The 144179-nt window shown below is 41.1% G+C and overlaps 1 protein-coding gene and 1 non-coding gene across 2 annotated transcripts; one reads left to right on the top strand and one right to left on the bottom strand.

Moving 5' to 3' along the window:
• Positions 1-19282: 19282 nt before the first annotated feature.
• On the top strand, positions 19283-19357 carry Trnas-uga (transfer RNA serine (anticodon UGA)). Its single transcript has one exon. It is a non-coding gene; the product is annotated as a tRNA-Ser (tRNA).
• A 35260-nt stretch (positions 19358-54617) lies between these two features.
• LOC126092067 (probable ATP-dependent RNA helicase DDX43) lies at positions 54618-133874 on the bottom strand. The gene is made up of 12 exons (XM_049907481.1): positions 133774-133874; positions 130983-131357; positions 110034-110327; positions 109842-109951; positions 95646-95866; positions 85536-85701; positions 81806-81915; positions 79310-79442; positions 69486-69633; positions 61297-61538; positions 54932-55094; positions 54618-54851 (listed from the first exon to the last, which is right to left on the bottom strand). The coding sequence occupies exons 2-12, from the start codon at positions 131349-131351 to the stop codon at positions 54663-54665; spliced, it is 2145 nt and encodes a 714-aa protein (XP_049763438.1). The 5' UTR covers positions 131352-131357; positions 133774-133874; the 3' UTR covers positions 54618-54662.
• Positions 133875-144179: the final 10305 nt, after the last annotated feature.

The raw sequence follows: 144179 nt of genomic DNA, 5'->3' as shown, positions 1-144179 counted from the left end.
CTATAGCTGTAATCAGTTGAACGACAATAAAATTTAATTAATTAATAAATTTTAATAGGGAAGTTGACAATAATGGGGAGGTTAATGGAAAGATGCAAAATAGCATAGATATTACTGATAATAATGTAGTTGAGGGTGAAGTTTTGGTTAATTACACCAAACAAACTCCATTTTGCAGTAGTTCATTTATTCAGCCAAACACAAGCAAGGCTCACAAAGAACTAGACATGGCGGAAAAGGCCAAAGATAATCTTAGCTTAGTTCAAATATGGATGCATCGATGTTGGTGTTGATTTCATCGGTGTCACGTAGTTAATCAGGACATTGAAATTGGAGAGGATAGTGATCATAGTTGTGTATGTTCACCCTTTTGTGGATTTGAATCAAATGTATCTGCCTTTGATAGGTTAGTTCAGTTAATGGAAGAACAAAAAAGATCAATGGATGAAGAAAAAACTTTTCTTGATGCAATCGATAAAAAATTAGAAAAGCATGGAACCCAAATTCGTGAGACAAAAGAGAGTTTAGGTGCTGGGAAAAGTAGACGAGAATACCAAAAATGTGTCGACTATAGAAGGGGAAATTGTTACCTTAAAACAGGAACACCAAAAATTTGAAGAAAGGTTAGATTCTATGGATAGTTTTGAAAAATTTGCAACTACAGAAGCGCAACAATTTAAAGGATTCAGTAAAGAGGTCATATAGAAATTTTCAGAAACTGAGAATAGTATACAAAATTTCACAAAAATCGCAAATGACAATTTTGCAGAATTAATAGAAGATGTAGGTACTTGTTGGGCCAAATTTCAAACTTCAAATAAAAATTCCAAGAAATTGAAGATTCCATTGTTGTAAAATCCTTCAGTAATTACAATCCTTTGTGGAACAGTGACAATGTTAAAACATTTTCAGGGGGAAGGGAATATACATCCAGTTGATTTCATGTGCCAGATAAAAGATAACTTTGACAGTAAAATGAGTGATAATTTGGAAATCAAATTTTTAAAAAGATTTTTAGATGGGGAGGCTTTGTGATGGGTAAACCAAGCAATCAAAGCTGAAATGTCATTTCATGAGGTAGAATGTGCTTTCATGAACAAATTTTGGTCAGAGATTAGACAAGCGAGAATTAAGTCATAACTTTTGAATGGCCCAAACTTCAAGCAGGGTAGTGGTCGCATGAAAACCTTTTGTGAACAACAGTTAAGAACTTTAGTACATCTTGATATACCACTTGATGAAATGATCCAAATTGATGCCTTGAAATGTAGACTGCCAAATAGAGTACAGTGGAGTCTTTTCTGTGGACCTGATGACACTATTGAATAGTTTCTTAGATATGTATATAAATTGGACTTAGCATGGGAAAGAAATGACAAATATAATGAGAGACTAGATGATAGTAGGAACAACAATATTAGAGCTTTCAATGATCATTTTAACAATAGATTTAGGAATGATGGCAAAGAAATGGGGAGAGAAATGATACGCAGAGACCACAGAACAGGAATTTTGAACCAAGAAATAGGCAGTGGGAGCAAAATCAGGGAAATAATGATAACAATTTTGAAAATAGAAGAAATGGTCAGGTAAACTAAGACCTGCCTCTTTCGGAGCCTGGTGAAATGGGGCAAATAGACAGGGGGATTATAATCAGGCACATTGTGATAGTTTCAGAAGGGGTAGAACAAATAGGACATACCAAAATATTGTACCCAGAACACAACCTGAAGTGAATAGAGTGAAGTTTGATAGGGCATTTTGGGAAAATTTTTTTATCTGAAAACAAAGATGAACTAAAAGGTAGAAGAAAATCAGAATTTAAATTAGAAGAAAACACTTTGACAAATTTCTTTGACAATAGTAATGCAGTAGTAGCTACTGATAGTGTTGAAAACAGATTTGATGAATTTGGATTACTGAAAATGTTGAGTGATTGTGGAATGAGTGAAAAAGCTGATACTGGTGTTGTATGCTTGGATGTGGATGATCATGTACTTGGTAATGAAAGTGAGAATGACAGTATAATTCCAGATGAAATTGCAGAAAAATGAGGATGTGATAGAACATAATGGTCACAGTGTTGAGGTTGTTGAAGAAGTGTGTGAAGAGAGAAATGAATTTAGTGCTGAGAATAATATTAAGTGTGATGATAATGTTTCTGATGATGATGACAATGATGTTGATGATATGTTGCTTGCAGAATTGGATGGGATGGATATGGAGAAGTTCAAGTCGATGATTTGATGCTGAATGATTCTGGAAAGTCTGATGTAAGCTTGAGTGATGATTTTGAGACAAGTAGAGACGTGCATGATAGTTCAATTTTGCCAGTAGGTGTTAGTGGTATTGTGTGTGAAATAAGTGAATATAGTAACAGATGTAACCATAGTGACCAAAAGTTTGAAGTCATAAATGAAATTTGTCAAAATGTGTATTTAGGAAAGGAAAGCTGTTTTGGAAATTTGGAACAGGTACCTAAAAGTAATTCAATCAGTGAATGTGTACAAGTAGTGAAAGAAGGGAATGTATGTGTTGAAATCAGAAGCTTGCAGACAGATTTGAGGGAGCTTTGCAAAAATAATTACCCAGTTAATGAAAGTACCACAAAACCAAATAAACAACCAGCAAATAGTAAACTTGTGTTGAAGAATGTATACTCCATGCCACACAGACAAATCCATGCTGTTCACCTTGTTAAGACACATTATGAATATTCTGACCCAGTAATAATGCAAATACTAATTGAAAGAAAATTACAAATCATAAAAGGTGCAATTAATGTTCACTGCTTTCTGTAAATTCAAACACTGAGAAGTTAGAAATCAGATAACACATTTGAAGCTAATACTGTAATTTTTTTTTTATATTTATATTCATATTTCTTTTATGTGTGAATAATTGCATATTTTTACCTATATTTTGTCTATTCATAGAGTGGGGGTTGAAAAGAGAATATTTGAACATTTGTGTATGCTTTTACCTGGCATAGATTGGGGGTTGTTTAATATCTATGAAGACCAATTGAATTTGTTGTTAACTGGACTTAGGAATTTTGCACAGTTGGGGTTGTGCAGACAACCTTAATTGCTCATTTGGCATCATGATTTTAGTTCTTTGATATGTGACACACCATGAGAAATTTATTTGAAATGCATCTTACAATACACTGTCAAGATAATACTGTATACTTTAGCAAACTGTACGGTAAGTACTTTAACCAAGTGAAAGTGAAATAACTAATAGAAAGAAATTCATCCTAATCTGTAATCACTAAATTTTTTTAAAATTCTTATATCCATCATGAATTACAAATTAAAAAGTGATTTGAGGAGTTGAAATAGTTGAGACTACATTCTGTGCACTGTATAGTCAAGGCAAAATCTAGGGGTGAACATCCTCTTAGAAACTTTTTTCAGTAACTTTGTGGTGAAATTTATCAGGTAGGAGATCTGTGATACTTTCATAGATACACCATGTTGCATATGGTGCCTTGCCCCAGCCAGTGACTCCATATTTATTTTCTGGAATCACTCCCCTTCTACTATCCTATCTTGTTAGTAAGAGCAGTTAGGATCATTCTACTATCCTAGAGTATACAGTGTGCAACATGTAAGACACAAGACTATATCTTGACCAGCCACTTAACTTAGAGTGTAGAAGAACAAAACAACACCAATTTCAATTTTCTTAGCAGCCTGTATTTTCAAAATGATATCCATTTTTCTTATTATCTTCATCATGTAGTGATTTGCTACTGTGTACCAGTAAAATATGAACAGAGTAATTTAGTATATGGTCCTTCAATGACAAGGAAAGGATTTATTACATAAAACTTTCAATGAAAAAGCAAATGATGTGACTGACTGTTTGTGTGGTATGGATATTAAATATCTGACAGATGATGTTCAAAAATATTGTGTGATTCTATTGTGGCGCCAATGAGATTGACACCAGTATCGATCTGAGCATCATCTTTGAACTGAGCAAAACATTATCTTTGTGTAGTTCTGCCATCCAGTTCTGTGTAAGCCTTACTTGTGTGAAGAGGTGAATAAATGAACTCCTGATTATAAGGTGTTTTTGGTGTATCTCACCTGAGCATCCATCTCACTGGTGACCCCAAGTTGTAACGTCTTCCATTTTCGTCGTTTTACTGTGTCCGCGGCCTCCGCGTCAGTTATTTTCGCGTGTATTATATCGACACAACATTCGAACAATGGCTTCGGCCCAACACCTAACGCTGGATTTTGTGATCGACATGCATCGTGTTGCGGGCGATGTACACCCGCCAGGACTGCAACACGATGCCTCTCACTCGTTGATTACGCCAATTTCGCCGGACATTTTCATGCCTGCAACAATAAGTGAGGTTAGGAGTGTGCATGACTCTGCCTCTCAGAAGCCTTTGTTCCTGCCACATGTGCCCTCCCTCGTCAACGGTGCAGTTACCTCTTATGGATCTCCGTGCAGTGCGGGATCAATGCCAATTTCTGCAAATGCTTCGTTGGATAACCTACCACCGCCAGGACAACAGTTTGCCACGCCGCAATCCATGCAGTACCACGCAGATTCCTGCCACGTGGCCGGAACTGATTTGTTCACAGGTCAACCTCCTCAGCATCCGACCACGCCCACGCCTGCCTCGGTCCAGCATCAGCACATGCCTTCCTGCTTCAACACCTTGGCCTGCAACAGGAACAATGGCTTGTTATCTGTGCCTGACCTCCATCTCCGTCCTACTGCTACACCTCAGTGTTTTGTGCCACAACATTCACCTTATCCGCGCACGCCGTTTTGAGTGAAGTGTCTATGAACAGTGAACATTCACACATTCCACCCAACGTTCGACATCATTTTCCTCACTGTGCTTCTGGACAGCCCACACCTCCACAGCCTCCCTGCAACACAGTAGCTCTGACTCTGATCGCACGTCGAGTTTTCCGTGGACTGGCATGCGTTTTCAAACTTTGAACTTTTTCTCATCTGTCAACCCCGCGCCAGCTCCAGTCGAGCTTCCGCTCCCGTTCTCAGCATATCTCGGTGCCTCATCCGCATCGGTCTTCCGCGACACGTCAATCCGAACACACCCGCAACGTGTCGAACTTCTGCAACCGCAATTGACACATTATGGTGTCTCACCCGTGTCGCGACGGATCGCGCTCAACCACCAAGCATCACCTTCATGCTGCCACCCGACCAGCCGTCGTCGCCACATACCCTGGAGACACACTCTCCTGGAATACTGCAGCAACAACAGCTCGCTTCAGGCAGTGCCTCGACGAATTCAACTCACTCTGTTCTTCCGAATGTTCTACAACGCTTCCCAACACTGCTGCCGTTCAATCCTGACAGGGCAACAACCTGGTTCAAAATTGTGGATGAAGTGTTCGACCATTTCAAACTCAACAAATCAACCAGATTTCTGTGCCTTATCACCCACCTGCATGACCAGGAGGACTTGATTGCTGACCTGATCGACATCCCAAACTCAGCTACCTGGTACACTCTAGCCAAAAAGGCAGTTCTACGTCGGCTTGCGCGCTCAACTGAGACAGCAATACGACAAGTGCTCCACAACGAGCAACTAGGCGACGACAAACTTTCACAACTTTGGAGACAGCTACGGGCCCTGGTTAGCAACGATCTACTCTCTGACACAGCTCTCCTCGCCATCTGGACAGATAAACTACCTCCCCACATCCGCTTTGCTCTGGCTCAGAGGTCTCCCGAACCTGTTGAGCAACGAATGACAATTGCTGACAAACTACATGATGCATCACTGCTCTTTTCGCCAGCCACTGCCTACCTGGCAAGTCTCAGGTTCAGGCTCCTCATCCACCGACCGAACGCAGCTGGGGCCACACTGTACTGACTGTTCCACTCGCTCCAGGACGCAGTATACTAACAGCTGGGACATCACCGGCTCCACCCTCGGTCACGCCACAACCGAACCGGCTGCGGCCACCGAACCGGCTGCGGCCACCGAACCTCAGCCACTGCCTCTGACAGCGAACTTTCCGCAGGAAATGCAGCCACACTACCCATACTGTTACATCCACACAGGGTTTGGTGAGGTGGCACGGAACTGCAGACCACCCTGCTGCTTCCCAAACACAAATTGCAGGTAGGTCCGGGTGCCACCTCCTGCATACAACATGACAGCCACCTTCCAGTGCTACATTCTGACCGGGAACAATCGGATAATTACAGACGACTTTATATTAAAGACATTTCTTCGGGTTACTTTTTCCTAGTCGACACAGGCGCCGATGTTTCACTGCTGCCTACGTCCTTAGTGTCGTTGAACATCCGCCCTCATCATACTTCACTGCAAGCTGTGAATTCAACTAAACTACAATGCTCGGGTTTAACCTCCCATGTCGTCTTACTCCCCACAAACTGCAAACTCGAGTGGACTTTTTTAGTGTGCAATATTGAGGAACCTATACTAGGCATTGACTTCTTTCGACATCACAAACTTTCACCGGACTTAATGCGAAACACCGTGTTTCATCACCCGTCCAAAACTCATTTCCCCTATGCTCCATCGAGCAAACCCCCCCCCCCCCCCCCCATGACACGTCGGTCCGGTTCATCTCATTTGTTTATGCTCGTCTCTGTTGACGACGTTACAAGAAACAATGCACAAGTGCCTTGTCGAGCTTGAAAACGTCGCTTGCCTGCACAAGGAAAACTTCGAGCTCTCCCTCCGGCTCCACGAAACTCAGCTCCAGCTATCCAACGCAACAAAGGAATTACAAACATTGCAGCAAGGACAGAGCAAGGTCAGTAAGTGTGCCGAATCTGCTTGTAGTCCCAGCATTCGAGGCTCCGTGTTCTTACCTCCCGCTACCCCTCGCAACTGTGCTATCAAGTCTACCATAACGTGTACTGACAGTTCCACAGGACCACACCCCCCTAACACAGCAGCATTTGACACTCAGTCAGACACGAGTGTGCATGCGTGACGAGCGTCACGTGTTCCCGTACTGACAGCTCCAACCCCTCCCCTCGCGGACAGCACCTCAAACTATGCAAGTGCAGCTCCTGCACGCCGCCGTGTGACTGCCACTGACAACACAAACAGTGCACTCGCGCCTATCACTTCGCCTGCAACCGTGCTGCCACAGGCCGCAGCCTCGGACAGTGGATTCACTAACACTTCACAAGCTCTACTGAGCTCACCCGACCGCGGTGCCACTGCTTCGTGCCAGCGGCCATCTTGTCACGTTTACTCCTGGGACACTTCGCCGCTTTGGCTCCTGTCGGATCCGCAGAGTGGTTCTGAACACCACAACCTCGCCTCGCCTGCTCCGCCCACCTCACATTGTAAACAAACTGCCTCCCGTACCGCCGGCAACATTTCTGTCGTCACCAACGACATGGTTCACAAGCTTCACTTCACGACAGGCCCCCTGATCTCCAGTAAACCACGTCGACTTTGTCCCGAACGCCTCTCCGACCTTAAAAAGCAGATTTCTGAACTTCTAAGCTCCGGCGTCATTGAACCATCTGCCAACAGCTGGTCAACGCCCATTCATGACACCCAAGAAAGACAGGTCCTGGCACTTGTGCGGAGACTACCGTTGACTAAACGCACGAACAATTATGGACACCTACCCCATACCCAACACTGCCGACTTTACCAGTTCCCTCGCAGGTGCGACCACGTTCTCTGTCATTGATTGCAAACGGGCCTACCACCAGATCCCCATGGCTCCTGAAGACATTGAGAAGACAGCAATCACCACTCCAATTGGGTTATTTCAGTTTCGATTAATGCCCTTCGGACTGAAAAACGCAACCCAGACCTGGCAACACTGCATCAACAAAGTGCTATTCAGACTAAAATTCTGCTTTGCATATCTTGATGACATTCTTGTGTTCAGCTCCTCCATCGAGGACAACATTCGACATGTGCAAACTGTTATGGACACTTTCGCGGCAGCAGGCATTGAGACCCACCAAAACAAATTGCAGCTACATCAACCCACTTTCACTTATTTTGGTTTTTGGGTCTCTTCTGACGGCATTTCACCGCCCCCTGAGAAAGTACAAACAATACTGAACCTACCCAGGCCTTCATCATTCAAAGAGCTCCGGCACTTTCTGAGGACGGTTAATTATTATCGCCGTCATCTACCTCGGGCTGTGGAGATTCAGGTTCCGCAGGCACCAAGACTTCTGGATCTCGGCCCATTCCAAGGACCCCTGCTATGACTGACTCTTTCACTGCCCTCAAAATGCTGAGGCCCACACCATCGCGCATCCTCATCCCAATGCACAGCTTTTCATCACCACAGACGTGAGCGATACTGCCATCGGCACTGTCCTTAGCCAGACAGTCGACAGCCAAACTTTGCCTCTGCAGTTCTTCTCGCGCAAGCTCACCAACGCACAACGGAAATATTCCACGTTTGACAGGGAGTTGCTCGCGGTCTACGAAGCGATCAAGCATTTTAAGACTGACGTTGAGGGACGCCATTTCTATGTTTTAACAAACTACAAACCCCTGGCTGCGGCCATTTCAAACCCGCCAGCTGACCCGCCTCCTCGCTGTTTCAGATACATGGACTTCATATCTCAGTTCACCATCAATGTCAGACACATAAAGGGTGCTGACAATATAGTTGCTGGTTTCCTTTCACGAGTCGATGCCATTCATTCACTGTTAGACCTCTCTGAACTGCCTAACCTCCAACCTGCTGATGAGGACACACAAAACCTGATTTCAGACTCTACCTCTTCACTACACTTCATCCGCACCACCTTCCCTGGCATTTCTGGTGGGATCCGGTGCGACGACAGTACGGGCACGTTACGCCCCCTCGTCCCAACCACGCTACGTCGAGCTGTCTTCAACACACTGCATAATTAGCCCGCCCCGGTGTTCGTGAGTTCGCCTGCCTTGTAGCGGAGCGCTTTGTGTGGAGAAATGTCAACAAGGACTGCCAGCAATGGGCACACTCCTGCATCATGTGCCAAAGCTGCAAAGTACACAAGCACATTTCACCCCCCCCCCCCCCCCTCGGCACCTTTTTGATCCCTCCTGGGCGTTTCCAGCATATTCACATTGACATTGTCGGCCCTCTCCACCCCCTATAATGGCATTCGTTATTTTCTCTCGTCTATCGACCGAACAACTCGCTGGGTCGAGGCTGTCCCCCTTCCCAATATCACGGCAGAAACTGTTGCTCGAGCTTTCGTCGAGTCATGGGTATCACGTTTCGGATGTCCAGCTATCATTACGACTGACCAGGGTAGACAATTTGAGTTGACCCTGTTCAACAAGATTTGTAACATTTGCGGCATCCAGCGCATCCATACCACAGCATATCATCTGCAAGTAACAGGCTAGTTGGGCACTGGCACCGCACTTTCAAGGCGGCTCTTCAATGCCGTGACTCTCTTTGGATGGAGGCCCTTCCCCTTGTGCTACTCGGCATTCGTGCGATCTATAAGGAAGACCTCAAAGGCACAATAGCCGAGTTCGTATACGGCCAGAACATTGTTCTCCCTGGCCAACTTATGAGCCCTTCCACTTCTCTCCCTCAGTCTGACTTACCTTCCTTCGTGGACCGCGTCAGATGCCACTTCATCCACCTCCACATCCCTCCGCCCGCCAGCCATTCCCGCCCTAAGTTTCACGTCCTGAAATCTCTGAACAATTGCGAGTATGTCATGCTCTGAGATGACACTGTCCGTGCTCCCCTCCAACCCACATATACCGGCCCGTACCAAGTCCTCCAGTGCTCAGCCAATACCTATGACATCCAGATAAAAGATTCAGCTGTTACAGTCTCTCTCAACAGACTTAAGCCTGCTCATGTCGAGCCCGCTTCTACCCCCCTTCAGGCCACGACCACGCCACTCACTGTCGTGGCCCACGATGCTCCGACCACTCCCTCAGTCGAGTGACTCCCAGCTCCAATCACCGAGCACTTCTCCGACCTCGCCCTCTACTGCGGTCTCACGCACTCCATCGAGTGATCACATGCTTCCCACGTTGAGTTTACCTACGATCATGCCCTCGCCGCCGGGCCCTTCTCCAGTCCCTCGACCTCTCCCTCGTTGCCTGCCTCGCCCTGTCGAGGTTTCTCACACACCCCCATCTTGAACGTGCCTCACTCGAGGTGTCTGTGCCTGTCCCCCCGGACGTAATCCACGACATCTCTATAATACTACACGATGACACACTGTTCGTCATGTGTTTCCCTTCATCCGGTGCTCATGACACAACCTCCACCATTCCCTGCCACCTGGTGAAATGTGTTCCCCTCTTGCCCGACGTCGACCTGGACATGCTTTGTGTGTTCGTCCCGCCCACTGGAGACATCGTCATCGTCGCTCTGTTCCTCCCGCAAACTGCCGGCCTACCTGTTGCCGCATGACCAGCGCGCTCAGTACGACGCCCGGCGTGCTTCAACGACTTCCAAGTTCGGTGGCCGGACCTTCCTTCACGACATCTACCCACACAGATCCCCGACGATGCTGTCGAGCTGACCGTGGTTTGTCTCCCGCGGACCACCCCTCCTGACGCCATAGTCACCCCCCCACCCGCTGGGGGTATATGTGGCGCCGATGAGATAGAAATGGAAATTTATGTTGGAGATAGTTATTGAGACAGAAGTATTTCTGATTTCCAGGTTTTGAGATTCATACAGTATATTTCTCTTCACGTTATTTCTACTACCTCAATGAGCATTATGGTCAACCATTGGTAGTCTTATTTGATAATCCTTTTGCCCTTTTAGTACTATTAGATAGGGATGATGTTTACTATATGTCTGGTATCCATATATATTATGCTATCTGTTTGGTGTAGATATAAAGTGTCATTATGTCTGCTCAAATTGGCAAACTGAACAGATATAAATCTCATGTAATGCAGGATGTTTGAACTGAAAATTTGTAATGGTGAAGACAGTAGATTAGGTGCTGTCTAATGTTGCTGTATATTACAGCAATCCAGTGCTTTTCACTAATGTGATGTACTTAATGAAAACCAGTTCAGTTGTATGCTATTATATCATTTGTATTCTGACGGTCATAAACAATTGCTATGTAATGTGCAGAAAAAGGCAAAACTATGGTAAAATAGTGTTTCAAAGATTAGATGGTTGTTTGAAACTCACGAGAATTGACATTCACATGTATTCTTGCAGACATCTGGTCTCAAATGAATTCTGGATTATTCATTAACTGATAAGGAAAAGTTTAAATCATACCTTTGGAGTGGTTGAACTAACCATTTTTTATACAACATTTAATACGTTCAAATGTAGCCTGTGATACTTCACCCTTTACCTTAACATATGTTGGAATTTACCTTTATGTGGGCCCAATTTTATTTGCTGTCTAATCTGATGTTGCTGCATCATGTCTAATGTGGTGACGATCAATGAGAAGTCTGTCACCTGGTCGTTGAGCAGTATATATTCTGGAAGTATCCTGTTGGTACTTAATTTACCAATGTAAATCTGATTCTACGGTTGCATATGTGTATGGTGGCTCACAGTTTCTACAAGAAGATGCTGAAAAATTTGGGATGACGACTTTTAAGCTACGAGAACAAGGTGCCTTTGACAGGTATTGTGGGCAAGTTCCTCTATCTGTTCTTGTGGTTTCCTGACCTGAAATGTTCATGTCGGTTCAGTTACTCTAAAGTCTGAGTTTGACTTGTAAAGAAATAAGGACTTTTGGTCCTGCAAGTGGTACATTCATCATGTCTTGGTGCATTTCAACAGTTAAAACCTAACATAATTTTTCCATGAAAATAGATGTCTGAAAGTCTAACAATTACTGTTTCTTGTATGTTACTTGACAATTACCTTTACATGATACAATGCACACTATAGTCAGCTGTTTAATCTGGTCTATCAGGACTTAATACAATGATACACTGTTACATGCAATATAATTCTTTATAATCACTCAATGTCAATGCCTTCTCAAACTTACGAGTGTTTATTCTTACACACTGCTGCTTGAAATATCTTGTACCTCTACTTAACTCAATGATATGTCACATGCAACCTAATTCTCTGTAATCACTGATTGCCAAGATAATCTCAAACTTACTTCTGTTTGTTTATATGAGCTGTCACTTGAAATAATTTTGTTACATGTAGTTTATGAAATAGTCCATGGACTTTCATATGTGTTGTCAGTTGAGATGAGAACAGATATGATGTTTGAATGAGTATCCAGAAAATTAAATTTTATATCTCAGACCTGCCTCCTGCTTAATTTTGAAAATGTGACTATTTTTTTTTTGGTCATTTTAACACTTCACTTTATGGTGTTTAGCAAATATATTGATGCATGAGAAAGTACGTCTCATAATGTGAACATTATAACACTTGGATGATCCACCATAAGAGGCATTTCACTTTGTTTATTTATTGACATGGGATATGTACTAATTCAAAATGATATTTGTGTACCTTATTTCTATATTTTCATGTTTATGTACTAATTTATGTTTGAGCTGCAACTGATAAGAGAGGAACACAGTAATTTTGTACCTCGCTTTAGTTTTCCCATGCTTATGTTATGTCACAGGTTTCTATATTTTCTTATGTATGTGATTAATTATGTTTGATCAAAACCAGATATTAAAGGGACTGCTAGTAAGACAGCTTGTTGTATCCAGCATTTGTTACTTGAATTAACCAACACAGTGTTAAATATGTCATCTACTCTGTCTTGCAGAATACTAATTGTTTACCCTTCGTCAATAGGGAGTGTTGAGGTTAATTTTCGGGGACTGGGAAGGAGAAGCTGTGGCAAGTCTGTTCTGTAGGGAATGCCAAACACACTTCTCCCTCCGGCACCACAGTGAAGTACTGGAACAGTGGGGATCCTGGGTAGGGGGGGAGTTTCCTGTCTTTAGGGTCTGTCATCTTTCCTTCTTCAACTCCAACACTCTGAATCTTCTATTTCATTTCTTATTTCTCAGCAGAGAACCAAAGTATCCATCTCTCTATCCATACGCATATGTCTCTATTGCTGAGACCCTTCTCATTTACCGTGTCAGCTTTATTAAGTGACTAAAGCCTATTTTATAGGAGGATCCGGAGAACAAGCTAGCATTTCTGCATTATTAAATGTAACTATGCTCTGTCATACTATATTATTTATTTATGTCTGATTTTATTGTATGTTGTCACCCAAGTGGTAAACATTTACTTATATATTTTTTCTGACATATACCAGCACTCGAAATTGTGAACACTTACTTATATGCAAGTATGCTATGCCACTATATTGTCGTGAGGAATGTCTCACTTTTACTACTCTCTGTAACATAAATATGTTCTATATATAATGCTCAAACCAACTTACCAATGTATAAAGCCTATTCATATTTTTGTCGTGATATACCAGTCACACTCAAGTGGTGAACGCTTACCTATGTATAAGGCCCAACCATATAATTGTTGGTGACATTTCAATCACTTATAAAACACAACCAATATGATGTATTAGTCACTTATTCAAGTTTTTGTATATTGTCACTTAGAGTAATACGTAACCGGACTCTTTCGTATCATTCTGTTATATGCTAGCACTTACTGTGAAGGGGAAAGCAACAACTGCGTTGCGCATATATTCCTAAAAATAAAAATACGTTAAATAATGTTTCAATGATTGTAAAGGTGGGAAGGAGGCGTTGGGAGTGTCTGGAAAAATGAAAAATAGTAAGATTGGTCATTGGTCAGACATTTCATTCAACAAAGCTGTCTGCATACTGCAAACCTCAAGATTTTCTATTAAGCAGTCTGCGTACTTCAAACTTCAAGACTCCCTATGAAGCAGTCTGCATACAGCAAACTTCAAGATTTTCTATTAAGCAGTCTGCGTACCACAAACTTCAAGACTCTCTACGAAGCAGTCTGCGTACTGCAAACCTCAAGATTATCCATAAAGCAGTCTGCGTACTGTAAACATCAAAACTATCTACAAAACAGTCAGTGTACTGAATTCTGAATATTTTATGTAAAGTACAGAGATTAGTGCATTTGTCCTTAGGAATTTTGTACTAGCTTTGAGACTCAAAGTTACATGTTAGCTCAAACAGTTAAGAAGTAACTTGTTCTTTCCTTGTACTACTGAGTAATAATTTTTGCATAATGCTTCATATTTAATTTACATATTTAATCAAACACAGTATTTATCTCATACCACAAGTAAAATGCTTGTTCTTCCAATTTATTGTAAAAATGTGTACTGTTATGTAGATCTGTCAGAAAAGGTTTTGTTCAACTTTTAGGTGCACAAATCCTTTTGGGGGTTGTTGAGACATAACAGTCCATTAAAACTGATTTAAAAAATATTTTAGACCATTTTAGACCTCATGTGAAAATTTCTGATGTAGAGGTGTAGGCAAATATGTACTTGTGGATAGGGTATGAAAAAATTAATTATGAAATGATAATTTCTCTAACTTGTAGAAGTCCATTAAGTGGTAGGAACATTTTTATAACCTGTGTCATTTGCAATATATAAAAACAAGAAAACCATTATCAATGAAATAATTTTATGCATTTGTACACATATGAAATATAATATGCTTGTGGAATCAATTATGTATTTACTCTATGGGAGCTATGGTAATATTTGAAATGTGTCATTGGTTTTAGGATGAATATTTTAATTGTTATTTAGTGAAAAAATCATTTTAGACAATGCCGAAGATTGTTCGTTACAGTAGCTGTTTAAGAAACCAGGACTACGGCTGTGGCAGATCAACTGCAATGATGAGTACATGACCTTAAATCTAACTTATTCATAGTAATATTTTACGTTTACATTTGTTAGACAGTGAGTGTGAAGATGATGATTGGTTCATTGCGAGAAAACCCCCATGACTGCCATAGTCTCCAATGGCACACTTCTTCCAACTGGAGGCCCCCTCAGATGGGGCTCACCCACCTTAGGTGATTGTTCACACCTCATGTGACACCTCCTGAACACCTGACAGAGGGGGCCAATCGGCGATTTAGGAAGGTAGCGGCTCAGGCAGTCACCCGTCCCTGGGCTTGTCCTGTACCAGGGGTACTTGCGAACTCCACCTGTCAACCTGGGGATGAGAATTATGCATTATCCAGTGACCTGTTATGCATCAGACACAAAGGCTGGCCTTCAGGAGTGCACAGGGAGGAAGAAGAAAAAGAGGAACCTCAAATGACAAAGTGGAGGAAGGATAGAAGAAGGGCAACAAAGAAGGCAGAACACATTACCAAAACATCCCAGACATGTTCCGCAAGGAAGAAGAAAAAGAATAGCTAGAGGATAGACATGCAGCACAGAAAGGAAATGACGCTGCAAAGGCTGGGGCCCAGTAGTAGCCGAGTTCCTGACCTTAAATTGTCAAAACGATGTACCATGAAGCCTATACTCCAGACTATAACTTGATAATATTGGCTGACTGTTAAATATTTCTACATGTGGCATCATTGTAACTTGTTTTGCTTTCAATTGCTGATCTAGTTACGTAACACCTATAGGAACATATACTGGTGGATAATGACAGCACAGAAGATCATCATCAAGGCACACATCCACAGACGTTAAATGATGATGAATCTGTATTCCATTGAAAGACAAACATCAGATGGAGAAGAACCTCACCATATACCCAAATATACCTGTAACTGAAGACCTCAGTTCAGTACAGCAGTCATTATCTGAACTGCATTCACTAGATACCTTTGAAATTATATTGCTCATGCTTGCTTACAGAGTATGGTGGAAAATACAAACACAGTTACGTATTCACTATAAAGTGGGAAGACATTTAGACAAACAAAAATCACAAAAATCTAGACTTTCCTGGAGCTTCACATAGTGATGGGCTGCTCGAAATTTTCCCAACATTAAAATCGATTGTGATTCAGCCTTTCATTTAGATCTGTTTATGGAAACTATGTCTGGGTAGAGATTTTTTGAACTCTGCTCCAGTTTCTATGTACATAGTAAGCAATCTGGCTGGGCTAGGAAATTGTGCACACACATTTTAAGAAGTTAGACTTGTTTATGTTTGTGCAAGAAATAGGTGTCTGGAACAGATGATGCTTTTGAAATGTCATTTAAGAGTCAATAGGTACTGTAAGAGGAAAAACAACTTTATGTATAAAGCTGTATAGAGCTGTTTGTGTTATGTGGAAAGCTCTACTCCTTTACAAGAACACCTGAACTTCTGAGGTACTTCCTCAAAACTGCAAGTTAGTTATTTGCAAGTGCATGTGCACATGAACACATGCATAAATATGTACACACTCTGAGAGGAAAAAAGAAGTGGCACCATGAAGGAATTTTGCAGATGGAAATTGGTGGATCTTATCTGCATTTACAGACAAACAAACGATTACAATTTCAGAAAAATTGTGTGATTTATACAAGAGGAAAAGGTTCACAAAATGAGAAGGTCAATAACATGATGGTCCACCTCTGGGTCTTATGCAAGCAGTTATTCGGCTTGGCATTGATAGTGTTGTTCGGTGCCGTCCTCAGAGACATTGTGCCAAATTCTACCTAACTGGCATGTTAGACCATCAAAATGTAGACCTGGTCAGAGGGCCGTGCCCATAATGCTCCAAACGTTTCTGCTTGTCATCGTGGTTGCTGGATCTCTCCCCAATTGAGAACATTCGGGTCATTACGAGCAGGGCCCTCCAGCCAGCAAGGGATTTTGAGGAACTAGCAAGCCAATTGGACAGAATTTGGCACAGTATCCCTCAGGAGGATATCCAACAACTCTGTTAAGCAATGCAAAGCGGAATAATTGCGTGTGTAAGGGCCAGAGATGAACCACTGCATTACTGACTTGCTCAATTTGTGAATGTCTTTCTCTTGAATAAATCATTCAATTTTTCTGAAGTTGTTATCATTCATCTGCACATTTATGTCACAACTACCGATTTCCATTCCATTCAGATAGTTCCAGTGTGGTGTGTCTTCTTTTTTGTGCCTTAGAGTACAGACAGGTTTTCAAAGCATACTAGTCGAGCCACAGTGACTGCTGCAGTTCTCCAGATGTCAAACTTTTGCAACTTATTTGTGTGGCTCGTGCTTGCAAGATGATAGAGGAAAGCAGATTGCTGTCTGTTTCACAAATACTGTCATTGCTTTTAAAACCATCCTTGTTAATTTTGGATCCAGATTCTTCAGGCAGCCTCAGAATTTCTTCATCAGTCAAATTGTCCCGCATTTAATAACAAACGTTTGCTATCAAGACAACCATGGAAGCACACTACAACAACAATGTGTGGGAGTTGATCATGCATGTTATATATTTTTCAAATCATTTAGCACCTTGTGGAAGGAGGAACATCCATTTGGCGGCTCTCCAAAATACTAAAAGAGTATATGACTGACTTCAAGCCACCACTGCTCAGATGTAATGCTTTGTGAAGTAACAATCAGGAAAACAACACTTTGAGATTCTTCAAACACTGACTGTTAGAGAAACACAACACACCCATAATTTCTACAAACAGCAAGCAAAATGTGTTAAAAACTAATAATAATGTTCTGAGAGGTGGAAGTACAGACTGATACAAGATGACAATGTGCATGAAACATGCTCTAAAATGTATTGCTTAAGAGCTATGAGGGCGTTGTTCATCTTTGGTACTGTGAAATATCTCTTCTACTGTACAAGTGCTCATTGCTCGTAGTGTATGCATTTGTAGAGACCATGTTTACTGGACTTTTTTCTTATTGTTCCAAAACTGATAAAGAAAAGCCCACAAGAGATGTGGGATATACTCACTTGTTTTTTGATAATTGCTTCACAACATTCAGTTTATTTGGAATATAAAAAACAAAATACAGATCAGGAACAAGAAGAATCTGTCATATGCATATTAATGTCTTTCACTTGTGATAATATGGAAACGGAGGGGTTGTTTTTTTAATAATAAACTTAAATGAAGCAGCTATGTAAATGATTTGGTAACAGATCTATACTTCTGTCATCAAGTTTCAAATGCTGTGGTACTCAAGATCTAGAAAGACTATGGAGAAAAAAAAATGTTTGCTCAAGTGTGTGGGACCCATACCAAATAGGATTAACAGGGGAAATATTGTATGTAAACACATATACAGAGACGGGCAGCACAAATGGTCACAGGTTTTTTTGACACATGGGAGAGTGTTACAGTGGTGCTGAAGAAACTGAACTGGCAAACTCTTGAAGATAAGATGTAAACTAACTCAAGAAAGTTTCCAGAATGAGATTTTCACTCTGCAGCGGAGTGTGCACTGATATGAAACTTCCTGGCAGATTAAAACTGTGTGCCCGACCGAGACTCGAACTCGGGACCTTTGCCTTTCGCGGGCAAGTGCTCTACCAACTGAGCTACCGAAGCATGACTCACGCCCGGTCTCACAGCTTTACTTCTGCCAGTATCTCGTCTCCTACCTTCCAAACTTTACAGAAGCTCTCCTGCGAACCTTGCAGAACTAGCACTCCTGAAAGAAAGGATATAGCGGAGACATGGCTTAGCCACAGCCTGGGGGATGTTTCCAGAATGAGATTTTCACTCTGCAGCGGAGTGTGTGCTGATATGAAACTTCCTGGCAGATTAAAACTGTGTGCCCGACCGAGACTCGAACTCGGGACCTTTGCCTTTCGCGGGCAAGTGCTCTACCAACTGAGCTACCGAAGCACGACTCATGCCCGGTCTCACAGCTTTACTTCTGCCAGTATCTCGTCTCCTACCTTCCAAACTTTACAGAAGCTCTCCTGCGAACCTTGCAGAACTACCACTCCTGAAAGAAAGGATATAGCGGAGACATGGCTTAGCCACAGCCTGGGGGATGTTTACAGAATGAGATTTTCACTCTGCAGCGGAGTGTGCGCTGATATGAAACTTCCTGGCAGATTAAAACTGTGTGCCCGACCGAGACTCGAACTCGGGACCTTTGCCTTTCGCGGGCAAGTTAAAGCTGTGAGACCGGGCGTGAGTCGTGCTTCGGTAGCTCAGTTGGTAGAGCACTTGCCCGCGAAAGGCAAAGGTCCCGAGTTCGAGTCTCGGTCGGGCACACAGTTTTAATCTGCCAGGAAGTTTCATATCAGCACACACTCTGCTGCAGAGTGAAAATCTCATTCTGGAAACATCCCCCAGGCTGTGGCTAAGCCATGTCTCCGCTATATCCTTTCTTTCAGGAGTGCTAGTTCTGCAAGGTTCGCAGGAGAGCTTCTGTAAAGTTTGGAAGGTAGGAGACGAGATACTGGCAGAAGTAAAGCTGTGAGACCGGGCGTGAGTCGTGCTTCGGTAGCTCAGTTGGTAGAGCACTTGCCCGTGAAAGGCAAAGGTCCCGAGTTCGAGTCTCGGTCGGGCACACAGTTTTAATCTGCCAGGAAGTTTCATATCTCAAGAAAGTCTGCTAACACAGTTTTGAGGGACCAGCTTTAAATGGTGACACCATGAACAGACAACCCTTACATATGGCTCACACAGGGCTTGTGAGACAACATTAGAATATTTACAGCACACACAGAGACATTCAGATGGTCATTCATCCTGTGCTCCATACGTGAATCGAATGGAAAGAAACCATAGTAACTAGTACAATGGGCCATACCCTACGCCATGCATGCAGAGTATGGATATTGATGTAGGTATAGATGTTCCTGTCTCAGTCTGAGTTTTTACAGTGTTATAACTTTTCCATGGGAGTTATCAACAAATTGGATAAGACATCTGGTGAGACTTTACCAAATGCCTTCTCTGAAAGCTACCTAGAACAGATAGTTAGGAACCCCACTCATAGAGTTAAGCATTCCAGTTTTTGCTTTCCTACCCTCAATTACAGTTCCCGTCTTATTCACTAGGGACTGGACACTAACTTTGGTGCCACTAACAACCTTTACATATGACCAGAATTTCTTTGGTTTTTGTGAAATATTATTTGACAATATTCTGCTATGATAGTCACTGAAGGCATCACGCATAGCTCTCTTGATAGTGAAACATATTTCTTCAGTATGTCTCTATCTACAGCCCTACCCTTTGTTTTACCCCTATTATGCAGTAATCTCTGTTTTTTTAGGTGTCTCTTTATGGTTACTGCATACCATGGAGGTTCCCTTTCCTTATGTACTGTTCTGCTGGGTACATATCTACCCAATGCATGGTCAACTATTCTTTTAAACTCGAGCCAGAGTTCCTCTATGTGCTCCTGACATGTACTGAAAGCTTCAAGTTCCTCATTGACATAGGATACTACTCATTTTTTTTATCTAGTTTACTGAACATATGTACACTATGTGATCAAAAGTATCCGGACACCTGGCTGTAAATGACTTACTAGTTTGTGGTGCCCTCCATTGGTAATGCTGGAATTCAGTATGGTGTTGGCCCACCTTTAGTCTTGATGACAGCTTCCACTCTTGCAGGCATACATTCAGTCAGGTGCTGGAAGGTTTCTTGGGGGATGGCAGCCCATTCTTCATGGAGTGCTGCACTGAGGAGAGGTATTGACATTGGTCGGCAAGGCTTGGCACAAAGTCGGTGTTCCAAAACATCCCAAAGGTGTTCTGTAGGATTCAGGCCAACGCATTACAGGGATGTTATTGTCGTGTAACCACTCCGCCACAGGCCATGCATTATGCACAGGTGCTCGACTGTGTTGAATGATGCGATCACCATCCCCAAATTGCACTTCAACAGTGGGAAGGAAGATGGTGCTTAAAACATCAATGTGGGGCTACGCTGTGATAGTGGCACGCAAAACAACAAGGAATGCAAGCCCCCTCCATGAAAAACACGACCACACCATAATACCACTGCCTCCGAATTTTACTGTTGACACCACACACGCTGGCAGATGACATTCACCGGGCATTTGCCATACCCACACCCTGCCATCGGATCGCCACATTGTGTACCATGATTCGTCACTTCACAAAATGTTCTTCCACTGTTCAGTTGTCTAATGTTTACGCTCCTTACATCAAGTGAGACATTGTTTGGCATTTACCAGCATGATGTGTGGCTTATGAGCAGCCTCTCAACCAGAAATCCAAGTTTTTCACCTCCCGCCTAACTGTCATAGTACTTGCAGTTTGGAATTCCTGTGTGATGGTTTGGATAGACGTCTGCCTATTACACATTACAACACTCTTCAGCTGTTGGTGGTCTCTGTCAGTCAAGAGACAAGGTTGGCCTGTACGCTTTTGTGCTGTGCGTGTCCCTTCACGTTTCCACTTCACTGTCACATCGGAAACAGTGGACCTAGGGATGTTTAGGAGTGGGGAAATCTCGGGTACAGACGTATGACACAAGTGACACCCAATCACCTGACCACATTTGAAGTCAGTGAGTTGCTCTCTCATGATGTCTAATGACTACTGAGGTCGTTGATATGGAGTACCTGACAGTAGGTGGCAGCACAATTCACCTAATATGAAAAATGTAGTGTATCTTTCTGCTTGTTGTAGTTGTCCTTTGTACTCTATTAATTGTTGTTGCCACAACCACATTGTGGCCTCTGATACCAGTTCCGGTGTTGACATCCTCAAAAGGTCAGATCTGTTTGTTGCCATTTGACTCCATACCACACCTATGGTTATTGTGAAAAGTATGACCATAAGGGTATCAAGTGAAATTTGTGACTGGATTGAGGACTTTTTGATAGGGAGGACACAACATGTTATCTTGGATGGAGAGTCATTGTCAGATGTAGAAGTAACTTCGGGTGTACCCCAAGGAAGTGTGTTGGGACCCTTGTTGTTCACATTGTATATTAATGACCTTGCAGAAAATATTAATAGCAACCTCAGGCTTTTGACAGATGATGCAATTATCTATAATGAAGTACTACCTGAAAGAAGCTGCATAAATATTCAGTCAGATCTTGATAAGTTTTCAAAGCAGTGCAGAGATTGGCAACTTGCTCTAAATGTTCAGAAATGTAAAATTGTGCACTTCACAAAATAAAAAAAAGAAGGTATCCAATAATATCAATGAGTCACTGTTGGAATCAGCGAGTTCATACAAATACCTGGGTGTAGCACTTAGTAGAGATATGAAATGGAATGATCACATAAGTTCAGTCATGGGTAAAGCAGGTGGTAGACTTCGATCTATTGGTATAATACTGGGGGAAATGCAATCAGTCTACAAAGTACATTGCTTACAAATCACTTGTGCAACCAGATCTGGAATATTGCTTAAGTGTGTGGGATCCATACCAGATAGGACTAGCAGGGGATATTGAACTTATACAGAGAAGGGTAGCATGAATGATCATAGGGTTGCTTAATCTGTGGGAGAGTGTCACAGAGATACTGAAGGAACTGAACTAGAGACTCTTGAAATTGATGTAAATTATATCAAGTAAGTATATTAAAGTTTCAAGAACCAGCTTTAAATAATTACCCCAGGAATATTTCACTCACACAGGGATTGTGATGACAAGATTAGAATAATTACTGCAAGCAGAGAGATATTCAAACAGTCATTCTTTCCATACTCCATATGTGCATGGAACAGGAAGAAACCCTAATAACTGTAGAATGGGATGTACCCTCTGCCATGTGCCTCACCGTGGTTTGCAATTTATAGATGTAGATATATTAATTAGCATGTACTGAATTTTCATTAAGTCTACAAAACAGACAATGTGTTCTATACAACAGCTTCAGCCTGTGTTGGCAGCTGGTTGGAATACAAGGAACACACTGAATCTCTTGGAGAAAAAGACTTTCATTTTAAGCGTAGAATAAGCGACGCTCTTGAGAAAATGGGCAAAGAGACTAGAATGATATGTACTAGCCCTAGTAAAGATTCACAAAAGCCAGAGACAAGAAGTTCAAGAACAAAAACTTGTCCAGCACCTGAATTCACCACGATCTTACTTGCTATTTCCCTGAATTCCTTGTGCACAAGGAAGCTTCAAGATACAAAATGCATGAGTGTAAGAATGAAATTCACGTATTTTGTGAAAAATATAAAGTGTATCTACATTTTGCCATAGGGTGTGAAATGAAAAACATTGATATCATTTGTCCATGATAACAAACATTCTGTAAAAAGTTAATAGTTTCTAATAGCCCTTTTGACTAATTACACTGAACATTCTTTTTTTACTTCTAAGAAAAATTTGGGTCTCAGAGGGGAAGCTGAGATCTACCTTCTTTGTAACATACAATATCACTTTGCTGCACCACAACATGGTCACTCCAGAGCTTACCAGACTCAATTCAAGGAACCCCAGATTTGCCTAAACTGTGCCCAACCACAACCAGCCTATGTCCTTGCAATGCTCACCATTTAGCATGACCCAGCAGAAACGAATAGCTTATCGAATGCCATGGATGCAGAGAGCCTTACTCCCAAACCCATTTCCGAGACACTGATTATTCAATCCCGTCTGAACTTGCTCACAAGTTTAACATTGACAAGGCATACAAGAAACTGTTTCACAACTCCCTTTTAAACACCATTCATTGTCTGACCTTCCTGATCTCCGTTTGTTGTTGATATACTATTCTATACATTATGTACATTTGGACTTGTTCAGGCCATTCTTTTTGGGTGTGACAACATTCATTATTGCTAGTTTAATTAATAGAAATAGAGATTAACCTAAACCAGAAAACCTGAGAACCATAGCAGATTGTCTGACTCCTCAGACTGATGCTGTCAAAAATTTGCTCAAATTGTGCTCCTACTACTACTGCTTCATAAATGATTTCCGTACCATGGCACAATTATTGCAAGGAGACTCCCAGTTTTCTTGGTCCGAAGAGGAGGATGGCTTTTCCTGCCATTTTTGGAGGTGCTGACCTCCAACTCAGTCCAGAATGTCCATAGCAAAAATGATGAAACACTGGCAGTCACAATTAAAAGGAAGGTGTGGCTCTAGAACAAATTCATATAGGTAAAAGATGAATGCTTATGCCTTCAGAGTATTCTTCACATGGATTTCATGAATTCTTATTGCTCACAGGTGATTGGTTTTTATGTTTGGTGTACTCCCAGGAGCATGTGCAGTGGTGAGTAGTACAGATTCACATTACAGCACTGGTGGAGACTGCAGCAAATGCCTACCATGAAATTGTTCAAGAAGGCATCATAACAGCTGCCGTAGAGAAGTAAGCTTGGGATATAACTGGCACTTGCAGCTGTAACTTGTTGATGTGCACATGTGTTATACAGGTCAACCTCTTTAACACATTTCCATCTAAAATGTTTACCCGTGTAAAATGCTCCTAAACTCAAATCCCACAAAGCTTTTTGTAAGACCCTATATAAAGTAGGCAACAGCCTTGCCGCAGTGGATACACCAGTTCCCGTGAGATCACCGAAGTTAAGCGCTGTCAGGCGTGGTTGGCACTTGGATGGGTGACCATTCAGGCCGCCATGCACTGTTGGCATTTTTCGGGGTGCACTCAGCCTTGTGATTCCAATTGAGGAGCTACTTGACCGAATAGTAGCGGCTTCAGTCAAGAATACTATCATAATGACCGGGAGAGCGGTGTGCTGACCCCATGCCCCTCCTATCCGCATCCTCCTCTGAAGATCACATGGCGGCTGGATGGTCCCAGTAGGCAACTCGTGGCCTGAAGACAGAGTGCTACATGATGTGCCCTCTGTTTAAAGTGCTCCTCTCCCACACAAGACAGCTGCCAACTGCATTCCTTACAAGTGTAAAATCACTTGAGGTTTCCTACCACACGTCCAGCAGGAACAAAGTGTGTGGTCAAGGAACATCATTTTCATTTCTGCACAGTGAATTGTTTGCTTAGTTACATGCAATGACTGTGCAAAATAAGAAGAAAGTATCTTCAGTGGCTGAAAATTATCAAATTAAACAGAAATATAAAGAGAACAAGATGCTGTTACAAAAAGAATTTTTGCAATCTCTTAGGATGTCATCTTCAATGTTGCTATAACCTTGGACAAACTGCTTGTGCAGAGGGGAGGGGGAATGAAGCACTGGAAAGTTACAGCTGGGATGCTATGCTGAGCTGGAAAAAGTTACAATTCGCTGGATACATAAAGCTATGGATGCATCAGATTCTCTTCAAGTGGATCAGTAATTGAAGCAATGTTTTAGAAAATATGTGGAAGATAAAAAAAGAAATTTTACTATCTCTGTGAGTTGACTCAATAAGTTTAAGGACTTGTTGCAATTACTTACTGAAAAATCAGTGGCAAGACTGAATCCATGAACAATGATGTTGTTGTTGTTGTTGATGAGGATGATGATGATGATGATGATGATGATGATGATGATGACGATGATGCCAGGAAAAATGATGTCTGAGCAGACACAGTATGAGAAGAAAGTTATATTCAATGTAGATAAAATTTGACTGATTTTCAAACTTACACATGACAAATCTTACACCATACAAAATTAAACTACTGCAGTAGGAAGCTCTGCACAGATTGAATGACAACTGGCTTGCACCAATGGTGACAGACTGGAGAAACTGAAGTTGCTCGTCATCATCACAGAAGTAAACAAATCAATGACAGGAGTACAATTTGCAATATGGTTAAAAGTGTTCAGCCACAGAAAATCAAGACTGTCCTTTTTGTAGACAACTGTGTTACCCACCCAATAGACATTTTGCTGCCAAACATTGAACTTGCTTTGTTTCTTCCCCATATAACCAGCAAATGCCAGCCAACAGATCAAGAAATTATAAAATTTGACAGGACAGAAAATTAGGAAAAGTAACTAATGTGCATAAATGCCTAACCCTAAATTGTAAGCAAAAGTTTTCACATTTCACACTTAGTCCTTTCAACGAATAACCTAAATGTACTTCAGAAAGGTTTTAAATATGCCCCTGCCCACCCTCCATCCAAAAAACAGCTAGATGCAATGAAAGTACATTATAATATGCTTTGGTTAAAGACACACCTACAAAACTTAAATAAGGCAAAAGGTTGAAGAGTTCTGTGTTTGAGAATACTTGCGTTTAGATAATAGTTCCTGGTTACTTGTTAAGCCTGAATAGTTCCTTATTGATTCATTGTCCACAAGAACCGTATACTACTTTGTAGCTGTCCGTTTCCTCCTCTGTTGCAACTTCTCCTGTGCTGAGAACAAAGCTCTTATCTAGCTTTAACCTTCTACCAGTAGTAGACAGTGCATCTTAAGAAATCATTTTATATTGATCTCCCCTTTACAAGATGGTAGGACTTCACAAATACATGAACTGACATTACATGTATTCTGTTCGACATGACACTCAGTTTGATACACCCCTAATGACAGCTAATAACATCTCATCTCCCTTTCGATGACATCACAAGCGTTTTCACTAACTGTTCTCTTCCATAGTGTGCCAAGTACCTTCAAGCTAGAGTGAACTGCCAACCAGCATGTCCTGAAAGACATAGCAAAAACAAAGAACTGTCCTCGTTGGCGTGTCCATCCACTCCTGGTTACACAGACAAATAGAAAAAAAGAACTTCTGAGCAGTATGCCCTCCTAAATCACTTAACTAAGAATAATACCTACACGGGTAACCAATATTTGTTGGTACTTTAAAAGTTGTGCAAGACATCATTTTACCACAGCAATATGTTACACCATATATCTTCCTCCTTAGACAAATGGCGTTATCAAAACTATTGAATGTCAAACACTGGTAGAGCTTGACACACCAGGTAATTCATGCCATTTAAAAATTGTCTACAGCCAGTCCTTAGAACATACTAGTGAATCTCACAGTGTATGAGAGTTGGATGTTCATCCTTATGTCCTCCTTCCCTTGCCTCTCTGTCCATCCCCCACTCCCCACCCCTCTGTGACCTTGAGCTTTGTTTATTGTTACTGTCAATGCAACATTGATTGGGAATTGAAGTTACTTAAAATGAATGAGAAAACTAGTTGGGTTCATTGCTATATGGAATATAATACAGACCTCTCCTGCTGCTGCTGGATCTGTGAAGATGGTAGCTTCAATGACAGTGTTTTGCACAGTTTCAATTTGCAAAGGGATTGAGTTACAAAGTTTTAGATTCTATTATAGTATTCTAATCATAAGCAGATAAGCCATTAATACATCTTTCTTTTTTTCTGCTGAAACATATTGTGAGGAAGGTAACAAAACAGTAGATTGCTTCGTATAAAATGTTTATTCAAAATTATATATATAAGGAGAAAGAATATAATCAAATAAAGAATATAATGGTAAAAATAGTTGGCCTGATGTTTAACTGCTGTGCCACTGTAGTTAAAACTAAAAAAACCACACTTTTCAATATGACATTTTCTTTCTCACAGTCTGTTTTAACAGAAAGCGGTACATCGTTATTTAAAATTACGAGGGCAGTTCAATAAGTAATGCAACACATTTTTTTTCTGAAACAGGGGTTGTTTTATTCAGCATTGAAATACACCAGGTTATTCCCCAATCTTTTAGCTACACAACACTATTTTTCAACGTAATCTCCATTCAATGCTACGGCCTTACGCCACCTTGAAATGAGGGCCTGTATGCCTGCACGGTACCATTCAACTGGTCGATGTCGGAGCCAATGTCGTACTGCATCAATAACTTCTTCATCATCCGCGTAGTGCCTCCCACGGATTGCGTCCTTCATTGGGCCAAACATATGGAAATCCGACGGTGCGAGATCGGGGCTGTAGGGTGCATGAGGAAGAACAGTCCACTGAAGTTTTGTGAGCTCCTCTCGGGTGCGAAGACTTGTGTGAGGTCTTGCGTTGTCATGAAGAAGGAGAAGTTCGTTCAGATTTTTGTGAACAATTGTGGCAGCACTACCAACAGAGATGTCAAGTTGAGCACTGAGTTGTTTGATGGTGATCCGTCAATCATCTCGAACGAGTGTGTTCGCACGCTCCGCCATTGCAGGAGTCACAGCTGTGCACAGCCGGCCCGCACGCGGGAGATCAGACAGTCTTGCTTGACCTTGCGGCGATGATGACACACGCTTTGCCCAACGACTCACCGTGCTTTTGTCCACTGCCAGATCATCGTAGACATTCTGCAAGCATCTATGAATATCTGAGATGCCCTGGTTTTCCGCCAAAAGAAACTCAATCACTGCCCGTTGTTTGCAACGCACATCCGTTACAGACGCCATTTTAACAGCTCCGTACAGCGCTGCCACCTGTCGGAAGTCAATGAAACTATACGAGACGAAGCGGGAATGTTTGAAAATATTCCACAAGAAATTTCCGGTTTTTTCAACCAAACTTGGCCGAGAAAAAAAAGTGTTGCATTACTTATTGAACTGCCCTCGTATTATATAGCTGTTTGAATGTTTATTAGACTATAACATAAAAATTTGAAGCAAGTTGGTAAGAAATTGTGAGATTTTCCTGATGACTTTTCCCCTAGTCAAGAACTTTGAGATTTTTGCTAACAATGTTTTTCTTTAGATATCATGACATATATTTTTGTACACCATATGTATTAAAAAATGTGTGGCCTATATCCAACTCAATGTTCATTTGTTTCATGCAAAAATTTGAAGTAAATTGGTCAACAACTTTTCAATATTTTTGGTAACAACATTAAACAACAACTTGTCTTTATTTAGTAGTACAGATTCATCTTCTACAGCTTTAGAAACTGAAAACAATTTTATAGAATTCAAACTTGCAATATTCAAATCTTGAAGAGTGATATAGTCATAATATTGCTCAATCATTACATGTGAATTACTCACAGAACTAGTAACCACTAACCCTTACAATGTAATCAGGTTATAAAAAACATCTTTACGGAACTGTCACTCATTCAAGATGAACTGAAATTCTCGAATTTAGTTATAGGCATAAAATGTTCTGCTCACACTATTTTTACGTTGGCTCTAATGCTCTATACCTGTAGACTGGCAACAAAGGGAGCAGGTAATTCAGTTAATTATCAATTCTTCAGGTAAACAGGATGATTATTCCTCACTTAATTCTGCTCATGTAATTAATGCAATCCTTTACATTAAGTAAAACCATAGCACCTTACCCATAAGTAACTTATATATTGTTCTTTATTTAGCTGTACCAACAGCACTCTTTTAAATTCTGTAGTCAAACTAGAGTACAAGATGGGCTAGCATAATTACACTAAGCAAAACTAACCTCTCCTAAGAACCTTTACAAACCCAAACCATGATGCTTAACAAACTGAATAGAGTATGGTATACGAAACTCTACCAAACACACCAATGTGTAGTTGCAAAATAGGCATACATCTACAGTCGTTGGACATATCCAGTTACTTCTAACAGTATATTTTGTTTTTCCATAGACACTTCAAGCTTTTCAACAGCCAATATCTATAAATGTGATTTTATTCTTTGTGTTACTACTGTCAAATCAGAGGAGTTGATTTTTAGGATAAGTAGCAACATTTTGTTGCCTTGCATACTCAAACCTTTACTTTGTATTAGCTGTGTCATGAACAGCACACAATGCTCAAGTAAAATTGTGTCATTATCATTAAATGATTAAATCAACGTATGAATTAGATTACTACAACTCAGTTAAGTTCCTCTACTATGAGGCCTGTCTAAAAAGTATCCGACCTTTGGCCAGAAAAAATATTTTGAATACCTGACGGGCTTGGGACCAATCCCTTCGAAGTAGGCCCCTTGTGCTTGCACACACTTAGCCCACTGATCCTTCCACTGCCGGAAACACCTCTGGAAGTCTTCTTTTGGAATGGTGTTTAGATCCATCATGTTCCACATTATCTCTTCTCTATTCTCAAAACAATATCCTTTCAGTGGCGTCTTGAATTTCGGAAATAACCAGAAGTCACAAGGAGCCATGTCTGGAGAGTAGGGAAGTTGGCGAACGGCTGTAATTCCATGTTTGGCCAAGAAATTTTGGATCAAGTGGGATGAATATGAGGGGGCATTGTTGTGATGCGGTTGCTGGTTTTTCGCTGTCAACATGTCTCGTCTTTTGCGCCGAACTGCATCACGGAGTTGCCGGAGAATATCTCGATAATACTCCTTTGTCACTGTTTGTCTTTCCATTGTGTATTCGTGATGCATAATTCCACGGACATCAAAGAAGACAGTCAGCGTCACGTTGATTTTGCTCTGCACCTGCTGCAATTTCTTTGGCCTTAGAGACTCGGGATGCTTCCATTGTGACAACTGTCTTTTTGTTTCTGGGTTGTACCTGTACACCCATGACTCATCTCCAGTTATCACTGTGTTCAAAAACCTAGGATCAGTGTTGGTGGTGTCCACAAGGTCCTGTGCAACATCAAAACAGAGGTATTTTTTTTTCCAGCGACAACTTGGGCACGAATTCCGCAGCCACTTGGTGCATGTTCAAATCATCACACAAAATTGCATGTGCAGAATCTTTACTCACTACAACCTCTTGGGCAATCTCCCGCATGGTCAGATGACAATCTGCCATCACCAAATCTTACACCCTCTCAACAACATCTGCACTCCAAGTAGTTTGGGGCCTGCCAAAATGCTGGTCACTCTCCGCTGATGTGTGGCCATTTTTGAATCAGTTGATCCATTCTTTAATTTGTATTACACCCATTGCACCTTGTCCAAACACCTGTTGAATCTTATGAATTGTTTCACTTTGAGAATCACCAAGCTTTAGACAAAATATCTTTGCTCAACACATTCAGTCATCTTGAGAGAATAGGTAATCCAAGAAACATGTTGTGTAGCACCTCACTCAGCGACCGACAGGCAGTGACTGACACACTGGAAGGCGGGGACAAAATTCACACATGCCCATAAAGGTCTCTTCCTTTACTGTCTACAGTCTATTTACAGTCTATTGTGTGTGGGAAAATCAAAGGTCAGATACTTTTTAAGACAGACTCAGTACTTTGCAGCTTTGGAGTAAGCCTTAAACAAGATTATAATTCTGTAGAAATCATCAAATACACCTCCTTCCACAGAAATAATTTCCTGAACAACCACTCAAATTCTCACAGCAAAAATATATATACAGGGTGCGGCAGTGTTGATAGCAGGATATTAAAAACACACCATCAGGCAGTAACTGTAATTTATTACCTCTTATGTCAATTAATAGTTAAAGGTATGTCATTTACTAATGTGTAAGTCATTGTCCATTGTGTGGCTTACTTTTTGAATATGACTCCTGTCAAATGATGCCCCCTCTGCATAACACATTCGTCTAGGCGGCATTGGAAGCTTTCCATAACTCGGCGTAACGTATTCCCTGGACATTGCCAACAGTAGTTCTGATGGGATCCTTCAACTCATAAATGGTGGCACAACGTGTTCGGAACATTTCTTGCTTCAGATAACCCCAAAGGAAAAAGTCTGCACATGAAGTGTCAGGTGAGCGAGGTGGCCAGGAAATGTCACCAAAACAGGAAACTATGCTACCGGGAAATGTCTGTCACAAGAAAGCCATGCAAATTCAGGCTCTATGCGAGGTCGCTCCATCTTGTTGAAACCATAATTGTTCCACATCCACACCGACCATATCTAAATGGGGAAGAACGAAGTCTTGGAGCACCTTTAGGTAGCGTTCACTGGTGACAGTTACAGCCATGCCGCTCTCATCCTCAAAGAAGTAAGGGCCAATAATCCCAAAGGAAGCAACTCCACGCCACACTGTGCCATGAGAACTGTGCAATGGTTTGATGTGCAGTTCATGTGGGTTTACATCACTCCACTAACACATATTCTGTTTATCCACTGAACCACATAACTTGAAATGAGCTTCATCTGACATCAGGACGGTGTGCAACATTCGTGGATTTTGACGAGAGAGATCACACGTGCTTAAGCAGAATGTTTCGCATGAAACCCAATCATGAGGCTTAATTTCCTGAACAATCTGCAGCTTATAAGGGTGAAAATGGAGATCTTCATGCAATATTCTCCTGAATGAGCGATCGGAAATACGCACAGTTTATGCATGACGATGAGCAGATCTTTTTAGGCTACACAATAGTGCATAATGAACATTACATTTTCCACGGCTTCTGGTGTCTGCGCAGTTCTTTCACTTCACTCCCATTTGCCATTGCAAACAGAACCTGTTGTTTGAATTGCATGTACCCACCTCACAATGGTCCGTCCATCTGGAACTTTCTCATGACGTCCCAAGTTGAAATGTTGCCAAATTAGATGCTGGGTAACAATAATAGGGTCATTATTCTTGAAATAAATTTCAACAGCAAAGGCACGATGCTGTGCACTCCACTGCTCCACATCACTGTCACACTCGAAATGACAGCTCATTAGTACACAAATGCGGCACGAGCTGGCGCGCTTTCCTGCAGTACGTCATTGTACTACACAAGTCAAATTATGCTATTAACGCTGCTGCACCCTTTATATATCGCTCTTCTCCTACATTTAGGTGTATGTCATATGTCATCCCTATTTCCTTTGGTCCACATACGCTATCCATTACACAATATATATACAAGGGTACAGTATCCTGCTTAATCATTACATACCTCTGTACTCTCCTCTTCCTTCATATATTTTAAGGTAAGTTACTCCTACTGTATTTATAACCTGTCCCTCATCACAGATTCCTCACCTGCTGTCTCTTAAAATGTACTCCTCTGCAGTCAATGCAACTTAACCAAAAATCATAATTTTCCTTTATAGGAACACATTTTACTGCTGTGGCTTTGCATGTCCTACACAGCTTTCATCAGTATCCCAGCTGTATCTTATCTGGAAGTCAACTTGTCAGTTAATCACAATATAAGGGTACTTGGCCCTTTCTTCTCCTGTTTGACGTGACGTTGCTGACAACCAGCATTATCTTAAATGAGATCGTTTACTTAGTCAACATCTCTCTTTCATGATTTCCCAGTATCAAATATGTGTGTTTATTACTTGACCACGATAGTACTGTTCTTTGCCTCCACAGTCCATTATTGGAAACAAACTGTGATGTTGCAGTACACAAGTACAGTGTTGACTAAGGAAAATGCAATCACACTGTGAATGATTTCAAGACAGTTGTGCATATGCTACTGAATGATTCAGTGTGTTCTCTTGAAACATCATGATAAAAACTCATGATAAGCCAACCAAAGTGCCTTCACTACCATGTGCAATAATATTGTCATCAAGTAATATTGTCGCAGAAGAATCTGAATAGTACCGTGGTGTAGTGGATATGATAATAAATGGAGGGTTGTGAGTTCAAAACTCACCTGCACTGTACAATTTCAATTTCTATATTTGGTTCGAGTAAATTCTAGAAGTATCCACAAATGTCAAGAATCATAGTACTGGTATGTTCTGTAGCTGTATATATACTGTATGTGTTCTGACCTGTGCTCTTGTATGTGCAAGTGCTGAATAAACCTTCGTTAAGTGAAGTTAGTGTTTGTCATTCATCTAATTACACTTCTTCTATGTGACAATATTACTGAAGCATTATGGTCAGGTAACACCTTAATGTTTAGTGTTAAACACACTTTAATCAATATCTTACTGTAAGAATATACGAAATCCTCGTGGGTCACTCTTTATCTTTTATACAAGTATTAGGATAATCTTACTTATGAGAGAAAACACCGATTACAACATCATTGTTACCATAACATCATTAGTGTCTTATTATATAAGCATTGCAGATGTGATAGTGAAATTACACACATGCTGAGATAACATAATATAAATATACTAATAGGCTAAATCATTCAACATTTGGGTAATTTCCTTAATGCATTTTAGAATCAATAAGAAAGAAATGCACTTGCCATAATTATGAACATGGTTTTTATATCTAAAAACAACAGTAAAAAGTTGCTAATTAACATTTTTTCTTGTAAGTGATGGGTTCCAATAGAATATTCAAAGAGAAATAAACTTTAAAGATGATGATATAGTATAAGAGACAGTTATATGGTGGTCTAAAGACCAAAAAATATAATAGGCTATTAGATGTCTTGGGGTGATCAATATGCAGGGTTCACATAGGACATGAACTTGGTCCCAAACAGGCATCTTTTTATCATGTACATTATAAAATCCTTTGTCTTTGATGGAGCAATCAGAAACACTGTCTTTCGGTGCGGACCACTTATTTTACATGCATCTCCATAACACTGAAAAAACTTATGTTTCTTTCTTTGGGTTTGAACTCAGGTGGTAGGCTTTTACTAGCACAATTTCATGTACATGAAAATTATGTGTAATCACATTATGATTATGTACCCAGCGTCTGGCTTTCTATTTTTAATTGTCTTTCCACATAATCCTGTATATTGTTAGCATTCATGTCTTTCTCATTCGGCCAAGTAAATTTTAATAATGGTTCCTCAATGCACCTCCTGTTCATTACATCAGCTGGAGAAAGTCCCATATATAAGTGGGGAAATTCGATAAGAATAACCTGAAATTCTGGGATCATATGAGTCCAGTATGTGTATGTAGAAGAACAATATGTACAACACAATCTTCCAGTTCTGTCATTGTGCATGCAGATTGGTTAGATGAGGGATGATACTCAGAAAAACAGCGACATGTCTGACACCTTCCCTTTTCAGGAACTCTTTAAAGCTCTATCTTACAAACTGTGTTCCAGTATCTGTGAGAAAATGATGAACTTTCCCCACATCCGTAAAGCACTATCTCAAACAATTTATTATATAATTGCCAATTTTATAGGATAAAGCTTCACATACTTCAACCTATATTCTACTGCCACAAATACATACACAGCTCTTCCTCTGTCTTTCGTCAATGGTCCAAATAAATCACCTGCTGTTAAATCATGTAGAGCTTTTGGTATTACTGGATAAATTTTATAAGTTACTTAACTAATATCTTCTTTAATTTTTTGACACAGCTCCGAAGTTCTTACAGTTGTAATAACTTGAATACACAGTATTAACACTACTGTAGAATGTTAATAGTGTGTATTCAAGTTATCAGTACATCTACTGATATGTTCCTCCAAGAAACAACAGAATATTCCATAAATCTTACCCCCTTCCTACTTAATTTCTTAAAATAGTAAAATTTCATCACACAATTAATACACTTCTTTATTACAAAGTGTCCATAGCCTTCATCCAAAAGCCAAATCAGATCTTGCCCTGCTATTTGAGGAATACACAACTTCCAACATTTCAAATTCTTGTTTATTCTTCAAAACAAGGTCTCTTCAAGTAATAACTACTTACTCTTATCTAATCTGATATCTCGCCTGGTTCCCATGGTATGACTATATTACCAAAATATTCATCAGACATCATCAGTCATTATATTGATTTTGCTAGAGTACCTCATTATTGGTATGTTAACTCTAAAAATAGCTCCAGGACCTTTCAACTTGCTCAGTGCGTTCATATCTAGAGACAGTCAAAAGACAGTGCATCAGGTACTGTATTACATGAACCTTTGATATAATTAATTTATAATCTAAACTCTTTTATGAATAAGACTCAGATAATGGCATTGACAGAGATTCTGGGTACAGTATATAAACCTGGCAAAGATTGCATCAGCATCGAAGCATCCTACTGTTGAGTATTGGAAAGTTGCTGCTCACCATATAGTGGAGACGCTGAGTCGCGATAGGCACAATAAAAAGATTCACACAATTAAAGCTTTCGGCCATTAAGGCCTTTGGCCACCCGTGGTCATCGCATCTCCAGTGATGAGCAGTCCCTCTCAAAATATACTGAGGGTCTCACTGAAGCCTTCACTGACCGTAATTATCCTCCTATCCTTGTACAAAAACAAATCTCCCGTGCCTTATCTTTCCAGTCTCCCACCACCTCCCAAGGTCCCACAGTCCAGCCAGAGAGGAGCATTCCCCTCGTAACTCAGTACCATCTGGGACTGGAGTAACAGAATTACATTCTCCGTTAGGGTTTTGATTACCTCTCGTCATGCCCTGAAATGAGAAATGTCCTGCCCACTATCCTTCCCACCCCTCCTACTGTGGTATTCCACCGTCCACCGAACACACACAATATACTCGTCCATCCTTACACAACCCCTGCTCCCAATCCCTTACCTCATGGCTCATATCCCTGTAATAGACCTAGATGCAAGACCTGTCCCATACATCCTCCTACCACCACCTACTCCAGTCCGGTCACTAACATCACCTATCCCATCAAAGGCAGGGCTACCTGTGAAACCAGTCATGTGATTTACAAGCTAAGCTGCAACCTCTGTGCTGCATTCTATGTAGGCATGACAACCAACAAGCTGTCTGTCCACATGAACAGCCACCGACAAACTGTGGCCAAGAGACAAGTGGGCCACCCTGTTGCTGAACACGCTGCCAAACATGATATCCCTCATCTTAATGACTGCTTCACAGCCTGTGCCATATGAATCCTTCCCACCAACACCAGCTTTTATGAATTGCGCAGGTGGGAACTTTCCCTGCAATACATCCTACATTCCCATAACCCTCCTGGCCTCAACCTTCGTCAGTCACTTTCCCCACCCATCCAGCCGCCCTCCCTGTTCCCATTCCAGCACTACACAGCCGTCATTTCACCACCACATCCAGTCTTTTAATTTCTTTTATTTGTAATCAGTCATTTATCAGTGGAATATTTCCTGAATGGTTGAAACATTCTGAAGTTAAGCCACTGTTTAAGAAGGGAGATAAAGAAGTAGTGTCAATTTTTTGTCAGATTTCACTTTTGCCAGCATTCTCAAAAATTTTAGAAAAGGTAATGTACAATTGGCTATATAAGCATCTTATCACAAATAGTCTGCCCCTCGTGGTCTCGCGGTAGCATTCTCACTTCCCGAGCGCAGGGTCCCGGGTTCGATTCCCGGCGGGGTCAGGGATTTTTCCTGCCTCGAGATGACTGGGTGTTGTTATGTCGTCTTCATCATCATCATTCATCCCCATTACGGTCAGAGGAAGGCAACGGCAAACCACCTCCATTAGGACCTTGCCTAGTAAGGCGGTGCGGGTCTCCCGCATCGTTCCCCTACGCTCTGTAAAGAAGCATGGGACCTCATTTCATTTCATTTTTTATCACAAATAACGTACTTTCAACATCACAGTTCGGATTTCTAAAGGATTCTGATATTGAGAAGGATATCTAGAATTACAGTGAAAATGTACTTAATTCATTACACAAAAAAACTGCAAGCAACTGGTATTTTTTGTGATCTGTCAAAGGCATCTGACTGTGTAAATCACAATATCCTTTTAAGTAAATTAGAATATTATAGTATAACAGGAAATGCTGCAAAGTGGTTCAAATCTTATATCTCTGGCAGGAAACAAAGAGTGTTATTAGGAAAGAGACATGTATTAATCTATCAGGCAACTGGGAACTAATTACATGTGGGGTCCCACAAGGTTCCATCTTAGGGCCCTTACCTTTTCTTGTGTATATCAATGACCTTTCATCAGTAACATTACCAGAGGCCAAGTTTGTTTTGTTTGCCAATAATACAAAACATTGCAATAAATAGCAAATCAAGTGTAGTCTTAGGAAGATCAGCTAATAAAATATTTGTGTACATTACTCACTGGTTCCTAGCCAATTCTTTATCACTAAACTTTGAAAAAACACTACATGCAGTTCAGAACTATTAAGGGGTGTCCCACAAGTACATGCCCAACATATGGTGACAAGCAGACAGAAGAAGTGGACAGTGTTAAATTCTTGGGATTACAGCTCGACAAATTCAACTGGGAGGAGCACACCACAGAACTGCTAAAGTGTCTAAACAAATCTCTATTTGCAATGGGAATTCTGCCAGACATAGGGGATATAAAAATGAAAAAGCGGGCATATTATGCTTACTTTCACTTTATATAGACATACGGGATTATTTTTTGGGGTAATTCGTCAAGCCAAGCTAAAGTTTTTTGGGCACAAACACGTGCAATAAGAGTTATATGTGGTGTGAACTCAAAAACATCCTGCAGAAGCCTGTTTAGGGAACTAGGGATACTAACTGCTGCTTCCCAATATGTTTATTCCTTAATGAAACTTGTCATTAAAAATATATCACTTTTTCAAAGCAACAGTTCAGTTCATGGAATCAGTACTAGAAATAAGAATAATCTTCACAAGGATTTAAAGTCACTTACTCTTGTACAAAAAGGTGTCCGTTATTCAGGAACACACATTTTCAATAACTTGCCAGCAGCCATAAAAAACTTAACAACCAATGAAATTCAGTTTAAGAGAAGCCTAAAGGATTTATTGGTGGTCAGCTCCTTCAACTCCGTTGAAGAATTTCTCCAGTAGAACCAACTGATTTTTGTGTGTGAGTGGGTGTGGTACAATCTAACTTCTGCACCATTTCAGTGCAGTAATGTGTTCACTGTAAATAAATATTGTAGTAGTTCTACTACATCTTTATTACCTTATAAATAAAAAGATTTTTAATTTTAAATTCAGTGCATTAATGTGATCTTAGTAAATGAGTGTTGTAAAATGATACACTTTCATACAGTGTTCATTTAAAAAAGGTTAACATTCCACTTGGGACCTGTGGAAGGTACATTAGCTTATTTGTCACATATTATTGTTTTTCTGGCATGTTCTATATCCTGGAGGACCACCTCACTATGGATCAATTGGAATGAAAGTAAATCTAATCTAATGATCTCATTAACTGATTTTGCAGCAGACTACTTTCCACTAAAAAGATACATCTTAGTAGTCTATATATAGACACAATAATTTGTGAACCCCATATCAGAGTTTGGAATTTCTGTAAACCCCACATAATGGGCTATAATTAATTCTCTGTAACAGTATAATTCAGTTCACCTTTATTAAGGCTTCTACTGGTAAACGCTGTCATGCTCTTTCCCTTTTTTCAGGGTCTCATTCCCTTTGAGTACAAACTGTGGCTAATTTAAATACTTGATGCATTTTTGGATAGCTTAAATCTTGGCTGTATTAGGGCTTGCTTGATATTATTAAATGTCTCAGCAGCACCAACATCTCAAATCCACTTCGATCATTGTTTCAGTAGGCATAGGAGTTGTGGATCGTTCAATGCTAGTCCTGTTACGAAATGCCTATGGAGACCAGCTAACCCTAAAAATGAACATAACTGTTTTACATTTCATGCTTCTGGCCAGTCTTACTGCTTGAATCCTTTGTGGACCAGTTTGTATCCCCTTTATAAGCCCATGAGATTTTACTAGTTTTTTTGTTATTACCTTTCCCTGTAACCTTTTAAAAATTCTAATTAATAACACCCAATACTTCTCTCACTTATTAGAAATGGGCAGCATATTATCTACATATGTAATTAATTTCTGTACTAGACAGTTACCCAATGATTTACCCAGGGTAGGGATAAAAATTGCTACTACGTTCAGGCCAAAAGGTAGTACACAGAATAAATAAAAGTTCCTTCGAACGAGAGTGCTATGTACGGGCTATAATGGGTTCTTTGTGTAAGGATACCCCCAATAGCCTGCGCTTAAACAGGGTGTATACGCGGACACGGGAAAAAAATTCCCGGATTTCCCGGCTAAAAATACACTTTCTCCCGAGTGATAATACACTTTTCGTTTTGAGGGACAGTATACTTTTCCTCGGAGCTGTAAAAATTATCAATCATTTGAATGGTTATGGCTTTATACACCGGTGTATAATTTCCCGGCGCTTCAGAAAACGAAACTCAGGGGGGAAAAAAGACTCGTTTTGGAATGATGTTTAATGTGCAGCAACACGTACTCCGCATATTTTCGTATTACAAAAGTATAAATTCGAATTCCAAAACACCGCATGCTACTTTCCAAAACATTAAAATAGAGATTGCGATACACTTAGGTAAGCCAGTCTCAGCTCACGTCGTGATCTCGCCAGCCGATGAAAGCGGATCAGAGCATAGGACACGTGATGAAGTCGGCCAATAGTAACATCACTGTTAAGTAGAGCGAACACACAAATAGGAAAAGTTAATTGTTTAAATTAATATACATAGTGTTGCCACAAGTCAATAAAACCTTCCACATACAATGCTGATCTGTTTTGCGGGTTACACTGTAAGATGCATCACACAAATGTGCCAGTAAAATTTTTAACGACGACGTATATGTCTGATCTGGAATCGAAATTCTTCTAAAGAGTTAATTTTTAAGTGAGAGTCAAACGTTGTGATTTAATAAATTCATCGTACATTCTTGAACATAAACATCTAGCGTAAAAGGAAATTTACTTTAAAAGTAACACTTTTCAAACAACCACTTGCAATATTTTCTCGCAACCTGTTAAAAACAGGTTCGTTTCAGCAGCTGCCAGACAGCGCCAGATAGTATGGTTCACGAAATTCCGATGCTCTCGTAGTATCCTCTGATGTCTTGTTTCTTTTATGACAATGTAAGACCTTTTAATGGTTCACACGTGCGAAAATACAGGCTTCCTGCGTCATCGGATCTGCGCAAGCGCGATGGCGCATGTTGCATAATTCGGCTTAAAGTGCACATTCGTATGTCCAGATTCGGATGTACATTTTCTTGGAGTACCAGTACTGTATTATCTCATGTTTGGTTCTTTATTACGGCATAATGCCATACGTGCTAGGTGATGAAGATGTGCACTTGAAATGCAGCGAACAGTTGAAACTAGTCAATAGTGTGGAATTAAACACTTAGTTTCAAATAAATTGACTGCCTCAGCGGAAACGATTAATAAAAGCAAAATTTCTTTAGCAAACCGACAAAAATAACTCCATTGTTCTGCAAGGCAATTAATGCTTGCCTGTCAGAATGGCGAAAATAAAATCTAAAATTAATAACACATTTTAGCCTTCCTTAACTATGTGAATGTATTTTAATTCACTTGATAGCTCCCGGCCACATAAATCCGTTTTGTTTTCATTTGACGTGAGAGCAATAAACGAAGAGGAAACAGCAAAATCACTACACGTAAACACGAGTCATGTGGAAAACTACCCACCTCCTCATACAACTCAGACTGCTCTGTGCATCATCCCCGGATCCACGATATTTCCGAACCTGGGCAATACTATAGATAGTGCCCCCCCCCACCCTTTTTTCCGAGCGTTTGAGGTAGGACAAAAAATTCGACTTCTCAAAAATGTGTTCATTTTGTAGCGCACATCTTTTTGAAGAGTCTGATACATAAAACATGTATGTTCGAGCAAATGTAAGACATGTTATTTGGTCTTAAGTGTGCCGAAGTGGAATGCCACGCCTCTTCACACAGCATTGTTCTATCGCACGTCACTATTTCCCTCTGTAGAATTCAAACGTGTAAAATTTTGTAATGGATGCCATCAAACTATATTCAGGACAGTGAAAATTAAAATGTTCTGTGGTGCCTCTCCCGCTACCAGTCGGCCGGTTTGACTTACTACTCATATAATATATCCTCGCAATTGATACTGGATGCGTTTACTTGCAACCGTAAGAATAAGAACTCTTCAGAAAATTTGCGCTCTTTATTAGATAATAACTTGCTGTTGTGTGTGACATAAAATTAAATATGATACATAAAACCACTAAAGGCAAGAGACAAGCTAGACAGTACACATTTCAATCCTTAAGCACTAGCATTTCTTTTCTCTCTAAACTTGCTATAGCTGCACATGGCGTGCTTTCCTTTCTGGGAAAGAATCTATTATCTCTAAGTTCATCAAACGTTTTGCTACATGAAAAAACGAAATGTCGTTGTTTAATACTGAAAAAGCTGTTAATACAAACAGTACTCAAGCCTAGTGTGGTTTCTCAATCTGATTACATGTATTTTGTTACTGCCTGCTAGATAAAACGAAATAGGCCTGGCTAATACTGCAGCAATTGTAAAACACACCAAATAAACGAGACTATTTTGGCACAAATGGTCATTTTTATAACACGACAGAATATAATTCACGAAGTACCAATATCAAATGCCCATTAGGCCTACTACAAGCAGGAAGTTTTATGTTAGGAAATAGTTTCACATTTCATTCATACGCTCCAGCTCCTGAAGCAGGAGATAGGAAAGTTTTAGTACGAAATATTTATATAAATTTAGAATCCTCATATTCTTCCATAATTTGTGTTATGTCTCTGTTTCTTCTCCTTCCTCGTTCTAACAAACAATCTTGGCATCACGTAGTCTGTAACTATTCCTGCTAGTGTCAAAACTTACTCTCCCGGTTAACTTCACTAGCCTTGTCACAATCACCTGTTTAGTTATCCCGTGTTTATTCTCCGGTTAAGCGTTATTACATGTTCGTACAACGTGTTTTCCACGCTACTCCCAGAATTGAACTTACGCGGCTGCTAGCCGGAAACTGGCCCATACTAGTGTAGCGGTCCGGCCAAAAATGTTAAAATTTCATGTTCTTGGGTGAGAAGATAATACGTAATCTTTCTTACCAGTTATTCCTGTTAGTCGTTTATTTCTGCTCTGGTCTGCGGGACGGGGACTCCCCTGACAGACATCACGTACATTATGAACTCATTCAAAAATCAACTTACGATTCATTCAGAAATCAACTTAGAATGTGTTCAAAAACCAACAGGGATGCGTTTAAAAAATCGAATGACTAATCCATAGACCAACGTGCTCTGGATGATAGGTGCTTTGTGAAACAAGTTTTTTTTCCCTCAAGAATAAAAGAATATGAATTTGGCGCCCGTCACCCCCACCTTTTTTCCCTGAAATTCCTGTCCGGGGCAGATAACCCAGTTTGCTCCCAGACCCGTAGACCATGGCCTGTTGCGCATGCGTGAATCTGGCAGCTCAGTTGCGCCAGTAAAATTTTTCCAGGTAGCATCTGGCTGCTTGCTTATGTAGTTAAATGCCACACTTTTTATTTATTTATTTATTTTATTTGGCCTTTGAGTGTGTACTCAATTTAGCCATCGGCAACACAATGACAATGTACACATAATTGAATTAACAAATACAGAAATGCATATTTACAAGAATAAAAAGCTTAACTGTTACATTTTTGTACTTAATGTCTTAAAAATTGAATTGAATTGAATTGAAAAATAATTGTCTTGGCGTACAATTCACACCAATTCTGGAATATCTTCATCAGCAAGACATATTTATAATTGACGTACACCATTAAAAACTACAGATTGTGACCAGTACTCTTGATGAAGTTAATGATCACTTTATATAGACGAACGTCTTTAGTACACAAAAGAGAAGAAGCTGATTGAGGAAGATGGTAGCCCATACTCAGCAATATCTTCAAAAAGACCAAACGTTCACGGTCAAATTTGGGGCACATAAATAAGATGTGATTGACATCAGCTTCCGACTCAGGATCACACTCACATGCTGGTGAACTGTAAACGTTGATCCGATGTAGATGCTGTGGGAAAGAGGCATGATTGAAGCGGAGTCTTATGATGGTAGAAATCGTGGATCGGTCCAGATGTGTCCTCATGAACCACGGCTGTGAAGGAATCCGAGGTTGTAGCACTGCGTAATAACCGCCTTTTGTCTGTTGAGAAACGTTCCACATTTCCTGCCATTGTTGTCTTGCGTGATCCTTGACTGCACGTAAGTAGTCTGTATAAGGAAGCTGCAGATCCAGTACGGTCCCTGACGTTGCCGCTTGTTTGGCTAATGCATCGACTTCATCATTATAAACGATACCAGAGTGGGAAGGTACCCACAACAAATGGATCGTCCGGCCCGTGCGTGTGCTGCGAATATATTCAGATATCACATCCAAGATATAACTGTTGGTCGTTTTGTTCCATCGACTGTACTGAATGTTTTTAAGAATGCTTTGCGAGTCAGATACTATCAATATCTTGGGGAAGGAACTGCTAGAGACAAACTTAAGTGCTTCCAAAACTGCCACTGTCTCCGCCGTAAAAATAGAAGTGCTCGTAGGCAGTTTGAAGGTTTTGCGGATCTGGATCTGAGGGCAGAAAAAAGCGCATCCTGTACACTCTTCTTGCGGAATTTTGGAGCCATCAGTATATACACAGAGAAAACCCGGCCATTGTGCTTGAACGAGACGATTGAAGCCAAGGGTGACATTAGTACTGTCCAGCCAGGTCGTACTTAAATAATGGACTGGGATCTGAGAGCAGAGCATTTGAAGATCACAGTCAAAAACAGGTAGATGCGCTGAACGCCGTATAGAATGTATGACAGGTGACCAAGTGTCAAAACTGGCACAAACGGCTGGCACTTTATTCCTTCTGTGGGATGCAATCCACAGTTGATAAATGCAGTCTCTACTTTGATAGACGGAACTGTCCATAATGGCCATGCCTTGAATGTAGAATTTGTCCGATAACATTTGGCGCCTAATGCTCAAGGGCATCTCCCCTGCTTCTATTAAAAGGGCGTTGGTGGGCGTCGATCGCATGGCTCCAAGACAGGTACGAATGGCTCTATATTGAAGAGTATCTAATTTGGAGAGGTGAATCTTTGACGCAGTGTGGTAGAATTGACAGCCATAGTCTAATCGAGATCGAATTATCCCTCGGTACATGGTGAGTAAAACACTCTGGTGCGCTCCCCACCAGACACGAGTGAGTGATCTGATTACATTTAAACCTTCTTCACACTTGGTAACGGTGGATCGGATGTGGGGCGCCCAGCTTAACCGAGAGTCAAAAATCATCCCCAGAAATCGAACGTGAGATTTTATTTGGAAGGTGTACTTGCCACAGGTAATGTGATCTTCAGTGCGAGCTGATGTCGACTTGGAGAAGGGAACGACTGCTGATTTCTCAGCCGAGATCTCCAGCCCATTGATAGAGAGCCACTCATCGATGTGTGCAATGGTTGTGGTTAATGCCGTTTTGGCCTGAAGATATGAAGCAGCAGTAGAATAAACACATATATCATCAGCATACTGTAGGATTTTTGTGGGGGGAGTAAGTATGCGTTCTAGGTCGTGCGTATATAGAGTATACAGGAGATGACTTAAAATTGCACCTTGCGGCAAGCCCTGGGAGACATAAAAAGGTCCGATCATGGTACCTTTGAAACGGACGTAGATCGTTCTTTGAGTAAGCAGGGTACTGATACCGTAGATCATCCGTGAAGGAATTCCGAATCCTGCCAGCTTGTCCAAGAGTATCGGTATTTGTACGTGATCATATGCACCCTTAACGTCAAGAAAAGCTGCCACTACTGTCTCTTTCGTTTGAAAGGCTGATGTGATATTCATATTAAGCAAAAACAGGTTATCCATGGTCCCTTTGCCTTTTCTGAAGCCATATTGACTCCGAGGCAACAAATCACTTTTTTCAAGCCACCATTCTAGTCTCCTTTTTACCATTCGTTCCAGTGTTTTTGCAACGCACGACGACAAGGCAATAGGTCTATAATTAGTACCGACATTTGGATCTTTACCACGTTTGAGAACTGGAATTATTACTTGCGTCGTCCACGTTGATATGAGGTCTTTCTTCATCCAGTACTGATTAAAAATGTTCAAGAGAAAGTCTTTCGCTTCTATAGGCAGGTGTGCAAGCATAGAGTAATGTATATGATCAGTGCCAGGACAACTGTCGCTCGATACTTTAATAGCTTCGTTGAGTTCTTCTATAGAGAAAGGACGAAGGAGAACATGATAGCGGTCTTCTTCAGCAGGGAACCGATGGTTTAAAAATGGCACCGTGGAAGGAGAGATTGTATCTATGAATTCCTCTAACCAGGCCGTGGTAGCAGGAGGGGAGGAAGACAGTCTTCTTGTTCTAAAAGCTTTTATTTTATGCCAGATGCTTGCCATACTGGTTTCATTATTTAGGGACAGGCAAAATTGTTTCCAACTGTCCTCCTTGGTTTTCTTCAGGAATTTGGTAACTCGCGCATTCACTTTTTGTACAGCCAAGAAGTTGTCCAATGAAGGATTCTAACGATAGGTTTTCAAGGCGAGTCGTCGCTTCGCAACTTCCCGAGAGCATTCCGAATTCCACCAAGGAGGAGAACGGTGCTTCATTACTGTAAATTCTTTTTTCTTAGGGATGCTGATGCCAGCTGCGACGTTCATAGCACTGATTAAAACTGGGTATGCATCGTCGTCCCGTAAGTCACGTCTCGTATTTGCGAGTGCCCGGCGAACCGTTTCCTTATAAGAGGCCCAATTGGCTTCCTTGATTTTCCACGTACTATTAGAGTAACAGATGTGCGTAGTATCGACGTTGATGTTAATGTGAAACTCTATTGGGAGATGATCGGATCCCATTGAATCCCTTTTAACGCACCAATTAGATATTTCAGTAAAGCAGGGGGTGCAAAGAGTTACATCAACTGCGGAGGGTCTACGGAGAGGTGAAGTTGTTATAGTAGGAGAGCCATCGTTGATTATCACTAGGTTATTATCGTCGATAACGCTTATCAAGGTCCTGCCGTTCCTGTCTGTCACGTCTCCTCCCCACGCTACATGGTGGGCATTCACGTCTCCAGCTACGATAAAGGGAGGACGAAGCTGATTTATTAATTGTCTCCAGTCATCTTCCACGATACTGTGGTGGGGAGCGTTATACAACGAGACAACTGTAAAGGTTTTGTGGGCAGTTCGTATCTCCACAGCAACTAAATCAAGGTTGGTGACAGGTACGTGTAACGGGTGTGGTCGATGCGGCAGCGAAGTTTTTACCAGTATAGCTATGCCGCCCCAACCATCGAGACGGTCTTCCCTTACTATAGAATAATTTTGAAAGCGAACAGTTCGTTCGAATTTGAACCAAGTTTCACATAACAGAACGATATCAGGCTGACTTACGAACAGTTCTCGTTGCAAGCTTTCTCTATTAGAATTAGCCGATCTCGCATTCCACTGCAATACTTTTAAAGCCTCCATAATTTAGGCAGAGAGAGATTGAAATATGCCAGTAACGAGGTGCCGGATATCGGAATTGTGCATAGCACTATTTTGTCTCATGTTTTGCATGACAATATCAATCACATTTATTATCTTATCTATAAGTTCAGCAGCATGACCTTGAGGCTGTCGTTGATTCGGCGCTTGTGGGGTTGCTAATCTGTGAGCAGCAGGCTGGTATGGATTGTGGCCGATAGGAGTGAATGAATGTTGCATGGGATATAACAGGCTGCGGTACTGAGACCACGCACGAACGTTACTTGGGTTGTTTACTTGCGCCTGCCGCCGGGGAGGCCGGTAAGCGACGTGTGTCTGATGGGGCACAGTTGCACACTGAGTTGCGTCCTCACTTCCGCGTTGTTGACTCTGCATGCTTGCGGCGGGCAGCGGCGGGAAGAGTTGTGGGTTTTGAAAGTCCGGAGAACTCAAATTTGTTGGAGCAGGAATGATCGGAGCCGGCAAGTGATGTTGTTGAACCCCGGTGACGGATGCATAGGTTGGCATACGAGCAATAGACAGCGCATCCCTGAAGTCAATGTTATTGAACGTAGCTAATTCTTGAGCTCGACGCCGTATATAGTATTCCGGGCAGGAATGGTCCGTGGATGCGTGTTGTCCCCCGCAATGAGCGCAAATAGTGATAGGTGAGACACAGGATTCAACGTTATGTGGACCACTACATTTAATGCATCTCATCTGAGATCGACATTGTTTGCTGATGTGCCCGTAACGGAGACAATTAAAGCACTGCCTGACAGTTGGTACATAAAGGTCTACGGGACATCTTGCTCCGTGAATAGACACGGCTTCCGGTAAGGTTTGAGAGGCGAAGGTTAACAAACAGGTCTGCAATTTAACGATTTGGTCTTTACCATATCTCTTCATAAACCTCTGAACTCCTACAAGAGGGAAGGGAGATTGTACGACTTCCAAAATCTCCGCTTCTTCAAGGTTGGTGTCTACTTTCCTGATTACTCCCAGCTTATGGACAACAAAGGAAGGAATGTAAACTATATTTTTTGACTTTAATAGCTCACTGGTAACTAGGAAATTAGCCTTGTCTGGGGTTTTCAGTTCCACCTTAACTTTTGTTTTTCCTGCTGAAGAGATGTTAAGGATAGAATTCTTCACTTCTGGCAAGGAAATATGCAATAATTTCCCTAGTGCCATAGGGTGCAAGCGGCCTAAGTTTTTGTCCAAACATTCCATATAAACTACGAATGGTCCCCTATCTGTACGTTTGTAAAAGTTGAGAGACCTCGGTGTAGGTGCAGGTCCCACAGGAGGGGTGTTAGTTGCAGCATGTTGGTTAGGAGTGAGCCCAGAAGCAGTTGCTACTGGGGGGTCAGCTACATTTGAAACATCACTTACAGGTAAGGGTTGATTAGCGTCTGCTATGAAGGTTTTGGAATTTCTTAAATCCAGACTGACCTCACTTTGTCGCTTGTTTCTCGTAGCGGAGAAGCTGGAGGAATCCTGTTCCGATAAATCCATATGCTCTTCTGCCGGCTGTATACCAGATTCTCCCCGAACAACTGCTAACGAGTGGCTGATCACAGCCATCGTGTTGTCCAATGTAGTTCCTGGAGGAGCTGGTAAGGGTGCTGCATCTGGATGTAGCCGCTGGGCAGGTGGTTGTTGTTGATGTTGTCCCATAGGGGCGTCGAAGTCACCACCCCCTTCTCCATACACCCCACCATACATGGCGGGGCTTGCAGTCACCGATAGTAATGTCAGGTGTTAATGTGCCTAACAGAAAACCGTACCAAACGAAAGCTGTTACGCGCGTGCACTAGTATGTAAACACAAGCGTCACATGGAAGAGCGACCGCGTAGCACGTCTTAACACTTCCGCTTCTGCAAGCGAACTGTATGCCACACTTCTGTACCCAGAAGTGGAATAAGGTACTGCTCAGGCGCGACTGAACTGCGCAGTCGCATGAACATGCTCGCAACTGCTCAAACGAATCTAAGTAAGCAGTTGTTACGTCACGCTCATCGGAGGCAATTCGTTGTTATGAAGCATTGCATAGTCTCCCTAAATCGTTCGACACATTTTGCTGTTAGCAGACGCTTGTATGAGTACTGTGTTTTATTGTTGGATATGACACATTTCCTTTGCAACTTAAAAAGCTTTATTTTCGTTTTTTCCCCTCGTTCATGTTTTATTGTTGCAGTATTATTCTGCAGTAGCAAGATACAGTAACATCCTTTGTTAAGAGTATTTGTTCTTACCAGTCAAAATTTAAAAAATTTAACTGAAAACTAAAACAATGAAAAATTCTCGGGTTTTCCCTAGTTTTCTTCCAGATGAAAAAATTCCTGGGGTATTCCCGGATCTCCTGGTTGTCCCGCAGCATATACACCCTGATAAATCCATGTTACTAAAAAAAAAGTAGTTTCCTCCGACTTCAACACTAATTCTTTTACACTGACAAGCATATCTCGCTGTGTCAATCCGCTTGTTTGAAACCCATGTCTAACACCAACCGAATGCCTCAGGCCGGTTTTTCCAGCATTAACGAAGGATTACCGATTACCGTATACTCTTAAACTGTGTTAAATAATACAATTTGTCAATCTCCTTTTGTATTTCTTTTTAGACCATCACACGATGACTCCTAGGTAGAGGATATGGTTTTCAGAAGACTCGTCCCTTATCTTAAATCTACACACATACTTAGCAGCCGCCCTTTGTCTACTACCAGAAAAACACTACTTTACACGCAAGTAAAATGTTTAATTCCTCTTCTTCTCCAGTTATAGTCTATTCCTGTCGCTTTAATTTAATGCTTTCTATTAATTCTTCCTTTGCTGTGCTGTAACCCACCACTGCTACTGTATTAGCTGTGGCCTCCAGAGGGACATATTCATCGTTTGTAATTCCTGTTTATATGCAATTTAATGATTTTCAAAAAGTGCTCTGTAGATAGTTTTTCTGCAATACTGTATGTATTAAAGGCGAGGGACTTTTATTGCCCAGCAGCCAGTCTAAACCTAGAAGCACATATAAATTTACATTTGGCAGAATTAACAGTGTGATGGAAAGTAAAGGTATTAATTACTAGGGGTAGTCTCATTTCATTCTTTGGCTTGCTATTGCTGCCAGTTATGCTTCAGCATAAATTGCCTTCAACCATCAAGATTGTGTCGGGCAAACATACTTATTTCGAATGGTTAGCATTAGTTGTGATATTACGGATATCTTGCTCCCTGAATATCCACATCCATTTCAAAAACTTTCCTCTAAACTATTTGTTTTATTTGTTCTTCCTTATCACTGTTTTCTTCCTCAAGCAACCACTCACCCATAATCACTTTGTGGGCGAGGAGTATTCTCCACATAAGACTGTTCTATCTTCAAGCCGGGTCCTGGCCCCAGAATGTTCACTGTTTATAGACTACTGGTGAGAAAATGACAAATTAGTCGGTGCCTTAGCAACTGTATTATTAGAGGTAAGTATCTGTGTTTGGTTAGTCTTTGTTACTTCTATTATTTTGTTTCCTTACTTTCCAATATTAACTTTCACTTTTTCTTTGAAGCCGGCCTGGGTGGCCGAGCGGTTCTAGGCGCTACAGTCTGGAACCGCGTGACCGCTATGGTCGCAGGTTCGAATCCTGCCTCGGCCATGGGTGTGTGTGATGTCCTTAGGTTAGTTAGGTTTAAGTAGTTCTAGGGGACTGATGACCTCAGAAGTTAAGTCCCATAGTGCTCAGAGCCATTTGAACCATTTTTTTCTTTGAAATTGGGGTAGACAACAGGTTTATTCATTATTACCTGCTTGACAATTTTCCCCTTGGGTGTAGTATCCACACTACGTTCGAACATGTCAAGATCTTCGACAAACATTAATAGATCATTTACTGTTATCCACCCATGATAGTGTATTTTCTTCCTGAAGTGATAAAGAAATTTATGAATCAACACTTATCAAGTGACGAAGTCAGCCACCATTCACTATACTATTTATAACTACTCCAGCTATTATTACAATATCTCAGGTCGAGCAACTCCAGTGTTAACTTTTCTCGAGTGCCGCAGAACCGTTTAGATTCAACCATTATACACAACTTCTAAATTCACTTGTATATGCCAACACAATTAGCTATTAGCCGTCACTGCTGGCTTCTGGCCAACTGATAAGACCTCCTGCAAGGTGGTGTGGAACATCCTAGACAATTTATAACTCATTGTCACCAACAGCAGAAAGAGTAAAAATGGTAAAGTGTCAAACTTTTATCAATTTAGCCCCTTTAAACTGTACTGAAATACAAAATAATCTTATTTCTATAATCATGATTTTCAGAACGAAAATATTTTTCCATGTTACTGAAACTTATCAAGTTGAAATAGTATGCCAGTACAGACTCAACCAGGCATCTGATAAGGCAGAACAGCTGCACTACTTACAGTGCAATTTTGTTCTGCCATGAAAACCACTGTTGTCTCGTTGTGCTTTCTATACTTTCATTGTCAGTCTTGTTTGTAATGCAGTAGGAGAAACACTTCTAAATATCCAGCTTTCACTAAAGTAATTTAAGATATAAATTCAAATGCAATATCAATTAGAAATGCTGTGAAGAAGTACGGTATTCGACAAACTACTTTGCGAGACTACATAATGTGAAGACATACGTAGAAAAAAAAAATTAAAAGGAACAGTTTAATGTAGAGGAAGAAAAAGTCATTGCAGAAACCTTGATTACTGTTTCAGAGTGGAGATTTCCATTTTCGAAATTCGACATTCAGATATTAGCAAAACAGTGTGTTGATTGACATAATTTTATGCCTGAGAATTAATTAAATATTTTTCTATTAAATCCATAAGAAAGTAAGCTCTTAAAATGCATTTAACTCCATATCTTTTGATCCCATTTTCAATGTCTGGTTTTTCTTTGACTGTGATATGCTGATCGAGTTTCCAATTAGTTACCTGCATTTCAACTTTCTAATCATCCCTTTGAGCCTTTAATTCTTTTAGGAATTCAACCTCCTTAATATCTAACTTACTGTTAAATTCAGTTTTGAATTCATCACCCTGAGTTCCTACAATTGGGTCTGCAGAATCTAGTTTAGTACTCAGTTTACTCAAACTCTTAAGTAAATCTTATAAGTGAATCTCTATGCCTCTCGTCACTACCAGCATACGATGAAAAATGACAGTATACCTGCAATTTATCTTAGACTACAACTAACAACCACAGTATTTTGCCAACTCTGTTGAACAAATAAACAATGTTGAGTGTCAAGTCCCTTCTTAAGTAACCATGAAGTAGATGCACCACCATCAAAATAAAAAAAAGGTCAGCTTTAATTTAATTCGGCTCACCAAGTTTTCTTGCATAGTTCCCTCTGTCGCCCTGTGGTCAGGAAGCTGGATTTCACTGCTTGGTGAACTGTGTGGCTGAAGTTGGCAGTGCAGTTGACCATGCCATTGCTTTAAGTGGGCAGATGTTACTACCATCAGCTGTTGGGGCATTGTCATGAAGCGATAAAACAATTTTAATCCTTTCAAGCTGCAGTCAACAATATTCTGAATCATGGACTTATTAAACTCTACTTTGACACAGTCGCAGAACATAGATTTAATGATTGCTGATCAACTAGAGAATCCTCTTAATACCTAATCACCAGTGCTGGTAACGGCTTCTGCAATGTGATAATCTCGGCTGTTGACCACACTGACAAGGTAAACAGCTCTATTTGTCGATAAATCTTTCGTTGAAAACTTAATTTCTTCTTGCTTTGTATTTAATCTTTTGTTGTAATTCAAATTTCATTGTCTTTCCAGCACATGAAGTATTATCGGTCCCAACACTGAGGGTGACTGAATGAAGTGTTCCGTGTTTGAGAATACTTGTGTTTAGATTATGACCACCAATGTTACTTTTAATTCTGAACTGTTGCTCATTGATCCCACATCCAGAATAAACATGTATTACTTCTTACCAGTCGACTTCTTCTCTGTTGCAACTTCCCCCTTGCTGAAAACAAAGCCCTTACCTAGCTCCATCTTCCCACCAGTAATAGAAAGTACATCTTCACAGATCAGATTATATTGATCTTCCCTACACAGGATGGTAATAATTCACAAATACATCAACTAGGACATTACAGGCATACTGTTTGACATGAATAGCTCGCAGTTCAAGACCATCGTAATGACAGCTAATAACTTTTCGTCTCCCTTTCCGTGACACAATTGGCGGTGTCAAAAATCATTCTCTTCCATATCACACCTATTACCTCCTATACAGAGTGAACTGCCAAAAAGCATAGCAAAAACTGTACTGGCCTTGTCGAACCAGTCTTTAAGACCTGCAGTGTCCATCAGGTCCTGATGGAGTGCGATGGTCCCCTTCAACCCTCCTGCCAGAAGAAGCCATTGGCTCCTAAAGCTTACATACGTAAAACCTTTTTTATGTGTGTGTTGTTCTGCTGCCACTTGGTGAGTAGACTTTTTATCTATTCAATTAGATTATATTGTCAAAAATTTGTTATTTTTGTTGTTAAATCACCATTATTCTTAACTGAAAATATTCATCAGCATGTGCATTTTAAACTTTTCGAAGCTTAATGAACAGTCCATTACATTTAGGGCAAGCAGCTGTGCAAATAAAATTTCTACCACTGATATTTAAGCCACTTATCCGGCCATCCTCAGAGTGAGTTGCAGGTACTGTACCTGCGAGTTACAGATGTTGGTTGACAACAAAGAGTACAAGCATATCTCTTTGCTGCCGACTAGCGTCTGTGACTCGCAGGCGCAGTACCGCCGTGGTGGAGCATATAAGGCCTCACTTGGCACCTTGTCGTCAGTCTTGCGACCCACTCTGAGGATGGCTGGACGATAAGTGGTCAAATATCAGTGGAAGAAATTTTATTTGCATGGCTGCATGCCCGAAATTTAATGGACTTTAATGAAGTGAACTCTATAACAATGTCAGTGTGACTGAGGGCCTTTTAAGCCAAAATCTGGTTAACTAAATTCATTACTGTAGAATGCACTCTTTTGCGTGTTTGATTTATAAATATGAAGTTGTTCTACCAAGCAGTAAAGGCTCAACTGATGTGATCAAAATGCCAATAGAAACTTCCAGAGTAAAGTACCTGAAGACCAATTTGGCAATCAAAGTGTCGATTGTAGGTTCTAACTGTCCACATCACAAAAGCAGAATGAAGGTGAAAAAACAAGTGCACTAGGATGGTGATTATATGCTGGGCTACCAACGACCTTTGCCAAGATTCAGAATTGGAATGTTTCAGTTGGTTCAGAAAACTGTTTCTCTTTAAATGATTAAAAAAATTATGATGGTATGGACAAATAGAAGCATTCTCCATACAAGAGGAAGTTTAGTTCCATGCATATTTTAGTGTTGGCTTTTCCTGATGATCCTGAAATCTAACATGATTCTGATAACTACATGCCAATGAGGTGTACCATTAACACCACATTAATTTACATATATTTTTGCAACCTCATATTACTGCTGTAGTGTAGGAGGCAGCAGAAGGTGAAGTGCAAATACATGTTTCTTGTGATATAGTAAGATAGCCTTGGGCTGCAGCTATAGTTTTATAAGTTGCATTTCATGACTGATTTAAAGATTTTACCTCTTGACCTCAGCACACATTTAATCGATGGGTACCCAGATTACAGCAATGTGTCAACCAAAGGCAGCTGAACACACCCTATGTTTGCAACACAATGCAAGGTGACACTTCTTGTGCATTAATTCAGCAGGAAATTTTGACACTCAACAAGCAAATGCAACCCAACTTATAATTAAGCTCACGTGTGGTTTCTAATTCCATACAAATTGTTCAGATTTTCATCAACGCAGAATGAAAATTTTAACAATTTATATTAAAGAAAATTTATTTTCAATCACAGAACATTTAGATAAACATTACAACATTATGTACATCAGTAGTTTTCACCACCTGCCACGGCCACGACCACCACCGCCACCACGTCCTCTTCTGCCTCCAAAACCAAAGGAATCTCCACCTCTGCTGCCACGTGCACTATCTCCATCATAGCGAACACGCTCCCTTTCTGCATTTCTCTTTTCCTTCCAAGCCTGAAATCTTTCTGCCATTTTATAAAGGTCTTCTGGTACTTCCTGGAAAATAAAAATGTATGTATTGTAATTACACAAATCTATACAGCTCTGCAAAATGTCTCGACATATTAGAAACATACCTGATTTGCTTCTTCAAGTATTGCAATAAGTTCTTTTGCTTGTGCCCAGTCACTACGAGTCACCAAAGTAATAGACTCTCCAGTTTTTCCAGCACGGCCTGTTCTACCAACTCTATGGACATATTCTTCAATGTTACGTGGAAAATCATAATTAAAAATGTGCCTGAAAATCATAAAACAAAATTCAGATATGTAGAAACATATAATGAATATATTCATTTTCTATGTGCACATCCTTTCAACAATTTTACTAACAGTTCTTTTTGATGATGACCAACCATACTCTCACTGAAAAACATACGGCAGATTTTAGTGGCAAAAATATTAATAGTGAGGTCATTAGACATGTGAAGCAGATGTCCTCATTCAACAAGGATGATGTCAGTAGAAGATTAAGAAACAATACCAGTATTTGCCTCATATGATTTAGGGACACAACAGAAATCTAACAGGTTGAACATACACAGATCAGAAGCCACTCCTGGTGAATAAGAGCCCAGTGTCTTAATCAGGTGCACACAATTTCATTTGGTGAAAAAGAGTGAACAGGTAAGGACAGAAATAACCAGGAAACAGCTCTGACTCCACACAAGTTGAGGCATTAAATGCAAGCATCAAGTATGGGGAGTCTTCTATAGCAGATATGTTACAATTGTTGCCAGAATAATGACTGAAGTGACGTTAAGGACAATACACAACTATCAGTACACCCCACTTGGCATTGTATCAGCTTATTCATCCAAAGCAGAGATCAATTCACATTATTGGCCACACCCCTAAATGACATTTAGGGGTTAGACCTAAGTCAATTTTCCTAGTTCCCATACCCAGCAACAGATGGCAACTTATCTCCAATCTTTTCCATGCATGTCTTCAACTGGGCAGTAACTGGATGGAACATGTTTGTCCTTACCAGGCTTGTGTATGGAGATTACAGTGGCTTCATGCCAATGACTGGGATGCGTGCCATCTATCCAGATGCAATTATATGTACGAAGGAGAAAGTTTTTGCCATCAAGAGATGGGTGCTGCAACACCTGAATATTAATATCATATGGTCCTGGAGTGGAGAATTATGATGAGATGAGAGCATGTTCGAGCTCTCTCACAGTAGAAGTGTTATTGTAGCATTTGTGATTCTGAAAGGGAAACAATATCTCTCAAGCCTCCACCACTTGTTTCTGAGGTAGGAATGTGGGAAGGTAATGGGCCGAGTTCAAGATATCTTTGAACTGTTGACGCAAGGTTTGGAAATATCGATAGGGTCCACAATGACATCGTTCGCTACAATAAGGCCAGGAATCGGGAGGTATATGTGTCTTCAGATATCCGACATAGGTTACCGCAAACAGAAGAGGAAGTAAAACGGTTAAAAGAATTAGTACAAGAGATCCAAATAGCTTTCTTGCTATGTCTGACAATGCTTTGTGTGCAACCATTTATAGCATATACAGTTCTCTTTCGTGAGATAGCATTCAAAGACACTGACAGCACGTCTCCATGGGTGAACAACATCAGGCATTCCTCAGTCCATCAAGGGATCCAAACACGTTGCAGTAGGGAAGAGGTTCATGGGATGCAACATTCTGCTGCAGTAAGGATAACACTAGTAAGATACTCTACCTAACGATCACTGCTATGGAAATGTTGTTTGTTGAAAGTTGCCAGTGAAGAGTAGAGCCACCACTCAGCTTTAGAAAGCTACCAGTCGGTACTGCACACAGATAGGACATAAGGCAGCAGACAAATTACGCACAGAAAATGGTCTGCTTGAGTATGTGTCGGAGGATGGACTACTCTAGACGGTGTACAAGCTGTGCAGTACAGAACAAGAGATCCAGGTGCGAGAAAGTGTGTGTGGAGTCTGAAAGAAATGTGTGTTCACCAGTGTTGAGAGAAAAGAGTAAACTGGTTGAGAATACCTGTCGGTAGAGAGCATCTCGGGCAGGTTTTCAGAGAGCCCCAAATGGGATAGCAGGTGTTGAAGTTGCCGAGTAGCAGAAAGTGTTGAGGGAGCTGGGCAGTAAGCTGCAGTATTTATGCCCTACTGAGATCAGAGGGTGGCAGTATGTAGATATTACAAAGAGGAAAGGTATAACTGGGGAGAGAAAGATGGACATCAATAGTTTGTAGCTAGGTGTTCAATGAAATGGCTTGGCTAAGGATGTCCCAAATGAGCATCATGACTCCACTAGAGTTAGAGTTTGTTTCTTGGAAGGAAGGTCGAAATGTACTGCAATGAAGAGATAAAAGTGATCTTGAGGGTGTAATTTCATTTCTTGGATGCATAAAACTGGGCACTACAATCAAAATACCAGCTTAATGCTGCCCTGCATGATCTGATGCCGCGAATGATGCACTGGAGAACAGCCATATTAGATGGCATGAGATATTTCTCTTAAAAGGGGCAATTACTTTGGTGCTTGCTGAGTGCCAGACTTCGGCCGCATACAACTACAGGGTTCTGAAGCTGGAGGATCCTGTTCCATTATTTCTTCACAGGTACCAACAACCTTCCCAGGTCAGTCAGCTGACTCCAGGATGGAAAATCAGTTTGTGATTCGCACCGATGAAATGGAGGTCGACGGATGGAAGTGCCGCGTGATGTCACTGTTTTAGAGGATTTCTGTGTTGGAGATGGGGAAGAATATTTGTTTTTGTCCGACTTCTCAGCACCTTTGTGTTTGTCAGATGTGGGCAAATACATTTGTGACTTGAGGGGTGCAAAAAGTCATCTCGTGTGCATTCCTTTTTAAATTTACGTTGTTCTGGTTGCGTCACAAAAGACTTCACTGGTGTGAGCAAAGGGTTTCTCTTAGGTTGAGCAACTGTTGTGGCAGGAGGTGAGGACATCACCTTAGCACAACTTCACAACCGTAGCACTTAACTGAAGGTTTGCATGGCCGTATCTTTCATAGGCCTTGACGTAGGAACAATGGTAATGTAACTGCCAGATAGTGGTATGCAAGCCTTTCAGCTAATCAACATTCACAAGCTACATTGAAGGGTACCTTTTCCTTCACTCATAGGGGTACACACGGCATTCGCGGTATGAAGAGGCATGATTGCCACTGTAGAACAGCCCTACCACAAGTTACACAGTTGGCTGTGTTTTTATGGGATAGGCGAGTAGCGTTATAATGCTGCCATTAGGAGCCACAAATTATGTTCGGTATGTAGAGTCTGATGATGTTGACTTCGTAGCATGTCTATCTTCAATGAGAGCTCCACTTGATCAAACATTAAGAAAAGGTTGCGAGTAAGCACGAATTCGTATCAACCCACTTCATAACAATATGGACTGCAGTTACAACCTGATCATAGAGATAATGTTGAATATCCCCCTCAGTAATACCATCATGTACCTGAGAGTATATGACACCATACGAAGAATTCAGTATTCAGTGAGCCTCTACATGAACAGGATATCTGTTGAGGGCGTAGCTTTAAGTAGTTTTCGGGCTTGAAAGGCACTATGTGTCTAGAAGCAAAGTACCATTGCATAAGCAAGTGTAGGACATTGGTGGACCTGCAATTATGTCCACACATTTTTGAATGACTAACCACCTTTTGTGCCAGATACCTTGAGGTAGTGCGTGCATCTGGAAGATTTGTTGTGTCCTTGGCCTCTTTGCATTTCCATTTATTAGATGGAGGCTGCATCGATGGAGTTTATGTACTCATCATGGGTGAATCCCCCACGATTGCCAGTGTTGCCAATGGCGTGCTCCTTCCATCTGGGGGCCCCACAGAGGCGAGACCACTCACCTTAGGTGACTGTTCACACCTCAGGCACATCTCACCAACTGCAGACAGAGGGACCAACTGGGAGTTGGGAAGGTAACAGCTCTGGCAATCACCCCTCCCTGGGCCTGGCCTTCACCAGAGGTACACACGAGCCCTACTTGCTGACCTGGGTTCTTTGAGTTATGCATTACCCAGTGACCATCAAATGTGTGAGCCGGCCCTCAAGTGCACACAGGGAGGAAGAACGACAAAGGGAGACCTCAAAAGTCAAAGCAGAGAAAGGATAGGAGAAGTCAGAACAAGAAAGGAGACAAAGGCAAGAGTAACACTTTCATAAGTTTTGGTTACCCACTTTTACACAAGACTGTCCACAAGGGAGGGGAGAAAGAATAGTAGGAAGATAGACATGCAGCACAGAAAAGGAAGCAGTACTGCAAGGGCAGGCCCCATGTGTGTCAAGAATGTACTCACAAAGGAGTTGACAGGTGTGGATACTACTGAACAAACAGTTTCAAAAGCCATGGTTGCAAAATACTGACACACACTATTTAAAGAAGAATATAAAGACTGGTAGAAGATGACCATGGGGAAGATTAGTTTGGGCTTCAGAAAAATGTAGGTACATACAAGATATTACTGACTATTACTTAGCATACATGTTAGATTGAAAAGAAGACATTTATATCCTGGTCAGAAGCATCACCTATCCCATGAAAGGCAGTGCTACCTGTGAAGCCAGTCATGAGATCTACAAGCTAGGCTATAACCACTGTGCTTCATTCTACATGGGCATGACAATCAACAAGCTGTCTGTCTGCATTAATGTCCACTAACAAACTGTGGCCAAATAACACCTGGACCAACTAGTTGCTGAGCATGCTGCCTATCACAACATTCTCAATTTTAATGCCTGCTCCATAGCCTGTGCCTGGATCCTTCCTAACACCAACTTTTCTTAATTGCACATAATGGGAACTCTTCCTGCAATATATCCTACATTCCCACAACCCTCCTAGCCTCAACCTTTGTTAATCATTGTCCTTTGCCCATGTAAACCATTCCCTGTTCCCACTCGAAAGCCACCTCCTGTAAGCACACCCACAGCCTTTTTACTTCTCTCCTTCAACACCCCCCTCCCTCCCCCATGTAACCAGTCCTAACCTCTCTCCACCTTGTCCCTGGATGCTCCCACAAACAGCACTTTACCAGCACGCGCCTGTACCCTGCTCTTCTCCCCCTCCCCCCACCACCCAGACTGCTTCTCCGAACATGTGCTGTTGTTTGATGTCTGGTCTCAGTAGCCAGAAACAGCTATCGTGTGTGTGATTTGCATGAATGAATGTGTGTGTAGTCTATTTCAGTAGAAAGACTACTTGCCGAAAGCTTACTTGGTTAATACTCTTTTTGTTGTACCTGTCTGCAACTCAACAAGCTTCTTATCCTGACATTGCATTAACAGATTTACCAGTCCAAAGGACTTTGGAAGCTGGGAATTATACAATGTGAAGGTAAGAATATTTAATGATTAACAACTATTTCACAATTACATCAACAAATTGACTGATGGTTTTGCCTTGAGTAAGACAGGTTTAGCGGTCCTTTTTAACAGACTACTTTTCTACATTAATTAACATAAATAAAGAAAACAAAAGTGATGGCATTTGGAACTAGTTACAGCCAATACGAGCGCAAGTCAACAAATGCCTTTACCTTGGATAGAGAAAGTTGATATCAAACAATGATGAGAGAACAACGCTAGAGAAATTTCAGTAGCCTTGTGGCACAATCAAATAGCCTTTTTAAAGTACAAGAAGATATATACTTCCTGAACAATATATTAAGGGAGTATCAATGTACTAATGTTAATGCTGGGCACTTATTAAATGACAGAGCAAAAGGATACAAGTGAAGAGCTGCATTTTCTAAGAGTGCTTGCTGGCTATTCACACTTGATAGGATAGAAAAAAATAGGAAAGAAACATATTTAATCTGAATCAAGAAGCTACAAAGTAAAATAGCACATGGAAACAGCATGAAACTAAAATCCAAGAAGGGATACTCAAGTCACTACTGAACTGTAAGCCAAAACTACAAAGATCGAAGATTGTTCGGCCTAAAAAATGGACGGAGCAAAATATTCTAGGGTAGAATAAACCAGAAATAGTTTAGATCTAGTTGTTGGCAGTGATGATGGAAAGGATAGATCATAACAGTTCCTTCACTTAAGAGGTAATGTTTCAGTTTTCTCTTTGATTGTGGTGTCTAAATACACAGACACCAAAACAGATTTACACATGATGTGAAAATACTGAGAGTACACACAAGTAATTGCAGTTAAAGATTTCTTCCTGTGCAGGTTAATTTTACTGATTTTACTATTATAAATATTAATAATTTTCAAATATTACTTTCAAACATTATTACATTAACATTTATACACTTTTTGGAAAAGTAAAGTAGGCATTTGGTTTTGTTCTTCCTAAGCTGCTTTCCTATCACATTCAACAGCTACTTAATTTATTCGCAATGAGTCAATGTTTACATCTTGCAGCATAAGTTTAATAATTGCTGCAAAAATTCTTACTAAAAATGTGATGGGATACGAATGCACAACTTACGTAACATCAGTAATATCAATTCCTCTTGATGCAACATCTGTGGCAATTAAAATCCTAACACAACCAGACTTCAGATCATCCAAAGCTTGCTCTCTATCTGCCTGTTCACGATCTCCATGGATACATTGGCAATCAATCCCTTTTAAGCAGAGATCACTTGCTAAATCATCTGCTCTCATTTTCTTCCCAACAAAGACAATCACCTTGTCGTCAGGGCCCATGTTCTCAAGAAATTCCAGTACCTAAAAGAACATCATATCAGATTAGTTTCCTACAAACAAAACTTTCAATTGCCACTGGGAAATTTTCCCTTCTCTATAGCTCCTCCGAGATAAATAACAGCATCAAATCATATGCAACGAGAACAAAATAACTATACACAGTATCTCATGATACAAAGAAAAACTCTACACAATAACTAAAAGACCTAGTGAATAACTTAGTGCAAAACGTTGGGCTTTCTGCTGTATGGCTGCGTAGGATAATGTGCTGCATGCTCAATAATTTTTGTTTAGTTACATTAAAAGAAGTTCAGCATTTGCACAAAATCAGTTGAAAGAAAACTGTTTTTTCACTGGGCTAGGTGTGTTTATATATAAACTTCCAGTAACTCTTTTCAATAATTACCAGTGAAGGTGCAAAAGCTGAGATAATTTACCCATACTCAACAAACTTTTGGCAGAAATGAGAGCATTTTTGGTGTTATATGATAATTTGTTCTCCCAATTTTTCATTTATGCATGCGGAACCATATCATGTTATTGTTTTTAATTGTTGGTAAGCACTGACACTTATCTCTGTTGAAATGGTAATTGTTGAGGAGATTCTTGCATTAAAGACTTTGTCCAGGAGTAACACAATCTAAAGTGTATGCTATTTTACTATCTTATATCAAGGCTGGGCACTAGAGCCAGAGATATACAAAGTGCGCGCATGTACTTTTAACAAATTATATTCGAAATTTCTCCAGAAGTATTCAGTTATTAACTGTAACTTAGGGCATGTCGACACACGAATTCACTGGCCTATGATTATGGATTTTGTCCCATCTCACCTTTTCAGAAGAGCAGAAGTGAAAATGGCACTATCTATGAAACTCACCAGAAGATAATTTGTTTGAAAACACACAAGTCTTAACTGATATTTCAAACTATTCAATGTCAGCAAACCATGCACTGGCAACACCTTTATTCTAAGTAGAAATGTTCAGTACTCTGAGCATTGTAATAACATAAAATCCTAAACAAGACTACCCATTACTGGGATAGAATCACTCCCACTGCCTGTTACTTTATTTGATTCTCACAAGTCAGTAATTGAAATGCATTCTCAATGAGCTACCTGATCTCAATTTCCTCTGTGTACTACCAACTTTCCTCCTGTGATTAACAATATTTGCCTTATTATGCTAAAAAAAACAATCAAAATGTTTTGTTTTGGGGCACAAGAACAAATAAGGTCATACGCACCCACTTCAGAACCGTATAACACGAAGACCAAAGGGAGTTAAATGCAACTACACGTTAAGCCCAATCAACAGAAGGAAAGAGCTAAAAACAGGAACTTGGAGAAAAGCCCATAAAATATGCCATACAGGCAATGGAAGTACTGAACTTAAGATGAAATGTCCTTTGCCACATTGCTACAACGAATGAAGAGTAAAACGTGGACGACAATCTGCATGTCATTCACTAAAATAGCCAATAACTCAGAAGGCAAACATATTGGAATGTAAGTGGTTAAAAAAGGGCACTCCATCAGGTGGGGGCTCACCACTTAAATGGCAATGGCTAAAAAGACAGTGCCCAATACGAAACCTAACTAAAATTATCTCCTCGTGGCGAGAGGGCCGAGAAGAGGTCAGCCAAGCCACTGGGAGAGGTATAAATCCCCGGAGCTTGTTCCCATGAAGGGTGGACCAGTGGTGATGCCAAAGTGATCACCTGCTGACAGACAGCAACACAGAGATCAACGGAGGAAATGGAAGAACTAGCGGGTGGACGTAAGAGGACTGCAGCCTTGGCAGTAGTGTTATCAGCCTTGTTTCCTGTCAGAGTGAGGTGATCAGGGACCCACATAAACATCATAGAGGCTCCAGCAAGAGTAAGCAAGTGAAAGCTTTCCTGGACCCATTGCACTAAGGGATGGGCAGTGTATAGCACACACAAGCTCTGAAGAGTACAGAGAATCGGAGCAAATGACAATTGAAAAGCCTGCGTTGACGGGTGACGTGCATACCCTGATGCAGGGCAAAGAGCTTTGCTGTAAATACTGCACAGTGTTCCATAAGCAGATATCTAAAATTATCTGTGCCAATGACGTAGGCACACCCAACACCTCGTTGAGTCAGAGAGCCATTAGTGTACTACCGAGAAGATCCATGTGATGGCTGAGAGACTTACAGCGATAGAACGAGTCTGGAGTAGTGTCCTTAGGAAGTGAATGAAGTCCAATGTGAACACAGGCCGCCACACAAAGCTAAGGTGGTGGAAAGTTCGCAACCATCGGAAAAGTGGCATGTAGCATGAAGTTAAGCTGCCAGAGCAACAGCTGAAAAACTCCAGGAGGTAACAGAAGAGTGATGCATCCCATATTGGCGATAAGTCATTGAAGGAGGCAAATGATGGGTGGCCAGGCATGGCAGACAAATGGCACGCGTATCCTCTGAGGAGAACACGATGTCGGCACAACAGCGGTAGTTCGGCAGCTTCTGCATACAAACTCTCAACCAGGCTAGTGTAAAAGGTGCCAAGGCCAAACAGGTGCCATGATGGTGGATTGTATTGAGACAATGTAAGATGGACAGACATGCAGATGCATAAATGAAACACCCATATTCTAGTTTTGAATGGATAAGAGATCCATACAAATTGAGGAGGGTTATCCGTCCACTCCCCAGGAAGTATTGCTGAGGATTCTCAAGACACAGAGACCGGTGACCGCAGGCGGCCAGGTAAGACATGGGAGGACCACAAAAGTTTCTTATCAAGCATGAGCTCCAAGAATTTCGTAGTTTCAATGAACAGAAGAGCAACAGGTTCAAGATGTAAAGACAGTGGAAGAAGCTCTTTACGCTACCAGAAAATCAAATGGTTTTGTCAGTGGAAAAGTGAAAGCTATTGTCGATGTCCCACGAGCAAAGAGGATCGAGACAATGCTGAAGACACTGCTCAAGGAGTTGCTACAGACGGCAAAATCGTCAATGAAAAGGAAGTCAGAGATGCCCGACGAGAGACAGGCCATAACAGGGTTAATGGCGATAGCAAAGAGGACGGCGACTAGGACGGAACCCTGAGGCACACTGTTTGCCTGGATGAAGGTGTCAGACAAGGCAAAACCTACACACGCCTTGAAAATTCAATCTTTTAAAAAATCCTGAAGGAAATGGGGCATGCGGCCTCAGAAGCCCCACATGTAGAGAGTACGGAGGATACCAGTCCTTCAGAAGCTGTCGTGGACTTTCTCCAAATCATAAAACACGGCCACAGTTTTGTATTTCTGCAGAAAAAATTCATGACATGGATTGACAAAGTGACAAAATGGTCAACTGCAGAACTGTGCACTCTAAATCAATGTTGTGCAGTGATTAGTAAATTGTGAGACTAAGCCACGATACCAGCTGAGCATGAATCTTAAGTTCCATCACCCTGCAAACACAGCTGGCGAGAGAAATGGGGTGGTAGCTGGAAGGAAGGTGTTTGTCCTTACCAGGCTTAGATATGGGTATGACAGTGGCTTCATGTCAGCCTCTGGAAAATGTGCCCTCTGCCCAGATACGATTTTTGTAGAAAATGCTTGCCTGCAAGAGAAAGGTGCAGCAACATCTGAATGTGAACGTTGTCTGGCCCTGAAGCAGAGGATCAGGATGAAGTTCGAGTGTGATTGACCTCCCTAATAGTAAAAGTGTCATTGTAGCTCTCATGATTCTGAAGGATATTGCCCGAGCCGCCTCCACTCGTTTCCAATCGAGGAAGGCAGGATGATAGTGGGTGGAGCTTTAAATCTCCACAAAATAGTGGCCCTAAGTGTTGGAGATCAATAGGATCCACTATGACATCATCCACTACAGTCAGGCCGGAAATTGGGGAATGGACCTTGGTCCCAAGGAGCTGTGAGGTTGGCCCACACGACGGAAGAGGGAATGGAACTGTTAAAAGAACTGTTAAAAGAACTGTTAAAAGAACTAGTGAATGAAATCCAGTTAGCTTTTTTGCTGTACCAAAGAACATGACAACACTGCGCAGGCAAATGTTTATAATGAATACACTGTCATCGGAGCATGATGGTTACAAATGTGGAGAGCCCGTCTCCTCACGCGAATTGTGTCACAACACACCTCAGTCCACCAAGGGACCGGAACACGGCGTGGTGAAGATGAAGTGCAAGGAAGGGAACATTCTGTGGCAGTAAAGATAATGTTGGTAAGGTACTCTACCTGGTCATCACACCTGGGAAGATGATGTTCATCAAAGGTTGCGAGGGAGAATTAAAGACTCCAGTGAACCTTAGAAAGCTGCCATTTGGGTGTGCACGTGGGTTGGGTAGGAGTCAGGAAACAGAAATTACATGGAAAATGCTCTCTCAAGTTCATGTTGGAGATAATGGACCACTTGAGATGACAGCCAAGCTGGGCAGTGCAAAAGGAAAGGTCCAAATGGGTACAGGTGTGCGCCGAGTCTGAAAGGAACGTAGGTGCTCCGATGTTAAGGCAGTTGAGGTTAAGTTGCTTGAGGTCAGCGAAGAGGGCACCTCCCTGACAGGTTCTGGAAGAGCACAAAGGGGACAGTATGTTAAAGTCACTGAGCAGCAAAAATGGGTGAGGGAGTTGCCCAATAAGGTGTAGAAAGTCTGCCCTGGTGACACCTAATGACGGAAGGATGTAAACAGTACAAAGCGAAAAGACGAATTGAGGAAGCAAAATGCAAACTGCAACAGCTTGCAGCCAGGCGATCAGGGAGATGCTTTGACTACAAACGCCATTCTGAACGACCCCCCCCCCCCCCCCCTCCATGAGATGGAAAACCATCCTCGAGGGGGTTGGAGTCAAAGCGGACCAGAAAGAAAAACGGTTGGCTGTGCGCACCAACAACACTGAGGTCACATAGGTGAGCGTATCAAATGGTGACACCATTGACAAGGATCTCCGAGCCAGTGAAGGAAAAGACCGTTTGCCTTTTTTGATTTATTGGAGCCTTTGCAATTTGAAGATGACGATTCAGATGTTTGTTAGCGGGTGGGATGTAAAAAGTCTTCGCAGGAGTATTCCTTCTGTCCTTTCTGGCCTGCTGGTTGTATAGCATGTGATTTTCCCTGTAAGGGAAAAATCTGGTTACTTGTTGTGCACAGTTGGAGGAGGAGGAGACGGGGATGTCACTGATTTTACAACTGCGGTGCTGCATTTGATGTTGCGTGTCTGTGTGGCCATGTCCTTAGTTGAGCAAGCTGTAGCAAGGACAGTACTGTAAGCAGACAGTGAAACACAGGGCTTCCAACTAGCCAACAACTTGCAAACGACATGGTAAGGCACTCTTTTTCACCCAGATCTCCCGTTCGGGCAGCTCATTGAGATACATGGGACAATTTGGACAGGAGGCTGCACGGTCGTCATTGCAACTGATACAGCGGGGAGAAGGATGTGGATAATAGCCCTCATGAGCATCCCTACCAAAGGGTGCATGTATGGCTGTATTTCAATAGGACATTCATTCAAGTGTGGTTCAGTACGTGAAACCCTGAGAATCAAGGTGTACCTCCCTGCTACACCTTGATTTCTCGTGGTTTCATGTACTGAAGACAGACAGTCCTTTGCTACAGTTAATCTGTTTGTTATTCACAAAGGTCTTTGAATTGTTAACCTCATTCTGCTTGCATTTAGTAGACTCAGACTGAGAAGATGACATTTGGCTCACTGTGAGAAAATCCCCAATCTCCAATGGCACGCTCCTTCCAGCTGACCACAAACTGGGAAATTTACTGACATAAGCCACTGGCAAGAGGCTGATTGTTATGGCCTGACAACTGGGAATGGGCATCTCTAAACTGATTAAGATGGTATACTGTTGACTTGTTACTGCCAAACGTACCTAAGGAAAGCAGTCTAAGGACTATGAAACCATGAGTAGGTGACAATGGGTTGGAAGTCCAAGCCCCATCAAAGAAAACTGAGGTCAGATGCTTCACCACTCTGAAAGGAAGGATAGGCAGTGAACTATGGCACATGACAGAGTACAATGCAATGCATACAGAAGTGTTTCAGACCGCACTGTTCAGTAAATAGTGCTGAAAATGGAGCTACGAAGCAGACGACTACTGTGTGTTCCTGTGTTGACCCAATGACACTGTCAGTTACAATTGCATTGGGAACAGGGTCATTGAAATCTGAGCATTGATCAATGGCAACATGTCCATCTGATCGGATGAATCACATTCCTTGTTATGCCAGGTCGATGATTGTGTCTGGGTATCCCATCAACTGACAAGGGAACCTCCCCATCACACCCCCCTCAGATTTACTTATAAGTTGGCACAGTGGATATGACTTGAAAAACTGAACACAGATCAATTGAGAAAACAGGAAGAAGTTGTGTGGAACTATGAAAAAAAGTAAGCAAAATATACAAACTGAGTAGTCCATGCGCAAGATAGGCAACATCAAGGATGGTGTGAGCTCAGGAGCGCCGTGGTCCTGTGGTTAGTGTGATCAGCTGGGGACCGAGAGGTCCTCGGTTCAAGTCTTTCCTCGAGTGAAAAGTTTAATTTTTTATTTTCAGACAATTATCAAAGTTCAGGCACTCACACATAATCAACTTCGCTCTCCAAAATTCCAGAACATGTTCAGATTTGCTTGGACATATGCAGGATTTGACGGTCTACACACGGAAAAAATTGAAAACTTTAAAAACATATGTTTTGACAGAGCACAGGGAAAACTGTGCGACTGTGAAACTGTAGCATTCATTTGTTGCAGTTTATGTGACAAACTCTTATGTTTTCATCACTTTTTTGGGAGTGATTATCACATCCACAAGAAAATGTAGTGGAGGAATCGGTTGACCTATGACCTTGCAATCAAATTTTTTCGGTTCCCATTGGAGAGGCACGTCCTTTCGTCTACTAATCGCACGGTTTTGCGGTGCGGTCGCAAAACACGGACACTAAACTTATTACAGTGAACAGAGATGTCAATGAACGAACGGACAGATCATAACTTCGCGAAAATAAAGAAATTAAATTTTTCACTTGAGGGAAGACTTGCACCAAGGACCTCTCGTTTCGCAGCTGCTCACGCTAACCACAGGACCACGGTGCTCCTGAGCTCACACTCTCCTTGATGTTGCCTATCTTACGCATGGACTACTCACTTTGTATATTTTGCGATTTTTTTCATAGTTCCACATAACTTCATGTTTTCTTGATTGATCTGTGTTCAGTTTTTCAAGGCCTATCCACTGTGCCAACTTATAACTAAATCTGAGGGGGGTGCGATGGGGAGGTTCCCTTGTGAGTAAAATCAGCTCCTATGGTGAACATTCGCCTGAGCTTCCATTGGACCTTTGATAGTAAAGATACTATTACAGTTGTGCCCTATATGATCATTATTTTGGACCTAGATCCCTTCATGCTTCTTGCCTTTGTTGAATTATCCATATCAAGGCTAGAATATTGCCAGATGGTGTACTCACTTGGCTACACATTCACCTGAGCTGAACCACAAGGAACACGTCTGATATATAATTGGATGCCAGCTCCACCACAACAACCTGCAAAAAGACAATCTTCTGCAAGGGTTTTTATATCTTGTAATGTGATACAAATGTAATGATGCGATAAAACTGATTCTACAGTTTTACTAACATTTCATATAGTTTCAGCTAGCAGATTCCTGTTAAATTGATTCTTCTGTGAACTTTGTTGTTCACGTATAGGCAACAAATGCTTCTTTAAGTTTGTTATTTCATATTGTTTCGGCAGCAGATTCGTTTTAATATGATTCTTCAGTGAATTTTGCTGCTTTCTTTTTAGGCTAAGTAACTACAATTTTAACAATTTACTGGCATATGCCCCCATAAGTAGAGAAGAAATAAAAATCAAGGAAAGACTGTTGTCCAAAAATTTGACACTCAAGATACTGCTCCATTTTGGTACCTAATCACAATTCAGTAATGAATGTACTAACATCTTTCACATACTCTATCCTTTTTGTCCTCTTCATCAATCATTTCTATATGCTGTGTTACAGAATGAACAGCAGCTAAATCCAGTGTTCCAATTACCACCTGTATAGGATTTTTCATGTAAGACTGTGCAAGTCGTCTGACTCCCTCAGGCCATGTTGCACTGTGAATAAAAAGAGTCATATCAATTTATTGTCATCTCATTTGTTATTTTGATAAAGTCACTGACTACATTCTACACATTACACAAAATAAAAGAGCAAAGTGCTACATGTCTCTTTCCTATTCAATTTTTTAAGTATTGAGACAGATCAGAAAAATACAATTCTCCTTACACAAAATGTAGCAGAAGGCTAACCAGCAAAAACAACTACATAAACCAGAACAACATACTTCCTAAGCCTCTAAAACTTTACCTGATTAGCTTGCAAGAAAGCATCCATATGATTCAATACACAAATCTTCAAATTATCTCTAATCCCCCAATTCAACTCTATTTGAGAATTGCAATTCTATCTATCACACTGCCTATGCCACCTCAAATCTGGGCCAATATTACCTTCTCAAATCAGGCAATTACACATACTTCATTAAACAATTTATCACCTACCATGTGTCACACTGCAACACCAATCTATTACATTTTGAATATAACCAAGTCAACACTACAACTGTCAATGTGATTTACATTTAAATAGGGGAGGATGAAGAGCCAGAGAAGAATAAAAACTTCACCTGAAAAATGAGTACCCAAATATTTTAAAACGTATCATTTAGTGTGTCACATTTCCCAAAATAAATAAAACATTTTCCCAACTTCTCTTCAACTTCTTTTTACCCTCCAAGCTGCTCTCCCTACTCTTCTCTCTATCCATATATCTTGATAAATGACAGGAATACAGGAAATACAGAATTAGAAAATACACATATAAATTCAAGACATTCCTCACACTATGTAAATGAGTGCACACTATTTATGAAAATTTCAATGCAATAGAGGTAGCACCGAAAAAACAATTTACAGAATGGTACATAAAAGATTATATCCATACTATACACAGTGTTTCCATGATACTGATTATCAGAGCTAGTGGAGAAGGGCAAATTTATCACTTTGAGGTAACTGTTTCTCGACCAGAGTTTCCCAGAGTCTAAAGCTATACATAAAAATGAAGCACTACAAATTTACTGTCAGTCTACTGATAAAAATACAAGTTCACACATTTTTGTATTGATTTTATTTATCTGCACTACTTTCACAAGGTGCTACATTTACAAAAGTCAAATTGGCATCCCCAGCCTCTATGCAAGCAAGATATTGTCACACAAAATTCTGTTGTACACACTTTAATAACCCTGGTGTATGTGAGCCACAACATGGTCTTGTTTATGTGATTCAGGATGTATAGTGTCTCTCCAAAAAGATCCGAGACTGGTTTTATTCCTAGCATATAAGCAAAGTCAGTACAATAACTACGGTAGCAGCTTTAACTAACAACTGTAAGCAACAGATATGCATTTGGCCAGTCAGTTGTAAGCAGACTGTGTTAAGCTGTGGATGAGTGTTAGTGTTACTGTGTCACAAATTGCAATGGGGCTATGAACTGAACATCTCTAACCCATATGGTCTAGACAGTCTTCAGAATGTTTTGAATAAAAAAGTGTATGCTATTTTCATTCTACACACCCTGACTCCCAAACAAAAGCAATGAAACATGGACACCTTCTGTGACTTGAGAAAAACACACACACACACACACACACACACACACACACACACACACACACACACACACACCATCTGTAAGAAGGATTTCACTTAGCATCTGTAGAAATGGCATTAGCATCCCTTTTCTTTGTAAATAGGTATTACCTGCTAACTCTTATTACATTTTTTTCAACTTCTTGAGGCTCTCCTTGCTACTGCTATATGTAATGAAAATGATATCTAGTCTAGAAATTTCTGTATTTCCAGTCTATCACAAAATACTGATTGATCACCATTAGATATGAACAACAAAGAGAGAATAATTTTCCAAATAAAACCCAGAATTAAGACAAAGTCGCACTGTCCTAAATATTATAGGGTGAAATCAGTAATTGTTTTGTAACGTAGATTCTACTGTTGACTTACAAACAAATATAAATTCTGTACTAATTATAAACATTTGGAAGAAGAACTAAGATTCTTAAAGTATTTATTTGGCTCTATTTGAAACATATTAGCGAAGCCAGCCCTTAATTCCAAAATAATTACCTGGTTTTTGTATAACTGTATCTGTTAATTTCATTATTTAAACAAATAATTCGGCCTAACCTTTATGGTAGAAGGAACTGTTAAAAAATTTTTCACTGTATTTAGCTAATTGAATGAGTTATATGTTTTAATGGTAATTTCTGTAACTTGAACACAAACGATGTATAGTTTCTGTGCCTATTATTGTGAGGATATAGATAGGACAGATTTCTGGTCCCAATACATGTCAGTCCACAGCCAATTTTCAAATGGGAATGATGTATTGGTTGAATTAACAACAATGCATTAAACAGTGGAATAAGTGAAACACAAATAGGCCTTGTGTTAGTTCAAGTAATTATGTCTGTTCAATTTATTTGGGAAATAGTGTCACACATACCATAGTATTCCGCAAGACCTGTGAACAGAGTGGTTAGGTTTTTACTGCTCATAGATGTTCAACAGCAAACTATTGTAGCAGTATGCCGATGTTTGCTGCAACCTATTAATGAGGCTTATCAACATTTACCAATAGTGAACTGGCCATATAATTGTGTAATATTTGAGGGTTGTGAACAGTGAAAGTAAAGAACTGTGAAACAATTGTGCAACTGTCGGCTACATCATTTACAGAAGTCAGTGTTCAACTTCCAGCCCCCATTTTTCAGCCAGTATAACACTGCAGTACATCGTCACCGAGGACTATCAACGAATAAATAAGCAGGTGAACGTCACAACGTTTACTGATGCTGAAGTGTATTACTCATTCAAGCTCAAAAAGCTATAGCATCCTCAAAACATCTGGCAGGAAGAACTCTACCTTTTTCTTCTGGGGCTGTTCCAATTATTAAAGTTGAAGGATGCGAAAAGCAGGTTGAAAATATACCACAGGGTTTTTGCAGATTTCACAAAAAACTATTCTAATGGCACAGAATGGAGAGACAATGACATTTCAGGTGGTTTTCAAAGTTTTCACTCTTGCATAACTATCTTTAATTATTTACGTTAATGTAGTAAATTTACAGCATATTACTTTGACACCTTATTTATCAGGTGTTTTCATAAAAGTGGTATACATATAAGAAGTTCTGTAATGTTTTTGATGATTTACTTAATTTGTTAAATAGACACAGAACGACATGTTGAGTTTCCTCTACTACGATGACGAACTATCTACCTTATAATGTACAATTTATAAAACCTACTTATATTGTTTATGCAATCGCTGACAATTGGAAAGAGCTTATCACACTATAAGACAGCCTGGTTCACAGAATTTTCAATGGTACACCAAACAATTGCTTGGTATGCTGTCCTCAGATATACAGGGGCAATGGAAGATCACAGTCGTTATTTTAACGACCAATGTTGGAAATAGTAACAATAGGGAAGTTGTGGGGCCCGCCCTTCAATAATTTCTTTTACTTGGATTGCAAGAGAGCAACACACGCACACAGGTCTAACACACATGATCATAGTCTGCCTGCTGAGGCCACACTGTGAGCAGCAGCACATGGTGGGAGATGCAACAGAGTTGTGGAGGTGGGAAGGAGGCTGGGGTGGGGAAGAAGGATAGGAAGGTAGGGGTTGGGGACAGTAAAGTACTGCTTATGAGACCATACAGGGGCGAGGTGGAGAGAGGGTAGGGCAGCTACATGCAGTTAGGAGGTTAGATGAAGGGTGGGGGAGGGTTAGCGGAAAAGGAGAGGGGTAAAAAGCCTATGGATGCATTTGTGGAATACAGGACTGTGTAGTGCTGGAATGGGGACAGGGAAGGAGCTAGAAGTTTGCTGGAATGGGGACAGGGAAGGAGCTAGAAGTTAAGGACAAAGACTAATGAAGGCTGAAATCAGGAGTGTTAGGGGGACGTACGCTATATTCCAGGGAGACTTCCCACTTGCACAATTCAGAGAAGCTGGTGGTGGTGGGAAGGATCCAGATGGCAAAGGCAGTGAGGCTGTGTTTGAAATGATGAACATTGTGTTGGGTGGTGTGCTCAGCAATGGGGTGGGCCAACTGTTTCTTGGTGGCCATTAATGCACACAGAGAGCTTGTCAGTTGTCATACCCACGTAGAATGCACCACATTGGTTGCAGCTTAGCTTGTAGATCACATGACTGGTTTCACAGGTAGCCCTGCCTCTGATGGGATAGGTGATGCTTGTGACTGGAATGGAACAGGTAGTGGTGGGAAGGTGTATGGGACAGGTCTTACATCAAGGTCTATTACAGGGGTATGAGATATGAGGCAAGGGGATGCGGGCAGGCGTTGTGTAGTGATGGACGAGGATATTGTGTAGGTTTAGACAGCAGCAGATTACCACTGTGGGAGGGGTGGGAAAGATAGTGGGTAGGGCATTTCTCATTTCAGGACATGACGAGGCATAGTCAAAATCCTGGTGGAAAATGTAATTAAGTTGCTCCTGGGTGGTACTGTCACGAGGGGAATGCTGCTCTGTGGGCTGTGCGATTTTGGAAGGTGGCGTGTGACTGGAGAGATAAGGCATGGGAGATTGTTTTTGTACAAGCTTGGGAGGGTTGTTATGGTCTGTGAAGGCCTCAGTGAGACCCTCAGTGTATTTCGAGAGGGATCACACACAATTACAGACGTGACAGCGACAGGTGGCTCCGCTGTGTGCAAGTGACTTCTTGGTATTGAATGGGTAGCAGCTGTCTAAGTGGAGGTATTGCTGGTGGCAGGTGAGTCAGATATGGATGGAGATACCGATGTAGCAATCTTTGAGGCTGAAACCAACATCAAGGAAGGTGGCTCATTGAGTTGAGTAGGACCAAGAGAAGCAAATGGGGAGAAGGTGTTGACATTATGGAGTGATGTGGATAGGGTGCCCTCACCCTCGATCTGAACCATGAATATGTCATCAATTAATGTGAACCAGGTGAATGGTTTGGTATTCTGGGTGTTTAGGAAGCATTCCTCTACATGGCCCATGAATAGGTTGGCACAGGATGGTGCCAAGCGAGTGCCCAAGCCATACCCTCTATTTGTTTTTTAGTAATGCCTTCAACAGAGAAGTGATTGTGAACGATGGTATAGCTGGTCATAGCAATCAAGAAGAACATTGTAGGTTTGGAATCTGTCAGATGTTGGGAGACAATGCTGAGATCAAGGACATTAGGGATGTTCACGTAAAGGGAGATGCTATAAATAGTGATGAGCAGGGCACCATGTAGAAATGGAACAGGAAATGTTGAGTGTTTGTGGAGGAAATGGTATTTTTTACATAGGAGGGTAGGTTGCAGCTAACAGGCTGAAAGTGAGTGTCTATGAGAGCAGAGATTCTCTCTGTGAGGGCACCATAACCAGCCACAATGGGGTGTCCTGAGTGGTTGGGTTTATGGACTTTACACAACATGTAAAAGGCAGGAGTGGGGGGGGAGAGAGTGACTCAGGGGGGGGAGAGAGTGACTCAGGGGGGGGAGAGAGTGACTCAGGGGGGGGGGGAGAGAGTGACTCAGGGGGGGGGGGAGAGAGTGACTCAGGGGGGGGGGAGAGAGTGACTCAGGGGGGGGGAGAGAGTGACTCAGGGGGGGGGAGAGAGTGACTCAGGGGGGGGGAGAGAGTGACTCAGGGGGGGGGAGAGAGTGACTCAGGGGGGGGGAGAGAGTGACTCAGGGGGGGGGAGAGAGTGACTCAGGGGGGGGGAGAGAGTGACTCAGGGGGGGGGAGAGAGTGACTCAGGGGGGGGAGAGAGTGACTCAGGGGGGGGAGAGAGTGACTCAGGGGGGGGAGAGAGTGACTCAGGGGGGGGAGAGAGTGACTCAGGGGGGGGAGAGAGTGACTCAGGGGGGGGGAGAGAGTGACTCAGGGGGGGAGAGAGTGACTCAGGGGGGGGAGAGAGTGACTCAGGGGGGGGAGAGAGTGACTCAGGGGGGGGAGAGAGTGACTCAGGGGGGGGAGAGAGTGACTCAGGGGGGGGAGAGAGTGACTCAGGGGGGGGAGAGAGTGACTCAGGGGGGGGAGAGAGTGACTCAGGGGGGGGAGAGAGTGACTCAGGGGGGGGAGAGAGTGACTCAGGGGGGGGAGAGAGTGACTCAGGGGGGGGAGAGAGTGACTCAGGGGGGGGAGAGAGTGACTCAGGGGGGGGAGAGAGTGACTCAGGGGGGGGAGAGAGTGACTCAGGGGGGGGAGAGAGTGACTCAGGGGGGGGAGAGAGTGACTCAGGGGGGGGAGAGAGTGACTCAGGGGGGGGAGAGAGTGACTCAGGGGGGGGAGAGAGTGACTCAGGGGGGGGAGAGAGTGACTCAGGGGGGGGAGAGAGTGACTCAGGGGGGGGAGAGAGTGACTCAGGGGGGGGAGAGAGTGACTCAGGGGGGGGGAGAGAGTGACTCAGGGGGGGGGAGAGAGTGACTCAGGGGGGGGGAGAGAGTGACTCAGGGGGGGGGAGAGAGTGACTCAGGGGGGGGGGGAGAGAGTGACTCAGGGGGGGGAGAGAGTGACTCAGGGGGGGGGAGAGAGTGACTCAGGGGGGGGAGAGAATGACTCAGGGGGGGGAGAGAGTGACTCAGGGGGGGGAGAGAGTGACTCAGGGGGGGGAGAGAGTGACTCAGGGGGGGGAGAGAGTGACTCAGGGGGGGGAGAGAGTGACTCAGGGGGGGGAGAGAGTGACTCAGGGGGGGGAGAGAGTGACTCAGGGGGGGGAGAGAGTGACTCAGGGGGGGGAGAGAGTGACTCAGGGGGGGGAGAGAGTGACTCAGGGGGGGGAGAGAGTGACTCAGGGGAGAGAGTTTGGGACGGGCCTAATAATTTGAGGAGAGGGGAGAGAGTTTGGGATGGGCCTAATAATTTGAGGAGAGAGTATGTCCTGATGGATTTCCAGAATAGGGCCAGGATCAGTTTTTAGGTGGTGGATTGCAATTCTTTCCATTGATGTAAGGTTGTTTGTACGTTGAAGGATTTGGGGAATGATGGTGAGGCAAGGTCGAGGTTAAGATATTCTGGGAAGTTAGCAGGGGGTGATTTGGGGATAGCGGTCGTGGGTCACATTTGGATGGAGGAATGAACTGAGCCAAGCAGGGTTCAACATCAGTCTTTTGTCGAGTGATTGGTAGGGTTGGTGATGAAAAAGTGTTTCCAATGTAGGGACTGGGAGGAGGAGAGACGGTCTTTAACAAGTCCATTATCGAATTTGGGAGTGGAGCAAAAGGTGAGACCTTTGGAAAGGACTGATACATCTATGTGGCTAAGGCTTTTGAAGGACAGGTTCAAGACTGTGTTTTGAGTCTATTTAGGTTCTTGATTCTGTGTGGTGGTGAGAGGGAATTTTTGAGGATGAGGTAAATGTAATAGGTCTGTGAGACAGGGTTTGTCTGCTATTAGGAGATGTGGGGAAGGTTTGGAGGTGGTTGATAGTGGTAGTCCAAGGTGGGACCAGGAAAGGGACAAGGTGGAGAGTGTTTTGAGGTGGTGGTGTGTGTGTATTGCTCTAGTCCCTGGAGGCCAAGGGCTTCAATGTTTGATATGGGATCCAGAAATTTGGGATTTCATAGCAGGAGAATTTTAGGGATGGAGAGGAGGTATTGTGATGAGATTTGGACCTGATCGATATGGTTTTGCACAACTATGTTAGTGAAGGTTAAGGACTGGTGGAAACAGAGCATGGAGGTCTTGTGAGAGGAAGGGTGGCAGCTGGAGATGGGTAATTTGATAGTAAGGCCACTTGGAGGGGTTTCTTTAGGCAAGAAACAACACAGGAACAGTACTTGGAACAGCGTTCTGGCTAGTGATAAGGAAACTTCTGTACTGATGCAGATGGAACGTGCAAGGATCCATGGTTGAGGATAAAAATGCATAAAAATACGTAAATAACTTATAAATACATAAACAAATTGCTGAAATTCACCTAAATAAGGGGGGGGGGAGATCACGAAAAGGATGAAATGGATGGAACAGGGGGAAACAAGATGAAATCTTGCGAAATAGTGAAAGGCGAAAACCAACTAAAAAACCCACTTACGTCTCCGATCATGCACTGCTGCTCACAGAGTGGCCTCTCACACACACACACTCACACACACACACACACACACACACACACACACACACACACACACACACACACAAAGATCGCAGTCTGTGGCTTCTGTGTGTGTGAGGGGGGGGGGGCAAGAGATCGCTAGCTATCTCCAATGAAGGCCTTGTTGGCCGAACGCTCATTTTCTGACAGCCTTTTTGTTGTGCCTATCTGCAACTCAGCCTCTCCGCTATATGGTGAGTAGGAAGTATGCTTTTCATAATCTTGTTAGAAAAGCAGTAATTATTGAAGGATGGATAGACAATGACAAAAAGAAAGTTCTGATACACACAAGCAATGCCAGTCCATCACAGAACATACAAAACTTTGCCTCAGCAATTGTCTCATCACCTACAACACAGGATGGGTCTCTACAACACAATCTATCTTTGCGAACATGATGACTTTATAATGGACGCTGTGGTCTTTGTGTGTGTATCATATTGCTTTGAGGGGATGGGATTGAACGTGGCATCAGAGCTCATCATCTCCCCCATCCCCACCCCCCAAATTTATGGGAATTAGGTGATGTGTGCACATGCCGTGGCAACTCCCTCCATGATCGACCAAGGCCTCATTGCTTCCATGCTACAACACTTAAGTGCACTTCATATAATTGTGCCAAAGGTGGACATAACATTCTGGCTGATCAGTGTAGTTTAATGTGGACTTCAAACCACGGTGCAACTCCACATTTTTCCTCTTTAACAACAGAAGGTGAAAGAAGTAATACGTAACAGACACAAATCATAGGTCTGGCTAGGGTTGAACCAAAGGCCTTTGAATTCTTAGTGTGGCACTGTATCACAACCAGGAAAACTTAATGTCAACATACCTTGACATTGTATGTTTTATGACACCCTACATAGCTAAAACTCCAGTTTCAGGACCAATATTCTGGTTTTTAATCTTAACATATTTACACTTTGACCTACAAGTTACTGAGACAAGCAACTGGTTTCTTTATGCCACTATTGATACTCAATGGAATTTCTTGCAAGAAATAATTTAATAATTCACAACAATCAACTGACAATGTGAAAACTGAATCAGTGGAACTTTCAGTTCACAAGCATCACAAACTAATGAGTTCCTCAATCAAGGTGGTGGAAATGTTTCACAGAGCAATGGTCTATTTATAATGAGGCATTACTGTGATTTGTTTCAGTCATAACTGTTGGAAGAATCATTTACTTAACTTTCAACAGGAATTCTTCAAACAGGCTGTGATATACAAGGAATGTGCCAAAGGCTTGAGTCACCCAAAATCTCCACAAGAAAGAATTACAGCACAAAAGTCTTACTTGTCATGGTTATATCTCTGTGTCAGTTCGTGCTAAATGATCAACAGCTCCAGCAGAACTGATTTAAGATTGTGAACGGTTTAGAAGAAAGCTCAATCACATAACTTTCCCAGTGCATTACGCACTTACATAAGATAATTAATTATTCCAAGAAAACAAATTTTTGTCCTTTACATCAACTTCTTGCGTTGGTTCTAAATTATATTAGTATTAAAAAACATATAGAAGTATACATTTAAGGTACTGGAAGCATTAATTTTGAGCATACCTTGTCATAATAGTTTGTCTATCTGGTCGAATATCTAAAAGTGTTTTTCGAATCTGAGGTTCAAAGCCCATATCGAGCATTCTGTCTGCTTCATCCAACACTAAGTAAGTTATTGATGTAACATCTATAACATCTGTGAACAGAAACATCAGAGCCATGAAAGGAATTATAGTACCATCACAGACTTACGTAAACACGTATGAAAAAGCAGGGCTACTATAAATGAGCCATTCAATTGCAAATCTCTATATTTTCCAAAGTATTACATTCACAAATATGACTGATGCATTAATAGTACCATAAGTTTGCATTCTGCACTCTACAGCTGTCCTGAGCACCTCTAAGGTCTCAACACATGTCCACAGGATAATAAAGTTTGTTCCATACATTACGTAGCAAGATATGTCAATGGTCATCACAGCAACATTGATGCCTTCTCTAAGCAGTACTAGTTTTCCTTGCAGTGGGGTAAGTAAACACAGACCTTAGCGTATCCCCAAAAGGAATCAGAATACGTAAATACTGTCCTTAATGTGACTTCCTGAGAGGTTTAAAATGTGTGCCGGACCAAGTGCATGCAAAGTAGGTGGACACGAAACTTTACCTCGCCCTCTCCACAGTTGCATCTGGCACACTTGGTTGAACAGCAGTTTTCTGTTTTCAGAGAAACTGTCAATACTAATGCACAATGCTCTGTTTACATAGTGGTTCTTTTCCACAATTCTTCTGAATGCACAATGCACTGTTTTAACAAACATCTCACACATTCAAACGCATAGAAACTCATTTCTGCTTTGCTGCCATTTTGTCGAGGCGCTTCACTCTTTAATACCAACAGGTGGGCACAATGCAAACTCTGTGAGTTTACATTTCCATTCACACATCAGTCACGCGTACAGATAAACTCTGGAAAACAAATAACTTTGAAAACACATGGTGATTTATAGTAGCCCTGTGCCAAATTATTCAGAAATAAAAATTTACCTTCTATAAATTAATAACACAGTTTTCTATCATTACAAATATGATTTAGAAGAAGCATTAAAATGAAAGGTGCTGGTAACAAGCCACATTCCTCTTCAGTAGTAGAAGTTATACGTACATTGTGATTATAAAATTAATCTAAATTTACAATCGTTGCACATGAATATAACCACAACAATATATTATTGATTAGAGAGAACTTAACACACGAAGGTCACTGTCAAAAACAAGAAGAGGGAAAAAAATAAAAATGATACAGTAATTGCTGATGGCTCAGAATTATTTCAAGAGACAGAATGCAATAAACAGATGCAGCACATTTAAAATCATGCCTTTAAGGTGGGTAGCACGTCAAACGTGCCGACTTGGAGCAGGAGAGGCACCACAGGACATTTTAATTTCCACTGTCTATATTTCTACAAATCAATTCAGAAAACTTTAACAGCATGACCAGGAAGGATTCAGGATTCATACACATAGCAGTGGAAGCTCAAAAACTTAAAACACTTTTTTTACATGTGAAATTTCATCATTTTTTCACTTACATTTGTTGCTATAGGCACACTTTTCTTCCTGAATAAGAGAGATTCTTTGATGACTTTTGCACAGCATACAAACCATACTTACAGGTGTATGAAACTCTGGAAGTTATTTAATTTATGAAAAAAATGAATGAACTGTTACATTTTAAACTTCATGTTTAGAAAAAATTCAAATTTTATAGTTAATTATCTCAATTTTTTCCACAGTTTTTTAATAGATTTGGAAAATTCTAGAGTTTCATACACCTATAACTACTGTTTGTATGCTATGAAAAATTCATCGAAGAATCTCTCTTACTTAGGAAGAAAAGTGTACTATAGCAATAAATGCAGTCAGTACCGAGTGAAAAAATGATGAAATTTCACAGGTAAAAAAAGGTATTTTGCTACGTTTTTGAACTTTCACTGCGATGAGTGTGAGTCCTCGATCCTTCCCGGTCATGGTGACAAAGTTTGATGAATTTATTTGTAAAAGTATAGACAGTAGAAATTAAAATGTCCTGTGGTGACTCTCCTGCTCCAAGTCTGCCCGTTTGACGTCCTACCCCCCTTAAGAACACATTACATCAATAATGGCACAAAAAAATAAATTCATACTATACAACTCACTAGAACAGAAATTCTGAGCAATATGGGGGTTTGAAAAGCAGCTTGAAAATGCTCTTTAAAAAAAGGAGCAACAAAATTATGATTATCAGCAGCAATGGAATTTAATGTGTGCGGCTGTGCTGCTGCTGAGCAGTTTCCATTTAGCTGATGTACAAGGTTAACAGAAGTAAGGCACATGTAGTGATAGTGATTCATGCTCCAAAAGGCAACAGAGGGTATAAAATCATTAGTGAATTATCCACTGTTTATTGTTTCCACAATTAAAGTGGTCCCATAAAGGTGAAATGAATTATATTTGTGGGAGGGGGGGGGGGGAAGAGGGGGGGGGGAGAGTGGGGGATGTTACAAATGTTATACTCACTGCTCATTATCAAGTCATTCAGTCTCCCTGGTGTTGCTATTATAATTTCCACACCTTTAGTTATCACATTCACTTGCTCTCTTCTGCTGCCTCCACCATACACACAAACACTAAAAAAGGAATGCAGTTCATTAACAACAGCCTGATACTATGAGTGCAGCTGTAAGCATTACTTGGCACAAAAAATTACTTATACTAGAAACATTAAAAATATTAAGTTGGAGCAAAAGTTTGTAGTTTCTAAAAGTTTAATAAAAACAGCAGATGTATATCACAAACTTAAGTCATCAATAATACAGTCTCCTTCACTATTTACAACAGTCTGCCAACACTGGGGTAGACTTTCGATCCTGCAACTGTAGAAGTCACATGATTTTGACGCGAACAACTCATCGTGCCATGCTTGAAGTGCATTTTTATCTGGAAAGGAAGTTCCTTGAAGGTTGTTCCGTATGGAGCAGAAAAGTTGAGAATCTTAGGGTGCCAGATCAGGTGAATTAGATTAGATTAGATTAGATTTACTTTCATTCCAATTGATCCGTAGTGAGGAGGTCCTCCTGGATGTGCAACATGTCAGAAAAACAACAATACATGACAAATATTTACAACTAAAACAAATAAGCTAATGTACCATTCCACAGGTCCCAAGTGGAATGATCGTCATTTTTTAATGAACACTAAGAGTCATTTTACAAATACTAATGCACTGAATTTAAAATAAAAAGTTTATTTATAAGGTAATAAACATGTAATACAACTACTGTAATACTTATTTACAATGAACACATTACTGCACTGAAATGGTGCAGAAGTTAGATTATACTTACACACACACACACACACACACACACACACACACACACACACACAAATTTTCAGTGAACACATTACTGCACTGAAATTGTGCAGAAGTTATGTTGTACTTATATACAAATCAGTTGGTTTTACTAAGAAATTCATCAATGGAGTAGAAGGAGTTGGCCACCAATAAATCCTTTAGGCTTCTCTTAAACTGAATTTCATTGGTTGTTAAGCTTTTTATGGCTGCTGGCAAGTTATTGAAAATGTGTGTTCCTGAATAATGCACACCTTTTTGTACAAGACTAAGTGACTTTAAATTCTTGTGAAGATTATTCTTATTTCTAGTATTGATTCCATGAATTGAGCTGTTGGTTTGAAAAAGTGATATATTTTTAATGACAAATTTCATTAAGGAATAAATATATTGGGAAGCTGTAGTTAGTATCCCTAGTTCCTTAAACAGGCTTCTGCAGGATGTTCTTGAGTTCACACCACATATAATTCTTACTGCACGTTTTTGTGCCCGGAAAACTTTAGCTTGGCTTGATGAATTACCCCAAAAAATAATCCCATATGACATTATGGAATGAAAGTAAGCATAGTATGCCAGCTTTTTCATTTTTATATCCCCTACATCTGACAAAATTCGCATTGCAAACAGAGATTTGTTAAGACGCTTCAGCAGTTCTGTGGTGTGCTCCTTCCAATTGAATTTATTATCAAGCTGTAATCCCAAGAATTTAACACTGTCCACTTCTTCTATCTTCTTGTCATCATATGTTAGACATATACTCTTGGGACACCCCTTACAAGTTCTGAACTGCATGTAGTGTGTTTTTTCAAAGTTTAGTGACAAAGAATTGGCTAGGAACCAGTGATTAATGTCCACAAATATTTTATTGGCTGATCTTTCTAAGACTACACTTGATTTGCTATTTATTGCAATGTTTGTATCATCGGCAAACAAAACAAACTTGGCATCTGGTAATGTTATTGATGAAAGGTCATTGATATACACAAGAAAAAGTAAGGGCCCCAAAATGGAACCTTGTGGGACCCCACATGTAATTAGTTCCCAGTTGGATGATGCCTGATAGCTTGATACATGTCTCTTTCCTAATAACACCCTTTGTTTCCTGCCAGAGATATAAGATTTGAACCATTTTGCAGCATTTCCTGTTACACTATAATATTCTAGTTTACTTAAAAGGATATTGTGATTTACACAGTCAAATGCCTTTGATAGATCACAAAATATACCAGTTGCCTGCAATTTTTTGTCTAATGAATTAAGCACATTTTCACTGTAAGTGAAGATAGCCTTCTCAATATCAGAACCTTTTAGAAATCCAAACTGTGACTTTGACAGTATGTTATTTGAGATAAGATGGTTATAAAGACGACTGTACATTACTTTTTCGAAAATTTTTGAGAATGCTGGTAACAGTGAAATTGGACGGAAATTTGATGCTATTTCTTTATCTCCCTTTTTAAACAGTGGCTTAACTTCAGCATATTTCAGCCATTCAGGAAATATTCCACTGATAAACGACTGGTTACACAGATAGCTTAATATGTTACTTAGCTCAGAATCACATTCTTTAATTAACTTTGTTGATATTTCATCATACCCACTAGATGTTTTTGATTTTAAAGATTTTATGATGGACATTATTTCTGTTGGGGTAGTGAGGGTCAAATTCATATTATGGAAATTACTTGAAATGTCTGGTCTAAGGTAATCCATAGCAGCATCTACCGAACCTGACAACCCCATCTTTTCAGTAACAGTTATAAAATGTTTGTTAAAAAGTTCTGCAACACTATACACATCTGTCACCAATGTATCATTTACACTTAATGCTATTTGTTCCTCTTCATGTCTGGTTCTACCGGTCTCCTCCTTCACTATATCCCATATTGTCTTTATTTTGTTATCTGATATGACTATCTTTTCCTTGTAATATATTTGCTTTGACATCCGTATTACAGTCTTTAATATTTTGCAGTATTTCTTATAATGTGCTATAGCATCAACATTGGAAATGTTTCGGATTGACAGATACAGTTTTCTTTTTGTTTTACAAGATACCCCTATTCCTCGAGTAATCCATGGCTTCTTTGTAGATTTTCCTCTAACCTTGGTAAGTTTTGGGGGAAAGCAGTGTTCAAATAAGGTAAGCACTTTATTAGCAAAAATGTTATATTTTTCATTCATGCCATGAGCACTGTAAACATCAGTCCAGTGAATGTCTCTGAGGAGTGCCCTAAAATAATCAATTTTTGGCTTACTGATTACCCTCTTGAGCTCAGATTTAACAGATTTTATATCCTGTTCAGTATTAACATTTAACAGAAGGAACTGCATGTCATGGTCTGAGAGGCCATTGGCTATTGGTTTTGTAATATAATAAAGTGGGTGCAGAATGGCTTCCCAACCCAACTTCTTTATAGTCCTACAAGTTAAGTAAATTTCATAAACACTTTTAGTAATATCATTTCATCTCTAAATTAATGAACAGTTCTGCATTTTTTCAGTTCAATCAATTTGTTGACACAGTTGCATTTCAGGTGGTGGAGGTTCATTTATAAAATTCTTGCAGTTCACTTTGTTACTGTGGCCACAGAACTTTGTGTAAGTTTTGGCATAGACTTTCAACTTTTGTAAGTCTGCAAATATTTTATTTATCAGCAATCCATATTGTACACATCCCAAACCACATAGACCTTCACTATCAGAAGTTCCATTTTACACTCAATATTTCCAAATGACAATATGTTAACTCAAATAGCAACAGTGAACTACAAATAAAAGATGACAATCAATAAATAAACTGACAGCTACTGGTATACCAATACACAAAACAAAAATGCTACAAACTTTTGGGCCAACCTAATACATGCAAATAAAGATTTGGGAATAGCATACCTTTTTATCCCTTTATAACTGTACTTATTTACTTCTTTTTCAATCTGGATTGCAAGCTCTCTTGTGGGTGCTAGAATCAATACATTTGGACCCCCACGCTCTTCTCTCGGAATGGGCTGTCCGTCAATGTGTATTAAGGCTGGCAATAGAAATGCCAAGGTCTTTCCTAAACACAAAAATAAAATAAGGACAGGTAAACTTCCCAGGGTTCACATAAAGATTAATCTTTGTGTTTTCTATCAAATATCTAATCAGAAAGACTTAATATGACAGCATCAGGAAGTGCAAAAGCTCACTCAATATAGCATGTAAGTCTGTGCTATAATACTTCAGCAGCAAACAAAGCTAGTGCATCTCTTGCCTCAAATATGTTATGTACCTACTGTGAATAAATGTGGTCAAAGAGAATCATCATAGAAAGCATTAAGACCTCTAGTGTTCACAAATGTTCCAGGTTGCACGACTATGATAGCAGTTTTATACCAATGGGAGAAATCTCATCATTAACATTACTGAATATGAATTGTGCAATTATAAACATAATGGAAATTCTTGGATGGAGTAATATGTAAAATACAGGACACCCAAACGCGCACTCCTATGAACACAGCAAGAAGTGGTTATCCGTTGGGACAGACCTGCTGGGAGGACTAGCACTGCAACCCACCATGAAGCTAACATATCAGTAAGAATGACATTATGAACGATGAAATTTAATTTTGAAGTACAATATCGAGAGGTGTTAAGATGAGTATGGGTGGTTGCTGACAGAATAAATATTTCGCCTGCTTCACCTTTTAGGATACCAAGATCACATAGGCTTCTAGGGCGAGCAAAAGGTGACCTAGATTAAATATTAATCTCATCTTTATCAAAATAGATGAGTTGTACTCTCTTCTATTTGGCACTCTTAAATACTATGTTACTTGTACCCATTGTTTTATTAAACTATTGCTTATTAGTATATTTAAAAAAGAAAGTTGTGTGTGTGTGTGGGGGGGGGGGGGGGGGGGGACACTGCTCACATGTGAGGAATATGGGAGGCAGGGAGGAGGAGGAGGAGGAGGAGGAGCTGTATGTATCCACATGTACATTCACACACATTTCCCCATGCTTTAATGAAACCATAATACAGTTAAGATGTACAACACTAAGCAAAAGCACCTCTCCATGGGACACCAACTTATAGTACTGGCTACTCATGTTCATGTGGAGCTGAAGGCTATGTTGGTACCATAGCTTCTCACAGTGTCTCCCAACAGGACTCAGGGGATGAAGCTGACTAAGTGTGTCCCCATAACATACCACCTCTTCCCACATCCTTTCCATAATCTTTTCCCGAACACCCCAGGTGTCCAACTTAAGTTGTAAAGCAATCTGTGCTGAGGTGTGTGTGTGTGTGTGTGTGTGTGTGTGTGTGTGTGTGTGTGTGTCACATGGGAAGATTTGTCATGAACAGAAACTGGATACTGGGCTACCTCCCCACATAATTACTCGTGAACTGACATGCCATGCATGGGTCTTCACTGGTGTTGACTTTGTATATTCCCAATTTTCAATTTTCATGGAAACAAAATGAAGAACACAGAACCAAATTTAAAAATTGAGGGATTTGACAAACTTCAAATATCTGAACATTTGGTTTTGAATCATTAGAAGCTATCTCCACAACTGGATCACATGACAGACCAGTCCAATAAGTGGGGATGTCCCTGAGAAGTTGGACCAGATCAAGACAAAAGCCTGGGGCACAGGGGAGGAAACTTAAGAGAACAGAAAAGAAAGGAAGGCAAAAGAATGACTTCTGCAGAACAAATGGAGGGGAATGAAAAGGACACGAACCAAATAGCTGTAAGGAAGTACTGTCTCATGGTGACAGCGGTAAACAGACCCCTCCCACTTGCAAAGACACTTATGGCCTCCAGAGACCGAGGGAGGAGTCTATACTCCCACTTCCAGGGATAACAAGCTTCAGTAAAAACCAAGGCAAGAAACTGAACAGACCTGTAGGGGTTCAGTCTCTGTTTTTAAGATGATGATAGTCCAACAAAGACCTCCACTTGTTATCTCTTAACATGAGCACCTAGTTTAGATTACTCTTGGAAAAGACACCCCAAATTCATGAGAGCCTATCGGGACACTGGTGCACAAATCTTTGTCTGTGAGGGCACAGGATGAGTAGATATGCTGAAGGAGACAGTGTCCAAGATCTCTCTGGGGAGGACATAGAGCTACTGAACAAGACTTTTACTTTAAAACCAACACACATATCAACTAGGCAAATCACGTGAAACAGCTCTTCACCAACTTGGGAAAATCTAAAGAGTGCTACACTTACAGGAAATTGTTCTCTGCATCTTCCTGGATACTGAGAGGGCTTTTAGAAGTATGACCTTCCAATCCATTGTTAGAGCTGCAGAGGAACTTTTCAAGACCCTGAAGATATCAATCTGGGTCCTAAATTACTTACGGATGTTCCTCCAAAGACCCTGTTCAAGAAAGTATGGGCATAGAAACAAGTTTCTACAGATTAACAGAGGATAATTAAACACAAGGTTGCATCTGGTGCACAAGCCTTTGCAGTTGAAGTCTGTGAGAAATCTCTGAAGGCAATGCGAGAGAAGGATAAAACTATATTTAGGGTTTTTGCAGGTTACTATCATGATGATTAATTATATCAGAAGTGACAATGGTGGCAAGCTGGAGGCTACAAGTGTTGCAGATGAACCTGCAACACAGTAAGGGGCAACTGCTGCCTTGTGTCACCTACTGGTAGACAGAAGGTGGATGTGGCCGTGATCCAGGAAACTTTTATATAAGGGAGCCACATCAGTCTTCTGAGAACTGAAGGTAAGCCGATTTATTCTAGAAATCCATAAACACCCACAATACGCATTTGTTTTAAGAATAGAATTTCATTCTTGCTCACGGCAAACTTATGTTACAGGGATTTAGTGACCATAAAGATGAAACGGAGTGAGGAATGGTGCACAAGATATATTGTACTGGCCTCAGCTTAGCTTCCTTATGAGGAAAGTACTACTCTTTCACAGGAAGTGAGGAGACTGGTAGACAACTGCTCTTAACTGAATAAACAACTGCTGGTTGCTTGAGTTGCCGATATCCACAATCTGGCACAGGGAAGCAGTGACATCAGTGGCAGAGGTGAATGCCTATATGAATACCTATTGGCGAGCAATCTCTAGATCTTTGATAGGAGTAAGGAACCTGTCTTCAGGAATAGAAGGGAAGAAGTAAGCGACATAACTTCTGGGTCAACCTTAATGGGTAGTTACGCCAGACAATGGCATGTGGTGATGCAGCCTTTCTGATCTGACCACATGTATATTACATTGGGGGTTACTTGGGTGTCGAACATTTGTTGACCATAGGAATTTTAGGACGACAGACTGGGACTCATGTGGGAAAGACCTAAACTCTCACTCATCTGAAGGTAAAACTTCGATAAGAAATCAAGTAGATATTGAGGAAATGGCAGATGGAATGATGTCTGCCACTACAACCTTGTACTTTGGACACTTTCCAAACACCAAGAAATACACATACAGGAATGTACGGTGGTTGAACAATAATCTGCAATTGCAAGGGAAGCAGGTAATAAGACTATTTGCCTTTGCAAGAAAGAATGGGCAATGAGCAAAATATTGGGAGGCCCTTACTAAATATAAACTTGTGATTAACCACATGAAACTATCATCCTGGAAGGTATTTTGTGAGGAGGTGGAAGGTGAAGTTACTAGGGCCAGACTTCACAAAATTCGCATAAGAATACCAACAAATCCAGGAGGCACTCTAAGGAAAGATGGTATTGGTATACAAGTACAGTGTACAAGATCCTAGATGTTCTGCTGAAAACTCACTTCCCTTAATGCATGCACTCTGGCAGATAAAGATCAAGATTTAGTCCCTGTGTGATAACCAACAGGAGAACTGAGAATCTGCAAACAATCCGATGGATAGTGGAAACTTTTTAACAGTTCAAGTCAGCAGGCTCAGATGGAATTTTTCTGGCTCTATAGCAACAACCAGGACACGAATTAATCAGACTCCTATGCAGACTGTTTAAGAGTCAGTCTTGCAGCAGGAGTCCTTCCAAATTCGTGGGAGGAAGGCGAAGGTTATTTTCATTCTCAAGCCAGGGAATATTGACCATACCATGGCTAAGGATATGAGACCAACCAGTCTGACCTTTCTTTTAAATGCATTTGAAAAACTGGTTAATTAGGAAGTTGGGATAGAAACTTAGCTGAAGCTTCTTTACCTGAAAACCAACACGCATATCCACCAGGCAAATAATGTGAAACAGCACTTCACAAGCTTGTTGGGAATGTAGGAAAAGCTTCATATTTTCAGGAAATTGTTCTCTGCATCTTCCCCGATACTGAGGGAGGTTTTAGCAATGAGACCTCTGAATCCATCATTAGAGTTGTGGAGAAGCATATTTTAAGACTAAGATGAGTAGATGAAAAATAAAATCCACCGGAGTGTGTCCACAATGAGGGTCTTGTCCCCACTACTGTGGAACCTAGTGATAGAGGGACTCATTGTAGAGTTAAATGCTAAAGGTTACCTTTAATGACAAATGCAGATGATATAGTCATTAATAATACTCTGCAAATTTGAAAGTACAATTATAACAATAACACAATGCATTCTGAACATTGTGTAGACTTTGTGCAGCAAACAGGATCTAAGGGTTAGCCCCAGGAAATATACTTTAGTACCAGTCACGAGGACGCATATACAAGACACACACGGAATCTTAAGATTTTTAACAAATTCTACCAGTAGAGGGGATAGTCAAGTATCTTGGGTTAACTTTGGATACGAAAATAACATGGATCTCTAACATAAATAACATAAGCATCAAGGCAAAAGAAACTATCACATGCATTGGAAGGTCCTGTGGTAAAAACTGGGGATTACATCCCACAGGCATGCATCAGATGTACACCTCTGTAATAAAACCTATGATAATTTATGGGTGTAGAGTATGGTGCAATAGAATAGAACAGAAAGGGGCTGCTAAGGAGCTTGGGAAGCTGGAGAGATTGGCCTGTCTAGCCATAACATGTAGAATTCGCAGCACACCCTTTGCTGGAATGGAGACCATGCTGGCCATGCCCGCTATACATCTTTGGGTTAAAATGGAGGTAGCTGTGGGGTCACACTGGTTAAAAACTGGAAACCTTTAGGATATCCAGAATCCCACACTAATATAATGAATGTGGTAAACATAGGAATGGTCAGAGGAATGGTTGTTGATAATACAAATGCTTCCAGATGCTGCAACAAAACTTTTAATGTAAGAATTAGATGTACGAAACAATGGAGGAATGAAACACAATATTGTTTACAAGACATTGTCTAGTTTACTGACTGTTCAAAAACAGATGAAGGCACTAAGGCCAAAGTATGTGGCAGCACACTGCCTACACCACAGAGAGCAGTCTCTCTAAGGAAGCTAGCAACAGTTCTCCAGGTGGAAATATCCACTATCTGAGTATGTGCAGAAAAGAATCTGTGTAGATGCTACAAGTATCTTAACATCTACATCTATCAGACAGTCAAGCAGCTCTGAAATATCTATCCGATCTGGCAGTGAGACCAAAGCAGATTGGAAAATGCTATGAAATCCTAGGGAGACTATGGGAAAGCAACAGATAAACCTGCTGTGGGTCCCTGGTAACTCAGGAATCAGTGGTAATGAGCAAGGTGATTGGATAGGACAGGGGGACTCCATTTGTTGAACCAGAACCTGTCTTAACCACTACTAAGGCAATGGTAAAAATCTAAACTATATAGCTGAATCAGGATGCAGCACATAGAATACTAGCTCAAAAACAAAAGCATACCAAGGTCGTCACGATGGCAATATTATGTTTCAGGAGAAGCTCTGCAATCCTGGGCTTGAACAGAATGTACACTCATAGGTCTAATGATCAGCTATGGTAACTTCAGGAAACACCTGCACATGACAACTATAGAGAGAGAAATTTAGATTACGTGGTGCGGGGGCAAGAAACCAGATCACATTTAACTTTCCAATGCAAAGCACAAGAGTGGGTCACTAACTCCTGAAGTGACTGTGTCTAACAAATACCTGCTGAAGGGTCTCTTACTATTCATCAAGGGTACTGGTTGGCATTACCAGAATGACAAGGAGAGAGACTGCACAATAAACTTAGTTTTCCTAAGGACAATCAGGGGCTAAGAAAACTGTTTTGTCTCCCTGATTAAATCATACCAATCAAAATTAGAATCAGCTGAATGAAAGGGCTAAAGCTTTTCCCAAGGTACATGTGACAACTGAAACAACAAAAAAGCCAGCTGAGACATTCCACGTCAAATAATCATAGAGAAGTACCATTTGCAACACAACAATCTCCGATTTATCACATTGGTGTGTTCATTGCAAATGTCACAAAATGAAAAACTACAAATTTAGAATTGTAGCACAAGTACAATAAAAGTAACGCCCCCTTAAGTTCTAAAAATGTGCAGAAAATTCAACTATCATTACTGACAAAAACTCCTGTAACTTCTGTTCTAACAGAGTAGAAGCATGAATCAGGTAATTTTGGGCAGGGCTAAGAACAAACTTCCAAATGATATCAGACAGGTTCAAATTCAAATAGCTTTAATTAAGATCAGCGACCTTGAATAACACAAAACATAATAACTACAACATTTCTGAAAAATATATTCTTTCTTTATGTTATATAACTCAACATAGTAAAAAACCAAGTTTGGATAACATTTGGATAGGAAGATACAAATTAATGTCTAGAGCTATACGACACTAACAATATAAACTGAATGCAAACTGCAACAAAATGACTAAGTATTGAAAAACATGTTTACTTTTAAAAGATGGTGCGACAGCAATGCACAGTCAGGTAGCAATACGAACAGACCAATAGCAAGCATGCAAAGTGCAAATGTTTTTGACTGATATTGTAAGTGGCATAATGCAAGACCACAAAGTATGTGATACATGTGTGAAAAGTGGCACAAAAACAGGGACCCGTGGCTGAAGCAACTACGTGGAAACAGACAGAAATCACAAATGCATAATCCCTCAGACAAGCTGGGCATCTGTTCCCTAGGTATTGATTGAACTGCATTAAATGACAATCTCTGGTATCCCTTGATGAGTCATTAGTGGAAAAGAGAGAGAGAGAGAGAGAGAGAGAGAGAGAGAACACATGTGCACAGAAAAAGTTCCCAACTCGTCTAAATGGCGTCAACTAAAACAACTTTAATCTAGCAGTGAATGATGCACCACCACACGATGGAAAGAGAGCAGTGTTGTCCATGGCATTTCTAAAATTTATGTCCTTGTGGAAGCTGAAGTTACTGAATTTTTCTACTGCTATGTCACTGACCAAAATTCCTTGTGTGCAGAAGTACTGTTGGCAAGCCATAGCAGTTTCAATTTAGACCACTCCAGTGTGACGTCATCTGAAAGATTTCTACAGTTCTAACAGCACTTTCAAAGGTTTTGTTGGTGTAAGAGTTGCCATTCGAACAGGACACAGCCACAGCAAAAGCACCACAGGCACGAAGATGTGAGCTGGTGCCAGTGCCATAGAGACTACTTGTGTGAGTTCCACCAGTGCCACCCATGGCACTGAGGATGAAGATATCGACTTTGCCTCAGCCAACTGCTGGCCGAGTATAATCCGCCAATGACTGGATGACAACGGACACAAGCCTATTCGGATGATAGAAGAGCACTTGGTTACAGATCATTGTCCAGAGCTGACTTAGACAGGGTATGTCATTTAGTGAACTCTTAGAAGTGAACAGACAGTTGTGGTAAAATTGCATTTGCTATGTACGGTGAAGCTTACCAATGATTATTTGCGCTTAGTCACTGAGGGCCTTTTTTGTGTTATATTACATGCAGTGTTGCAGACTTAATCAATCAACAAGTTCTAAAGATTAATAAACCTTTTTTAACTCATTTACGTGACTGTTACTAATTTGTTGGAAGGTTGTAGAACCTTTGCTCTCCTATTTTATTACCGAACCCTGGGGCATAGCTGCGTAATAGTAGAAGGGAGAAACTTTCTTAGCGGTGTACTGGACCAGAAATCGTTTCACGAACACTCAAACTCTCCCTCCACAGCAGTAACAATGAGGCCTTCAAAACTGGCGATGAGGATTTACAAAAGTAAGAGTGATACTTTCTGGAAAAACTCATCTTGCAATGAGAATATTTTTAATTGCTGTGTCCAGTTACAATAATCAATGTTTATAACAATGAAGATAATTAATATAAGACAATATAATGTAAATGGAGAGAGAAAAAAAATCACCTCACCTAGCGGTGGCAGCAGAACCCACACACAAAATGGTTTAACTTTTACAAACATTTGGAGCCAGTGGCTGCTGCTCCTGGAAAAAGAGTTGAAGTGAAAAGAAGAGGGGTGAAGGAAAAGGACAGGAGTGGTTTAGTTAAAGGAGAACAGTTCAGAAAAGTCACCCAGAACCCCACATCAGGGAGACTTACTAGATGGGACGAGAAGGAAATACTGACTATTTGAGACTGCACTGGATGAGATTTGAAGACCTGAGAGCTTGATAGTGGAGGACAGGGTAGTATGCAGCACAGTGACTACTACTAAAACATCACGCACAAGTTAAGAGTGAAAAACTAAGTGCATTGTATGTAACAGGTGGGAGGGGGTGGCAAAAAATATGCAGGTCAGGAAATGACAGATGTAGAAAACTAAAATGAAGTGAAGAAAAGAGCAGTTACTGTTCATGAACACCAAGAAAGAAGGAATCAACATAAATTAAGGCCAGATGGGTGGCGAGAACCAAGGACGTGCTATTCCCCACCTGCAGAATTATGAGAATTTGGTGCCTGGGGGGAAGAATCCAGATGGCGTGTATGGTGAAACAGGCACCAAGGTCATGACTGTCATGTTTTAGAGCATGCTCTGCAACAGGATACTTTGTGTGGCTGGTGTACACCCTCTGTCTAAAACTATTCATCCTGTCTGGTAACTGGGTGGTAGTCATGCCAATATAAAAGGCCGAACAGTGTCTACGTAACAGCTGGTATATGACGTGTCATTTCGCACATGGCTCTCTCTTTGATAATATACGTTTTGCCAGTTACAGAGCTGGAATAGGGGTTGGTAGGAGGGCGCACAGGGCAAGTCTTGCAGCAGGGACAGTCCTCCCACCTCTGTTCAATGCAATGTACTTAGCTTTTCACTCTTATTAACTCATGCATGATGTTTTAGTAGTAACCTCTGCCCTGCATACTACCTGTCTTCCACTGTTAAGCTCTCAGGTTTTCAAATCTCATCCGCTGCAGTCCCCCAACAATTAGTATTCCCTTCTCATCCCATTTGATATGTCTCCACTGACTCAGGGTTCTGGGTGACTTTTCTGAACTGTACCGCTGAATGGTGTGTGAGGGACAGTTCTGTCAAGTCCTTTTAGCTGTGAGTATCAGTGACCTTTGCTGGAGCACATACTCCACACTTGTTCCTAGTGACAACTAGGGATTTATACGGTAGATCCAGGTGAAATCATGTATTTTAAGGGAGAGGTTCCTAGAAGTTGCCCACTAAATTGTGTCACCCGAAGAGCCATCTGGAACATCTGCATGCAGCACACCTTGCAACTATACTATCCTGGCAATCCTCCCCTATCCGAAATACGTAATGTTTCACCATTGGATGCTACCCATGTCCCAAGTTTACAGTACACCCAGGACCATCAGTTGTTAGATCTGAAGAAAGAATAGGTAAATATTAAAGCAAAGGCTCAAGGTTCCATATTATCCAATCACATGCCCACCAAAGAAACGCAAATCCCCTCAACAAGGACATTTTAAGTTAAAATTGCAATTGATGAATACAGATGGTGAAAACCATCTACTCCATCTTTAACACAGTATTTTCATTATGACTAACAACCTTTATCTCCAAAATTAACCTTCCCTCTATGAATAATAAGTAAATAAACGTTCAGAGCATTCTGTGTGAAACTGACAAAGCACTATGTTTTTCTCTTCTATTACATTAGGAATGTGTGTCACTACTATTAAAAATACAAAATACATACCTGTTCCAGTTTGCGCAATACCAATCAAGTCGTATCCTTTAAGCAAAACAGGCCAAGCCTGACTCTGTATTGGAGATGGAGATTTGAAATTCTGCTTGTAAATTTCATCCAGAATTTCTGGGAAATTTGCAAAACATTGCTCAAAAGTCGTGACAGGGTTTGGAATGGGCTCCTCTCCTTCTTCAAAGACATATGAAACTTCAATATTGTTTTGTATAAGTCTGGTAAAACAGAAATGTTTAGTGTTTCAGCTTCACAGCAGAAACAGAGCACAGGAACAAACTTCATGCATATAGTATTTCAATAACAACCGTTCTGAATATCTTACATACAGCTACATTTCTGTTAACTCAAATAATTATGGAGTAAAGGTACCAACTTGCACAGTAGAGGTGCTTCTACTGTATACTGTGCCTGTTGTGTCGATTTGACCTGTCCTCATTGGCTCCTCTAGTGCTACCCTCGTCCACAGCTTCAAAATTTTCCTTATATCTGTACTTTATATACTACTATTTCCTCAGTCAAACTTCTGAGGCTTATTAACTGTTGTGGTGTGCCCAGTTCATTCGTGGCTTCGCAAACTTAATTATTTTTACAGTGTCATATGTTGCTTTAAAATAAAAAAAACTATATGGTACAAGTTAATCTTTGCTTGTTGGCAATACAATGGAGACCAGTTACAGTTGTGGGGCGAGTTAGTTGCGGTTGGGCTCTCGGCCAGGATGGAGTGAGCCGAGCTTCGATAGAGCATTCGTTAGCACTGCTCAGTAGCTGTCTTAATGCTTTTATAGCATGTCCATACCACGACTGATTGGTGGAAGCGATTGGTAGCAAATTGTGGCATGTACACAGAAATGCTGAATTCTATTGAAGTGTTAATGTTCACCAAGGGTTTGAATAAATTATAATTCATGATCCCTTAACAATCTACATTCTCATTTGAAACATCATCATAGTATCTCTGGAGGAATTATTGTATGAGATTAGCTTAGAGAAAGTTTGCTGGAAAAGTAAGGAGAGAGTGGAACTTAATATAGTGGGCCTGGAGGAATACCAACAGGATTGTTTGCAGGACAGCTTCAGTGAAGTTTGGAAGGTAGGAGACATACAGGCCGAAGTAAAACTGTGAGAATGGGCCGCGAGTTGTATTTGGGTAGCTCAGGTGGTAGAGAGATAGCTCACAAAAGGCAAAGGTCCAGAGTCCGAGTCTCTGTCCAGCATAGTTTTAATCTGCAACAAAGTTTCAGGGTCGTTATAATGAGTTTCTATACTTTATTGTTTTTTACAATATATGCACCACGGTGGATATTTGGTCAGAGGTTGATTTGCCAGATTTAAAGCCTCCCTGATATCTCCCAATCACTTTTTCTGCAAAAAGTTTTACATGGTACGAAGCAGGGTGGAGAATATTTTCTCAGTGGTGTTCAATAATGTAATTCACCTATAGCTTGTACATTTGTAATAAGGACAGCACAAATCAACACAACAGGCACATTATACAATATAATGGTGCAGGTTCTGACCAATGCAGATGATGTGGATATTACTGCAAGAACAGAACTAGATGCTAAAGAAACACAGGGCACTGGTGGCAGCAGCAATAGAAATGGGACTGGAATGCAATGTTAGTGAAATCAATGACATGCAAATACTACAACTGGAACTAAACACAATGTTTAGTCTACATGCAAATAAAATCTGTTAGAGAATTTGTCAGGACACACTGGTAATACGACAAAATATTAGTATGGAAATAAAGTGGCACATCCACCTAGCTAATAAATTATGTTAAGGGCAGCCCCCATGATTTAAGTCCAGAAATTTGGCCACATGAACAAAGCACCAACTTCATAAAACTTTAATACACCCAGTATTAACACATGGCTGAGAAACCTGGACACTGACAACAGTGCAAACAGCTGGTATGATGTTTTGAACAAAAGGTGTAATGCAAAATCTATAGGGTGAGTAATGAAGATAAAGCATGGCTTAGATGATATAATTTTGGGCTTTACAAACATACTGAATCACTAAAATAAACTGCATGAAATGGGTTGGCCAGGTTTTTTGCACGGAACATGAGAACCAAACAAAAATACCACTGCTACAAAACCCAGTCAGACGAAGAAGCAAGGGAAGATCAAGACTTCAATACCTGGATGACATAAAAGAATTCACAAATTACTGGTGTCAGAGGACAGGCAAACAAGATACTGGGAAAGGACAAAGGGAATGTTGTCTTAGAGCAGGCCAAAGCCCATCAGGGTCTGTAGAGCCAGGAAGAATAAGAGGTGCTGCTATCTGGTTATTTTGTACCTTCACTCCAAAATCTTTTACACTTAATCAGAACTTTCCATACTACAATCTTAAGTCTACATACACATTAAAGACACACAATAACATAACTTTAATTTAATAGCTGAAGGTTGGATATTATGATCATTATACATTTGAGTTTCTATGAGATGTGTGAGAAAAGTAATGAACTCATCTTTTATCTACCAAAGTATTTTTTCTCTTTCTTTCTTTCATTCAAAGAATAATACTGTTCTCTTCAGAGTAGTTCTCTTTGGCAGCTATACACCGGTGGAGTTGTCGTTCCCAGTCTTGGTAGCAGCCATGAAAGGCTTCAACTGATAGGGCCTTTACCATGTCTGTCATATTCTTTTGAATCCTTTCTGGTGTCCCAAAAATGACATGATTTTAAAACTTTTTCAATTCCAGGAAAAGAAAAAAGTCACAAGGACACTTGTCACTTTTATAGGGGGCTCTGGAACAACAAGAATGCCTTTTGAAGTTAAAACATCCGTGACGGAAGTGGCCATGTGACATGGGGTGTCGTCATGATGCAGCATCTACTTTTTTTTTTGTTTAGGGCCCTAAAACAACTGGGATCACATGCACCCAAGTCAAAACTATAAAACTCAAACACAGAGAGGAGTTAAATAACTATTCGTAAGTCACTATGGGCAGAATAGGAGACAGCTAAAAACAGGCATGTGGAAAAAAGGCTAAAAACCACCATGCAGAAATGGAGGTCCAAAACTAAAAATTAAATGGCCTTCGCCATATTGCTTCGGCGGATAAAAAGGAAAATGCGGTCAACAGCCCACGAGTCATTCGCTAAGACGGCTGATAAATCAGATGGCAAACCCAAGTTGGAACATAAATTGTTAAAAAAGGGCATTCCAGCAGGAAGTGGTGGAAAGTTAAAATTTAAGTGCAATGTGTACAAAGTGGTGCAATAGCGCCACTTAGCAAATGAAGATAAAAAGGCAGTGACCAAAATGCAGCTGACTTAAAGGAATCTCCCCTGGCAGGATGTTGAGAGGAGGTCGTCCAAGGTGCTGAGAGAGGCTTAATGAGCCGAAGCTTATTCCTGTGAAGGGAGGACCAGTGGCGATGCCAGAGGGACACCACCTCCTGACAGATGGCAACGCAGATATCGTCGGAGGGAATACAGGTACTTGTGGGCTGAGATACGAGGACTACAGCCTTGGCAGCAGCATCAGAAGCCTCGTTTCCTGGCATACCGACATGACCAGGTACCCACAGAAACATCACACTGGCTCCACCAAGAGTGAGCGAGTGACAGTTTTCCTGAAACCGCTGGACTAACAAAGGCACACCTGACCCCATGGTCAGACCGAGAGACATAAGAGTAGACAAACGTACTATCGCAAAGTTCCGTGTGAAGGTCATGAAACTCAAGGCGATAGACCGAGGCTGAAGTAGAGTCCTTAGGAAGCGAACAAAGGCCAAGGTTAACATGGGCCACTGGCAAAGTTGCAAGTATGAAGAAGTTAAGCCAACTGTATCAAGAGGTGAAAGCGGACTCCAGGGGGGTAACAGAAGAAGGACGAGTTCCAGACTGAAGATCAAAGGAATCATCAAAGAAGGAGGCATAGGAGGGACGGCAATGCATGGTAGACAAACGGCATGCATACTCGCTGAGGAGAAAGTCACGGCAGTGGGACTGTGGTAGTTCAGCAGCTTCAGCAGACAAGACACTCAACCAAGCTGGTGTAAAAGGCACCTGTGGCCAAACGGATGCCACAATGGTGGTTAGTGTTGAGACAGCATAAGAGGGATGGGCGTGCAAACGCATAAACAAAGCACCCATAGTTGAGTTTCGAACGGACAAGGGACCAGTACAAAGGAAGAGTGGTCGATCGACACTCCAGGAAGTACCATTGAGGACACGTAAGAGCTTGAGGGACTGTGTACAGTGGGCTGCCAGGTAAGACACATGGTAGGAACAAGAGTGTTTCCTATTGAGTATGAATCACAGATATTTTGTAGTTTCAATGAACCCAAGGGGCAACAGGCCCATGATGTAGAGATGGTGGGAGAAACTATTTGCGCCGCCAGAAATTCATACAGACTGTTTTGTCAAGGGAAAAGCGAAAGCCACTGGCAATGCTCCAGGAGTAAAGACGATCAAGACAGCACTGAAGATGTTGCTGAGTGAGACAGGCCCGTGGAGAACTGCAACAGATGGCAAAATCGCCTACAAAAAGAGAGCCAGAGATGACCAGCGAGAGAGAGGTCATTAGAGGGTTATGGCGATAGCAAAGAGGACGAAGCTCAGGACAGAACCCTGAGGCACACCATTTTCCTGGATAAAGGTGTCTGACAAGGCAGAACCCACATGCACCTTGAAAACTCGGTCTGGCAAAAATGCCTGAAGAAAACAGGGCAGGCGCACATGGAAGCCACATATGTAACGAGTACGCTGGATACCAGTTGATCTCCAGCAGGTGTCGTAGGCCTTCTCCAAATCGCAAAACACTGCCACAGTCTGGGATTTCTGCAGAAAACCATTCATGACATGGGTGGACGAAGTAATGAGATGGTCAACTGCAAAACACCGCCCTCAAAATCCACACTGTGCATTCATTAGTAAATGTCAAGACTCGAGCCACCACACCAGCCGGGCATGAATCATACGTTCCATTACCTTGCAAATGCAGCTGGTAAGAGAGATTGAGCGGTAGCTAGAAGGAAGGTTTTGTCCTTATTGGGCTTCGGTAAGCGTATGACAGTGGCTTCACGCCAGCGTCCAGGAAATGTGCCCTCTGCCCAGATGCGGTTGTACATGTTAAGCAGAAAGTGCTTGCCTGCACGAGATAGGTGATGCAACATCTGAATGTGGATGGCATCTGGCCCTGGGGCGGTGGATCGGGATGAATCTAGAGCATGATCTAGCTGCCTCATAGTAAAGATAGCATTGTAGCACTCACGATTCAGAGAAGAGAAGGGCATCGCCCAAGCCTTCTCCACTCGATTCCGATGGAGCAAGGCAGAGTGATATTGGGAAGAGCTCAAACTTCCGCAAAATGGCGGCCCATGGTGCTGGAGAAAGCAATAGTGTCCACAATGACATCGTCAGCGACTGTCAGGTCGTAAATTGGGGAATGGATCTTGGTTTCAGAGACCAGAAGAAGGTGTGGAACTGTTAAAAGAACTAATGGATGAAATCCAACTAGCTTTTTTGGTATCCCAAAGAACGCGACAACATTTTGCATGCATCTCTTTATAATGAATGCAGTTTGCCAGCATAGTGTGGTGGTTAAAAACGCAGAGAGCATGTCTACGTGCGCAAATTGTGTCGTGGCATGCCTCAGTCCACCCAGGGACTGGGACACGACGTAGAGAGGAAGTGCGGGGGATGGAACGTTCTGCAGCAGTAAGGATAATGTTTGTGAGATATTCGACCTGGGCATCACAACTGGTGAAATCTTGTTCTTCGAAGGTCGCCAGGGAGGAGTAAAGCTGCCAGTCAGCCCTAGGAAGCTGCCATTTAGGCGTGCAGGCATATGGGGTAGGGGCCAAACAGATAGCATATGGGAAATGGTCGCTCAAGTAGGTGTCAGAAAGAATGGACCACTCAAGATGATGGGTAAGCTGGGCAGTGCAAAATAATAAGTCCAAATGGGAATACGTGTGCGACTCGGAAAGGAAAGTGGGTGCTCCAGTGTTAAGGTAGAAGAGGTTAAGTTGGTTAAGAAGATCAGCCAAGAGGATACCTCTCTGACAGGTCCTGGGAGAAGCCCAAATGGGATGATGTGCATTAAAGTCACCGAGTAGCAAAAATGGGGGAGGCAGCTACCCAATAAGTTGAAGGAAGTCTGCCCTGGTGACAGTGAATGATGGGGGGACATACATAGTACAGAGGGAAAAAGTCAGGTGGGGAAGGAAAAGGCAAACTGTCACAGCTTGAAGATTGGTAGTCAGCGAGGTGGGTTGAGGTTGACTATGAACGCGTTCCGTATGAGCAGCATACTCAAGGGAATGTCAAAATGAATCAGTAAGTAATGTGAAACCTCAAAGCAGTAATGAGGGTGCAATTTCATTTCCTGAAGGCAGAGTACAAGGGGATGCTAGAAGCAGCTGTAAATCCTCTTTGTGGGACCGAAGGCCGCGAACATTCCGTTGGAGGTGCGTCATGATGAAGAGACGTGGGCGTGTCACCTCGGTGGCTGCCGAGTGACAGCAGGGGAAAAGGCGCTACTACAGGACACAGAAGCTCGAGGATCCTGCTCCATATGGTCCACAGAAACACCAGCTTGGGTCTGTGGAGCCTAATGCTGAAAAACGGTTGTATGTGCGCACCGGGTGTTGTTTGGCTGGAGGGACAGAGGAAGTCTTTACGGGCGTACTCCTGTCCTTTCCAGCCTACCAGTTGTGTAGCTGGTGGTTTCGCCTCTTGAGGCGAGAGTTTGACAGCTTGTTGCACAGCTGGACAGGGGGGATGGCGATGCTACCTTGACACTAGCGATTTCACGATGTCAGAGCCGAGTTGGAGGTCACATGTCTGCATGGCTATGTCCTTCATGGAGTGAGGGGTAACAACAGAACTACAGGTACCAGACGGGAGAACACAGGGTTTGCAACTAGCCAGTAACTTGTGAGCAACTGGATAAGGCACCTTTTCTCTTACCCAGATCTCTTGAATAGTCCACTCATCAAGATACACTGGACACTCCCTAGAGGAGGCGACATGGCCGCCATTACAGTTGATACAGAGGGGAGGAGGAGGTGGACAATTGCCCTCGTACGCATCCCTACCACAGGTGACACATTTGGCTGGGTGTCAACAAGATGTTCTAGTGTGGTTAAAACGATGACACTGGAACAGTGCCTCGGGTTCGGAATGTATGGCTGGACAGTGATAATTTCATAGCCTGCTTTCAGCTTTGATGGAAGCACCACTCTATTAAAATTGAGAAACAGAGTGTGGGTAGCCATTAAGGAGGAATCTACCTTTTTCATTACACGATGAATGCCAATGACACCCTGATCAGAGGTAAGATTGTATTTCAGCCTCTGTTAGACCATCAAGCAACCTGGTGTTAAATTACACCACGGGAAGAGTTCAGAGTTCTGTGGTCCTCGACACGAACAGGAGATAAACGAGAGCAGGATTTCACAGGGCCAGCAATTTCATCTACACATTTCTGAATAATAAACGTATTTACTGTGGAGGGGGACTGACCTTCAGTACATGACGCCATGAGGAACAGTGGTGCAGCAGGAAGGGTCTTTTGAATCATTAGCCTCATTGTGTTTATGTTTTGTAGAAGTTGAGTGGGAAGATGATTGACTCATCGCAAGGAAATCCCCCACGATTGCCAGCGTCTCCGATGGTGCACTCCTTCCAACTGGGGGCCCCTTCACAAGGGGGCACATCCACCTTAGGTGATTGTTCACACCTCCCGAACACCTGACAGAGGGACCAATCGGCAATTTGGGAAGGTTACAGCTCAGGCAATCACCCCATCCTGGGCCTGGCCGGTACCAGGGGGTATCTGCAGACTGTAGCTGTTGATCCAGGGCTGGGAATTATGCATTACCCAGTCAATTGTTATGCGTCAGACGTATGGGCCGGGCTTCAGGAGTGCACAGGGAGAAGGAAGAAAAAAGAAAATCCTCAAACACGTAAGCGGAGGAATGAGTGGAGAAGGTAAGCAAAGAAATGAAAAGGGAGCGAAAAACAAAGGTGAGACTGTTTGCACATCACCAACAGAATGCAGAACATTTCCAAGAATACCCCAGACATGTTCCCAAGGGAGGGGATAAAAAAAAATAGGACAGACATGCAGCACGAAAGAGAAAAAATGCCACAAAGACTGGGGACCAGTGGCAGCCAAGCACGAACCCAACAAGGAGTGGCGAGCCCCTTTGGGGGGGGGGGGGGGGGGTCCACTTGCCTGCAATATCTGGTCGCACTCTATTCCCCTTTTCCTCAGCTTTTCAACGTCATCTTTTTAAAACTCTTTGTTGAGAGTTTTGGCATAAATTTTTAACACATGTTACTCCTACTGTCAAAAAAGCAAATATGCATTTGTTTTGTTTTTATTTGTTCATTTGCTGCTTTGTCTCAGGATCGTACTAAAAGAAATCCAGGATTCACCACCTGTGAGGACATGACAACCATTTGTGATCATTAGCAATCCTCTCAAGATGATCAACACCCAAGTTTCTTCGATTACCCTTCTGCTCACTTGTGAAGTTTTTTGGTACCATTTCGGCACAAACTTTTCACACATGCAAAATTTTGGTAAAAGTGTGTGTTCAGTTAGTGTTTAATGGGTCACACACCACACTTACTGTTAAATGTTGGTCTGATCTCACAAGGGCATGCACATGATCTATGTTTTCATCATTTTTTGAAGTTGAAGGTCTCCCTGAGCAAAGCTGATCTTCAGCATGTTCTTTGCCTTCCAAAAAGATTTGTGCCATTGAAAAACTTGTGCTCTTGATAAGGAATATTCCCCATTGGCCTGTTTAAATTTTTCACAGGTCACACTCTGATTCCCCAAGTCTAACACAGAACATGGTGGCATAGCATTGCTCTAAATTCCACAGTTCCATTTTTTTAACACACAACTAAAACGCAACTTCATTGACAGTGTTCTCAAAAATCACACGATGTGTGTACAGGGCTCAAACTCTGAAAACCTGGAAGGGATGAACACAAAGATCTACACAAGAACAACAAAGTGTTGCCCGTCCTATTACTTTCCTCACACACCTTATATGTATGAATACTATAAAATTAAGAGAAGTTTCTTTGATTCTCATTTGTTCCAAGTAGTTTACAAGAACTGTCACAGATACAACTGTGCTAGAAACATACATTATGCAGAAAAAAGGTTGATTTCTAGACAACTGTATTTACTAATCTAAATTACGATCTCATATACAACATTCTTCCACTCTTACGAAAGCAACATAACTTAGAAATATCAGGAACTGAAAGTTATTGATCTGGTAAACAATGGTGGGGGGAAGTGATTGGTGTTAGCTGCTCTCCCATCATATTCGTATACACTTCAGTATGTTTACTAGGTCTCTTTGATGAGCATATTTCATGCAAAGAACAATTTAGCAGCTGATTTTTCCACTGTAGTCTGTAGAACTTTCCTGTGATGTTTAAGAGTTATTTAAATTTACTTTTAATGACACTGGTTTTCTACACACTAACAGTTTGTATTTGGAGTCCGGCCAGCCCATTAGTCAAAAAATAAGGAGCTGGGCATTCATGAAACTTTGCTCCTCTCAATTGCAAAACTGTTTTGAATTCTACAACTATAAACTGTCTTCATCTGTAACAATTACAATGGGGACATTATATGTTGCAAGGCTAACATGCAAAATTGCAATGTTGTTATTGTGCAGCCAGTTACTCTCACCACCAGTTATTTGCAACAATTTATGATATTAAGTTAAACAGACTTGCGTAATATACCTATTGCCACTCCCACAGTCCTTTTTAATACTCTTATCAAAAAATTTTTTGCGGCTCTAATTTGGAGGCAGGATGTGCATGTTTACGAAACTGATAGTAAGAAACAAAAAGTAGTTTTGTGGTTTTGTCACTGCTACTAAACAAAAGTGTGACCCAAGTTCTTTGTTATCACAATTCTTACAAGATTCTTCTTTACTCTAGACATTATCCCCATAATTTTTTAAAAAAATAAAGAATGTTCCAATGAGAATGCAATTTTACTAGCCAGGTCTTGTAACATACACCACTAGTTTCAACTTACAAATCTCTTCTCAAGTACAAACCAATATCAACAAGCGTATCGCAAGTACAGGTTAAAATATTAATAACAATATCTTTGTGAACATGGCTATATGTGATGAAATTATTTAATATGGAACACTTCAGAGGTAGAAACTGAAAGAATCTGCAGAAATGGTTCTTAGGTGAAACATCCTGAAGTATTGTGAAATCCCGCATTATTTCATCAGTTGCCTAACAGACATGCCCTCATGAGTTATAACATTATCATCTTCCCAACTGTGAGGTTTAACTCTGGTGACGAAAGTATACAAGCAAAGCAAACACAAATGGGGAAACATTACAGCAACAGTATGGCTTGTAAGTGGGTTTGACAAAGGTAAATATTGTTGTGGCCCAGCACCTGAGAATGAGCTTTAGGAAACAGCTGAGTTTCCAGGCTGTTCACATCCTACTGCCACAAGTCTTTACTGAAAGTAGTTGAAGGATGATGAAACTAAGGGTGGGTGGCAACATGTCCGATTCCTATCACTCATCACAGAATGACTAAGTCTAACCCTTGCTCACTTTGTAAAGAAGGATGGCTGTGACCTGTGGCAGATTTGATGACTTAGTACAATGAGAGTGCAGGCACAAGTTTTTCAGAGAACACTGTTCGCTGCACATAGTTTAACATAGGGCTCTACAGCAGACGGACCACTACATGTTCCCTTGTTGTCACAATACCGGCAGTCTTAACTGAAATGGGTACGGGATCATCAAGACTGGACCGTAGATCAATGGAAACATTTTGTCTATTTGGATGAGTTATGTTTCTCGTTACATCAGTTCAATGGTCATGTCCAGGTACACGGGCATCCAGCTGAATGGCTGCTCGAAACATGCACTGTGCCAGGAACACAATGCAGTGGGGGTAGTAGTACACTACAGGGGGGCATTCACCTGGGCATCTGAGGAACCTAAAGTAGTAAATGAAGGTGTTATGACAGCTGTAGAATATGTAACATTGCTGACCACTTGCTTCTTTTCATTTCACACTCAATGGCTTCCTTGACAGTGAGGGCATCTCCCAGAAGGATAAATAGCCATGTCACAAGGCCACAATCCTGCTAAAGCAGTCTGAGGAACTCTAATAAATTCATGTTTATGTCTTTTTCAGCAAATTAGTCCAATTTGGACCCTTTGGAATGCATTACAGCAGTCATTACATTTAGGTTTTTCAATGAATGGACATGCTGCTGAGCTGTCAGTGCTGCCTCCTATTTAAACCAGTGTAAGTGCAAAATATGCAAGTGTGAAGATGCCAAATTTGGTGGCAAATAGGGCAGCATTCCTTGCAGTAGAGGGAAGGAACTCCACATCACCCATCAGAAGAGAAATTAGTGGTCACCCGGAGGATAATGTTAGTGAAAATTTAAATATTCACCAGAGAGTGGCAAGGACAGACACCACATTATCACTTGCACATTACGGCATGCTACTTCTGAGGCCAGTGTAGTAGCCTAGCAGCAGTGTGCAGGAGGTACGACTGCCTCAGTATCTGCACTGGAGTTCACGTTTCGACTTTTGACGGTTGGCGTGGCAATCCTCCCCTGTATTTATCAGGAATGCTTTGCTATTAGGCAAGGGCTGCACATTTATAACTTATAGACCAGTATAAACAGTAGGCTGCAGTCATAGGTCAGCAGTGTGTGAGAGTCAATGAAATGTTGCCAGAATTTCATGACACCTGATGTTTCAACCAAGATACTTTGCCACAAGTAGTCCTACAGGAAAGCCTTTCACAACACATTTAAATAAACTATGTAACCACCATTCCTTTCAAAGCACTAACTATCTCAAAGTTCTACAGAATTTATATTACACAAAAATCTTATTTGTCCATTTCAGAAGCTAAAATCATGAAACATACACACAAAATTCAATCTTTCGCAACAAACAGTTGCTTCGTCAGGAAAGAGGGAAGGAGAGGGAAAGACGAAAGGATGTGGGTTTTAAGGGAGAGGGTAAGGAGTCATTCCAATCCCGGGAGCGGAAATATTTACCTTAGGGGGAAAAAAAGGACGGGTATACACTCGCTCGCGCGCGCGCGCACACACACACACACACACACACACACACACACACACACACACACACACACACACACATCCATCCGCACATACACAGACACAAGATGTCTCTGCCCAAACTCTTTGCCTTTACAAATGTCTGCTTGTGTCTGTGTATGTGCGGATGGATTTGTGTGTGTGTGCGCGCGCACGAGTGTATACCCGTCCTTTTTTTCCCCCTAAGGTAAATCTTTCCGCTCCCGGGATTGGAATGACTCCTTACCCTCTCTCTTAAAACCCACATCCTTTCGTCTTTCCCTCTCCTTCCCTCTTTCCTGACGAAGCAACTGTTTGTTGATATATATATATCTATCTCTCTGCACCATCATCGATAACAGCATCTGAGCTATACAGCCACAATGTATTTTACAGCGTGTCATAAAAGTCTTTCCCTGATTAAATAAATTGATAACTCAGGCTAGATACAAATCTGAAACTGGTGTCTAATTGTTTACAAACTATCAAAGTTTTTTTTCACAAATCAGTAAACGTCCACTTCCATTGTTGCCCAATGACAGTACATGTCGATATGACTTTGTGGTCTAAATGCTATCATGTATTGAGGACGATGATGGTTATCTCAGACGAATTGCCTTTTCCGATGAAGCAACCTTTTTTGTCAGTGGAGTAGTGAGATGCCATAATGTGCGCATTTGGGGTTCACAACCTCCTGGCGAGGTCATGGAGTGCACCAGAGGCAGTCCAAAGGTGAATGTTTGGTGCATGCTATTGCAAGATCGAATTATCGGGCCATTCTTCTTCGCTGAGGCTACCATCACATCTGCAGTGTATCTGGACATGTTTCAACTGTATGCTGTTCCTCAGCTGCTTCAGTATCACCCCGATGTCTTGTTTCAGCAAGACGGTGCACCGCCTCATTGGGGTTTGAACATCCGTGCCTATCTCGATATGACCTTTCCTGGGCGATGGATTGGTCATGATGGGCCAACGGTTTGGCCTCCACGCTGTCCTGACAAAACCCCATTAGACTTCTTTTTATGGGGTTATGTCAAGGACGAGGTCTACCGAACACGTGTACCAGATCTTTAAACCCTTCCGCAACGGATAACCACAATTGTTGAATCGATCCCTCCAGTGATGATGGCTAATGTGTGGATGGAAATTGAATATCGCCTAATGTGCTGCGTGCTACCAAGGGTGCTCATGTGGAAGTTTACTGATGTGTGAAAAAAACTTTGATAGTTTGTAAACAATTAGACACCAGTTCCATATTTGTAGCTTACTTCTAGCTTGAGTTATCAATTTATGTAATCAGAGAAAGACTTTTCGGACACCCTGTATTACGCTTTACTTTTATGATGTTTATTATTCATACAGCACACACGATCAATTTTGGAACACACATTCCGTCATCAGATGTATCTGAGAAACAAATTGTGTCTATATTTATTCAGTAACGTACATCCATGCACGGGTAGGTGATAACCGCCGATATCTCGCAATACAAATTTACCACGTAGCTTGTAAAGCTAAAGGAATTTTTTGTTACGACGCATACAAAACCCGGACTGAAATGTACCAAAACTACAGCTTCTATGAATGGCAGATGGGACTGGTCCTTCAATACATCCTTTGATCCCACAATCCTCCTGGCCTCAAGTCTCCACTAGCCCTGCACCCACACCCTCTTCTCTGCCGTCTCCCCATTCCTTTGTTGTATCTTCCTGTCCCACCTACTCCTCCAGGCAAATGCGTGCAGCCCTGCTAGCAGCAAGAATTAGCTCCTCCGTGTCGAATTCCTACCCTGTGCACATGCTGTCTCTGTCTCTCCCTCTCAGCTGTCGGCCACCATTCCCCACAACTCTCCCTCCTACCCTTCACCTCCCTTCACCCCTCACCCATTCAACCAAGTTGAGCCATAGTGCCAGCACAACATACTCCAAGGACTCAGTGTGTCAACTATTTGCAGAGTTGGCAACTCCACTCTTAAAGTTACACATTTTCATTATTATGTGAAGAAGCATGTAACTTTTTTTACTACTTGACACACAACTTTCATACAATACGGCAACAGTTAATTACAATTCTTACCTATATTTTGCAACCAGTTCTGGTGGCATGTTTGCTACTTCTGGATCTTCGTGATAGAAGTTTTTTATCATAGGTGGTAATTTGGACCATTTTTCTTTCTGAGCTTCTTCCTGTTTAAGAATAATTGGACGTAAAAATCTCTCACCTCATGCTTTCCACATTTAAAAAAGGAAGTACAATCCTAACACTTACATATACTCTATTCAACTCTGACCAGTTAATATTATTCAGCTTTTTAAAAACCTCATCATCTTCAGACAGCTCAAAAATATTGCCACTACTTTCATTATTTGAGGAACGCTGTTTTTCCTCTTTACTGTAACCTCCATTTGTTGGTGTCTGATTGGTATAACTTTTTCCTCTTCTATAAGATGTGTCATCAAGAAGATCTTCAATTAGTTGTTTGGCCTTTGACTGCGATTCTTCTGAGCCACGTAATGTAATATCTGTCTTGTCATTATATGAGTTCTGATCAGGTTTTTTAATCTGTAAACAGTTCAATAAAATTTAAATAAACTTTCACTTTACTTTTACAAAATTAAATCATACATTAAACTACAACCCCCAAGACACACACACACACACAGATAAGCAAATTAGAAAAGAATGCGAGAAATATTCTACTTTTGGACTAAGGCCATCAAATCAGGAGCCAAGATGGTGAGACGTGGCGACAGTGTGGAGCCGTCACCGACACGATCTCCACTGTTGAAGGTCATGGTGTTGTAGCTACATGGCAATGATGTTAGAAGGAGTCGAAGTCTGGATGACCACTAAAGAGCAAGGGTGGGCAACCAGCACAGTGTTGGTTTCCTGGACTTGGGAAGACAGGCAGTGGTCCGTTGTTTGCAAAATGGTCATGGCAGAGTCACTGTGATGGCTCTGACTAACACAGACTGGACATCACATACTGCCCAGCTGACCAAACTAAGAGCTGGTTTAAGCATCCTTAATTTCTGATTCTCTGTGCCAACTGCATGTGAACATCGGTGTTGGTGATCCACTGCAGTATCTCCTGTAGGCTTGCCTGGTGTAATCATGTCATCACAGGGTGTTGTGAAACTGCTGAATGTGCTGCTCACTGGCCCCCGCCCAACTTTGCCATGGCCTGATACTGCTCTAACACTGAAGCGCTGATTCCAAGTCATTTACAACTTATGTGGCAAGAACAGGGAGCGTATCGTGCACATCAACAGCACCGGTTACTGACACATGCAGGAGAAGCGTCATACGTGTGAAACAGTAAAGTCATCATCAAGCAGAAAATACAACAATTTACTTTGGTACAAGACATTGCATCACAGAACAACAATGGCAGTACAGGGAGCCATGTTAAGCAGGGAAATGTATGTCACAAAATACTTTAAAAGCACAGTGGGTTATATGTGGCATTGCTGCAGTGGGAATTGTTCAATAGAAGGAGAATGGTATCTTTAACACGTGTTGACAATAAACTAATGTGCTGCGTCAGAATACTAGAATCCACGTAACAAGGCTAATGTATAAAAATCATGGAGGCTGCTATATATTTGACTGTGACCGAGCATCTCCTCTATCTGTTTCATAATATTATGTAAATAGATAGATAAAAAAAATCTACTCACCAAGCGGCAGCAGGGGAACATGCACGCACGCACAGGCGCACCCTTGTTTAACATTTACAAGCTTTCTGAGCCAGCAGCTCCTCCTCCTGTCAGAAGAGTTGAAGAAGAAGGAAGAGGGGTGAAGGAAAAGGACTGGAGAGGTTTAGAGAAAGGGGTACAGTTCAGAACAGTCACCCAGAACCTCAAGTCTGGGGAGACTTACCGGACAGGATAAGAAGAAAAGTCTTTCCTTCTCATTCCGTCCGGTAACTCTTCCCTGACCGAGGGTTCCAGGTGGCTTTTTGTAGTGAAGTATTGGTCACAGGAAGTGCTGTAAGAGTGCAAGGATGAACTGATCTAAGGGCATACAATAGACAGACAGCGAGTCACCAGCCGGCACATTGCAACACTTCATTAGAATTGAATAGATATTTGACAAATCAATGGGATAAAAATATTAATAAGATGGGTAATGAACATAGTACAGGCATGATATGGAGATATGGCATACATTCTTATGATCAATTGGTTAGTTTAAAGGTGGGAGAAGGGACCAAACTACGAGGTCATCGGTCCCTTGTTCCTAATAAAACACTGCCACAAGTGTGAGAATAAAATGGATGAAACACACAACACAAAATGGAAAGAGGGGAAAAGCCACAAGAACGAAGGGAAGGCAACGAACACTAAAAGGAAAAAGAGGACAAGAAAACAACAGAGACGCTAGAAACAAAAGAGAGTAAAACATGAAAGCAGATTACTGTGGCTGGCCAACCACGAGAATAAGAAAGGAAAGCCAGCCACTCTGCAACACATTAAAACCTCCACCCTAAAAGCACAAGGTTGGAGGACATGGAGGGACAAAGGACATGCGCTAAAACCTACATAGAAGTATAAAACCCACTCTCACAGATAAAACATAAAACTCAAGCTGCTGTGTAGGCACTGTTGCCCAACACCGAAGGCAGGGTGCTGGGAAAGTTAAAAGTCTGCCACAGAGTGGCTAAAGGTGGGCAGTCCAGAAAGAGGTGGATGACTGTAATTTGGGAGCCACAGCAACACTGAGGTGCGTCCTCGCAACGGAGTAGGTAACCATGCATTAGCCACCTATGGCCAATGCGGAGAAGCCAGAGGACAGATGATTCCCTGCGAGAGGCCTGCATGGAAGACTTCCACACATTCAGTCTCCTTCATGATACGCAGTTTGTTGTGCGTGCTGTTATGCCATACCGTCTCCCAAAGCTGGAAAACCCTGCGGTGTAAGACAGAACGCAGGTCAGCTTCGGAGATGCCCATCTCCAGAAGCGGCTTCTGCGTCGTCTGTTTGGCCAGCCTGTCGGCAAGTTCATTGCCGGAGATTCCGACGGCGGAACTGTTCCAGGGCATAGATGGACTCCTGAATGGATGCTACCACTGGGTGGCGAGGATAGCACTGGTTGATAGTTTGTAGGCTGCTCAATGAGTCAGTACACAGGATAAATAACTAGCCAGGGCATGAGTGGAAGTACTCCAGAGTACAAGATATGGCCGCCAGTTCTGCAGTGAAAACACTGCAGCCAGCTGTCAAGGAGCACTGCTCAATATGCCATGAACATATTTGAAGCCTATGTGACCATCAGCCATTGAGCCGTCGGTGTAAACCACTTCAGAGCCCCAGAACATGTCAAGAATCAAGAGGAAGTGACAGCGGAGAGCGGTGGGGTTAACTGAGTCCTTAGGGCCATGCAAAAGGTCCAGATGAAGCTGTGGCCGAGACGTACGTGAAGGGACCGCAAGTAGAGGTGGTAAAGGGAAGGACTAGTTCGGAGAGATGGGACCACACGCGAACCGCAATCGTTAGCCCCGATCTGGGCCGCTAATGCGGGAGATGTACTGCTGCAGGTGGGAAATGAGACAGTAATTCAGATGCTCAGTGGAACTATGAATGTGTGTTGCGTAACTGGTAAGCAGTTGCGCACATCTGATCTGCAGTGGAGGGACACCAGCCTCCACCACCATGCTGGTCACCAGACTACTCCTAAAAGCTCCTGTCACTAATTGAACCCCACAGTGGTGCAAACGGTAGAGTAAATGCAATGTTGAAGGTGCTGCCAAACAATAAACCACACTCCCATACACAATTCAGGATTGGGCAAGGGCTCTGTAGAGCTGCAGCACCGTACCGCGAACTGCACCCCAATTGGTGTTGCTCTGGCAACGGAGGGCATTGAGGTGCTGCCAGCACTTCTGCTTAAGCTGACTAAGATGAGGGAGCCAAGTCAATCGAGCATCGAAAACCAGTCGTAAGAACTGATATGTCTCCACTACAGTGAGTGGATCGTCAATACGGTAAAGTGCAGGTTCCGGACATAAGTGCACGAGACAACTCTGCGGCTGAAAACTGAAAGCCGTTGGCTAGAGCCCATGACTGCGCCTTGTGGATGGCTTCCTGGATGCACTGCTCAGCAACAACAGTACTGGAGCAGCAGTACAAAATACAGAAGTCGTCTGCATGCAGAGAAGGTGAGACGGATGGCCCGACAGCTGCTGCTAGACAGTTAATGTCCACTAAAAATAGAGAGAGACTCAATACAGAGCCCTGTGGGACTCCATTCTCCTGGACATGGATGGAACTATGGGGTCACCAACTTGGACACGGAATGTACGGAGTGACAGGAAGTTTTGGATAAAAATCTGGAGTCGTCCCTGGAGACGAAGCTCATACAATGTGGCAAGGATATGATGTCGCCAAGTTGTGTTGTATGCTTGCAAGTAAAAAAACAAATAAAAAATATCAAGTGTTGCTGTCTGGAAAAGGCTGTTCGGATGGCAGACTCGATGGACACAAGATTATCAGTGGTAGAGTGAACTTGGTGGAAGCTGCCCTGACATGGAGCCTGCAAGCCATGTGACTCCAGGACCCAACCAAAGCGCGGACATACCATACATTCCAGCAGCTTACAAAGAACGTTGGTGAGGCTGATGGGCCGATAGCTATCCACATCAAGTGGGTTTTTACCAGAATGATGAAGCTCTCCTGCCATTGCGATGGAAAGACGCCATCGCACCAGAGCCAGTTGAAGATGACGAGAAGCTGTCACTTGTAGTCAGATGAGAGATGTTTACTCATCTGGCTGTGGATGCTATCAGGCCCAGGAGTTGTGCCAGGGCAATGTGCAACGGCACTGAGGAGCTCCCACCCTGTAAATGGGGCGTTATAGGATTCACTGTGGTGTGCAATGAATATGAGAACTTTCCCTTGTGCAGCTAATACCTTCAGGGGTACTGCACCATCTGGAGTAAGATATGCATTGCAGACAGTTATTTTCTGCATCGGCCTTATTCTGACAGCCACCACTTCAAGAGGGGTTTGAAGGGGCACATGTTCACAACAGACCGAGTTTAGGACATAAATGCAAACGCCGCCTGACACACTATTATAGTTGCTATGGTTCCTGTAATATCCCTTGTAGCCGCAGAGGGCAAGGTCTGCATTGCTTGGAAGCAGGTTTCCTGGAGGGCAATGCAGATAGCAGGTGTAAAGCTTAACAGTGGCCGTAGCTCAACCAGACGGTGGAAAAAACCGCCGCAATTCCACTGGAGGATGACATCGTGAGACTGAGAAGGCAGGAACATTCAATGAGGCAGTTTACGCCACGGAGTCACCTGCTGCCACAGATTTATTGCCCGAGCAGTCTATATCCATTGTGTCTGAGGGTATGGCGAGATCTAGGTCCTCAGCGGACACCAAAATCTCCACCTCATCCTCAGACACAGAGCTTGTAGGTAGCGGTGGTGTGGGCACTACCACAGTGCCTTGGTTCTTGGGGGTCTTTTTCTTTTTAGGTTTCTCTCACTGCTCCTTATGTTTGCCCAGCTGGGAGGGCTTCACTGATTCAGCCTCAGGAGGACCGTGAAGCCCTACGACCAGTTACCTGTGGTTGCTTCAGCCACTGGTGGGTGTCAGCTTTGCCACTGGTAGGAATCTGGGAAGGGAGTGACCCAAGGGATCCCTTCCTAGCAAGAGAAGCTGAAGAAGATTTATGCTTCTCTGGCTTAGAAGTGGGGATGGAATGCTCCCCACCATCAAGGGGGTAGGTGTAGTCTTCCTGCTCTGAGAGGTGATATGGGTTGGCAGAACTGATGGTGCCAGAACTGTTGTAGCAGCAGCGTAAGACAATGTCATATGCACAGGATGCAGGTGTTCAAATTTTCTCTTAGCCTCAGTGTAGGTCAGTCGGTCCAGGGTCTTTTACTCCATGATTTTCCTTTCTTTCTGGAGAATCCTTCAGTCAAGCGAGCAAGGCGAATGGTGCTCTCCGCAGTTGACACAGGTGGGAAGTGGGGCACAGGGAGTATTGGGATGTGATGGGTGCCCACAGTCTCGGCACGTGACGCTGGAAGTAGAGTGGGAAGACATATGGCCGAACTTCCAGCACTTAAAGCACAGCATCGGGAGGGATATAGTGCTTTACATCACACTGGTAGACTATCACCTTTATCTTCTCGGGCAATGTACCACCCTCAAAGGCCAAGATGAAGGCACCGGTGGCAACCTGATTATCCTTTGGACCCCAGTGGACACGGCGGACGAAATGTACACATTGCTGCTCTGAACTGGCACGCAGATCATCAGACTGCAAACAAAGGTCTCTGTGAAATATGATACCCTGGACCATATTTAAGCTCTTATGGGACGTGAGGGTTACAGAAACATCCCCCAGCTTGTCACGAAGCAGAGTTACTGAACACAGTCTTCCGCAATTCCTTCACCAAAGAAGACAAAGTAAATATTCCAGAATTCGGTTCAAGAACAGCTGCCTACATGAGTAACTCAGAAGTAGATATCCTCTGAGTAGTGGGGGCAACTTAAATCACTTAATAGGAACATGTCTTCTGGTCCAAACTGTACACCAATTAGATTCCTTTCAGAGTATGCTGGTGCAACAGCTCTGTACTTAAACATATACAACTGCTTGCTTCATGGAACATCCGTACCATAAGACTGGAAAGTTACACAGGTCACACCAATATTCAAGAAAGGTGGTGGTGGTGGTGGTGGTGGTACTATACCAAACAAGCAGTTTGTAGTGAAATTGCATGCTTATGGAATATCGTCTCAGTTATGTGACTGGATTCACTATTTCCTGTCAGAGGCGTCACAGTTCTTAATAATTGACGGAAAGTTATCAAGTAAAATGGAAGTGATTTCTGGCATTCCCGAAGGTGGTGTTATCAGTCCTCTGCTGTTCCTTATCTATGTAAATGATTTAGGGGACAATCTGAGCAGCCATTTTAGGTTGTTTACAGATGATGCTGTTGTTTATCATCTAGTAAAGTCATCAGAAGATCAAAACAAATTGCAAAACAATTTAGACAAAGCAACTCTCACAAAATAATAAGTGTTTGGTCATCCAAATAAATGCTATAAGGAATAAGCTTTGGTTACATGACAAATCAGTTAAATCTAAAGGCTGTAAATTCAACTTGCTACCTAGGAATTACAATTATGAACAACTTAAACTGGAAAGAACACACAGAAAATGTTGTGGGAAAGGCAAACCAAGGATTATGTTTTATGGGCAGTACACTTACAAAATTTAAGAGATCTACTAAAGATATTGTCTACACTACACTTGTCCATCCTCTCTTGGAGTAGGGTCATTCCATGTCAAGTCACCCAGGCCTTGACACCAACCATGTCAGATTTTGATGAAACTTGGTACAATTACTTCTTTTATCATTCTGAAAGCACTTAATTTTTTTTTGCTCTATCTCTTATAGTTGTTTTTTAATAAATTTTTAAAGTTTTTAGATTTGGCGTTGTTTCAGCAGTCGGAAATCTTAAACGTGTCCTCACAACTAAAAAAATTTGTATATTAAAGAATACTCAAGATATCAGTATGAAATTTTGGAATAAGTTTGTGTATTATATCTAAATGTTAAAAAATTACCATAAAGATATATTAAAATCTTCCAAATGAAAAAATTTACAAGTTTTTTTATTTTTTTATTTTTTTTAGCTAACAGATGTTTAGTTTTACAAAAACTGCAATATTCTGAGTCTCAGACCTGATAGAAAGCTCAAATTTGTTTTAAAATACTCTTAATTGTATAGGCTATTAGATAAAAGAAAAATTATGTTGGCTTTTAACCTGTTTAATAGTTATCTAATTTTTAAAATAATATTAATTATATTTTAAAAATAAAAAGTACCAAGTGACTTAGACACCGAAAATAAGTTTTTGTCTTCTTGGAGTAACAATGTACACTTGGATTTTGTTTTGTTACTCCTGTGTTTTTAAGTAAACAATTATTACAGTGTTAAATAGTGCTTGGATAGTATTTTATTAAGTTTATTTGAACTTTCAGTAAGTACTGTTACTTAGTTTACAGAGATTCTTTTCGAATATCCTATAAAAGTAACCAGAACAGTAATCAGACCAAAATTGAAATCAGTATGTCAGATATTCAAACCTGTAGCGTAGGGTTATTTAAAAAATCTGACTGTTTCCAAACAACCTACACACCTTCAAAAAGTTACAAATGGTATCTGAATTGAGTGAGGAAGAAAAAGATTTGATCCACTTACGATCTGGAATTAATCTGTGTGAATTTAAGAATATATGTTCACACCATAGCTACTACTTTTTAAATGTTTTTGAAAAGTATCAAACAACATGTGTAGACCCACTAAAAAAAAAACAAAAAGCCCATCAAAAAATCTTTGAGAAGTGTAGGCTTGGATCTTTCTAAACAATTACTGACAAAAAATATTAGCATAACACCTGGACAAAAGCTTTGCTCAACATGCATAACTTTTGTGAGGAAAAATTACGAGTTGAAGTCAATGAAAGTGAAACAGATGATGAAGTCATGGTTGAATTGGAATCATTGGAATCCAGAAATGAATCCCTCGTACAAACAAACATTGCTCTTGATAATTTAGGTTTAACACCGATAAAGCTTCATGGCTTGTCAGAACAAAGTAAAGGGTCTTATTTTAAAAGGAAGGTTAGCAGTATTGAAAGGACTGCAAAAAAGGCGGTTTCGAAAGCATTAAAATATGATGCACCAAGTTCTGATGATGACGAAGAAGATACAAGTATGGCTGAGAAAGGAAAGGATTTTGATGTAATGATTTCTCTTATGAAAGAAGATTTCATCTGTTGGGAGGTCTAGAAAAATCCAGATTCTGACCTTGGCTCCAGATTCTTGGAGTCGAAATAAAGTGATGAAAGAATTTAATGTAAGTGAGTACATGGCGCGACAAGCTAGAAAGCTAAAATCTGAAAAGGGTATTTTGGAAACTCCTGGTCCAAAAAAAGGTAAAACTCTTTCTGAAAATACAGTAAGACTTGTAACAGATTTTTATGAAAAGGATGAAAGTTCCAGAGTGCTACCTGGAACAAAATACAAAGTGTTCAAAAAATGTCTACATGCAAAAAAAGACTCATTTTGTGTAACTTGAGAGAACTCTATTATTCTTTCAAATGGGAGAATCCCGAGGTAGAAGTAGGATTGTCAAAATTTTGTTTCTTGAGACCTAAATGGTGTATCCTTGCTGGTGCTGCAGGCACACACACTGTATGTGTATGCAGTATCCACCAGAATGTTAAACTATTACTGGATGCTGTGAAAATTGAAGAATCTTATAAAGACCTAATTAAGATGCTTGTGTGCAACACGGAAAACCAAAACTGCATGCTACATCATTGCGACAGCTGTCCTGCAAATACTGCACTAACTGAGTTCTTAACTGAAAAACTAAGTGAAGATTATGATTTAGAAGAAGAAATTGTAATCAGTCAGTGGGTTAACACAGACAGGGCAGAAATGATCAAACAGTCTATCAGTGTTGAAGACTACATTTCTTTATTGGTTAGGTCATTTGAAAAGCTCACCCCACACTCGTTTATAGCAAAATCCCAATCGGCAGCCTTTAAAAGATTGAAAGAAGACCCACCACCCTAAACAGCAATTATTGTGATGGATTTCAGTGAAAATTATTCCTTTGTTATACAAAATGAGATCCAAAGTTACCACTGGAATAGAGGTGGTTGTACTCTACACCCAGTTGGAGTTTTTCTAAGAAATGAGGAAAACAATGTTTTTGTTTCCAACCACTGTTTTATTAGTGATGACCAAGAACATGACACTGGTTTTGTTAACTTGGTACAAAAAGAAATTACAAAGTGGCTGTCATTACATCATACTGACATTAGTGAACTGAGTCACTTTACAGATGGTTGTGATGGGCAGTACAAAAATAGAAACAGTTTTAAAAATTTGACTGAACACTTGAGAGACTTTAATTTGAAGGGACAACACACTTTTTTTGCAACAAGTCATGGGAAGACAATTTGTGATGCCCTAGGAGGAACTATTAAAAGAATTTTAAGGAAAGCCAGTCTACAGCTTTCAGACGAAGAACAAATAATGACAGCAATCAATGTGTACAAGTTTTGTGAAAAAAATATTGAAAACATTCATTTTCACTTTGACAAAAAAAAAAGCTGATTTGCTACGGTTAAAACTAGAAAAATATTTTTCAGCAACCCGAACCATTCCTGGAACAAGAATGTTTTCATAACTTCAAACCACTTCCAAAAAACAACCTTGAAATTAGAAGGACTACAGATAGTGTTAAAACCCTCCCTAGTCTTTTCTTTCCATTCTTCTTCTGATTGGGTTCGTGTTGAACCATCCATAAATAGCTATGTGGCTGCAAATTATGATGTTAACTGGTACTTTGGACTGGTAGAAACAATATTCAATGATGATGAAGTTGCAGAAATTCTATTTCTACATCCTTCAGGACCAGTTGCATCATTTTATTGGCCTGAAAGAGAAGATTCTTGCATAGTGCCTTTGGAGCACATAATCTGTGTAGTAGACGCACCTCAATCAAGCGGCACTGGAAGAATGTATTACTTCAAAAAAGACTGTATCAAAAGAACTGAAAGCTCTTGGATGAAGTGGAAAAACAGTTTGAATCAGCATTAATGTTAATTAAAAAGACAAAATTACTCAAAAAATTCAGTGTTTCAAGCAATCTGTTGGGTTATACATAAGTGTCGTAAGTACACTATCTTTGTACATAATTCTAATGTAATCTACTATAATTAATAAATATGTTAAAAAGCCATCATTATTTTTGTTTTATCAAGTAGACTATATGTTTAAGAGTAAATTAAAACAAATTTATTTTTCCATAAAAAATATTAATATATTTTAATAGTATCATTTTTATCTTCAAATATGTATAATAAATAAACTTGCTGCAAAAATTCATGATGTTATCTAAAAGAGTTTCTAAGATAAGCAATTTTAAAGTTTTGAATACAAATTAAATTTACCATTTCCGAAGGTTCAGAAAACGCAAACATAAAAACTTTAAAAATTTATAAAAAACTGTAAGAGATACAGCAAAAAATTTGCAGGTGTTGTCAGGATGGTATTAGAACCATTTGAGCCAAATTTCATGAAAATCTAAGGAGGTGGGTGTAAAATTTATTTCTTATTGGGTGATTTGATATGGAATGACCCACTACTGCTGCACTGTGCAGGATCCTTACCAGATAGGATTAACGGTGTACATCGGGAAAGTGCGAAGAAGAGGAGCACATTTTGTGTTATTGAGAAGTAGGGGAGACAGTCACTGACATGATACAGGACATCATTACAACAAACACATCTTTCATTGCAGCAGAATCTTTCTCATGAAATTTCAAGCACCAACTTTCTCCTCTGAATGTGAAAATATTTTTCTGACACTGACCTACATAGCAAGGGAATAATCGTGGTAATAAAATAAGGGAAATCATAGCTTGCATGGAAAGATACAGCTGAGTTTTTTGTGCACCATACACTATAACCAGGGAAAGATTTGGGGACAGTGCTTGTTGTTCACAGATGGGAGGAGTAAATTGAGTCAGGCAAGGTTCAGTATTGGGTTTTAGATAGAACAATTGGTAGGGTTGGTAGCGAAAAAGTTTTTCCACTGTAGGGATGGAGAAGAGGTCTTTAAAAATGTCTAGTACAATTGAATTTGTGAGAGGAGTGAAAGGTAAGGCCCTTGGAAAGAACTGATACTTCTGTGGGACTCAGGCTTTTGGAAGATATGTTCACGGCTGTGTTGTGGGTCTCTTTAGGCTCCAGGTTCTGTAGAGTAGTGAGACTGAGGTTTTGAAAGGCTTTTGCAAGAGTGGAAGATATTGTTGAACCAAGATGGGAGTATGAGGTGAACAGGTGTGCATCCCACTCACTCAGCCTCTTGAAGGGCAAAGGCTTCAACATGGCAGATGGGAGGCATGAATTTAGTATTGGAAAGCACATAATTTTAAAGATGGAAAGGAGATAGTTCAAGGATGTTTGGACATGATGTGTATAGTTTTGATGGACTAAGTTGGTGAGGAGTATGAAATGGGGGAATCTGAACAGATAGGGTGGAAGGGGGGCATCTTGCTCCAAATCCCTTGCCTTATGGTTCATATCCCTCCAACACATCCTAATGCAAGACCTGTACCATACACATCCTCCTGCAATCAGCCATTCCTATTCTGTTACAAGCCTCTCCTACCCCATGTATGGCAGGGGAACCTATGAAAGCAGCCATGTGATTACTAACAGCTGCAACAATTTTACACATTCTACATGGACGTGAAACTAATATGCTATCTGTTCGTACAAATGGCCACTGTCAAACTGTGGCCAAGAGTCAACTGGATCACCAGTTCCAGAGCGACTGCCCTACATGATGTACCTCGTAGCATGTGCCAGGCTGCTTCTCGCCAACATCAGCTTTTATGAACTGTGCAAGAGGGAACTCTCCTTGCGACATTTCCTCCATTCTCATAGACCACCTGACTGCAACCTTCAGTATTCCCTGTCCTCCACCTGCCTATCCCCTTCACTGCTCCCACTCCAACGCAACACAGCCTTCTATTCCACTAACACAGTCCTTTCCTCTTCTTTACTTCTCTCCACCAACCCAATGCTGTACTTAGCAGCTCTATATCCTGTCCCCACTAGGTCCCTGCATGCTCCCACCTGTACCTTGCTACACCTCCCCCTCCCTGCCCCCACACCTCTTCTACACCCACACTACCAGCCCCAGAAAGGATTGCCACTCACCAATCTGACAGAGCAGCAGTCTGACCTTAGCACCCAGATATGACAGTGGCCATCTGTGTGGACTCTGCTTAGGTAAACGTGTCCGAGTTTTCTATGTCTGAAGAAGGACTTAGCCTGAAAGCTAAATATTTCGAGCATCTTTTTTCATTGCACCTGTTGGAGACTTAATGGCTCCTCTTCGTGGTAGTAGCAATCTATTCTTTCCATTATCAATATTTGTGGTACTTTTTTAATTATACTCCCTTACCTCCTTTGTGGAAGTGATATTCTCAAAGGTATGAACTGTAAAAGCATGCAATGCACAAGACAACTGGCATTAGAATCATTTTTTTTTTAATTTATTCAATGAGGATGAGCACCCTCACCAGGTTGTATACGCGGACCAGGAAAAAAATTCCCAGACTGCTCGGTTAAAAATACATTTTTTCTGTGTTAAGTGACAGTATACTTAACCTCAGAACTGTAAGACTTATCAGTCCTTTGAATGGTTAAGGTTTTATACACCAGCATAGAACTCGCCAGCAGTTTAGAAAAGTAAACAGAAAAACACTTTTTTTTTGTGGTTTTAGGGCGCACAACTTCAATGGTCATTAGCGCCCTGACTACTCTAAGAATGCACCGCGAGGCACAAGTGGACAACAACAACTAAAAGGGAAAACACGATAAAAGACAGACTGACAGGCAGAGGATTAAAAAACAGCATCATCAAATGTCCTGAGAGAGGTTTGTCAAATTGATAAAACGAAGAACACGAGCAACTGCTCGTGGGTCATCCGCTAAAATGGCATCGAAAGTACTTGGCAAGTTAAGATCTAGACGCAGTGTGTTAAAATATGGACAGGACATAAAAATGTGTCGAACCGTCAGCAAGTGCCCACATGGGCAGAACGGCGCTGGCGCAGCCATCAGCAGATGGCGATGGCTGAACCGGCAGTGTCCAATTCTTAACCGGGCCAAAACTACCTCCTCCCGCCGAGAAGGGCGTGAGGAGGACGTCCAAGCCACGGGAAGAGGCAAACACGTTTTGGAAAGAGCTTTTACATGCAGCAACATATACACCGCATATTTTGTTGTTATGGAAGTATCAATTCGAATTCCACCAAACACAGCACATTTGTTTCCGAAGCACTGAAATCGAGATTGCGATGTCTTTTTGTAAGCCAACCATAGCTCATGTCACGATCCCACCAGCCGATGACAGGAGATATTCAGAGCATAGGACACGTGATGCAGTCAGCCAATAGCAACATCACTTAAGTTTTGTGAACACACAAATAGGAAAACTTAATGGCTGAAATTAATATACACAGTGTACCTACAAAACAAGCCAAGCTTTCACATACGCTATTGGTCTCTCAAGATTAATAAGCTACAAGAGAAGCTAAGCTTTCACAAATAATATTGGTATTTTTTTGTGTGTGTTACATTAAGATACATCACACAAATTTGCCAGTAAAATTTAAAATACAGACATATATGTGTGGTCTTCTGGGCTCGAAATTTTTGTAAGTGGCTCATCCTCGAAGTATTAAGTTTTAAACAAGAGTCAAACACTCTGATTTAAGAAATTCATGGCACATTCTCACACATAACTTAATTGATCTAGCACAAAAGGGAATTTACTTCGAAAGGATTGCTTTTCAAACCACCATTCGCAATATTTTCATGTGACCTCTTAGAAACAGGTTCGTTTCAGCAGTTGCCAGAGAGTGCCAGACAACAAGCATTACTGCCCGTGTGTAGCTGCGATGACATATGAAGCCTGTATATTCATACATATAAAGCATTGAGCGATCTCCTATACATCATAAAACAAACAGGAAGAGGATACTCTAAGAGCATCGGAATTTTGTAAACCATACTAAAATCCATAATTTGGCTTAAAGTGCACATTCGCTTGTCCAGGTTCACAACGAAGTAGCCCCAAGCTGATACTAAACTTCCCCCTGTGGTTTTCGTGATGTAAACTTTCTTGGAGTACCGGTACCACATTATTTCAGGTTTGGTTCTTTATTGTGGAATAATGCAATACGTACAAGCAGATGAAAACATGCACCTGAAATTTAGCGTACAGTTGAAACTAGCCAATAGTGTGAAACGAAACACTTTGTTTCAAATAAATTGACTGCCTCAGCAGAAAACATTAATAAAAGCCAAATTTCTTTAACAATCCAACAGAAGTAACTTCATTGTTCTGCAAAGCAATTAATGCTTGACTGCTAAAAATTTGGAAACAAAATCAGAAAACTGAAACTAATAACGTATTTTAGCCTTCCATAATTTTGTGAAGGTATGTTAATTTAATAGCTCTTATTTCATTTCAAATAACAGCTGTAAAAGAAGAGGAAACAGGAAAATCACTAACTGTATACACAGATGACATGGAGACTATTCTTCTCCCCACCACAACTCAAAACTGCTCTAACATGCATGAATCTGGAAGCTTGGGTGCGCTAGAAAGATTTTTCCAGTTAGCTTCTGGCTGCTTGTTGGTTCTGCCGAAACAATTAACAGCCACACTTCAAAAAAGTAGCCAGAAGTAGGAGCAAGTACTGCTCATAAGCAAACTCAACTGCGCATGCACATGAGCCCACTGGCAACTGCTCAAATGTACCTAATGTAAACTGTTGTGATATGACGCTCACCAGAAACTGTCTTATGAAGTTGGTTGGTTGGTTTAAAAGACAGGGAAAGGGACCAAACTACGAGGTCATCGGTCTCTTGTTCCTAATAAAACATTGCCACAAGTGTGAGAATAAAACGGATGAGACATATAACACAAAACAGAAAGAAAAACCACAAGAACGAAGGAAAGGAAACGAACACTAAAAGGAACAAAAGAGAACACGAAAACAACAGAGACGCTAGAAACAGAAGAGAGTAAAACAAGAAATCAGATGACAGTGACTGTCTGACCATGAGAATAAAAAGGAAAAGCCAGCCACTCTGGAACACATTAAAACTTCCTCCCTAAAAGCACTAGGATGGAGGACACAGAGGGACAAAGGACATACGCTAAAACCTACACGCAAGTATAAAACCCACTCTCACGGATAAAACGTAAAACTAAAGCTGCTGCTGAGGCATCTTTGCTCAACACCGAAGGTAGGGAGCTGGGAAAGTTTGAAGTCTGCTGAAGAGCAGTGGGCAGTCCAGCAAGAGGTGAACGACTGTCATTTAGGAGCCACAGCAACACAGAAGTGGGTCCCCGCAATGGAGTAGGTAACCATGCGTTAGCCATGCATGGCCAATGCAGAGCCGGCAGAGGACAACTGATTCCCTGCGAGAGGCCTGCATAGAAGACATCCACACATTCATAGTCTCCTTAATGACATGCAGTTTGTTGTGCGTGCTGTTATACCATTCTATCTCCCAAAGCCAGAAAACCTGGGGCTTAAGACAGAACGCAGGTCAGCTTCGGAGATGCCCATCTCCAGAAGTGGTTTCCGCGTTGCCTGTTTGGCCAGCCTGTCGGCAAATTCGTTGCCTGGGATTCCGACGTGTCCTGGGATCCACACAAACACCACTAAACGATGGGACCATTCCAGGGCATAGATGGACTCCTGGATGGACGCTACCAGAGGATAATGAGGGTAGCACTGCTCGACAGCTTGTAGGCTGCTCAATGAGTCACTACACAGGAGAAATGATGCACCAGGGCATAAGCTGATGAGCTCAAGAACATGAGATATGGCCTACAGCTCTGCAGTCAAAGTACTGCAGCCATCTGGCAAGGAGTGCTGTTCGGTATGTCCTACAAGAACATACAAAAAGCCTACATGACCATTGGCCATTGAGCCATCTGTTTAAACCACGTCAGAACCCCAGAACAAGTCAAGAATTGAGAGGAAGTGACAGCAGAGAGCAGCGGGGTTACGGAGTCCTTTGGGCCATGCAGAAGGTCCAGACAAAGCTGCAGCTGCAGCTTACACCATGGAGACGTACGTGAACGGACCGCAAGTACAGGTGGTAAAGGGAACGACTCCATTTTGGAGAGAAGGGACCGCAAGCAAATCACAATCGTTAGTCCCGACATGGACTGCCGCTACAAGAGATGGAATGCCGCGAGCAGGAAAAGGAGCCTGTAATTCGAATGCTCAGTGGAACTATGAATGTGTGTTGCGTAACTCTTTAGCAGTTGCGCACATCTGATCTGCAGTGGAGGGACACCAGCCTCCACCACCATGCTGGTCACCGGACTCTTCCTAAAAGCCCCTGTCGCAAATCGAATCCCACAGTTGTGCACAGGGCCAAGTAAATGCAATGTTGAAGGCGCTGCCAAACAACAACACTCCCATAGATAATTCAGGATTGGGCAAGGCCTCTGTAGAGCTGTAGCACCGTACAGCGAACTGCACCCCAATTGGTGTTGCTCTGGCAACGGAGGGCATTGAGGTGCTGCCAGCACTTCTGCTTAAGCTGACTAAGATGAGGAAGCCAAGTCCATTGAGCATCGAAAACCAGTCGTAAGAACTGATATGTCTCCACTACAGTGAGTGGATCGTCAATACAGTAAAGTGCAGGTTCCGGATGAACAGTACGACACCGACAGAAGTGCACGAGACAACTCTGCGGCTGAAAACTGAAAGCCGTTGGCTAGAGCCCATGACTGCGCCGTGTGGATGGCTCCCTGGATGCACTGCTCAGCAACAACAATACTGGAGCAGCAGTACAAAATACAGAAGTCATCTGCATGCAGAGAAGGTGAGATGGATGGCCCAACAGCTGCTGCTAGAACGTTAATGTCCACTAAAAATAGAGAGAGAGACTCAATACAGAGCCCTGCGGGACTCCATTCTCCTGGAAATGGATGGAACTATGGGAGTCACCAACTTGGACACGCAAAGTACGGAGCGACAGGAAGTTTTGAATAAAAATCGGGAGCACGCCCCGGAGACCCCACTCATACAATGTGGCAAAGATATGATGTCGCAAGGTTGTGTCGTGTGCTTTACATAAGTGTGCTTTATGTAAGTGTGGACCCCGCATCTGTGATCCAAAAAGAGATAAGGTCGGCTCTTAGCAGTACAAAAAAGTTAATCGGCGAGTTTTATAAAAAAAAAATGCCTTATAAACATGAATCCGAAACCACCTATTTTGAGAAGCCAGTTTAAGGTTCATAAAATTTCCCATCCTATCCGTCCGATCGTTGACAATACCAAAAGTGCATACCACAAACTAGCTAGGTTCTTACACCGTAAATTGAAAGAGAATTGTGTGTTTGAAAAAAATTTCTCCGTCAAAAATTCGGTAGACGTGGCCAACAAACTTAAAACTTTAGCCTATTCTGACATCACAAAACTCCTATCATTTGATATTAAAAATTTATACACTAATGTACCTGTTGAACAGACGATGGACATTATAGAAACCAATTTGCGATACCATAAAAAATTATCGGCCCCTGAGATCGATGAACTAATGGTTCTGTTACGCAATTATTTCTCTTTCAATAATAAAATATATTCGCAACCCTGTGGTCTAGCTATGGGCAGCCCGTTAGCTGGTATCATGTCAGATATTTTTATAAACTCAATGGAGCAGATGTTTTTTTTGGAATTATCCAGATTTGGCAAATAATATAATATTCTATGCGAGATATGTAGATGACTTGCTGTTTGTGTTTGACGGTTCCCATGAAGAGCTAGAACTGTTATTTATCACTTTCAATAACCTCCATGAAAAAATCAGTTTCACGCAAGAAAATCAGACAGCTGATAGGACCTTAGACTATCTCGATCTGACTATCCATTATTGGCAACAAAATGGATTTCAAAATTTTTCGGAAAGCAACCTATTCCGACATCATCATCCCAGCTGATTCCACCCATCCTCAGGCCCAAAAAATGGCCTTTTTTCACTCGAGTATCCATCGAGCTCTTTCCATTCCGCTTTCGCCAGTCAACTTACAGAACGAATTAAAAGTCCTCGAAAACATCGCTCAGAATAATGGATATAATCCCAGTATAATGAGACAGTTGAAACCCCGAAGGAAGACTACCACCCTTTCCAGTTCAGGTACTCACAATCAACACCAGGCAACGAAATACATATCAGTTCCCTTTATAGGTAACATATCCTATAAGGTAGGTTGTTTATTAAAAAACCTAGGGTGTAAAGTTTCATACTCTACCACCAACAACCTCAAAAAGAACTTAGTTCATTCTCTGGATAAAGGTAATGATAAATCATCGCTGTCAGGTGTGTATAAAAATCACCTGTGCTGAATGTCCTTATTACATTGGCCAGACAGGAAGGACCCTGTCTGTTAGGTTTAAGGAGCATCTGCCGACAAAAGCGGTGATGGAACTCAAGGATCTACATTTGCTGAACATCTGGTCCAAAAGGCGCATGCTCCCAAGCCTCTAAAAGACGCAGAGCTTTTGCATAATGAAGTAAAGGGATGTAGGCTAGACACCCTCGAAGAATTGCAAATTTTTAAACATCTTAGTATTGATAGAGACAACTTATTTAATGATCAGCTGCAATTAAAAAATAGAAGTTATTTCGAAGGATTTCAACCTTTACTCCAGTGGAGTTGACCCACAGTCCACTTCGAATGGCCGATGCTGTTTCCCTATCTGCCTTGTCCCTTTATTATAATGCGATTGTACATGTGTGTCTTTGTATTTTGTAATATGCTCGGTAATGACACATAGTTGCTAAGGCGTTTTTATGTTAAAGACGTTTTATTCTTAGCACGCATGGTTTCGACACTAATTTTTAGTTACTGTAGCAGGGCTACGCCCTCTTACTATAATATTTAAATGGAAAATTTTTTTTTATACCTTGACTTTGTAGTTTGTTCTCAGGTAAATTGTTTAATGTTGCTATACCAATAGATAGGTTTGTCCAATTGTAGGACGGCTTTCAGTCACATTTTGTTTATATGTATATTTGCTCTAAGTAATTTTGAGACAGTTTGTCTCTCGCACCTGCGCTTGCGCTTGGCCGAGCCTCGCCGCATAACTGCTCACAACGCCTAATTTTTGAGCCGCTTACGTGTGGTCCTTATTTCTGGCCGGCGTAGCTCCGTCTACGTTCGCCTTAATAGTTTTAATTTTGACTGACATGATCTTATGATTATGCATCTTTATTGTTTTAATTTTTAATCTGTGACATGGCCAGTGTTTGGCTCACAAAATAATTTAATTTTTTGTAAGTATCACAATTTCTGTATTATTAAATCATTAGACTGATAATGCATTTTAGTGAGTAATATATGTCCGTATGTGGTTTAATTTATAGGTTCTGAAGAAGATTCCATTACTGGAACCGAAACCTAGGTAAACGAGTAAAATTACCTTGCAACTGAAGGCTGAAAAAATTGTTTACTTGCTAACTCAAAAAAGATGGTAACGAGGAGTTGGCATTGCGAAAAAACTGTTCGGATGGCGGACTCGAGGAGCAAGAGATCATCAGTGGTAGAGTGACCCTGGTGGAAGCTACCCTGACATTGAGCCAGTAGGCCATGTGACTCAAGGACCCAATCCAACCGCCGACACACCATACACTCCAGCAGGTTACAAAGAACGTTGGTGATGCCGGTGGTCTGATAGCTATCCACATCAAGCGGGTTTTTATCAGGTTTGAGCACCGGAATTAAGGAGCTCTTCCACCACTGCGATGGAAAGACACCATCGAACCAGATCCAGTTGAAGATGACTAGGATAAGTTGCTCGCAGTTAGATGAGAGATGTTTAATCATCTGGCTGTGGATCCAATCAGGCCCAGGAGCTGTGTCGGGGAAATGTGCGAGGGCACTGAGGAGCTCCCACTCTGTAAATGGGGCGTTATAGGATTCACTGTGGTGTGCAGTGAGTGCGAGGGATTTCCCTTCCAGCCACTGTTTGAAAGTGTGAAAGGCTGGGGGGTGTAAATCTCCGACACAGAGGCTCAAGCAAAGTGCTCGGCCATCGCGTTTGCATCGGTAGACAACACACCATTTATGGTAACACCAGGAACACCTGTTGGGGTTGGTACCCATACCTGACAAATGTCTTTGTTAGAGTATCAGTTCTTACCAGTCAAAACTACAAAATATTAACTGAAAAGTATAACAATAATAAATACCCAGAATTCTAAAAAAAACACTGGGTTTTTCCTCGTTTTCTCTTGTAATGGAAAAAATTCCCTGGTTTTTCCCGGGGCACATACACCCAGCTCACACAACTTAGCATACTGCTGAGCGACATCTACAATAAGAAGTTCCGCACTGCCACTAAAATTTTTATTGACAGTAGACACTACTTATTGATTACTTGTACAAAACAATTGAAAGCTCTTAATCAACATAGGTGGAAATAAGTTTAGCTCCATTAATTAATTTCAAACTTTCTTCCTCGACCAATACCAATTTTTGCAATAATTTTTATGAATAACACCTGACAATTTCTTTTACTGGCTAGGAAAGAATACTGAAAACTGGTAACACCATACTCGCCTGAATACTTGCACCACTTTCTTGTTCTAATTCTCGTATTTTTGAGCCACCTTTACCAATGACTTTCCCAACATCACTACAGTTTACACTCATGATCACTTCCTCATTTGTGGGAGAGGTATCTGCATTAGACTCCCTCTGTCTCCAGTTTCCACTGGGTCCTCCTCTCCTTGGCCCAGACCACTGGTTGCCTCGACCTCTTCCACCTTGCCGATCACCATAGCCTCTGCCTCCTCTCTGTCCCAATTCTCTCAAGTCCTCTCCCCCACGGCCCCCATTGTTTCGACCTCGAGAGAAGGTTTGTGAGTACACAGGTAAGTAATTCGTATTTTGAGATTCACCACCAGAATCCCAGCCATCATCACTCATTTTTACCTGTGAATCAAAATAAATAAATCAGCAAATGTACATTGCTTTAACAAACTAAGTATCTTACAATCCACAAAAAAGGAATACAAGAAAAAAAATTACACCTTTTTACATGTGGGTCAACATACATGAATTTCTCAAAATAAATATCTTTTCTTACAAAGTTCTACTGTAATGAACAAAGATTCTGTATGTCAAATTTAGTAAACCTGTATCTCAACCTCTCATTTTCAAGTTACGAAACAAATGAGATGACTTACCAAACACTTCTATAATTTAACAATACAACGTACTTGTTCCTTTCTTTATGTTTTGATTCATTGACCAGTTAAAACTCTTCAGATACATTTCAACTGCCAGTACTCATAACTAAGCTCAAGTTATTTTCGGAAAGTTAGTTCCGATGATATCTGGTGAAGGTAAGTAGCATAGTGACCTCAGCTTAGCTGTGCCCACTATCTCCAAGTCTGACAGTGCTACAGAAAGGTTACTGAACAGTTTCTTACAACATAGTTTTAATCAAAATGGCCACTATTGTCACATAGGCCATCACCTTTTAATTGTGTGTTGTGATACATTCCGCTTGTGTGAAAAACATGAAAGCTGTTGACATGCACAGTATATGGACATAAAACTTTGGGTGACAGTGCTGTAAGAAAATGGTGCCATTAGTCTCAGGAAGGTCAGACAAACATCCATGTTTAAGGTAGAAGTGGATGATCATGTTGTGACAAACATGCAAGGGATAATGATAGAATCAGAAAATATCATCAGTCGACAAGCACACAATCGTCAGTCTATTTCCCTCCTGTCACATAATGTTGGAAGAAATTTTGACTGAAAAGCTTAGCTATTTTAAATTTTGAACACAATGGGTACCAAAGCTTCTGACTGATGTCTGTAAAATGAAGACGTCAGGAGACACGATAACATTTTTGATGCAGTACGATGCACAAGATAAAGTCCTCAATCACATTGTGACATGGGCCAGGAGCTGCAGTTCTTCCAGATGCAACTGATATTCCAATTCCAGTTACACTATCATAGGAAAGTCCCTGTGGGAGCCACTAATTAGTGATGGTTGTCCTTCTCCCCCAGTGCTGGTGATTTACTTGAGAGGTCACGTGGGATGTTAGACAGTTCCCGGCTCCTCCATGCGGATATCAATATCCTCGACAGTAAAATCACCATCGTAAAATGTGCCAACCACTGTGCCACCTTTCTCATTATAAATAGATCAAATCTGCTGTATAACAATGCATTTTCTTTCCTTTTTTTTTTATTTTTAATGGTAGACCAAACACTAAACTACTTTTTGAAATCTCTATTTCCTACATGTGGTCTAATATATTCAAATATTAAACTTCTTTGAAAACGTTAACAAAAGACGAACATGCTTTGCAAACTCCCATTATTCCCCTTTGGGTCCCAATATTTTGATGGTTACAATACTTCTACACGTATCATTATTACGCCATAATAGTCGCATGGTTGACAGTGTCACCGATCAAAGGTGACGGGCTGTATCGCATTCTTCGGTTCTTCCCAGTAACAACCCAATTTTTTTCCTATCACAACACCAACTGGAAACTTTTACATTAACCATTCGCTCTAAACTACCACAATCTTGGATGCCAAAATGATCAAAACTGGAATGTAATCAAACAAGAAACTTATTGTGCGCCGCGTAAAAACAATATCTGTTTCACACATTAGACTGAACAACGAACAGTTTGAAACACATGCGGTCACAATACCACATTTTCAACAAAACTGTCTGAACAAATAGCTACCGCAAGCAAACCATTATCTCAATTTGGTAGCTATTACTTAGTTCTGACCGAGCAAGTTGTCAGCGACTTAGTAACACTCCATACACAGCGCGTCTTTCCACTCACGATCAAATACGACTACATTTTATAGCACTAAACGCGAAATTACGTTTTAATTAGGCTCATTCCCCTCAATTTTAGTTTTCGGCTCTAATCAGAAACACTGAGCGTTTCATTACGTTCATCAGTAGGTTACAAGTTACTGCAGCCTATTAACATCGCCCAGTCAAACCTATTCTTTAAGTATAGTATTTAAAAACTTAACGATACATTTGCGGCAATATTTAATACCATTCTTACGGGATTTCAAAGGCATCGCAAATTGACAAACAAAAGCATCCGCGTGGTAATTGCAAGTTTAATATGCACCTCAAGCTCGAGCATCAAATTTTGAAACCTGCGAAATGCCATTATGCTTACAAGTCGCTCTAGTTTACCCAGAAAATTTCTTAATCCCTGCTGAAACTTTGTATGGAACGCCGATGTCAACAAGACTCTATTTGACGTCAAATTACAACCGATTAATAATTACGACATTTATAAAATAATAAAAAAAAAAGAATGATGATCACAATTCCAACAGAACTTACCGATAAGACCCCTACACTTGATTCTCCCAAAACAGGTATCTTCAATATATTTCGTACACTTCCATTCCAACAAGAGATATTCAACAATCGATTGTTGATTATTGTATTCCGCATCTAGAACTATCGATTTCGTTCGGCTCACTTTTCCTGAGAAAAATACCAGTTCAGTTTTCGTAAAATACGTATTCTCCGACTTACATCCGGCAGTACAGAAAATTATTACATATTTCATATAAGTATTAAACTCCTACATTTTTTCTAATCTTGTCGACGATGGATTAGCATTATCAAAAAACATTATGGATGTAAGAAAGTGTGACCACAAGCATTGTCAGCTTTCAAGCTTGTAGAGAGTCCAATAGACTGTAGTCAATCAAATAAGAAGCTTGTATCAGAACAATATTTATAATCATTGTGTAATCCACTAAAACGTTTTGTTCCAAACGCGATTTAATTTACAGTACATGAAAGCACTATACCTTTTGTATCATGTTCTACATTCACACTGTGGTGTAGCTGAATGAAATTGATACACTTCGAACTGCCGGTGTCACATGAACAGTAAATTTTTTATACACACAAAAAATCTTTATAGCTTGTGTCTTTAACTAAAAGGCGCCAGATAAAAGTCAAGTCAAAGTAGTTCCACACTCATTGAATGAGCGTAGGGGACGATATACAGAAATCCTGCACCGCCGTTCTAGGCAAGGTCCTCAGATTTAGCATGAAATGTCAAGTGTGTATCGTATCGTGCGCATGACTGCGATGAGTGCATGTACAATGCAGTGTTTGTTTTTGTTTTTTGAGCACTTTAATATAAACGAGTACGCTTTCTGAGGTAACGTTTTTTAATTGAACTGTGCGTGAATTACAACGACATCATACCAGAGAACATAATACTTACAGAGTAATTACAAAAGAAAGGAGGAAGGAAAAAATGTTGATATCAGTTTACATTTCTGAACATGTCACTTAAATTGACATTGATACACAGTTGTTGTTGTTGTGGTCTTCAGTCCTGAGACTGGTCAAGTTGTGCCACAAACTTCTCTTCTCCCCAATCCTATTCAATACTTCCTCATTAGTTAAAAGTCTAAATGTACAGCGACTCCTTCACCTATTTCCCAGGGCCACAGTTTCTTACACATGTTTCATGTCTGTCATAGCTAAGTGGATTTGTGAAAGCATTTGCTAATATTTCTTCAGAAGGCAGATGACCAATATTAATAACACCTAATTCAACATGCCTTCTTATGAAATGATACTTTATATCTACATGGTTTAATCTAGATTTTGTCACCAGATTCTTGACTAACTGAATGGCGCCTTCATTACCAGAGTATACTGTAAATGACTTTATGGCACTGCTTGGATCTACCTCAAACATAAGTTGTCTTAACCACAGTAAATCTTGACCAGTTGATGCCAAGGCCATGCATTCAACTTCAAAAGTAGCACATGCAACAGTATTTTGTTTTCTACTAGACCGCGAAGCTAAAGAGTTTTGCATTTTTATGCATGAATCAGTGACAAATTGCCAGTCATTGATTTTATTTCCCCAATCTGCATCGCTGAAGGCCATTATTTCTCTGTTACCATCTCTAGGAAATTCTAGCTTGTAGTCCATGATTTCCTTTAAATATCTAAGAAACCTTTTTACTGACAACCAATAAATCATTTGAAAACAATGATTATATCTGCTAAGGAGATATATAGCAAAACGTACATCATGTCTTGGAGACTTGGGTTAGATATATAAGACTTCCTATTTTTTCTTGATATTGTACCTTGATATTACCTGATTCGAGTGTTTCAAAGTCCAAATCAAGTTCAAGCGGTGTTGACACCGACTTGGCTTCACTCATTCCAAATTTCTCCAGAACTTTTTTTGCATACAATTTCTGGGAGATCCAAATTTTCCTTTATCATGATCCCATGTACAAGGGTCACTCCAAAAGAAATGCACACTATTTTTGTAAAAATACAGTTTTCATCCAGAATGTGTAAAAGTTTTACAGTGTGTAGATACATCCTTCCCGCTTGTTTTCAAACTTATTTCAACCTGTTCCCTTGAGTGGCGCCGTCACAGCATGTCTTCAAGATGGTTGCTAAACTTGACGTTCGTCAGAAGCAACGTGCTGTCATAGAATCCCTGTGCTGTGAAAACGAGACAGTGGGAAACATCCACAAGAGGTTGAAAAAAGGTGTATGGAGATGTTGCTGTCGATCGCAGAACAGTTAGTCAGTGGGCAAGCAGGTTACGTGATGAAAGCGGGCACAGCAATATTGAGGATTGTCCTCGCAGCGGCAGGCCTCGTGATGCACACACTCAAGAAAATGTGCAGAGAGTTAACGAATTGGTGACTGTTGACAGACGCATCGCAGTGAACGAATTGTCACACTACTTTGGGGTAGGGGAAGGAAGTGTTTGCAGAATACTGAAAGTGTTGGCGTTAAAAAAGGTTTATGCCAGGTGGATTCCCAGGATGTTGACAGTGGCTCACAGAGAAACAATAAAAACGGTATGCAGCGAACTTTTGGAACAATACGAGAATGGTGGAGATGAATTTCTTGGAAGAATTGTGACAGGTGATGAAACATGGCCCCATCATTTTTCACCAGAGACTAAGAGGCAATGAATGGAGTGGCATCATGCAAATTCACCCAAAAAGAAAACAATTCAAAACCACATCTTCTGCTGGAAAAGTTATGGCTACAGTGTTCTTCGATTCCGAAGAACTGTTGCTTGTGGATATCATGCCAAATGGAACCACTATAAATTCTGATGCATATGTGACGACACTGAAGAAACTTCAAGCTCGACTGAGTCCTGATCGACCAAATCGACAAAAGCAGGTTGTTTTGCTGTTGCACAGCAATGCACGGCCACATATCAGTCAAAAAACCATGGAAGCGATCACAAAACTCAGATGGACAACACTGATACACCCGCCTTACAGTGCTGACCTGGCTCCTTGTGACTATCATCTCTTTGGGAAACTGAAAGACTCTCTTCGTGGAACAAGGTTTGAAGATGATGACTCCCTTGTGCACGCTGCCAAACAGTGACTCCAACAGGTTGGTCCAGAATTTTAGCGTGCGGGTATATAGGCGCTGGTTCCAAGATGGCGTAAGGCAGTTGAGAGGGATGGAAATTATGTGGAGAAACGAAAATATTGTTCCTAAAGGATGTATCTACACACTGTAAAACTTTCAAACATTTAGAATACAAGATGGATTTTAAAAAAATAGTGTACATTTCTTTTGGAGTAATTTCCATCCTAGGTATTGGCTTATCTGTCATAAATCTTTATCTCAAAAATTCTCTTCAAACAACTTTTGAACTGATCCAAAACACTTCTGTCATTTTAGAATAATAGCGTATCATCGACATATAAAGCTATGATGACTAGTTTGGCGCCACTCCTGTGAAAATAGATATATGGATCAGCGTTTGATCTGTTAAATTTCAGTTTTGTTTATCCCTCATCAATTTTTTTTATTTCAATTCCTACTGCTGTGGGGCAGGGTTGTTGCGCTTCGTTGCGATTTATTATTGATGTCCACCTACCTCAGCATAGCGTCCAACCACCACCCGTTGCTCTGCATTCGTAGGTACTTTGTAGACGACGAGAAAAGCAGCGTTGAAGAAAACCACCGTCCATAATTACGATTACAAACTCTGCGTAACTCAAGTAACAAGATAAACCTGTAAATCTCTATTAATAATGGACAAAGTGGGTGTTTCCTCCCTTCATTGAAAATGTTAGTTTGTAGATACTGATGTTTTATTACGGTTCTTTTCATTTATTGTGTCACCAAAGACACATTTACGTTGGTAGTACATCTACTACTAGTTCGTGCAGCTTATATAATACATAAGACAGGCAGAAATGTACTAAGTCCAACCTAAAATTTTACGAGCTTCACACAGCCAGCACACTGTTACAAAACGAGTTCCCATTCGGTCCTTTTCAGTGGATTCTTCGAAAGAAAATTCTCGCCAAAATGTTCTGTAGATGCATATGGAACACGCCACACAGAATATTGACAAAGGCCAGTAGCTTCACACGTGGTTTATTCTGCAACCAACATTCCAAAACCTCTCAAAACTTCACCGTAATGTCTGTAATTGCATCTTCTAGCACTGCGATATAAACCGAGTGCGATTTAACCGTTATTTCTTCATCTTACAGATAATTTTTTCGGACACATTAAACATGACCTTCTCGTCCGACAGCGAGTCCACGACTGACTGAATGCCGTCGCTCACAGGGCATATAACTCATTCAATTACGCAGGAAAGACTTCTCTCTCATTGGTTGATCAAAATGATCATTCAATCAGATTAACCTTTCATGATCAATTTCGAGTGCAAACCGCTTTATTCCAGTCTGCATTCGCAGATGCATCTACGTCATTTCATATAGCAAGAATTCACAAAATGTTCCACAAAATCAAACGAAACGAAAATTAAAACAAAACTATGCTTGAAATATACTTTGGAACTAAGTATCCTCTTACTTTCTTTCTGGTTGACTTATTCTAAAAGCAAACGCTCCTAGACATACGTCATCCACCAGTTAGGGGCATTCACCATTTTCAGGACATCCTGGTTACATAACACTTGCTAGTTACAGATGGTGCAATACATTATAAAATTGAAATTTGACTTATGTTCCCACATACACACTCACAATCACTCTCATCTACTCCCACCCTAACACAAAATATAAATATCATCTTTTAAACTATTATTTCAATTGTTGTTGTTGTTGTTGTTGTTGTTGTGGTCTTCAGTCCTGAGACTGGTTTGATGCAGCTCTCCATGCTACCCTATCCTGTGCAAGCTTCTTCATCTCCTAGTACCTACTGCAACCTGCATCCTTCTGAATCTGCTCTCCAATGCTAAATTTGTGATCCCTTGATGCCTCAGAACCTGTCCTACCAACCGGTACCTTCTTCTCATCAAGTTGTGCCACAAACTCCTCTTCTCTCCAATTCTATTCAATACCTCCTCATTAGTTACGTGATATACCCATCTAATCTTCAGCATTCTTCTGTAGCACCACATTTCGAAAGCTTCTATTCTCTTTCTGTCCAAACTATTTATCGTCCATGTTTCACTTCCATACATGGCTACACTCCATACAGATACTTTCAGAAACGACTTCCTCACACTTAAATCTATTCTCGATGTTAACAAATTTCTCTTCTTCAGAAACGCTTTCCTTGCCATTGCCAGTCTACATTTTATATCCTCTCTACTTCAACCATCATCAGTTATTTTGCTCCCAAATAGCAAAACTCCTTTCTTCATTTCCTAATCTAATTCCCTGAGCATCACCCGACTTAATTCGACTACATTCCATTATCCTCGTTTTGCTGTTGTTGATGTTCATCTTATATCCTCCTTTCAACACAATGTCCATTCCGTTCAACTGCTCTTCCAAGTCCTTTACTGTCTCTGACAGAATTACAATGTCATCGGCGAACCTCAAAATTTTTGCCACCTTTAGAATTTGGAAGAGAGTATTCCATTCAACATTGTCAAAAACATTCTCTAAGTCTACAAATGCTGGAAACGTAGGTTTGCCTTTCCTTAATCTTTCTTCTAAGATAAGTCGTAAGGTCAGTATTGCCTCATGTGTTCCAATATTTCTACGGAATCCAAACTGATCTTCCCCGATGTCGGCTACTACCTGTTTTTCCATTCGTCTGTAAAGAATTCGTGTTAGTATTTCGCAGCTGTGACTTATTAAACTGATAGTTTGGTAATTTTCACATCTGTCAACACCTGCTTTCTTTGGTATTGGAATTATTATATTCTTCTTGAAGTCTGAGGGTATTTCGCCTGTCTCATACATCTTGCTCACTAGATGGTAGGGTTTTGTCAGGACTGGCTCTCCCAAGGCCGTCAGTAGTTCTAATGGAATGTTGTCTACTCCCGGGGCCTTGTTTCGGCTCAGGTCTTTCAGTGCTCTGTCAAACTCTTCACGCAGTATCGTATCTCCCATTTCATCTTCATCTACATTCTATTCCATTTCTATAATATTGTCCTCAAGTACATCGCCCTTGTATAGACCCTCTATATACTCCTTCCATCTTTCTGCTTTCCCTTCTTTGGTTAGAACTGGGTTTCCATCTGAGATCTTGATATTCATACAAGTGGTTCTATTTTCTCCAAAGGTCTCTTTAATTTTCCTGAAGGCAGTATCTATCTTACCCCTAGTGAGATAAGGCTCTACATCCTTACATTTGTCCTCTAGCCATCCCTGCTTAGCCATTTTGCACTTCCTGTCGATCTCATTTTTGAGACGTTTGTATTCCTTTTTGCCTGCTTCATTTACTGCATTTTTATATTTTCTCCTTTCAACAATTAAATTCAATATTTCTTCTGTTATCCAAGGATTTCTACTAGCCCTCGTCTTTTTACCTACTTGATCCTCTGCTGCCTTCACTACTTCATCCCTCAGAGCTACCCATTCTTCTTCTACTGTACTTCTTTCCCTCACTGCTGTCAATTGTTCCCTTATGCTCTCCCTGAAACTCTGTACAACCTCTGGTTTAGTCATTTTATCCAGTTCCCATCTCCTTAAATTCCCACGATTTTGCAGTTTCTTCAATTTTAATCTGCAGTTCATAACCAATAGATTGTGGTCAGAGTCCACATCTGCCCCTGGAAATGTCTTACAATTTAAAACCTAGTTCCTAAATCTCTGTCTTACCATTATATAATCTATCTGATACCTTTTAGTATCTCCGGGATTCTTCCATGTATACAACCTTCTTTTATGATTCTTGAACCAAGTGTTAGCTATGATTAAGTTATGCTTTGTGCAAAATTCTACCAGACGGCTTCCTCTTTCATTTCTTAGCCCCAATCCATATTCACCTACTATGTTTCCTTCTCTCCCTTTTCCTACACTCGAATTCCAGTCGCCCATGACTATTAAATTTTCGTCTCCCGTCACTATCAGAATAATTTCTTTTATCTCATCATACATTTCATCAATTTCTTCATCATCTGCAGAGCTAGTTGGCATATAAACTTGTACTACTGTAGTAGGACGCGTGCTTCGTGTCTATCTTGGCCACAATAATGCGTTCACTATGCTGTCTGAAGTAGCTTACCCGCACGCCTATTTTTTTAATTCATTATTAAACCTACTCCTGCATTACCTCTATTTGATTTTGGATTTATAGCCCTGTATTCACCTGACCAAAAGTCTTGTTCCTCCTGCCACCGAACTTCACTAATTCCCACTATATCTAACTTTAACCTATCCATTTCCCTTTTTAAATTTTCTAACCTACCTGCCCGATTAAGGGATCTGACATTCCACGCTCCGATCCATAGAACGCCAGTTTTCTTTCTCCTGATTATGACGTCCTCTTGAGTAGTCCCCGCCCGGAGATCCGAATGGGGGACTGTTTTACCTCCGGAATATTTTACCCAAGAGGACGCCATCATCATTTATCCATACAGTAAAGCTGCATGGCCTCGGGAAAAATTACGGCTGTAGTTTCCCCTTGCTTTCAGCCGTTCACAGTACCAGCACAGCAAGGCCGTTTTTGTTATTGTTACAAGGCCAGATCAGTCAATCATCCAGACTATTGCCCCTGCAACTACTGAAAAGGCTGCTGCCCCTCTTCAGGAACCACACATTTGTCTGGCCTCTCAACAGATACCCCTCCATTGTGGTTGCACCTATGGTACGGCCATATGTATCGCTGAGGAACGCAATCCTCCCCACCAACGGCAAGGTCCATGGTTCATGGGGGGGGGGGGGGGTATTTCAATTACGAAAGCAAAATTATTACAAGTTTAGTAACAAAATTCCTTAAAAATAACTTGTGCGCACTGAGCGTGCTGTTATTGTTTTCAGATAACAAAGAAACTTAAATTGTCATGATTCCTATCTGAATTTACTTTACGAAGTGTCAGTTAAGTACTTTTTTAATAGGTTTTTTTATATTTCCAAAACTACTAAAGTTATCCACATGAAAATTTGACACACTGTTCATCTAAATTATAAAAGTTCCTGTACCAAATTTGAAAACAAACAGATCATATTTATCATAGTTATTTAGTTTCTTAAGTGAGATGAATAAATGATCTTAGTACGCTCCACACAGAGCATTTCTCATGGTCCGCACACCACGACAGATGGCATTATGATGCCAACAGCCTACCACACAACAGCCGGGTCTGGAGGCTTCATTGCCAGCCTCCAATACAGATTGACCTAACGGAATAAAACTTACTGCAAACTCTGCAGCCATGTAAATAGCTGCGATGTTACACTACCAGCCTGTTTGAATTCATAAACAGCTTTCTTCAGCCTCCACAGTTTTCCAGGAATTGCAAAATTTTCTGGTGGAATGACATAAATTTCCTCTTATCTCTATAGAGACAAGCAGTGATGATGTCAACATGGTCGACCTTCAAGTTCTCTTGAGCTGCCATAAACAAAAGATATCTAATGGATGTATGCTTGACCACTGGTGCGAAGGTTTCCTGATAATCAACACCTTGAACTTGAATGCATCCTTTTACCACAAGGAGAGCCTTAAATGTTTCTGGTGTACTGCTTGTCCCAGGCTGTACTTTTAATACCCACTTAGTGTTGAGTGGTTTTTGTCTCCTTGGGTAGCTCTACTTCCTCATCATGTTCATCTTCAACTTATCTTCGGGTATTAGGCAGGAATTGCCTGTTAAGGTACCCATCTCTGTCGGAGTCTTCCTCTGTCTCTTCTCCCTTGGCACTTATAATATCTTGTCTTTAAGGGGAGTCTTTCACTCTCCATTCTTTGTAGATGTTCGTTCCATTTTCTTCTGTAATCTCAAATTTTATCATTGAGGCTAAGGATTTGCAGTTCTTCTCTAATATCTTAATTTCTTAGTCTGTCTTCTCTTGTGCAATCTTGAACACCTCTAAGGAATTTCATTTCTTGTGCCTGAATCAGGCTTTCTTGCTTTTGGGTAATCACCCAGGTCTTACTTTCATAGAGCAGTGTGGGAAGTGCAACGGTTTTGTAAAATTTGATTTGAGTGTCTTTCCTGATTTTGTTTTTTAGGTTTCTGTTAATTGTTCCACATACCTGGCTGAATTTACTAAGCTGAATTTCAATATCTCTGCTGTAGCCATATGTCATTTCACATCTGAGGTAATTGAAACCGTTTACTTGCTCTAAAATCTTCTGATCTATCACTATTTTGGTTCTGATTGGTTCTTTCGCCATGAAGGCAATTATCTTAGTTTTTTCTATTGAAACTTCCATGTTAAATTTTGCACTTATTTGCTTTAGTTAGTAGATTCCTACCTGAAGGTCCTCCTTGTCTGCTAGGATCACTGCATCATCAGCATATAGTAAATTATTTAAAAGAATGGTGCTGTCTAGCTAGATGCCTTTCGAAAATTCTGATTTCCATGTATGTATTATTTCATTAATGTGGGTATTGAACAAAGTTGGAGAGATGCAGCAGCCTTGTCATACTCCTTTGTTAGTTGGTATCTGATTAGTTGTTTTACCATTGAGATCTAGAGTGATATTTGTGTCTTGATATAAACTCTTTATTACATTTATTAAATGCTTTGGATATCTGCGATTCATCATTACTTCCCAACGTTTCTGTCTATTGACACTGTCAAAAGCTTTTTTAAAGTCAATAAAAGCAATGTGTGTTTCTTTATTATACTCTCTCCGTTTTTCTATTATTTGCTGTAGAATAAAAACTGCATCCATTGTAGTGCACCCTTTCCTAAAAACCATTTGTTCCTTATGCAGTACTGCTTCTGCTATGTTTTAAGTCTTGTCTTTATAATCTTAGCATACACCTTTTATGCTGAGTCCAGTAAACTTATTCCTCTGTAATTACTGAAAGGCTTTTATCTCCTTTTCTAAAAACTGATATCTTTCTAGCTGTTTTCCAGTCTTTGGGAATACTATTCTTCTTCCAACAGTCGTTGGTGTACCATCATTCCTCTATATTTTAATAATTCAGCATTAATGCCGTCTTTTCCTGTTGATTTTCTGTCCTCAAGTGATGTTAGTGTTGATATTAATTCGTCAGACTGTATTTCATCCAATCCCTTCTCGTCTAGTTGTTCAATTTCAGTTTCTTGTGCTGTATGATCATCCCACAATTCACTGTAATGATTTATCCACTGTTCTCCTTCAATACTATTTATTTGTATCTTCTCTCTTTCTGTTGTGTTTAAAGTTTTTAAAACCTTATATGCCATTTGTTGTATTCAGTGGATATCATGTTCGATATCAGAAATAAACCTACCCCAGTGTTCCTGGTGTGCTTTCCTTACTACGCATTTTCTCCTTATAGTAGTGTTTGTTCTCAATAGTGGGGTTGCTTAAGTACTTTATACATGCATTCTGTTTTTCTT

Source organism: Schistocerca cancellata, chromosome 7 (genome assembly GCF_023864275.1).
Source record: "Schistocerca cancellata isolate TAMUIC-IGC-003103 chromosome 7, iqSchCanc2.1, whole genome shotgun sequence".
NCBI lineage: Eukaryota > Metazoa > Arthropoda > Insecta > Orthoptera > Acrididae > Schistocerca > Schistocerca cancellata.
Note: the sequence above shows the minus strand (reverse complement) of the source record. Positions and strands in the feature narration are given on the sequence as shown.

Excerpts from the sequence above, each read along its gene's own strand:
- LOC126092067 (XM_049907481.1), bottom strand. The coding sequence starts at position 131,351 with ATGAGTGATGATGGCTGGGATTCTGGTGGTGAATCTCAAAATACGAAT. Across the intron at positions 81,916-85,535 it reads AGTTATAAAGGGATAAAAAG|TGTTTGTGTGTATGGTGGAG; the intron begins GTATGCTATTCC and ends TTCCTTTTTTAG. Across the intron at positions 54,852-54,931 it reads TACTTGAAGAAGCAAATCAG|GAAGTACCAGAAGACCTTTA; the intron begins GTATGTTTCTAA and ends TTTATTTTCCAG.